The sequence below is a fragment of the Oncorhynchus keta genome, chromosome 25 (assembly GCF_023373465.1).
Source record: "Oncorhynchus keta strain PuntledgeMale-10-30-2019 chromosome 25, Oket_V2, whole genome shotgun sequence".
NCBI lineage: Eukaryota > Metazoa > Chordata > Actinopteri > Salmoniformes > Salmonidae > Oncorhynchus > Oncorhynchus keta.
This window is the reverse complement of record NC_068445.1, coordinates 28,676,370-28,820,548: the sequence shown is the minus strand read 5'-3', so window position 1 is coordinate 28,820,548 and position 144,179 is coordinate 28,676,370. Positions and strand designations below refer to the sequence as shown.

The following is a 144,179-nucleotide window of genomic DNA, read 5'->3' as shown; positions in this document are numbered from 1 at the left end:
CTGCTCCCCATGTCTTGAACGCGGCTACCTCTGCTCCCATGTCTTGAACGAGGCTACCTCTGTCCCCATGTCTTGAACAAGGCTACCTCTGTACCCATGTCTTGAACGCGGCTACCTCTGTCCCCATGTCTTGAACGCGGCTACCTCTGCTCCCATGTCTTGAACGCGGCTACCTCTGTCCCCATGTCTTGAACGCGGCTACCTCTGTCCCCATGTCTTGAACGCGGCTACCTCTGTCCCCATGTCTTGAACGCGGCTACCTCTGTCCCCATGTCTTGAACGCGGCTACCTCTGTCCCCATGTCTTGAACGCGGCTACCTCTGTCCCCATGTCTTGAACGGGGCTACCTCTGTCCCCATGTCTTGAACGGGGCTACCTCTGTCCCCATGTCTTGAACGCGGCTACCTCTGTCCCCATGTCTTGAACGGGGCTACCTCTGCTCCCATGTCTTGAACGGGGCTACCTCTGCTCCCATGTCTTGAACGCGGCTACCTCTGTCCCCATGTCTTGAACGGGGCTACCTCTGTCCCCATGTCTTGAACGCGGCTACCTCTGTCCCCATGTCTTTCTGTAGCTACCTCTGTCCCCATGTCTTGAACGGGGCTACCTCTGTCCCCATGTCTTGAACGCGGCTACCTCTGTCCCCATGTCTTTCTGTAGCTACCTCTGTCCCCATGTCTTGAACGCGGCTACCTCTGTCCCCATGTCTTGAACGCGGCTACCTCTGTCCCCATGTCTTGAACGCGGCTACCTCTGCTCCCATGTCTTGAACGCGGCTACCTCTGCTCCCATGTCTTGAACGCGGCTACATCATATGACACCATATGGTGCCACCGATAACCACAATCTCCGATAAATATCAGTAGAAATTCAATAATATTGATACTACGGCCAGTGTTATGAGTAGCTTTCTAGTGGTTTCAATGAGCTGAACTGTTTTTATTTGACGTCTTCTCCATCCTGTCTGTGCATGTGTGGCTTACCTAACTCTAACACAGCTGGAGTTTGACTTGAATCATTGTAGGATATTCTTGCAACTCCCCTGTGTCTGGAGTGGATGATTTCATGCATTGTAGTTTGCCACATGATGTCAACCAGCCGGATAACTTGCCCATGTCCTATACTCATTAACAATATAGGCAATGGGACGTTGAAACTCTAAAGTATAATCTTAGTGCTCCTTTATCACACAGAGCAGTCTGGGACGCTGCCTGTGTCCCAAATGGCAACCAATTCCCTATTTACTGCATCTCTTTTGACAAGAGCCCATAGGACAGTCCAACTGGGCTGTTACATAACATGTCCGCCGGGCTGCACATTTGAATGTGTTTCCAGCCTGGGTTGTTCGATACGGAGGAAAGCATTGATCATAAAACCAATACTCAGTATTAGCCTTCTAATGGGAAGCCGGCTGTATCGGATAGAGAAAACAGGAAAGGGCAGGGTTATTGGGTATTACCCTGCTGACAAATGTGTCCAATATGTACGTCAAGCTCTGTTGTTTACTAGGCTACTGGCGTTCAGAAGAGCACAGTTATTCAAGCAATAGGGCCCGAGCGGGGTGTGGGTGTGGTATATGTCCAATATACCATGGCTATGGGCTGTTCTTACGCATGAGGCAACGAGGAGTGCCTGGACACAGCTCTTAGCCTTTTTGGCAACATATCACAAACCCCCGAGGTGCCTTATTGCTATTATAAACTGGTTACCAATGTAATTAGAAAAGTCAAAATAAATGTTTTGTCATACCGTGGTATAGGGTCCTATATACCACGGGTGTCAGCCAATCACCATTCAGGGCTTCAACCACCCAGTTTATAATATGAGATACTGCATTGACACATCATTTTCTTTGTATTGTTGCTATAGTTCTGCCGTTCTGTTCTGTTGCTGATCGGCACAGTTCTCTTATCATATAGGGCGTGATGATTTCAAATCAAATCAAATAAAATAGTTTTGGTCACATACAAATATTTACCAGATGTTATTTCGGGTGTAGCGAAATGCTACAGCTGTATTGACTGCTCTGTCAACTTTGACATCTGATACCAATGACCTGCAGCTGGACAATAATGGAAATAATACATAATGCTATTCATAACCCACAATAAAAAAGGATTATAAATTCACTGATTCCTATAAGAACAAATCAAAGTAAAAAGTATCAAAAAACAATTTATGTGGTACAAAATTATACTATGCTAAAAATTCCAAAGGAAGCAAATCTGTTGACAGCCAAATGAAATATCCTGGGGCACAGTACCACTGACCAGTAAATAGTGACTCATGGAATGTAACAGGAAATAGAGCACAGCAGATCAAGCAGCTGACCATAGAGCCCATAGCTGCGTGTTTATGTGTACACATGACCTTCAAAGCACCCTTTTTTGGAAGTCTGATTCCCTTTGAGGAATCTGTAGTGCTGGCAGCAATCATCCCATAACTATGACAGGTTGATTACTGGACCCATTACCCCCTTATTACAAAGGGCATTTATGAGAGTTAATGGGAAGTGTCTCTCCATGGGCCCTGGCTGTGTTTTGAACAGATCTTACCCATGGCACCTCTCCAATGGCAACAGACAGCTAGCTTCTCATAGTATGAACCAGACAAGGCCGGCATACCAGTCACATTCCTGCTTCTGACTGACAGTCTGGCAGGGTCTCAGGGGGATGGAACACGGAACAGGGCCCTAGAACCCAGAATGGAACAGGGCACTGGAACATGGAAGCACTGCAGCTGAACTGCTCTGGGATGGTAAACACCAGCACTGCAGAGGGATATTAAACTGGTGTGTGTGTGTTTTCTCTCCTGACGGTAACACGAAAACCACACAGCAACGCTTGATTGACTTTTAAAGCCTATTACAGAGAGGAGCTCCTCAGTTGGGGGTCCAATCTATCTGCCTAGAGTTATGGGAAATAGGCTTAGTAAATCATCTAGCGGTGGAAGGTTTACCAGAAAATGTTCTGTGTTTACAATGACAAATCTGTGAGGGGGAAAACAAATCAGCTTTTTCCTTTTTTTCTGGGATAAGTTTCATAACCCTCAGGAAGCCTGGTAGAGATGGGCGAGATTGGTCAGAGATTCTGGAGGCAGCACTGGCACGCAGAGAGCAGGTGGAGCTACGTATATAGAGCTTGTGTTACCTCTTTTTTCCTCCCACCTCCTCTCCCTCCCTTCTTTACTCCAGGGACAGACCTGAGCACTGTTGGGGAATAATCAGAATTAGTTGGTAACATAGATAAGATGTTTTATATTCATTATATGCTTGTGAGTTACTTCTCATCAGAATGTCTATTTTTGGATAATACTGTTGGCCGGTTGCAGTTATCTGTTCTCTGACATGGGGTCAGTTACTTGGGCCGCAGAGGGGGGAGGGGTCAAGATTGTCTTCATATGTAAACATATCTTTTAAACCAATTATCTCTTGGCTCCACAATGTCTGTGTGCCAGTCACTGTGTCTCTGTGATCTTGTCAAGGAGGGATGTATTTGATATATGCCTGTTGATAGGTTTTGTTTTATGGTCCTGAGAGCGAGATAATAACATAGTTTAGGAGACAAAGCTGAATGATAATTTATAGCCAATGCTGTCTGGCTATGTGTGTCTTTGCTATAAAGGATCTCAGTTGCAATGTGTAAGGACTCTCAAAGAATTCATTGATAGACACTGAATTGATCTGAGAGTCATAGGGTTGTGATGGAGCTCATATAAATAAAGATGGACTTTATGATAACTCTGACTTGTGTGTGGTTTGCTCTCATGATTTGGTAAATACAGGAAATTTCCACGACAACTCATAGATTAAACGACTGTGCATCTCTACCACACATGAAGCCCAGGCACCATTACACAACATCGGTCGCTGCCCAATCGCCTCTCCCCCTGATCATGAATGGTTGCATTAAGACCTCCACGAGGTCCATGGCACATCCGTCTTCACATCTCTCTCCAATCACAGAGTCTGAAAGCCAGACGCATCAAGGCAACACACGATCAGGAACATCATATTAGGTCACAGCAGGGTTGGACCTGGGGTGTCAGGATGACATTCCAGATTAGCAGTGGTATAAAATACTTTAAAGTACTATGTAGTTTTTGGGGGTATCTGTACTTTCCTTTATTAGTTTTACATTCCTAAAGAAAATAACTCTCATACATTTTCCCTGACACCCAAAAGTACTATGTTGCATTTTGGTTGCTCAGGCACATTCACGAATCTATCAATATAACGTGTTGTCATACCTACTGCCTCTGATCTGGTGGACTGTAAATGAGTGTGCCTCTGGCTATCTGCAAATAAATAAAAACACAAGAATTGTGCCGTCTGGTTTGCTTAATATAAGGAATTTGATGTATAGCATTTACTTTTACTTCTTACTCTTACAAAAGTATGACAATTGAGTACTTTTTCCACAACTGTACTGAAGTACATTTTAAACCAGGTATTTTTAGACTTTTACTCAAGTAGCATTTTACTGTGTGGCGTTTACTTGAGTCATTTTCTAGTAAGGTATCTTTTACTTTTACTCAAGCATGAGAATTGGGACCTTTTAAACAGGTCAAAATTCACAAGGCCGCAGGGCCAGATGGATTACCAGGACGTGGTAATCTATAGGGTGCAGGCCAGGCAGCCGGCTGTTAGCCAGCCTGGCAGCATAGTGGAATCTGCCACTAGCACAGTCAGTGTAGTCAGCTCAGCTATCCCCATTGAGACCGTGTCTGTGCCTCGACCTAGGTTGGGCAAAACTAAACATGGCGGTGTTCGCCTTAGCAATCTCACTAGGATAAAGACCACCTCCATTCCTGTCATTACTGAAAGAGATCATGATACCTCACATCTCAAAAAAGGGCTACTTAATGTTAGATCCCTTACTTCAAAGGCAATTATAGTCAATTAACTAATCACTGATCATAATCTTGATGTGATTGGCCTGACTGAAACATGGCATAAGCCTGATGAATTTACTGTTTTAAATGAGGCCTCACCTCCTGGCTACACTAGTGACCATATCCCCCGTGCATCCCGCAAAGGCGGAGGTGTTGCTAACATTTACGATAGCAAATTTCAATTTACAAAAAAAAAATGACGTTTTCGTCTTTTGAGCTTCTAGTCATGAAATCTATGCAGCCTACTCAATCACTTTTTATAGCTACTGTTTACAGGCCTCCAGGGCCATATACAGCGTTTCTCACTGAGTTCCCTGAATTCCTATCGGACCTTGTAGTCATAGCAGATAATATTCTAATCTTTGGTGACTTTAATATTCACATGGAAAAGTCCACAGACCCACTCCAAAAGGCTTTCGGAGCCATCATCGACTCAGGGGGTTTTGTCCAACATGTCTCTGGACCCACTCACTGTCACAGTCATACTCTGGACCTAGTTTTGTCCCATGGAATAAATGTTGTAGATCTTAATGTTTTTCCTCATAATCCTGGACTATCGGACCACCATTTTATTACGTTTGCAATTGCAACAAATAATCTGCTCAGACCCCAACCAAGGAACATCAAAAGTCGTGCTATAAATTCACAGATAACACAACAATTCCTTGATGTCCTTCCAGATTCCCTCTGTCTACCCAAGGACGCCATAGGACAAAGATCAGTTAACCACCTAACTGAGGATCTCAATTTAACCTCGCGCAATACCCTAGATGCAGTTGCACCCCTAAAAACTAAAAACATTTCTCATAAGAAACTAGCTCCCTGGTACACAGAAAATACCCGAGCTCTGAAGCAAGCTTCCAGAAAATTGGAACGGAAATGGCGCCACACCAAACTGGAAGTCTTCCGACTAGCTTGGAAAGACGGTACCGTGCAGTACCGAAGAGCCCTTACTGCTGCTCGATCATCCTATTTTTCTAACTTAATTGAGGAAAATAAGAACAATCCGAAATTCCTTTTTGATACTAAAAAATCCTACAATGTGATTTTCTGGATTTTTTTTCCTTCTCATTTTGTCTGTCATAGTTGAAGTGTACCTATGATGAAAATTACAGACCTCTCTCATCTTTTCAAGTGGGAGAACTTGCACAATTGGTGGCTGACTAAATACTTTTTTGCCCCACTGTAACTAACAAATAGCCTAACAAAATGTCTGAGATTATAAGCAGAAGCATATCTAAATGAGGCCCCCAAAAAATCCTGCACCCCCTGTCCAAAAACATGTTTCTGCCGTCTCTGACTGTGGCCTACAGCACAGTTTTTATATTTGCGGGTTAGGATCAGGTACGGGCCTCAGATTTCACTTCATCACATATAGTCAGGCGCTTGCGGATGGGGGCCTCAGATTTCACTTCATCACATATAGTCGGGCGGTTGCGGATGTGCAGATGCGGGTGAACAAACGGCTGATCCGTGCACCACTACCAGTTACAACAATGGCCACATTTACTTGAGCAACAATCAAACTGATAGTCTCTAGGTACTACTGCCAAGAACAATTTTATCTGGGATCTACGTAAGAAGGTCTATCCTATTGGCCGTGCCGACTTGATATTTTGCCTACAGTACAGAAGGGAGTCGTTTGGACTGGCGCCTGTTGAAGGAAAGGAAAGTACCAGAGGAAAGCGGGAGAGTCTCTGGGAGGGACAAACCCATTGTCCATCCTGACTGGAGGACAAGGTCAGAGCAGGCAGACAGGCTTGAGGCTGGAGCTCCCTCTCCTGTGTGTCATCCTGACTCCCCGCTCCCCAAGGCTGGGCCCTCCCCACTCTCTACACTGTTCATTCCCCTCTCTCCTCTCCCCACTCCACTCTCCCTGCTTCCTATGGCTGGGGCCTGCGACTAGCTCCTTACCTCAATCCCTACATTTGAGGCCTGCCCACTCCCCACTCCATTCCTCTCCCCATGCCTGGAGCATCCCCACTCACGATTCCCCACACCCACGGCTGGGACTGGAGCCGGTGACTAAGTCATTTGCGTGTGTCTGTCGTAGAAACAGCTCACTCCCTCCCTTACTCACTGAAAGCAGAGCAGGCTGAGCGCCAGAGGACACATTGGGACTCAGAGCACTGTGCCAAGAACCCTAGAGGAAACAGATTACACCATAGTGGATAAGGGAGAACACAACTTATACATAGGAAAGCAGCACTTATTTACAGTAACTAACTGCAGACTTAGATGGATTGGAAACCCTGGCTAAAGCTTGGGATATCCACAGCAGCACCTTCAATGGAAAAGCTAGTGTTATTGAACTTTAAATAGTAAGGCTGCCCTGTACTACAATACCAAAACAAAACTAATGTGTGATTCGTCTGGTAAGGATCAAAGTGGAGCAAATCCATGTCAGACAGGAAGTGATCCATTCTACAGCTGTTTTACAGCACAATGAAAAGTGATACAAATGTTAGTCTGTATCGTTTCCATAAAGACACAAATATGGCGCACATTTATTACCCTTCTCCACACAAAAAAATAAGAATCACAGAAGTTGATTAGGTCATCCAAACAGTCAGTACGGTACCTCATATTATACAACCTGCAGTGGGGTGTTTTTATTCAAATTCATACTCTGCACATAGTAATTTATAACTCTATTAATAAAAACATAAGGATTGACCACAACAGAGCCGTCTCGAGCCTGGCCCCGCAGGGAAACAGTGTGAGCTCAGAGGTTTAATTGTGCTTAGCATGGCTGCTTGGATGAGGAACTGAGCACCGCCGGCCCAGGGCCTAATGCGGTCTGTTTTAAGCTGGTTCAAACCGGTCACCCGGAGAAATCAAACAATCTTGTGGATGACTTAACTCACCACAAGGCAAGGCCTTGGATACCCATCAGCACAGTAGCAGCACTTGGGCCAGACAATGGAGAAAAGTAAAATATAGGGTGCTTATATTTGTCCTGTTTTACACATGTACAAGTGTGTAACCCGTAGTGTGTCTGAAATAGAAATGTGTTTCTTGCATATTCCACTCCTCCTGAGACACCCTCAGATAGTGGGGGTCATGGCCAAGGATCAGACATTATTGATGGAGAGCCTGGAGCAATTAGGGTTAAGTGCCTTTCTCAAGGGCAGATTGACAGACCTTTCACATAGTCGGTTTGGGGATTAGAACAAGCAACTTTTCTGTTACTGGCCCAATGCTCTAACCGCTAGGTTACCTGCCTGAAGAAAGCAGATCAGAGAGGAGAGCGCTAATATCAGTATCAGCAGCTCACCATACAGAGAGTGACAGGCAGGGAATAACGTTCAACCTAGCCAATAATTCCTTGCCCAGCATCTCAGGTTGATTAGAAGGTATATAGCCTCACCTGAACCTTAATCATAGAATGAAGGAAGGAAAGAGGAACAGAATTAGGTCAAATAGACATGACTCTCCAACTCCATAATGAGACGAATTCTATAAAACTATTCACGTGTTTAATGGTTTCTAAATATAGCAGAGAAGACAAGAGGGTTATTTTAAGAGAGCGTAATAGAACATGGGTAGTAGGCAGCATTATACCTGCTCTTATTTCAAGTCCTAAACTTGCAGTAAGACCCCAAAGTAACTCCATCTGCAGATTAGTACCACAGACAAACATTGGCTGTGTTTGAGAGCATCAAATGTAGAAGTCACTGTTTAACAAACCACATTTTAACCTAAAAAACTAAAGAACATCTACAAATCCCCTTTCATTCTAAATAACTAAAGAACACCTACTAATCACCTTTCATTCTAAATAACTAAAGAACATCTACTAATCACCTTTGATTCTAAATAACTAAAGAACACCTACTAATCACCTTTCATTCTAAATAACTAAAGAACATCTACTAATCACCTTTCATTCTAAATAACTAAAGAACATCTACTAATCACCTTTCATTCTAAATAACTAAAGAACACCTACTAATCACCTTTCATTCTAAATAACTAAAGAACACGTACTAATCACCTTTCATTCTAAATAACTAAAGAACACCTACTAATCACCTTTCATTCTAAATAACTAAAGAACATCTACTAATCACATTTCATTCTAAATAACTAAAGAACACCTACTAATCACATTTTATCCTAAATAACTAAAGAACACCTACTAATCACCTTTCATTCTAAATAACTAAAGAACATCTACTAATCACCTTTCATTCTAAATAACTAAAGAACACCTACTAATCACATTTTATCCTAAATAACTAAAGAACACCTACTAATCACCTTTCATTCTAAATAACTAAAGAACACCTACTAATCACCTTCCATTCTAAATAACTAAAGAACACCTACGAATCACCTTTCATTCTAAATAACTAAAGAACACCTACTAATCACCTTTCATTCTAAATAATTAAAGAACATCTACTAATCACATTTCATTCTAAATAACTAAAGAACACCTACTAATCCCCTTTCATTCTAAATAACTAAAGAACACCTACTAATCACATTTTATCCTAAATAACTAAAGAACACCTACTAATCACCTTTCATTCTAAATAACTAAAGAACACCTACTAATCACATTTTATCCTCAATAACTAAAGAACACCTACTAATCACCTTTGATTCTAAATAACTAAAGAACATCTACAAATCACCTTTCATTCTAAATAACTAAAGAACACCTACTAATCACCTTTCATTCTAAATAACTAAAGAACATCTACTAATCACCTTTCATTCTAAATAACTAAAGAACATCTACTAATCACCTTTCATTCTAAATAACTAAAGAACACCTACTAATCACATTTCATTCTAAATAACTAAAGAACACCTACTAATCACATTTTATCCTAAATAACTAAAGAACATCTACGAATCACCTTTCATTCTAAATAACTAAAGAATATCTACTAATCACATTTCATTCTAAATAACTAAAGAACATCTACTAATCACCTTTCATTCTAAATAACTAAAGAACATCTACTAATCACCTTTCATTCTAAATAACTAAAGAACACCTACTAATCACCTTTCATTCTAAATAACTAAAGAACATCTACTAATCACCTTTCATTCTAAATAACTAAAGAACATCTACTAATCACCTTTCATTCCAAATAACTAAAGAACACCTACTAATCACCTTTCATTCTAAATAACTAAAGAACACCTACTAATCACCTTTCATTCTAAATAACTAAAGAACATCTACTAATCACCTTTCATTCTAAATAACTAAAGAACATCTACTAATCACCTTTCATTCTAAATAACTAAAGAACACCTACTAATCACCTTTCATTCTAAATAACTAAAGAACATCTACTAATCACCTTTCATTCTAAATAACTAAAGAACATCTACTAATCACCTTTCATTCTAAATAACTAAAGAACACCTACTAATCACCTTTCATTCTAAATAACTAAAGAACACCTACTAATCACCTTTCATTCTAAATAACTAAAGAACATCTACTAATCACCTTTCATTCTAAATAACTAAAGAACATCTACTAATCACCTTTCATTCTAAATAACTAAAGAACACCTACTAATCACCTTTCATTCTAAATAACTAAAGAACACGTACTAATTACCTTTCATTCTAAATAACTAAAGAACACCTACTAATCACCTTTCATTCTAAATAACTAAAGAACATCTACTAATCACATTTCATTCTAAATAACTAAAGAACACCTACTAATCACATGTTATTCTAAATAACTAAAGAACACCTACTAATCACCTTCCATTCTAAATAACTAAAGAACATATACTAATCACCTTTCATTCTAAATAACTAAAGAACACCTACTAATCACATTTTATCCTAAATAACTAAAGAACACCTACTAATCACCTTTCATTCTAAATAACTAAAGAACACCTACTAATCACCTTTCATTCTAAATAATTAAAGAACATCTACTAATCACATTTCATTCTAAATAACTAAAGAACACCTACTAATCCCCTTTCATTCTAAATAACTAAAGAACACCTACTAATCACATTTTATCCTAAATAACTAAAAGAACGTGAAAACCTACTAATCACCTTTCATTCTAAATAACTAAAGAACACCTACTAATCACATTTTATCCTCAATAACTAAAGAACACCTACTAATCACCTTTGATTCTAAATAACTAAAGAACATCTACTAATCACCTTTCATTCTAAATAACTAAAGAACACCTACTAATCACCTTTCATTCTAAATAACTAAAGAACATCTACTAATCACCTTTCATTCTAAATAACTAAAGAACATCTACTAATCCCCTTTCATTCTAAATAACTAAAGAACACCTACTAATCACCTTTCATTCTAAATAACTAAACACCCACTAATCCCCTTTCATTCTAAATAACTAAAGAACACCTACTAATCACATTTTATCCTAAATAACTAAAGAACATCTACGAATCACCTTTCATTCTAAATAACTAAAGAACATCTACTAATCACATTTCATTCTAAATAACTAAAGAACATCTACTAATCACCTTTCATTCTAAATAACTAAAGAACATCTACTAATCACATTTCATTCTAAATAACTAAAGAACACCTACTAATCACCTTTCATTCTAAATAACTAAAGAACATCTACTAATCACCTTTCATTCTAAATAACTAAAGAACATCTACTAATCACCTTTCATTCTAAATAACTAAACACCTACTAATCCCCTTTCATTCTAAATAACTAAAGAACACCTACTAATCACATTTTATCCTAAATAACTAAAGAACATCTACGAATGACCTTTCATTCTAAATAACTAAAGAACATCTACTAATCACCTTTGATTCTAAATAACTAAAGAACATCTACTAATCACCTTTCATTCTAAATAACTAAAGAACACCTACTAATCACCTTTCATTCTAAATAACTAAAGAACATCTACTAATCACCTTTCATTCTAAATAACTAAAGAACATCTACTAATCACCTTTCATTCTAAATAACAAAAGAACACCTACTAATGAGAGACCCCTTTCATTCTAAATAACTAAAGAACACCTACTAATCACATTTTATCCTAAATAACTGGACAGGGGGAACATCTACGAATCACCTTTCATTCTAAATAACTAAGAACATCTACTAATCACAGGTTTTCATTCTAAATAACTAAAGAACATCTACTAATCACCTTTCATTCTAAATAACTAAAGAACATCTAGGAATCACCTTTCATTCTAAATAACTAAAGAACATCTACTAATCACCTTTCATTCTAAATAACTAAAGAACACCTACTAATCACCTTTCATTCTAAATAACTAAAGAACACCTACTAATCACATTTTATCCTAAATAACTAAAGAACATCTACTAATCACCTTTCATTCTAAATAACTAAAGAACATCTACTAATCACATTTCATTCTAAATAACTAAAGAACACCTACTAATCACCTTTCATTCTAAATAACTAAAGAACATCTACTAATCACCTTTCATTCTAAATAACTGAAGAACATCTACTGATCACCTTTCATTCTAAATAACTAAAGAACACCTACTAATCACCTTTCATTCTAAATAACTAAAGAACACCTACTAATCACCTTTCATTCTAAATAACTAACAAAAAAGAACATCTACTAATCACCTTTCATTCTAAATAACTAAAGAACATCACCTACTAATCACCTTTCATTCTAAATCAAAGAACACCTACTAATCACCTTTCATTCTAAATAACTAAAGAACATCTACTAATCACCTTTCAAACTAAATAACTAAAGAACACCTACTAATCACCTTTCATTCTAAATAACTAAAGAACACCTACTAATCACCTTTCATTCTAAATAACTAAAGAACATCTACTAATCACCTTTCATTCTAAATAACTAAAGAACATCTACTAATCACCATTTCATTCTAAATAACTAAAGAACACCTACTAATCACCTTTCATTCTAAATAACTAAAGAACACCTACTAATCACATTTTCATTCTAAATAACTAAAGAACACCTACTAATCACCTTTCATTCTAAATAACTAAAGAACACCTACTAATCACATTTTATCCTCAATAACTAAAGAACACCTACTAATCACCTTTGATTCTAAATAACTAAAGAACATCTACTAATCACCTTTCATTCTAAATAACTAAAGAACACCTACTAATCACCTTTCATTCTAAATAACTAAAGAACATCTACTAATCACCTTTCATTCTAAATAACTAAAGAACATCTACTAATCACCTTTCATTCTAAATAACTAAAGAACACCTACTAATCCCCTTTCATTCTAAATAACTAAAGAACACCTACTAATCACATTTTATCCTAAATAACTAAAGAACATCTACGAATCACCTTTCATTCTAAATAACTAAAGAACATCTACGAATCACCTTTCATTCTAAATAACTAAAGAACATCTACGAATCACCGTTCATTCTAAATAACTAAAGAACATCTACTAATCACCTTTCATTCTAAATAACTAAAGAACACCTACTAATCACCTTTCATTCTAAATAACTAAAGAACACCTACTAATCACATTTTATCCTAAATAACTAAAGAACATCTACTAATCACCTTTCATTCTAAATAACTAAAGAACATCTACTAATCACATTTAATTCTAAATAACTAAAGAACACCTACTAATCACCTTTCATTCTAAATAACTAAAGAACATCTACTAATCACCTTTCATTCTAAATAACTAAAGAACATCTACTGATCACCTTTCATTCTAAATAACTAAAGAACACCTACTAATCACCTTTCATTCTAAATAACTAAAGAACATCTACTAATCACCTTTCATTCTAAATAACTAAAGAACACCTACTAATCACCTTTCATTCTAAATAACTAAAGAACATCTACTAATCACCTTTCATTCTAAATAACTAAAGAACACCTACTAATCACCTTTCATTCTAAATAACTAAAGAACATCTACTAATCACCTTTCATTCTAAATAACTAAAGAACACCTACTAATCACATTTTATCCTAAATAACTAAAGAACATCTACTAATCACCTTTCATTCTAAATAATAACATATCAGTTCTACAGACAAGCTACAGTTTCAAGGTGCAGATTCGTCTCCTTCTGCAGTGCCAGGGAATCAGGAATCATGCAACATGGTGCCTATTAGAGAAAGTGTTCTGCATAAGAAGATCCAATCCCAAATTCTAGCCTAATCTCCCTTCTGTCTCCCAAAATTGTCATGCAGGCATTTTTCTTACTGTCAGGGATGGTATGCTTTGTCTTTCTTCATTGGTGACATGCATTATAAATAGTGCATAGAAATCCAATTGTAAAAGGGTGGTGCACCGTCATGCAGCACGCTTTCCCTCTGTCATCAAGGGCAAACCAGCCATATAACAGATTGCCGTGTCCCTGGCAACAAGGCTCTACCCTAAAGCATCCCAATGCCGCTAGGCTGGAATGTCTCTGTCTGCAAACAATAAAGTCACATTGTCCCACAGAGAGATGAGCAAGCAACCCCAGCCAGCGGTTCTCCCTTTGCCCTGCCCTTGTGCTCATATCGGCCCCGGGCAGGCAGGCAGGGAAACAAAGTAAGCAGGGCAGGGAAGCAGACAGGCAGGCAGGGAAGGAGAGCAGGCAGGCAGGGAAAGAGAGCAGGCAGGCAGGGAAGCAGAGTAGGCAGGGCAGGGAAGCAGACAGGCAGGGTAGAAGTGCAGGCAGATGAGCAGGGTAGGCAGGCAGGGAAGGAGAGCAGGCAGGCAGGGAAGGAGAGCAGACAGGCAGGGAAGCAGAGTAGGCAGGGCAGGGAAGCGGTCAGGCAGGGTAGACGTTCAGGCAGATGAGCAGGGCAGGCAGGCAGGGAAGGAGAGCAGGCAGGCAGGGAAGGAGAGCAGGCAGGCAGGGAAGCAGAGTAGGCAGGGCAGGGAAGCGGTCAGGCAGGGTAGACGTTCAGGCAGATGAGCAGGGCAGGCAGGCAGGGAAGGAGAGCAGGCAGGCAGGGAAGGAGAGCAGGCAGGCAGGGAAGCAGAGTAGGCAGGGCAGGGAAGCAGACAGGCAGGGTAGACGTTCAGGCAGATGAGCAGGGTAGGCAGGCAGGGAAGGAGAGCAGGCAGGCAGGGAAGGAGAGCAGGCAGCCAGGGAAGGAGAGCAGGCAGGCAGGGAAGCAGAGTAGGCAGGGCAGGGAAGCAGACAGGCAGGGTAGACGTTCAGGCAGATGAGTAGGGTAGGCAGGCAGGGAAGGAGAGCAGGCAGCCAGGGAAGGAGAGCAGGCAGGCAGGGAAGGACAGCAGGCAGGCTGGGAAGCAGAGCGGGCAGGGCAGGCAGGCAGGGAATGAGAGCAGACAGGGGAGGAGATCAGGCTAGGAAGAAGATCAGGCTGGGAAGAAGATCAGGCTGGGAGGAAGATCAGGCAGGGAAGAAAATCAGGCAGGTAGAGCAGGGGGGCAGCTTAGCTGAGATTCACTGGGGAGTGCAGATTCACTTGGCTTGAGAGCCTGAGGTATTAATGAGGAGAGATCTCCCTCTTGTGGTGGTATTCTTTCATCACATAATTTTACTGTCAAAGGTTAGTCTGTCCTAACACGGATGAAAACAGCTCACCAGAGGCCAGTGTTCACATGAGATTTTGATTCTGGCCTAGACAATGGTGTAAATTCACTGTGTTACCTAATGAATAATGACATAACTTTGCTTTAAAATGAAGATTTCTCAGTGGTCAGTGGTGAGTATTGCTTACCTGTATTTCTGAAAAATCTATATGTTTTTCTTTACACTGATAGATATATTGTAACCTGCTGGCCATCTCTGCATGTCACACCTCCAAAAAAGTGCCCTTGGACCAGCTATAGGGTCATCAGCCTGTGACCACCACTCCTCAGTGATTCCCCTGTCCCGTTACATCTACTAGTGCGTCTCCCAGCTCTGTCTCTCTGCTGTCCCCTGCAGAAAAACAAATAAAGAGAGATCAATGAAACATCCCAGCTGCCCTTTGACACATTTCGTCACTGTCTATGTCTGAAATCATTGTCTGTCACATGGCTTCATCTGTCAATGTGGAATAATGATAGTCTCATCATCTGAATTTCAGGTACAAGGAATAACAAATGTTCTGTAGACGTGAAAGGTACATGAAAGAAGAAAAAAATATATTTGGTTGCTCTGAAGTCACTATATTTTCAGATGGAAGTGCTTTAACGGATTGGGAGATAGGCTACAGGAACCCAACATACATACATACCTTACCCACTAGGGGAGGCTAAAGCATCTGAAAACTTAGACTTAGATGGACAACACTAGTGCCCAAAACCCTGTTTTAGCATATGCAGCACCATTGAGGACTCACCATTTTCAAGTAGTCAACTGGGTGAGACATCCTATAGGTTAAGAACGGATCCCATGATTTCATCCAGGTCACCAGGAGGGATCAGCCAATCAATTATACTTGTGAGAAAACATTCCATAACTGCAGGCGGCAGGGAATCACCAAACTTGCCTCCTACCTGTTCAAACAACACACTCCAGGTGTGTACCCTTTCAGTTTGTTTGTCAACTCGCATCTCTGAGACTCACTTAGATAATGCCTTTGATAATACAGTGGTAGCAATACATGGTTATAACATTTACAGAATATACAGAAATACCAATGGTGGAGGTGTTGCTGTTAATATTCAGAAGCACATTTGTGTAAAGCTTAGAGAGGAACTCATTTTAAATACTGTTCAAGTAATATGGCTACAGGTTCATCTGCCTCACCTAAAGCCCATTATTGTGGGAAGCTGCTATAGACCACAACGTGCTAACAGTCAGTATCTGGATAAAGTGTGTGAAATGCTTGATAATGTATGTGGTATCAACAGAGAGGTATATTTTCTGGGTGATTGAAATATTGACTGGCTTTCATCAAGCTGCCCACTCAAGAAAAAGTTGTAACCAGTGCCTGTAACCTGGTTCAGGTTATCAGTCATCCTGCCAGGTTAGTTACAAACAGCACAAAAATGAAATCATCAACATGTACTTATCACATCTTTACGGATGCTGCAGAAATTTGCTTGAAAGCAGCATCCAGATCCATCGGATGTAGTGATCACAATATAGTAGCCATATCTTGGAAAATCAAAGTTCCAAAGGCTTGGCCTAATATAGTGTATAAGAGGTCATACAATAAGTTTTGTAGTGATTCCTATGTTGTTGATGTAAATCATTTATTGGTCTGTGGTGTGTAACCAGGCGCTGCACTTGGCACATTTATGAAAATGCTTATTCCAGTTACTAATAAGCATGCACCCATTAAGAAAATGACTGTAAAAACTGTTAAATCCCTGTGGATTGATGAGGAATTGGAAAATTGTATGGTTGAGATGGATGAGGTATAAGGAATGGCAAATAAGTCTGGCAGCACAACAGATTGGCAAATCATGAGACTAAACTGAATAAAAATAAGAAACTATAATATGAAACTATATTATATATATCAATTATATGAATGATGATCGTAAAAATCTGTGGAGCACCTTAAATAAAATTTTGGGCAAAAAGGCAAACTCAGCTCCATCATTCATTGAATCAGATTGCTCATTCATCACAAAACCAACTTATATTGGCAATTACTTTAATGATTTTTTAATTGGCAAGATTAGCACATTTAGGAATGACATGTCAGCAACAGATGCTGACACTACACATCCAAGTCTAACGGATAATAGCGGACGATATTGCCACTCCTATTTGCCATATCTTTAATTTAAGCCTACTAGTAAGTGTGTGCCTTCAGGCCTGGAAGAAAGCACATTTCCTTCTGCTAATTAAAAATAGTAAAGTCCGCTTTACTGGCTCAAATTGCCAACCAATCTGCCTGTTACCAACTCATAGTAAACTTTTGGAAAAAATATATATTTTTATAATATACAAATGAACAACAGACTTTCAGAACGCTTATAGGGAAGGACATTCAACAAGTGCAGCACTTACACAAATGACTGATGATTGGCGGAGAGAAATTGATGAGGGGATATTTTGTTAGACTTCAGTGTGGCTTTTGACATTATTGATCATAGTCTGCTGCTGGAAAAACCTATTTGTTATGGCTTTACACCCCCTGCTATATTGTGGATAAAGAGTTACCTGTCTGATAGAACACAGAGGGTGTTCTTTAATGGATGCCGCTCCAACTTAATCCAGGTAGATTCAGGAATTCCCCAGGGCAGCTGTGTAGGCCCCTTACTTTTTTCAATCTTTACTAACGATGTGAATAGTGTTGAGTCGGCCGCATACATACAAAGCCAGTGTGCTCTGAGTAAAGCCAGTGTGTCTATGTATGCGGATGACTCAACTCTATACACATGAGCTACTACAGCGATTTAAATGACTGCATCACTTAAGAAAGTGCTGCAGTTAGTTTCAGAATGGGTGGCATGGAATAAGTTGGTCCTAAATATTTCAAAAACTAAAAGCATTATATTTGGGACAAATCATTCACTAAACGCTAAACCTCAACTAAATATTGTATTGAATAATGTGGAAATTGAGCAAGTTGAGGTGACTTCACTGCTTGGAGTAAGCATGGATTGTAAACTATCATAGTCGAAACATGTTGATACAACAGTAGCTAAAATGAGGGGGAGGTCTGACCACAATAAAGCGCTACTATTCAATCGTGTGGTCAGGTGCCACAAAGATGGATTTAGGAAAATTACAATTGGCTCAGAACAGGGCAGCATGGCTGGCCCTTAAATGTACACAGAGAGATAACATTAATGATACTCATGGCTCAGAGTGGAGGAGAGAATCACTTCATTACTACTTGTTTTTGTAAGAAGTGTTGACAAGCTGAATGTACTGAGCTGTCTGTTTAAACTACTAGCACACAACTCCGACACCCATGCATACCCCACAATACATGCCACCAGAGGCCTCTTTACAGTCCCCAAGTCCAGAACAGACTATGGGAACTGCAGTACTACATAGAGCCATGACTACATGGTAACTATAGGTAACTGATGCAAGCAGTAGAATCAGATTAAAAAAACAGATAAAAATACACGTGAAGCAACACAAACATAGGGACAGACATGCATACACACACATGATAACATACGCACTATACACACGTACACATGGATTTTGTGTTGTAGATAAGTGGATTGGAGTAGGGGCCTGAGGGCACATACTTAGTGTTTTGTGAAATCTGTTATGAATGTATTGTAATGTTTTTAAAATTGTGTAACTGCCTTAATTTTGCCGGACCCCAGGAAGAGTAGCTGCTTCACAATAGAGATTGCTTCAATGGTGCTGCCCGTACTGTCACAGATGTCATAATGGGACATACAAAGATGCAATGTCTATCTACAGTAAGTCAGAGCTGTTCAATGTCAGTCCTGGAGGGCCGAAACACAACTGGTATTTGTTTCTACCTGGTAGTTAATTGCACCCAACTGGTGTCCCTTATTAGGTCCTCTCCCTTATTAGAAGGAGAGGATGAAAAACAGAAGTTTTTCGGCCCTCCAGGACCGACATTGAACGGCCCTGATCTAAGTCTATGATTTCACCTCACCTAGCCAGAGCCCCATAGCCTGATGGAACCAGTCTGATCTAAGTCTATGATTTCACCTCACCTAGCCAGAGCCCCATAGCCTGATGGAACCAGTCTGATCTAAGTCTATGATTTCACCTCACCTAGCCAGAGCCCCATAGCCTGATGGAACCAGTCTGATCTAAGTCTATGATTTCACCTCACCTAGCCAGAGCCCCATAGCCTGATGGAACCAGTCTGATCTAAGTCTATGATTTCAACTCACCTAGCCAGAGCCCATAGCCTGATGGAAACTGATCAGTCTGATTTCAACTCATCTAAGTAGCCTGATGGAACCATTTCTAAGTCTATGATTTCACCTCACCTAGCCAGAGCCCCATAGCCTGATGGAACCAGTCTGATCTAAGTCTATGATTTCAACTCACCTAGCCAGAGCCCAATAGCCTGATGGAACCAGCCTGATCTAAGTCTATGATTTCACCTCACCTAGCCAGAGCCCAATAGCCTGATGGAACCAGTCTGATCTAAGTCTATGATTTCACCTCACCTAGCCAGAGCCCCATAGCCTGATGGAACCAGTCTGATCTAAGTCTATGATTTCAACTCACCTAGCCAGAGCCCAATAGCCTGATGGAACCAGTCTGATCTAAGTCTATGATTTCACCTCACCTAGCCAGAGCCCAATAGCCTGATGGAACCAGTCTGATCTAAGTCTATGATTTCAACTCACCTAGCCAGAGCCCAATAGCCTGATGGAACCAGTCTGATCTAAGTCTATGATTTCACCTCACCTAGCCAGAGCCCAATAGCCTGATGGAACCAGTCTGATCTAAGTCTATGATTTCAACTCACCTAGCCAGAGCCCAATAGCCTGATGGAACCAGTCTGATCTAAGTCTATGATTTCACCTCACCTAGCCAGAGCCCCATAGCCTGATGGAACCAGTCTGATCTAAGTCTATGATTTCACCTCACCTAGCCAGAGCCCCATAGCCTGATGGAACCAGTCTGATCTAAGTCTATGATTTCACCTCACCTAGCCAGAGCCCCATAGCCTGATGGAACCAGTCTGATCTAAGTCTATGATTTCACCTCACCTAGCCAGAGCCCCATAGCCTGATGGAACCAGTCTGATCTAAGTCTATGATTTCACCTCACCTAGCCAGAGCTCCATAGCCTGATGGAACCAGTCTGATCTAAGTCTATGATTTCACCTCACCTAGCCAGAGCCCCATAGCCTGATGGAACCAGTCTGATCTAAGTCTATGATTTCAACTCACCTAGCCAGAGCCCAATAGCCTGATGGAACCAGTCTGATCTAAGTCTATGATTTCAACTCACCTAGCCAGAGCCCAATAGCCTGATGGAACCAGTCTGATCTAAGTCTATGATTTCAACTCACCTAGCCAGAGCCCCATAGCCTGATGGAACCAGTCTGATCTAAGTCTATGATTTCACCTCACCTAGCCAGAGCCCAATAGCCTGATGGAACCAGTCTGATCTAAGTCTATGATTTCAACTCACCTAGCCAGAGCCCCATAGCCTGATGGAACCAGTCTGATCTAAGTCTATGATTTCACCTCACCTAGCCAGAGCCCCATAGCCTGATGGAACCAGTCTGATCTAAGTCTATGATTTCAACTCACCTAGCCAGAGCCCAATAGCCTGATGGAACCAGTCTGATCTAAGTCTATGATTTCACCTAACCTAGCCAGAGCCCAATAGTCTGGTGGAACCAGCCTGATCTAAGTCTATGATTTCACCTCACCTAGCCAGAGCCCAATAGTCTGGTGGAACCAGTCTGATCTCGTGATAGCTCACATAGACCAAGCTACACAGAGGACTACCTTGGAAATAATTGTGGTATCTTGTTGGACTTCTCTGTACTTTTAAATTGTTTTTAAACTGTACAAATTGTTTTACCCCAAAATACATAAAATCACAGTTAGGTCTGTGGCAGTCATGACATTTTGTAAGCTGATGAATGTCAAGCAAATAACTGTCGGTCTCACGGTAATTAACCGTTAATTAACATAAACACATTTAGTTTCTCCTGGCTTCCACACAAGCTACTGAAGCAGACCTTTGGAACATCTACATTTTTAAAAGTCTAATAAATCCATGTAATGTAGCCTACACCTTCACAATAAATCCATGTAATGTAGCCTACACCTTCACAATAAATCCATGTAATATAGCCTACACCTTCACAATAAATCCATTATTAATTTTAGACAGTTCTAAAGAAACATGATATGAAGAAAATGTTGTCTATTTCAAAAGACCAGAATAGCATACTCTGAGTTGTCCTTGTGTTAGGCCCTGATCTGGCTATGCCATATAGCTTTCGGCTACACTAGTTCATTTAGCAGACAAGATTTGCTTAGAATTCCGTTGAATTATTTTATATTATTTTATAGTATGAAGAATACAATTGAACATAGCTGAATAAAATAGAAAGGATATTTTCTCCAAACGATTTGAGGGAGTGCACACATGCAGCTATTCTGTGTTGAGCGGTTAACAAAGAAACTCCTATATTATAATTTATTTAGTTATTTATGAAACTTTAGTTGTGATACAAATGTCGGGGTATATGTTTTGATTTTTAATACATTCCAAGGCTGTATGATATCGAATCTAATGATGATTTCTTTAAAGTTGCATGAAAGGCATGAGCTCTGCTTTGTTTTTTGTGCAGGCTGTACACACTTCATCAGTCTCTCATTCATAATTTGACTAGCAATTGATAATATTTAGAATTTCCTGGCATAATAATAATATAGAAAAATAAAATAAAAATAGAATAAAAAAACATTTAAAAATGTAAGGAGGATGCTTTGTATGACTTATGTATTTTTGCTATTATTAGATCCCCAGGGACACAGAATACGTTTCTCCCCATTGTTCTGGAATGGCCTTTGCACTCACTGTACATAGACTTCTTGTTTTCTTTTGTTCTACTGTATTATTGACTATGTTTTGTTTATTCCATCTGTAACTCTGTGTTTTTGTATGTATCGAATTGCTATTCTTTATCTTGGCCAGGTCGCAGTTGCAAATGAGAATTTGTTCTCAACTAGCCTACCTGGTTAAATAAAATACATTTTTTTTTTTATTCTCTAGTGTGACAGACAGCCTTATTGTCTTCTAAGACGTTAGTATTTTGGGTGTGATCTAAGCATGCGTATAGTGGGTGAGAGAGCTGCTGGGCAGCAAAACTGCTACTGATAGGGTTCAAGTCTTTATTTGACATGGACAATGAATTGTCTCGGCTATATATGAAGAGACTGTGACAGAGTGTGACAACGTAGAAAACAGAAGTGAACTGCTTTATGAAACTCCTAAATAGGAAAATTACAGTGATCATCATCATCATCATCATACAGACCACAAGCTGTTTCAAGCTGACTCATGCTGACTCAGGCAAGCTAAAGGAGAACTAAGTCTTCTAAATAAAAAGCTACAAATAAAAATGTATTAACTTACTGTTACTAATCTCTGTATTTTAATGATAAAGGGAACTGTGGGAACATAGCTTCTACAGAAACTGGTTAAAACTAATTAAAGTGAATTGACAAATATATATTTCCTAACTGTTACCATTGTGTGTGTGTGTGTGTGTGTGTGTGTGTGTGTGTGTGTGTGTGTGTGTGTGTGTGTGTGTGTGTGTGTGTGTGTGTGTGTGTGTGTGTGTGTGTGTGTGTGTGTGTGTGTGTGTGTGTGTGTGTGTGTGTGTGTGTGTGTGTGTGTGTGTGCGTGTGTGTGTGTGCTTGCATGCGTGTGTATGTTGGCAGGATGGGAGGTTACAGGAAAAAAGCCAAAGTTATGCAAAAATAATGTTGTTCAACACATTACATTTACATTTACATTTAAGTCATTTAGCAGACGCTCTTATCCAGAGCGACTTACAAATTGGTGCATACACCTTATGACATCCAGTGGAACAGCCACTTGCATCTAAATCTTTTTTTTTTTTTTTTTTTTGTGGGGGAGAGGGGGGAGAAGGATTACTTACCCTTACTTACCCTATCCTAGGTATTCCTTGAAGAGGTGGGGTTTCAGGTGTCTCCGGAAGGTGGTGATTGACTCCGCTGTCCTGGCGTCGTGAGGGAGTTTGTTCCACCATTGGGGGCCAGAGCAGCGAACAGTTTTGACTGGGCTGAGCGGGAACTGTACTTCCTCAGTGGTAGGGAGGCGAGCAGGCCAGAGGTGGATGAACGCAGTGCCCTTGTTTGGGTGTAGGGCCTGATCAGAGCCTGGAGGTACTGAGGTGCCGTTCCCCTCACAGCTCCGTAGGCAAGCACCATGGTCTTGTAGCGGATGCGAGCTTCAACTGGAAGCCAGTGGAGAGAGCGGAGGAGCGGGGTGACGTGAGAGAACTTGGGAAGGTTGAACACCAGACGGGCTGCACCATTGGCTGCACCATTGGTACCTAGTATTTTCCCCTGCATTCTTTTAATTAATCTGGAGTGTGTTTATACAAGTCACTGTGTGCATCCCAAATGTCACTCTATTCCCTCTGTAGAGTACTACATTTGACACTTTATAGGGAACAGGGTGCCATTTGGGAAACACACACTGTAGCAAGTTCTGTGTACACTAGCTATTACAATCAGGAAGTGGCTGTGATACTAATAAGGTGTGGCCTGTGGACGGTAGATAACATGACATGAGCATGCAGCCATGTAACCTATAAAGCCCCCAGTCACTCTCTTTTGTTTCAGCAGCTGTCTGCAAGGCGACAATGGCACATAAACATATATTGTGGATCTTTACCCTAACTGCTTCACTCAATCTCTCAGGTAAGTCATTGGATACACCCATCTCCACACAATACAATGCCAGGTTAACTAAACCCCAGTCAGCCATCTTCTCAGTGCACTTTATTCAGACTACTACAGTGACTGTATATATATTTGCATGGGAGAAAGTAAAACAAGGATTTCTAAATTGAGGAATAAATATAATATGAGTTGTTTAATACTGAAGCAAAAATATTTAGATGAAGGGGGGCAAAGAATATATCTACTGTATATGTCTTTCTGAGGGAGTGAAATAATGTTTTGATTAAATTGGAAGTCTATGTGAGCTTTCAGATTTCCCCATGGATTTGTTAAGTAACAGAATAGACTGACCAGGTGAATCCAGCTGAAAGCTATGATCCCTTATTGATGTCACTTGTTAAATCCACTTTAATCAATGTATATTTCAGTCAAAACTACTTTTCATCCATTTGTTTCTTTCATGGCTTCTGGAAATACAGAAAGTCATGATGAAGACCTGTGGCACCGACAAAGCACTAGACAGTGCTATCAGTTCTACATAGTATAATAGTATAATAGTTACAGTAGTAATTACGGTCAATGAATATGGACAGATAACAGACAAAGAGTAATTTTTGTGAAATTGTGTGGCTGAAACTGGACTTTGTACCACAACAATGCCACATTTCTCAGTTATCTCACTCTCTTTCTCTCTCTTTCTCCTTACCTGATCAGGTGAGGTGAGTATCTGTAAGCCCCTGTAAATACGCTTAGTGATGAAACCTTAACTTAGACTCATTTTCACAACAACTATTGGGAAACATCATTGTAGTAGTGTTAGTAAGTATTGACATTTGTTATGCAGATTTTGTTGAAAAACATTTCTTAAATGGAAGCAACCCGAATTAAACGAGGAGGGACCTTCTTGAATTTGTCCAATAGAAACTATCATATTGCTCTGTTTGCTTCCGTTTGGTAAACAGTTTCCACAATGAATAAATCCGAGGAATGGTTAGAATGAAAACACAGAGATAATTGCATTCTCTGGTAAATTCCCCATGATTGTCTTGGGCATGGCCAGTATTTCAAAACCTTAGCTCTTCCAATAAGTAGAGACATGGAATGAGACTGCCTCATTTGCTCAGTATTGTTTGTTTTAATGTGAACAGTTCGTTGTAAAACATACAATTAAAAAGCCAGCAAATCATGCAAATTCACTTGAAAATACCCATACGTTTACCAAAATAATAACCTCATCCCACAGCTATTGCGCAAAGGTGGAAGTGACGGAAAAAGAAATGACCAATATAATTACATAATTCCCAATGTTCCTCTGTGGCCCAATCACAAAGCAGTGGATATGTACTGCAATTCAATTGCCATGGTCAAGTACAAATCAAAACAGGCCTGACAGAGAACAAGAAAGGGCCTCAAAATAACGAAGCATCTGGATCCATTTGTGTCATACACGAACAAAACATAACACAGAGTATAATTATTGCTGGAATGCTCATAGGAGCAGGAGCCTACAGTATGTCCTGTTTCTGTAGAGTGAGGCAGACTGATGTACAAGTACACACCCTGGACAGGACGCAAGTCTATCGCAGTCTATTATCGTATGCAAGGGTCAAACAGCCTGTGTTCATTGTGTATTTGCGGTATTCATACTGTAGTTTGAAGAAACAATGTGTAAACAATAATGAAATGCATTAAAGTTCCGCACAAAGGCCTCGCTTATTAAAAGATAGGGCCAAGTCAGCAGAAGCTTTCATTACAAGATAGTTGCCGTAGCTCAACCAAAAGTCCAACTATGTTGTTAGTGTACGCACCACACATTCATTTGTCATGGTTTGGTAGACACACAAAATGGAAGAACCCATACCCATAATTACAGGGTTGGCTGCACAAGGGACTGAGGGGATGAAGTGGCTGGAAGTTGATGAACAACCAGACGATCAAAATGCAATGTTCAGGAGATCAGGAATTTCAATAGAGTAACTCATATAAGGAAATCCGGGATTGTGCTGCTGCAGTTCAAGGGCAAAACACTGCTATACTACTACCTGACTGTTCCTTACCATTGGACCAGTCAATGTCTGGAGACAAGCAGGTTAACATCGTCCTCTCCAGGTTATTATGTTTAGAATAGGTAGGATCAGTGTGGGGATAGACAAAGTGGGTCCATTCTAGAATTTTCTCTCATCTCTCTACCACTCCATCTCTCTCTCTATCGCCCTACAGTGAGTCATGGTCCTCTTGAAGGAGTGAGCGACTATGAGGTGGTCCGACCCATCAGGCTACATTCTCTGCAGAAAAGAGAAACACAAGTAAGTCTTCTCCTGTTCTTCCTTCCTGCACAGGAGCTGTTTTGATGTGAAATACACACCAATACCAAAATATTATTTGTTAACCTGTTCCACTCCAGTCCTAGACAACAGCCAATGAAATTGCAGGGCGCCAAAAAAAAATCTAAACAAATCTCATAAATCAAATTTCTCAAACATAAAAGTAGTAGGCACCATTTAAAGATACAATTCTCATTAATCCAGCCACAGTGTCTGATTTTAAAAATTCTTTACAGTGAAAGCTCCTCAAACGATTATGTTAGGTCACCACCAAGCCACAGAAAAACCCAGCCATTTTTCCAGCCAAAGAGAGGAGTCACAAAAAGCACAAATAGAGATCAAATTAATCATTAACCTTTGATGATCTTCATCAGATGACACTCATAGAACTTCATGTTACACAATACAGTATGTTTTGTTCGATAAAGTGCATATTTATATCCCCAAAATCTAATTTTACATTGGTGTGTTATGTTCAGTAGTTCAAAAACATGCTGTGATTTTGCAGAGAGCCACATGAATTCACAGAAATACTCATTATAAATGTTGATGAAAATTCAAGTGTTATGTGTTATGCAGGGAACTTTAGATACACTTCTCCTTAATGCAACCGCTGTGTCAGATTTCAAAAATACGGAAAAAGCATCATCTGAGTACGGCGCTCAGAGCCCAAACCAGCCAAAAGGAATATCCGCCATGTTGCGCAGTCAATATTAGTCAGAAATAGCATTATAAATATTCACTTACCTTTGATGCTCTTCATCAGAATGCACTCCCAGGAATCGCAGTTCCACAATAAATGTTTGTTTTGTTCGATAATGTCCATCATTTATGTCCAAATAGCTTATTTTCTTAGGGCGTTTGGTAAACAAATCCAAACTTGCATTCAGGTCTAGTCGGACGAAAAGTTCAAAACGTTATATTACAGGTCGAAGAAACTTGTCAAACTAAGTATAGAATCAATCTTTAGGATGTTTTTATCATAAGTGTTCAATAATGTTCCAACCGGAGAATTCCATTTTCTGTAGAAAAGCAATGGAATGAGAGATACCTCATGTGAACGCGCGTGACTGAGAACGAGGGTGCTGCCAGACCCCTTAGTCAAACAGCTCTCATTCGCTCCCACTTCATAGTAGAAGCCTGAAACAATGTTCTAAAGACGGTTGACATCTAGTGGAAGCCTTAGGAAGTGCAAAATAACCCATATCCCACTGTGAATTCGAAAGGGGCCGAGTTCAAAAACTACAAACCTCTGATTTCCCACTTCCTGTTCGGATTTTTTTCTCAGGTGTTTGCCTGCCAATCGAGTTCTGTTATACTCACAGACATAATTCAAACAGTTTTAGAAACTTCAGAGTGCTTTCTATCCAATACTAATAATAATATTAATATATTAGCATCTGGGACTGAGTAGGAAGCAGTTTACTCTGGGCACGCTATTCATCCAAAAGTGAAAATGCTGCCCCCTATCCCAAAGAAGTTAACAACTGTGTTTATTGCTTGTAATAAAGTGGTGGAAGACCAACCATGTTAATGTAGTGAGGAGATATTATACTGCATCTAGGGTATCAACTAATCCTAATTCTCTGTAACACTTTGTTTGGATAGTCCATCTGTCGATGCTCTACAAAGTATCTACAGTCTATCAGTAACATTTCAACTAACTATATATTAACCCTCACCTTAAACTTAACCCTTACCCTAACTGTGACGCCTTGATCTTAGAGAGCCTTTTTATTTATCAATTTGGTTAGGTCAGTGTGTGATTTGGGTGGGCATTCTATGTTTTCTATTTCTTTGTTTTTTTGCCTGGTATGGTTCCCAATCAGAGGCAGCTGTCTATCGTTGTCTCTGATTGGGTATCATACTTAGGTAGCCTTTTCCCCACCTGTGTTTGTGGGTAATTATTTATTTTCTCTGTGTGTGTTTGTGCGCGCCACGATTGCGTCACGGTCGGTTTCTGGTTATCTGTTGTTTTTTTTTGTGTGAAAGTTTTGCTTTATTAAAAGATGTGGAATTACATGCACGCTGCGCCTTGGCTCATCTATGACAGGGAGTTTGAAGACCGTGAACGTGACACTAACCCTATCTCTAAACGTAGCACGCAGTTGCTTATCAACAGAGTTTGTTGATAGTATAGTAAACTATCCATATAAAGTGTGACCTAATTCTCTCCATCAGTCATCCAGACTGGAAACTCTGAAGTATGCAATGAGAGTGGGTGGGAAAGACATTGAGATGCATCTGGAGAAGAATGGGTATGTACTCTAGCAAAAGCCTCCTTCAATCTCTTTCTCAAATATTAACCTCTCACACAACATCAGTAGAATGATCACATCCTTCTTCATTCCCCTTAACAAGAACGGTCAGTATGTAGATAACTGTCTTACCAGTAATTTTCAGTTCTCCTTTATAATCGCACACTGCATCATTGTCAAGCGTCATTAATGGAATGACACTTTTGTTTTACCACAGCATGAATTCCTTTGAACATGTAGGTGCCTGATGAAATAATGTAGTAACTTTATTTTGGTTCCCTCAGCGAATTACTCACCAACGACTACAGTGAGACTTACTACACTGAGGATGGTACACCAGTCACCTCTACACCTCAGGACGTGGTAAGTGATTATAACAAACTCTTGATAGGTAGCAGGAGGCTGTGTAGAAGTGTCTTGATTAGAAGGCCCTTAAACCTTTTAATGAATTATCTTCTCCAGGACCACTGCTACTACCACGGCACCATTGTGAATGACAGTGTGTCAACGGTTAGCATGAGCACCTGCGATGGACTCAGGTAGGCAGCCCCACATCTCTACAGCATACACTACAGGTCAAAAGTTTTAGAACACCTACTCATTCAATGGTTTTTCTTTATTTTTACTATTTATAATGTTGTAGAATTATAGTGAAGACATCAAAACTATGAAATAACTATGAAATAACACATGGAATCATGTAGTAACCAAAAAACTGTTAAACAAATCAAAATATATTTGCGATTCTTCAAATATCCACCCTTTGCCTTGACAGCTTTGCACACTCTTGGCATTCTCTCAAACAGCTTCATGAAGCTTCATTAACAGATGTGCATTCTTAAAAGATAATTTGTGGAATTGATTTACTATTTAATGCGTTTGAGCCAATCAGTTTTATGACAAGGGAGGGGGGATTACAGAAGACAGCCCTATTTGGTAAAAGACCAAATCCATAATAATGCAAGAACAGCTCAAAAAAGCAAAGAAATGACATCATTACTTTAAGACATGAAGGTCAGTCAATACGGAGAATTTCAAGAATTTTAAACGTTTCTTTAAGTGTAGTTGCAAAAACCATCAAGCGCTATGATGAAACTGGCTCTGGCTCTCATGAGAACCACCACAGAAATGGAAGACCCAGAGTTACCTCTGCTACAGAGGATAGGTTCATTAGTTACCAGCCTCAGAAATTGTAGGCCAAATACATTATTCAGAGTTCAAGTAACAGACACTTCTCATCAACTGTTCAGAGTAGACTGTGTGAATCAGGCCTTCATGGCCAAATTGCTGCAAAGAAACCACTACTAAAGGACACCAATAAGAGGAAGAGACTTGCTTGGGCCAAGAAACACGAACAATGGACATGAGACCGGTGGAAATTTGTCCTTTGGTCTGGAGTCCAACTGGGAGATTTTGGGTTCAAACCGCCGTGTCTTTGTGAGATGTAGTGTGAGTGAACGGATCTCTGCATGTGTATTTCCCACCGTAAAGAATGGCGGTGTTCTGGTGTGGGAGTGTCACCAGCAAAGCACCATCTGTGAAGTATTCAGAATTCAAGGCACACTTAACCAGCATGGCTACCACAGCATTCTGCAGCGATACGCCATCCCATCTGGTATGGGCTTAGTGAGACATTTGCTTTTCAACAGGAAAATGACCCAACACACCTCCAGGCTGTGTGTAAGGGCTATTTTACCAAGAAAGAGTGGAGTGCTGCATCAGATGACCTGGTCTCCACAATCCCCCGACCTCAACCAAATTGAGATGGTTTGGGATGAGTCGGACCACAGAGTGAAGGAAAAGCAGCCAACAAGTGCTCAGCATATGTGGGAACTCCTTCAAGACTGTTGGAAAGGCATTCCAGATGAAGCTGGTTTAGAGAATGCCAAGAGTGTGCAAAGCTGTCATCTTGGCAAAGGGAGGCAACTTTGAACAATCTCAAATTTAAAATAGATTTTGATTTGTTTGACAGTTTTTTTGGTTACTACATGATTCCATATGTTTTATTTAATAGTTTTGATGTGTTTCTATAATGTAGAAAATAGTAAAAATAAAGAAACCCTTGAATAAGTAGGTGTTCTAAAACTTTGACCAGTAGTGTAAGTCCACAGTGAAACATTATTTTATACCCCAAATCAGTTGTCATGTTTTTTTTATTTTAGGGGATATTTCAGAACAGCCGCCCAAAGGTACCTGATTGAGCCTCTGTCAGGGTGGGATGATGGCGATCACGCAGTGCTGAAATACGAGGACCAGAGCTCCAAGCCTGTGATGTGTGGAGTCACCAACACTAGCTGGAATGCAGACTACCCTCCCATAACTAGCAAGAGCCGCTCTCGTGGCTCAGTAAGACATAAATATATTAGAAATTTCCCAATTTAAATATAGTCTGTGGTATCTCACATCAAAACATATAGCAGAACAGGAAATGATGTGTTCTAATGAAGGCCATTGATAGCTGAAATGTCAACCTTTTTAACTTTGAAACATTGAGTTTTTAATGGTAAGCGTGGGTTGCGCCTTTTTCTTTTCAATAATGATCACATTTTTGGGATTGCACCTCAACTCAAGTTGGATGAGCACACTCCACTTCCTTCCTAAAAATAAATTAACCATATATATTACAACAATGGTTTCCTGTTTATTAGGGTCCATCTCTACTTCAACAGCAAAAGTATGTTGAGCTCGTCCTTGTTGCAGACAACCGTGAGGTAAGAACCTGCAGACCTATTTGTCAGAAACACAAGTCCCACCTTTACCAGAATCAACACAATACACTTGAACATTTCATACTTCAATATTTCATTAACATTATTTAATTGGACATTACTTGACCTAATTATATTTAGATCAAACCAACCTATATCTATAATAAACACATGTAATGTGTTAGTCCCATGTTTCATGAGCTGAAGTAAAATATCCCAGAAATGTTCCAATATGCACAAAAACCTTATTTCTCTAAAATGTGGTGCACAAATTTGTTTACATCCCTGTTCATGAGCATTTCTACTTTGCCAAGATAATCCATCCACCTGACAGGTGTGGCATGTCAAGAAGCTGATTAAACAGCATGATCATTACATAGGTGCACCTTGTGCTGGGGGACAATATAAAGCCACTCTAAAATGTGCAGTTTTGTTACACAACACAATGCCAGAGATGTCTCAAGTTGAGAGAGCATGCAATTGGAATGCTGACTGCAGGAATAGCCACCAGACCTGTTGCCAGAGAATTGAATGTTCCTTTCTCTACCTTAAGCCACCTCCAACGTCGTTTTAGAAAATGTGGCAGTATGTCTTACCGGCCTCACAACCGCAGACCATGTGTAACCATTCCAGCCCAGGACCTCCACATTTGGCTTCTTCACCTGCAGAATGGTCTGGGATGAGCCACCCAGACGGCTGATGAAACTGGGGATTTGCACAACCGAAGAAGTTCTGCACAAACTGTCAGAAACCATCTCAGGGAAGCTCATCTGCATGCTCGTCGTTCTCACCAGGGCCTTGACCTGACTGCCGTTGTAACCAACTTCAGCGGGCAAATACTCACACTCGATGGCCACTGGCACACTGGAGAATTATGCTCTTCACATATGAATCCAGGTTTCAACTGTACCATGCAGATGGCAGACAGTGTGTATGGCATCGTGTGAGTGGTATGCTGATGTCAATGTTGTGCCCCATGGTGGGGTTATAGTATGGGCAGGTATAAGCTACGGACAATGAACACAATTGCATTTTATCAATGGCAATTTGAATGCACAGAGATACCATGAGGAGATCCTGAGGCCCATTGTCATTCCATTCATCCAATGCCATCACCTCATGTTTCAGCATGATAATACCTGGCCCCATGTTGCAAGGATCTGTACACGATTCTTCCATGGCCTGCACATTCACCAGACATTTCACCCATTGATCATGTTTGGGATGTGTTCCAGTTCCCGCCAATATCCAGCAACTTCGCACAGCCATTGAAGAGGAGTGGGACAACATTCCACGTGCCACAGTCAACTCTGTGAAGGAGATGTGTCGCGCTGCATAAGCCAAATGGTGGTCACACCAGATACTGACTGGTTTTCTGATCCTAGCCCCTACCTATTTTTAAGGTATCTGTGACCAGCAGATGCATATCTGTATTCCCAGTCATATTAAATCCATAGATTGGGGCCTAATGGATTAATTTCAATTTACTGATTTCCTTAAATTAACTTAGTAAAATCTTAAAGTTGCAAATTGCATTTATATTTTTGTTTAGTACACAGTATCTAATGAGTCGGTAGTGAGTAATGTATTGTGAAACAGGATCTCCACTGTTCTCTTGAGTGTACTAAAATATGATGCTATTTCAGTACAAGAACATGAAAAGTAACCTCGGAGAGCTGCGTAAGAGGATATTTGAAGTGGTCAACTTTGTCAATATGGTGAGTCAGTCACTGCAAGGTTTGCAGTATTAGCAAACTGCCAGTAAATCCTCTATGATCCCCAACAGGACCGACAGTAGGTGCTTTTAGCAACAGGTCTATTTACATACTCTAGAGTTGGAGTCTCACCTCACCATAAAATTAATCTGCCTGCAGGTATACAAGCCCCTCAACACCTTCATTGCCTTGGTTGGTCTGGAGGTGTGGACAGACAATGATAAGATATCAGTGACCGCCCCTGCTGGTGCCACCCTGGATGCCTTTACCAAGTGGAGGAACAGCGACCTGGTCAACAACAAGCGTCATGACAACGCACACCTCATCAGGTAGGTCACGACGTACACAAGTTATTAGGAAGGCCACAACGCACACTTCATCAGGTAGGCCTGGACACACCTTCAAGTGGGCTACAATGCAAACTTCATCAGATACAACGCACACTTAATGCGCTAACTAAAATAAATTGAATTGTTCATCTAAAGTGCCTCACCTCTATCTCTGACTCTCTGATTAAAGACATCTGTGAGGGTCTCAAGGTTTGATTTTGAGTACAAGATAAACAGGATTTTAAACTGGGTGAATTGAGCCCTGAATGCTGATTGGCTGACAGCTGTGATATATCAAACCGTATACCACGGGTATGACACAACCTGTATTTTTACTGCTCTAATTACATTGGGAACCAGTTTATAATAGCCATAAACCCCCCCCTTGGGTTTGTAGTATAAGGCTGATATACCACGGCTAAGGGCTGTATCCAGGCACTCCGTTGCGTCGCGCTTAAGAACGGCCCTTAGCCGTGGTATATTGGCCATATACCACACCCCCTCGTGCCTTATTGCTTAAATATAACACATCAAAGAGGCAGATAACACGAGCGCATACTGGAAGTCCTCCAGTTGACTACATTAAAATGGTGGAAGGCTTTTGGACACTAGAGGCCTCTATCATTCTCTATTGGTGTGCTTGTCAGACAGCTAAATAGGGTCAGGTGACAGTCAGCTGATGGGTCACCTGATAAGGAGGCCATCTTGGTTTGGAACGTTGTTATTATTGATAGACCCAGATTTAAGAATTCATAACATGAGTATGTGACATGTATGGGTACTTGAGAGATATATATATGTGGGGTTCATGTTTCTTGTTCCCTGTGTTTCAGTGGCATTGACTTTGAGGGTTCGACAGTGGGTCTGGCCTTCATTGGGACTCTATGTTCAGATCATTCAGTTGGGATTGTGCAGGTAAAGTACATTTCATTAGATCTAGGCTGTGGTTCAAACTCATAAGACACACCCTCGTCCACTTACCCTCGCCTTATGCCCTTAGGGGAATCCCCGTCGCCATCTTGGACGGTCCAAATGATTAGCCAGGCAAGGGATGTTTGCAACGTAAGCCCCTCAGCCCTTGTTTTTAGTCAAGTTTACAAGTGTACAATTATACTCACTCCGGGGCCTGAAACTCCCCATAATTCAATTTGCGACGATTGTACATCCACCAAGAAAAGTCCACAAACTTAAACTTAAATGGAGAAATCAACGTACAAGTAAAAACGAATGCAAATAAGTTAGAAATTGTGCTACTGATACACGATGGCACAAATGTGTCTTTTAGAAATAAAACATTTTCCTTTTGAAGTTCCAGCTAGGCAGGCTAACATTAGTAAGCTAATTAATTTGCTAGCTATCATACAGTGTGTGTATATTAATAATTATATATTTAATATAAGGGCACTCATAATTGACTGTACTGCATATAAAGCACCCACAAGCTACCGGTGGCTGAAAACACAAGTGATGAATTTCCAGGCCAAGGGTGGTCCATTTAAAGATAATTCCTTTCTCCCTTGGCCTGCAAGTGTATACTCGTCAGACGTCCTCAGAAGTGTCCATTTGAGGGCTGAGGGTATAGGGTGTGTCTTAAGTGTTTGGACCGTATCCCTACATTTGCCTACACGATGAGCTGCCATTATTTGAATGTGGTAATAGTACCGTATTTGCTTGAGGTATTTCAACTAAATGTTGCTTCATGTGGTATTGCAATAAGCAGACAACAGAGATTTTACCAAGTTTCCAAGAAGTGACGTTTCCAAAGAGATTGTGTGTTGAATTGCAAGATTACTCATTTTAGAAATACGTATGTGAAATACAAAAAACTAATCGTGTGAATGGAGGAAGTAATAACTTCAAATGGTAAATTAGCCAATGAACCAACATGTAGATCTAAAAAAGGAAGATCAATTGTAGTGCACTTTAATAGTGAAACAGTAACTCATACTCTATAGCAATGTAATCACTAACCAATGCATCATGTCAGTTTCACTGATATAACATCTATTTTACAAGAGAAATATAGTCCAACACATTCAGGTTTACTGAATGTTAACAATGTGTTTTACTACAGGATCACAACCCCAAGGCCATTGCTGTAGGGGCCACATTGGCCCACGAGATGGGCCACAACCTGGGCATGAACCACGATGACTCCAGTGCCTGTACTTGTTCTGGGAATAGTTGTATAATGGCCGGGGCCCTCAGGTAAGGACTGTTTTGAGATATGATCTTGTGACTAGATTGGAATGGTGTCAATGATAAACCATCTGAATGATTATGTTGTACAAGGAAGAGGAAACCTCTATTAAATAACACTTACAGGCCTTGTTCTCTGCCCATAACACACAGCAGCCATATTGCAAAAACATTTACATGGAACATAGCTCATGAGCCTGTGTAGCAATAGCACAGTGGTGTTTTATTAAATGAAAACACAGCCTATTTGGGTAACTAAAGTGTTTATTTCAGCTGGGATATCCCAAAGTCATTCAGTAGCTGCAGTAGTGTAAGCTATGACCAGTTTCTGAATAATCGTAACCCTGAGTGTCTGCTGGACAAGCCAGACTACCGGAATGTGGAATCAACCCCAGTGTGTGGCAATGGCTTCCTGGAGACAGGAGAGCAGTGTGATTGTGGCTCCCTGGAGGTGAATGAACCTTTCATTTACATTCCTTACACAACCTTTTTTGTATATTTTCTCCCATTATCCTAGATCAGCAATGCACCATTCAAATCATACAAAAGTAATCTGGTTCTCATGAAGTTAATACATGGATGTCAAGTGATTACAATATATAATTATTCAAAGCTATCTTTTACTAAAATGTTAACTTTCACATTCGATCAGATGCGGTCAAAGATTAGAGTACATTTATTTTTCCACCAGATAAAGACTAACACTTCTGGGAATAAGATTTACGCTTTGTCTGCTCTTGCCTGCTTTCCTTGGCTAGGGGTAAACATAAGGAATGTATATGACATGCGCAGACCTTTCCCGATAACTGAGGTATCTCCTCCACCGCCCACCTCAGAAAACCTGTGTTTGGGACATTTATTTTCAAATGAGTGTACTGACATGGCAGTAATGTAATGATGTGATTCAAATTGAGAAAATTCAACATGCTTCACATGTTTGTGCATTGTACATCTCCATGCACAGTATGATAGCCATACCTATGATAAGCAGGCATAAGAAACTTTGATTATATTTATCCACAGTTTACGTTCAAGTCAGAGTTGGAGTTAAGTAGAGTGGTTTAGTCAAGTCAATCTGTCGAGACCTGTTAGTCAGGTTTATAAGACACTATCTTATGTCCCTGTCTTGCTGAACCACTCTTCTCTTGCCAAGTCTTGTTTGCTTCAGAGACCTGTAATTCCAGTTTCTCTTGATAGCCTACTACAGTACAATGTTTTTTACTTAGTTAGTGTATTACACCACACTAAGACATACACTAAGGGGTAAATACAGTGCCTTGCGAAAGTATTCGGCCCCCTTGAGCTTTGCGACCTTTTGCCACATTTCAGGCTTCAAACATAAAGATATAAAACTGTATTTTCTTTGTGAAGAATCAACAAGTGGGACACAATCATGAAGTGGAACGACATTTATTGGATATTTCAAACTTTTTTAACAAATCAAAAACGGAAAAAATGAGCGTGCAACATTATTCAGCCCCCTTAAGTTAATACTTTGTAGCTCCAACTTTTGCAGCGATTACAGCTGTAAGTCGCTTGGGGTATGTATCTATCAGTTTTGCACATCGAGAGACTGACATTTTTTCCCATTCCTCCTTGCAAAACAGCTCGAGCTCAGTGAGGTTGGATGGAGAGCATTTGTGAACAGCAGTTTTCAGTTCTTTCCACAGATTCTTGATTGGATTCAGGTCTGGACTTTGACTTGGCCATTCTAACACCTGGATATGTTTATTTTTGAACCATTCCATTGTAGATTTTGCTTTATGTTTTGGATCATTGTCTTGTTGGAAGACAAATCTCCGTCCCAGTCTCAGGTCTTTTGCAGACTCCATCAGGTTTTCTTCCAGAATGGTCCTGTATTTGGCTCCATCCATCTTCCCATCAATTTTAACCATCTTCCCTGTCCCTGCTGAAGAAAAGCAGGCCCAAACCATGATGCTGCCACCACCATGTTTGACAGTGGGGATGGTGTGTTCAGGGTGATGCGCTGTGTTGCTTTTACGCCAAACATAACGTTTTGCATTGTTGCCAAAACGTTCAATTTTGGTTTCATCTGACCAGAGCACCTTCTTCCACATGTTTGGTGTGTCTCCCAGGTGGCTTGTGGCAAACTTTAAACAACACTTTTTATGGATATCTTTAAGAAATGGCTTTCTTCTTGCCACTCTTCCATAAAGGCCAGATTTGTGCAATATATGACTGATTGTTGTCCTATAGACAGTCTCCCACCTCAGCTGTAGATCTCTGCAGTTCATCCAGAGTGATCATGGGCCTCTTGGCTGCTTCTCTGATCAGTCTTCTCCTTGTATGAGCTGAAGGTTTGAGGGACGGCCAGGTCTTGGTAGATTTGCAGTGGTCTGATACTCCTTCCATTTCAATATTATCGCTTGCACAGTGCTTCTTGGGATGTTTAAAGCTTGGGAAATCTTTTTGTATCCAAATCCGGCTTTAAACTTCTTCACAACAGTATCTCGGACCTGCCTGGTGTGTTCCTTTTTCAGTTTTTGATTTGTTAAAAAAGTTTGAAATATCCAATAAATGTTGTTCCACTTCATGATTGTGTCCCACTTGTTGTTGATTCTTCACAAAAAAATACAGTTTTATATCTTTATGTTTGAAGCCTGAAATGTGGCAAAAGGTCGCAAAGTTCAAGGGAGCCGAATACTTTCGCAAGGCACTGTATGTAGTGTAAAACCACAATATGTACTGGAAGTATACACATACAGAGGCTTGACTATTTTGAGATGCAGTATTTACATACTGGTCTCTTTAAATCATTATCAAAATGGCTTAATGACATGTACTGTTTGCTGTTATAGGAGTGTACAAACCCATGCTGTAATGCCACCAGCTGCACACTGACTAAGGGCTCAGAGTGCGCTGCAGGAGCGTGCTGTGACAACTGTAAGGTGAGAGCAATAGTGTAAAGTATTTAAGTAAAAATACTTCAAAGTAAGCCCAAAAAACAACTTAAGGACATCTGTACTTTAATTTAAAAACATTTTTTTTACAACTTTTACTTCACTATATTCCTAAAGAAAATGATGTACTTTTTACTCAATACATTTTCCCTGACACCTAAAAGTACTCGTTGCACTTTGTATGCTTACCAGGACAGAAATTGTATAAATCCACTTATCAAGAGAACATCCCTGGTCATCCATACTTCCTCTGATCTGATGGACTCACTAAACACATGCTTCGTTTGTAAATTATGTTTAAGTTTCAGCACGTGCCCCTGGCTATCTGGACTGCGTAATATAAGGAATTTAAAATTATTTCTACTTGTTGTTTGATACTTAAGTATATTTTAGCAATTACATATACTTTTGATACTTAAGTATAGTTAAAACTAAATACGTTTAGTCTTTTGCTCAATTTTACCAGGTCATTTTCTGTTAAGGTATCTTTACTTTTACACAAATAGGACAATTGAGTACTTTTTCCACCACTGGGTGAGAGCAGACCACAGTTCAACTATGCCTCTGCTCTGGGAAGATCTCAATTGCATACTCTTCTCTCCTCATCTTCTTAAACCCATTGGATGAATAAGCCAGAAGTCCCTCCCCTCTGACCTTCTCCTACAATGGGTTTTGAGAAAGAGACGAGGAGTTTGCAATTGAAATCTTCCCTCTGTCCACTCTACTTCCTTCTGTGTTCCTTTGATACAAAAGCCCTCTTGTGGACATGCAGCAGACACTCATAACTATGTCAGACTGTTTGACTGAAATGTAAATTAAAGACATTTGACTTTCACTCTCACTACGTATTGTTCAGAACTTGTCTGGCAAAAGCAGCTTGCTGTGTCCCAAGTGGGTCTGCGTGTCAGACAGGCTAGTTTTGGACTTCTATTTCAGCAAACAGTAGATTCAGAGTGCAGTTGCAGCATGACACGTCTTTCACCAAGCTTAGACTATCTTGCCATACTCATGGCAGTTGGCTGCGGGAAGACGATCACGCTAGTGATACGAAACATGGCAACAACAACTCTCTCCACAGATATTGTCCTCGTCCAGAGAGTGCAGAATGAAGCATGATGACTGTGACTTGCCAGAATACTGCACAGGGAAATCAGCCGACTGTCCCGAGGATGTCTTCACTGTCAACGGGATTCCCTGTGATGGAGGACGTGGGTACTGCAACAACGGCCAGTGTCCACAGCACCACACCCAGTGTGTGAAAATGTATGGACCATGTAAGTGAAAGCATTTCCTTCCGTCTCAACAACACTGATGCACCTTTCATCTGTTTAGGTGATGTAGGTAGCTCTTCTGGTTCTTATTCTCACATAGCAACCTTACTATTGCCTGTCATTTTCCATCTGTAGTGTATTAGTGTGAACAGAGGACACACATGGTAGCTTCACTACTACTCTAACGCATTGTGTAACATTGGGCGTTATCCTCTCCTTAGCTGCTGAAACCGCCAGAACGTACTGCTATGAGCAGAACACCAGAGGACTGTACTACGCCTACTGTAAACGGCCTTCAAAGGACCAGTACATCCCCTGCCAGAGACAGTGAGTCCCGACAAGCAATACCATGCTATTTTAATAGCCCGTTTTTCCAACTCAAATGATAGTGTTTGTTACTGAAGCAGTGTATCACTGATATGATTTCCCCGTTCTCCTCTGTAGAGATGTGCAGTGTGGGAAACTCTTCTGCAAGAACGGTAATGACAACCCCAACTATGGTCGCATGGTGAAATTCTCAGACTGCAAAGCCTCATTCTACGATGATCACACCAGTGATTTTGGACAGGTGGACACTGGGACCAAGTGTAATGATAGAAAGGTGTAGTGATTTTTTTGGCTTTTCCCAACGAGGCTTCTGTACCTCTAGCTGTGTTTTGGGGAAATTAAACGAGACGTCAGATTTAATGTGGTGAGTGTTATTTTCTCTTAACCCTTGTTCCCATTTCCCCATCTTCTATTCCAAGGTGTGCAGCCAGAATGAATGTGTGGATTTTGAGACGGCCTACGGACCTAGAGTCACCAACTGCTCAGCACTATGTAAAGGACATGCTGTGAGTAATAGTGCTTCAAGCGGCCCCCGTCTCTGGTATTTGTGAGCTTGAGGATTACTTCCTTGGCTCTTATAAGGAACATAGGCCATTGACAAATGTCCTCCGTTTCACTCGGTTTGGGACAGATCTTTCCAATTCACACCACAAACAATAAAATAGAATTGTAGAAAATCCATTATAATAATGTGTGTTTCTATGTTGTGCCACTACAGGTGTGTAATCACAAAATGGAGTGCCAGTGTGAGCCAGGATGGTTACTTCCCGGCTGTGATACAAAGGATGAACGCTTCACAGGTCTCTCCAGAGGTAGGCCCTTTAGACCTTGCTAAGGACATCCAGATAATATATATTTTAAAAAACATGGTTTCAGTGGTTAAAAGTGATAATACTTTCCACGTCAATACAATGTTACTAGAGTGTTAGTGTTACTACACAGGTGTTTGAACATCTTCATGTAAAGTGTTGCCAAAAGATTTGTCTGTGCTTTCATGTATTCAGCTCATAGACCTTGCCATAACGGTCTCCCTCTCTGTGTGATTGTAGAAGGACTGATTGCCATTGTAGTGACAGTCACTCTGCTGCTCCTGGCTGCTATTGCTGGGGTAGTGGCTGTGTTCCTTAAGAAGAGACAACAGTCCCCCACTCTCCCTAGGTGAGTACACTAGGTGGACCGTATATAAAGACTTCACTGCAACAAGATGACCCTTCTGATGAATTTAAATATACTCTCTTACAAGGGAGACCTGGCAATTGAGGTCTTCTGAACTTAATGGGACTTCCAGAATAAATACAGGTTAAATTAATACAAAATGTCACTGTCTGCTCATCCACCAGCTACCATACCCAGCAGAAAACTTATAAAGTGTACAACGACCACAATAACAAACTGCCAATCCCCAGCCAAAACAACACTATGCCACAACAGGTAACAGTACCTTTTTGATTCATCTCAATGTAGGGTTTGATTGACATCATTATTGTGTTCATGAACTGGACTTGTGCCTATTAGCTAATGCATCTCTTTACAATTTCCAGCCCAAGCGACCAAAGGGTGTTCCGCCCCCACCCCCTCCTGCTGCTAACCAATCACGGGCCCCAGCCCATGACTTCAGGGCCGTACGACAGGTGATGGTTGAGAATATCAGTATCTAGTTATTATGATGGATACATCCTAAACAAATGCAATGGGCTTAAAAAAAAAAGAAATCCATTAGTTTTCAATACATAGTCCCTTCAGAAAGTATTCAGACCACTTGACTTTTTCAACATTTTGTTATGTTAAACTTATTCTAAAATGGATTGAATACAAACATTTACTCAGCAATCTATACACAATACCCCATAATGACAAATGTATTAAAAAGAAACAGAAATAGCTAATATATAGACAACAATAGTTAAAGAGATGGTTAATTAAATGTTCGGACAATTTCTGGCTTAAATTACATTGTTTAACTTATCTTCCAGGCTTTGAGGCCCCCACCCCCACGGGTCTGATGTCGCCATCGAGGAAACAGGAGGATCACACAGACCTTACCAAGATCTCAAATGTAGGGCTGCCAGAGCTGAGTGCACTTAGTGCATTGAGACCTCAAGTCTTTAGGATAGTTTTACAGATAGTTGAAGTTTACATACACCTTACCCAAATACATTTAAACTCAGTTTTTTTTTTTTTTTACAATTCCTGACATTTAATCCTAGTAAAAATGTCCTGTCTTAGGTCAATTAGGATCACCACTTTATTTTAAGAATGTGAAAAGTCAGAATAATAGTGATTTATTTCAGATTTAATTTTTTTCATCACATTCCCAGTGGGTCAGAAGTTTACATAGTATTTGGTAGCATTGCCTTTAAATTGTTTAACTTGGGTCAAACGTTTCGGGTAGCCTTCCACAATAAGTTGGGTGAATTTTAGCCCATTCCTCCTGACCGAGCTGGTGTAACTGAGTCAGGTTTGTAGGCATCCTTGCTCGCGCAAGCTTTTTCAGATCTGCCCACATTTTCTCTAGGATTGAGGTCAGGGCTTTGTGATGGCCACTCCAATACCTTTTACTTTGTTGTCCTTAAACCATTTTGCCACAACTTTGGAAGTATCCTTGGGGTCATTGTCCATTTGGAAGATCCATTTGCGACCAAGATTTTACTTCCTGACTGATTTCTTGAATGTTGATTCAATATATCCACAATTTTCCTACCTCATGATGCCATCTAGTTTAAGTGTACCAGTCCCTCATGCAGCAAAGCACCCCCACGACATGATGCAACCCCCATGCTTCACAGTTGGGATGATGTTCTTTGACTTGCAAGCCTCTCCCTTTTACCTCCAAATATAACAATGGTCATTATGGCCAAACAGTTCAATTTTTGTTTCATCAGACCAGAGGACATTTCTCCAATTTGTTTAATCTTTGTCCCCATGTCCAGTTGCAAACCGTAGTCTTTTTTTTTTTATGGCGGTTTTGGAGCAGTGGCTTCTTCCTTGCTGAGCAGCCTGTCAAGTTGCCGATATTGGACTTGTTTTGCTCTGGATATAGATACTTTTGTACCCGTTTCCTCCAGCATCTTCACAAGGTCCTTTTCTGTTCTGGGATTGATTTGCACTCTTCACACCAAAGTATGTTCATCTCTAGGAGACAGAACACGTCCCCTTCCTCAGCGCTATGACGGCTGCGTGGTCCCATGGTGTTTATACTTGAGTACTCGTTTATACATATGAACGTGGTACCATCAGACGTTTGGTTCATCCTTGGGAGCAATTTCCAGACTTGTGGAGAACTACTATTTTTTCTTCTTCTGAGGTCTTTGATTTCTTTTGATGTCCCATGATATCAAGCAGAGGCACTGAGTTTGAAGGTAGGCCTTGAAATACATCCACAGGTACACCTCCAATTGAAGCTTCTAAAGCCATGACATAATTTCCCAGAATTTTTACAAGCTGTTTAAAGGCACTTCGTGTATGTAAACTTTTGACCCACTGGAATTGTGATACAGTGAAATAATGTCTGTAAACAATTGTTGGAAAAATTACTTGTGTCATGCACAAAGTAGATGTCCTAACCGACTTCACAAAACTACAGTTTGTTAACAAGAAATGTATGGACGGGTTGAAAGTTAATGACTCCAACATAAGTGTATGTTAACTTCTGACTTGAACTGTAGCTACAAATGAGCCAAAGACTGAGGAGTCCTCTCGACGAGGAACAGATGTCTTCTTGCACTTTAGTATTTATTAGCCATATCATTTTAGACCTGTGATTTGTCATTGCCATTTGAGGGAGTGAGTGCACAGTATGTGATATAATATGCAATTTATTTTATAATACATTCGCTCTTGGCTGACTGTATATGCCTGACTTTGAGGAATACTGTAAGCCAACAGTAAATAGCTTTTATCAATATTAAATATTACTGAGACAGACATTGCTGACTAATGTAAACACATATTCAGTGAGCGAGACCTTTTATCTTATATCTTTTCAGTGTAGAACATTCTAAATTTTGCATAACCAACTGAGAAATGACCATATACCATTACTTTTTTTTTTACATCTCTGATTGTAGAAGAGGTACCAACCACCTGATTAACATTTCAAGCATGGGAAAAAAAATTAAATGTTTTTTTTGTTGACATGACAGTCCTGCTTATGTAGAATTGTGATATTTATAAACAACATTTAGGGCTCAACATTTAAACACTGAAGAACCCAATGACATGCATCCACCTATTCAACCTGACATGGAGAGAAAATATGAGCAACATGTAGAATAACTTAGATCAAGGGAGACTAGAATTTAACAAGAGCATTGACGTGAGAAAGCATCTGGCAAACCATTGTAAAATCCTCAGAGCTAAAAACTCAGACAGCCAGGACAGGGAAACGCTTAGTATTTACATTTTATTTTTCAAGTGATTCATCTACATAGATTAAGATTTCATGGCCTCGCATGACAAGTACTGTACTTGACGAAAGGATTATTTTCATCCTTTTAACAGCTAAACACTTTTGAATGACATTTCTGTACATTCTGAGATATATTTAAACTGACAAGAGGTCAGGAATACAGCCCTACTATGGGGCCTCTACTCCCCCCTAAATCCTAGCTAACTTCACACCAAACCAACATTTTAAGCGGTTGAGAATGTGGGATTTAAATGTTTTTTTTTTTAAAGAGCATCATTTGACCATTTTCTGAACCCACAATACAGTAGATTGTTTTATTTTACTAACAAAAAGGGGCTGTAAATAAGCATCTACGCAGTGACAACTCAATGAACCTGACCCACATTGAGTTGAAACAGGCTCCAGGATCTCTCCATGACCACTGAACACAAGAACAGGCCATTCTCCCCCACCAGTCACACACAGGTGTTGGTGTTTGTTTAGGAAGTGGCATGGCACATTAAAAGCAACTTGTTTTAAAGCTGTATAATATATTATAAAAGGGAAAATTCACATGAGAATAACAAATCAATGCTTTTCTTGAATGATTGAAGACAATAGAATAACTACATGTGTCAGAAGCAGTTTTAGCGCCCCAAAAAAATCTAGGGCTAAAACTCTAAGCACCGGTTCGAGTCACAAGTCCTAAAGTCAATCATTAAAGGGTTCGGAACAGGTGTTACGAAAGTGTCCAGTCCTCATTCCTGCCATGGAGGTGATAAAGACAAAAAGGTGTCAAGACCATAATTACTCAAGACACTCAATCAAATGAACACAGAAGAAACATCAGGAATTACTTCTTTTTTTACTGCATGATCAATGTATAGAGTCTGTAGTTGGCCCCCAACTTTGCACTACCACCAATACTGAGAATTGTGTCAGTCTGTGGGATACATGATAAAGAGAAAGGAAATACCCAAAACAATCCTCACAGCATCACTGAGAATGACTCAATCTACTACTCTTCGGGCTACAGCATTCCTCAAACTGCCAGCAACTAAAGTGTTTGATTGTAGCCCAGCTTTCCCTTCCGTTCATCACACTGGAGTCATCTAACACAAATGCATCAAATCAACAGATGGAGTCAAGAAACCCCCAAAACATCCTTTCTGTAGTGTAGAGAGCAATATGAAATCAAAGTGTCATTATTAGTAGTATTATAACACAAATCTTATCTCAAATTAACATGGAGTTAATTTTGGGACAATATGAGCGTTTTTCCCCCATCTGCTCCATGGGAAATATTATCCCTCCATCTTGAGAAGAGGACACTGGTTGTTCTTCCTTGATATTAGATTGGTATGTATGTTTCTTTACCCATCCAGAAAATCACTCTGCAGAACAGTTGGCCACTCTCAGCTCAATGTCCCAGAAAAGCTAACCAAATAGCAGTGCCACCACCAAGTCTTCTTGGAGATGTACCAATACATACTGTATGTCTATAACCCCTTTCAATCAGACTTTGGTTTTGCAGAAGATTATCTAAATATATTATATAATCCCCCCCCCAACTGCTTACAGTTAAGCACACTGGTAAAAATGTTGGTTGGTGACAGCCTGCAAGCAACACCAACACTATACAGAACACATAAAACCAGAGAAACTAACCACCATCCCTTGACACGACACATCAATAATGGTAGCAAACTAGAATCAATTCTTCCATATACAATTTTTTCCATACGATTTGGAAAATGTACATTCACATGTCATTTAGCAGATGCTCTTATCCCGAGCAACTTACAGGAGCAATTAGGTTTAAGTGCCTTGCTCAGGGGCACAGACAGATTGTTCACCTAGTCGGCTTGGGGATTTGAACCAGTGACCTTCCAGTGACTGGGCCAATGATCTTAAATCTCTAGGCTACCTGCCGCCCCAGGGCAGTTTCTCAAGGTTGAAAGATTAAACAGTTTACCCTAACTTTAAAATACAGGAGGAACACATTGACCCAAAGAATATCTAAACAGCATTCAGTGGTTTCAAAGAAATTGGACCAAAAAATAAATAAAAAACAGCTGGTGTTTTTACTGGACTTCTACTGGAGGTATAAAATAATCTTCTGCAATGGTGTCTCACATCTAGTTCTCATAATTCTCTCCAGTTAATACACAATTTAAATAAATGTATAAGAGCAGACACACTCAACTTTTCCCTTGTGAAACACATAAATAGAAAAACTTTACTTGACTAAGAACAGATAATAAGGTATCCTTCAATAACCACCTCATTCATCAACTCAAATTTACAAAATGGTCTTCACGGTTTTCACTCTGACATTTACCATTGTTATAAGAATGTCAGTATGCTTAGACATTTAAACATCTTAGAAATGTATAATTTCATAAAATTGTAGCTATGACATTCCTAATAATTTAATTGAATAAATAAAATGTGTTTTATTCATATGGTTTTACTGCATGGTGGCTGAAACCATTCTCCCAATGCTGTGCCGTCTTCTCTACCCACGTTCTGTGCCTGTCCAACTGTATAGGCCAGCTGGGGGCAAATCCTCAATGAGACAGAGAAAGATGAGAGAGAGAGAACATGAGGAGGGAGTGAGCAAGATAGAAGACAGAGTTAAAAGAGACAAAGATAATTTGGGTGTATGAGACAGGGCCATGGCCTGGGGCTGGTGGGGATGAGAGGGAGTCCCTCTCCAGGTCTAGTCTGTGCCATTCTTGGGGGCATTTGGGTTGACTGGCTGCTGGCCATCCTTGCGTGGGGGCATTCTCTCGTTGACTTTGTCCAGGCTCTGTGCCTCTGCAAAGTCCTTGATCTTCCTTTTGGGAGAGAAGCCTTGAATGGCTGGAAGGAAGAAACGAAAGAGGGACAATTAAAAATCAAAGGAAACAATGCTTTGAATACTTACACATTTCGTTAGTGAAAAATAGTTAGCCATTATACTGAACAAAAATATAAAACGCAACAATTTCATTGAATTTAACGAGTTACAGTCCATTTGAGCAAACCAGTCAATTGAAATAAATGCATTATAGGTCTTAATCTATGGATTTCACATGACTGGGAATACAGATACCTTTTATTATTTTAAAAAATGGGCCTCAGGATCTTGCCATGGTATTTTTGTGCATTCAAATTGCCATCGATAAAATGCAATTGTGCCCGTTGTCCATAGCTTACACCTGCCCATACCATAACCCCAGCACATACATAGCACTCTGACATCAGCAAACCGTTCACACACTCGACGCCATACATGTGGTCTGGGGTTGTGAGGCCGGTTGGACATACTGCTAAATTCTCCAAAACAACGTTGAGGCGGCTTATGGTAGAGAAAATAGCATCCAGTTCTCTGGCAACAGCTCTGGTGGACATTCCTGCAGTTTGCATGTAAATTGCACGCTCCCTCAAAACTTGACATCTCTGGCATTGTGTTGTGACCTTTTATTGTCCCCAGCACAAGGTTAACCTGTGTAATGATCACTGTTCAATCAGCTTCCTGATATGCCTCACCTGTCAGGTGGATGGATTATCTTGGTAAAATAGAAATGCTCACTAACAGGGATGTAAACAAATTTGTGCACATGAGAAATAAGCTTTTTGGGGATCTTTTGTTTCAGCTCATGAAACATGGGACCAACACTTTACATGTTGCGTTTATATTTTTGTTCAGTGTATTTGAAGGATCTGCTATAAGGAATTGTAGGTAAAACCTGCAAAATGAAACAATTTACAGCTTTTTTGTGCAGATTCTCAGTTTTGCCTTGATTCGGTCAAATTGTATGCCCTTAGTGAACTCCAGGTTATTTTGTTACCAAATGCAGGTAATAGCTGACAGACTGAAAACAGTGCAGACATACATTGAATACACAAACACAGCAAGTCGTATGGATAGAAACTGTACGGTTGGCAAAACCACTGAACAAGCTACAACACCTCATAGTGAATGTGGGACTTACTGTAACATTCCAAGTTCCAAGGAGAAACCACAAAGAAAATATATACAGTAAGTAACTATTCCATTTTTTCACATAATGTTTCAAAGAATGTGAACATTTAGAATAACAGGAAAATAACACCCTAAAATGGTAGTTTGAGTTGATTTTATGATAATGTGATCTACAAAACTGCACTCAAATGGGCACTCTTGCACAACCAGAGATCTGGAGTTATAACTAACAGCTGAAGTGTCACAAACACCTTAATACCTCTTAACATCAGTGAGAAATGATTCATTGCAAGGAAAGGCAAACAGTGGTACTTAATAGGTGAGTCGTACATAAAACATGCTCAGATAAACATAATATCAATATCATTGGACAGAAACCAAACTACCGATACTACTTCAAAATGTGCATGCGGTCAAGGAGAGTATGAGTGCTAAGATAGTAACATGTCAACAGGAGCAGACAGTGACAGAGTAGCAACAGCCAAGTAGCATAACAGGATTAGACTGAAAATATCCCTGGATAGCCAGGAGGAGGTATATTCCATCTCCATTAGTGATGATGGGAGGGCTAGAAGTCTTCGCTGGCTTTGCTCAGGGACCAGCTGCCTGGACCAGTGGAAAGGAAACCAGCAACCCCGACTCTCACCCATGTGGCCTCTGCCTACAGTTTGTCTACAAATCACTGCTAGGACTAATGTCTGACTCTCTGTATCTGTGACGACTGTTTGGGCTTAGCCTTTATATTACCATGGTCCAGATCTTGCAATGCCCCTACGGCCTTAGGAATAACATAACTGTCTGGTGCAGGTTGAGGTTCAAGCTAGTCTTTCCTGCCAAATGAAGAGCCCACTGCTTGGGCATTTGAGTCCTATTATGTACACTACCATGAGTATGTGGACACCTGCTCGTCGAACAAGTTATTCCACACTTATCTTGGGCATGCTGAAACAGGAACGAGGCTTCCCCAAACTGTTGCCAAAGTTGGACGCACAGAATTGTCTAGAAAGTCATATGCTGTAGCTTTAATATTTCCCTTCACTGGAACTAAGAGGCCTAGCCCGAACCATGAAAAACAGCCCCAGACCATTATTCCTCCTCCGCCAAACTTTACAGTTAGCACTATGCATTGGCACAGGATTCTTCTGTCGGACTGCCAGATGGTGAAGCGTGATTCATCACTCCAGAGAACGAGTTTCCACTACTCAAGAGTCCAAAGGTGGCGAGCTTTACACCACTCCAGCCGAAGCTTGGCATTACGCATGGTGATCTTAAGCTTGTGTGCAGCTGCTCAGCTACGGAAACCCATTTCATGAAGCTCTCAACGTACATTTATTGTGCCGATGTTGCTTCCAGAGGCAGTTGTGAACTCTGTAGTGAGTGTTGCAACAGAAGACAGGTGATTTTTATATGCTATGCGCTTCAGCACTCTGTGGTCTCGTTCTGTGAGCATGTGTCGCCAACCACTTCACGGCTGAGCCGTTGTTGCGCCTAGACTTTTCCACCGGGCAGCTCTCGCAGGGCAGAAATTGGACAAACTGACCTGTTGGAAAGGTGGCATCCAATGACGTTGCAAGTCATTGAGCTCATCAGTACGCGCCATTCTACTGCCAATGTTTGTCTTTGGACATTACATGGCTGTGTGCGTGATTTTATACACCTGTCAGCAACAGGTGTGGCTGAAATAGCCAAATCCATTAGTTTGAAGGGGTGCATGCATACAAAGTATGTGAACCCTTTGGAATTACCTGGATTTCTTAATAAATTGGTCATCAAATTTGATCTGATCATCTAAGTCACAACAATAGACAGTGTGCTTAAACTAATAACACTGACATTAGTATTTTTCTTGTCGTCTATATCTCAGAAGACCTAAGATTAAGAATTGTTGACTTGCATAAAGGTGGAAAGGGTTACAAAAAACAACAAAATCTAAAAGCCTTGATGTTCATCAGTCCACAGTAAGACAAATTGTCTAGAAATGGAGAAAGTTCAGCACTGTTGCTACTTTCCCTGGGAGTGGCCATCCTGCAAAGATGAATGCAAGAGCACAGAGCAGAATGCTCAATGAGGTTAAGAAGAATCCTAGAATGTCAGCTAAAGACTTGCATATTGTAGACTCGTCAACAGAGATGTTAGGTTGTTCCAGAGATGTATATCTAAAACACTAAAACAAGAATGGTATTCATGGGAGGACACCACGGAAGAAGCCACTGCTGTCCCTGGATGTTCCACAGCGCTACTGGCAAAATAGTCTGTGGACAGATGAAACTACAGTTGAGTTGTTTGGAAGGAACACACAACACTATGTGTGGAGAAAAACAGGCACAGAACACCAACATCAAAACCTCATCCCTACTGTAAAGTATGGTGGAGGGAGCATCATGACCAGATTGCTATCATTGAAGGAAAAATAAATTCCTAAGTTTATCAAGACATTTTGCAGGAGAATGTTAGGCTATCTGTCCGCCAATTGAAGCTTAACAGAGGTGATGCAACGACTCAAAACACAGAAATAAATCAACAACAGAATAGCTTCAAAAGAAGAAAATACACCTTCTGGAGTGGCCCTGTCATAGTCCTGACCTCAACCCAATTGAGATGCTGTGGCATGACCTCAAGAGAGCAGTTGACACCAGACATCCCATATATTGCTGAACTGAAACAGTTTCGTAAAGAGGAACGTTGTGACGTTCTGACGGTCTGATCCGCAACTACAGAAAATGTTGAGGTTATTGCTGCCAAAAGGAGGGTCAACCAGTTATTAAATCCAGTGGTTCACGTACTTCTCCACCCTGCACTGAATGTTTACACGGTGTGTTCAATAAAGAAATGAAAACGTAGAATTGTTTGTTATTAGTTTAAGCAAAATGTGTTTGTCTATTGTTGTGACCTAGATGAAGATCATAAAATTTTATTAACAATTTATCCAGAAATCCAGTTATTTCCAAAGGGTTCACATACCTTTTCTTGCCACTAAAATATAAAAATATACATACATACCATTGAAGTTGGAAGTTTACATACACTTAGGTTGGAGTCATTAAAACTTGTTTTTCAACCACTCCACACATTTCTTGTTAACAAACTATAGTTTTTGCAAGTCGGTTAGGAAATCTACTTCATGCATTAGAAGTAATTTTTACGACAATTGTTCACAGACAGATTATTTAATTTATAATTCACTTTATCACAATTCCAGTGGGTCAGAAGTTTACACAATAAGTTGACTGTGCCTTTAAACAGCTTGGAAAATTGGCTTTAGAAGCTTCTGATAGGCTAATTGACATCATTTGAGTCAATTGGAGGTGTACCCGTGGATGTACTTCAAGGACTACATTCAAACTCAGTGCCTCTTTGCTTGACATCATGGGAAAATCAAAATAAATCAGCCAAGACGTCAGAATTTCTTTTTGTAGACCTCCACAAGTCTGGTTCATCCATGGTAGCAATTTCCAAACGCCTGAAGGTACCACGTTCATCTGTACAAATAATAGTATGCATGTATAAACACCATGGGACCATGCAGCCGTCATACTGTTCAGGAAGGAGACGTGTTCTGTCTCCTAGAGATGAACATACTTGCGAAGAGTGCAAATCAATTCCAGAACAACAGCAAAGGACCTTGTGAAGATGCTGGAGGAAACAGGTACAAAAGTATCTAGATCCAGAAGAGAGGTCAACAGATTAATCAGAATGGCCGATTTCAAGTTATAACAATCGGAAATCAGCATTTTTGGACACCGATTTGGCCGAAATCATCCAATTTTTTTTTATACACCTTTATATAACTAGGTAAGTCAGTTAAGAACACATTCTTATTTTCAATGAAGGCCTTGGAACGGTGGGTTTTACCTTGTCAGCTTGGGGATTTGTTTTTGCAACCTTCCGGTTACTAGTCCAAAGCTCTAACCACCTGCCATAAATTGCACTCCACGAGGAGCTTGCATGGCAGGCTGACTACCTGTTACACCAAGGTAAGTTGCTAGCTAGCATTAAACTTATCTTATAAAAGACAATCTTAACATAAACTAGTAATGTCAACCAAGTGATTATCTAGCGTGTCCTGCATTGCATATAATCGATGCGGTGCCTGTTAATTTCTCATCGAATCCCAGCCTACTTCGCCAAACGAGTGATGTTTTAGCACCGTCGTTGCACCAAACCTAACCATTAACATCAATGCCTTTATTTATAATCAATACACACATTTTTTTTTAACCTGCATATTTAGTTAATATTGCCTGCTAACATGAAATTCCTATTAGGGAAATTGTGTCACTTCTCTTGCGTTCCGTGCAAGCAGTCAGGGTATATGCAGCAGTTTGGGTCGCCTGGCTCATTGCGAACTATGTGAAGTTCATTCATTCCTAACAAAGACCGTAATTATTTTGCCAGAATTGTACATAATTATGACATAACATTGAAGGTTGTACACTGTAACAGCAATATTTAGACTTAGGGATGCCACCCGTTAGATAAAAAACGGAACAGTTCCGTATTTCACAAAAATAAACATTTGTTTTCGAAATGATAGTTTCTGGGTTCGACCATATCAATGACCAAAGGCTCGTATTTCTGTGCGTTATGTTATAATTAAGTCTATGATTTGATAGAGCAGTCTGAGTGAGCGATGGTAGGCAGCAGCAGGCTCGTAAGCATTCATTCAAACAGCACTTTAGTGCGTTTGCCAGCAGCTCTTCGCAATGTTTCAAGCATTGAGCTGTTTAGGACTTCAAGCCTATCAACTCCCGAGATTAGGCTGGTGTAACCGATGTGAAATGGCTAGCTAGTTAGCGGGGTGTGCGCTACTAGCGTTTCAATCGGTGACGTCACTCGCTCTGAGACTTGGAGTAGTTGTTCACCTTGCTCTGCAAGGGCCGCCCGCGGCTTTTGTGGAGGGATGGGTAACGATGCTTCGAGGGTGGCTGTTGTCGATGTGTTCCTGGTTTGAGGCCAGGTTGGGGAGAGGAGAGGGACGGAAGCTATACTGTTACACTAACAATACTAAAGTGCCTATAAGAACATCCAATAGTCAAAGGTATATGAAATACAAATGGTATAGAGAAACATTCCAATAATTCCTATAATAACTTCAACCTAAAAATTCTTACCTGGTAATATTGAAGACTCATGTTAAAAGGAACCACCAGCTTTCATATGTTCTGAGCAAGGAACTTAACATCAACATGTTTCATTATTTATTTGAGGCCAATTTGATTTTATTGATGTATTATATTAAGGTAAAAGAAAAGTGTTCATTCAGTATTGTTGTAATTGTCATTATTACAAATACATAAAAAATATACGTGTATATATATTAAATTGTTTTTTATTATTATTTTTCTAATATTTATTTTATTTAAATCGGGCAATTAATCGGTATCTGCGTTTTTGGGGTCCTCAAATAATCGGTATCGGCGTTAAAAGAAATCATAATCGGTCGACCTCTAACCCATAGTAAAACGAGTCCTATATCGACATAACCTGAAAGGCCGCTCAACAAGGAAGAAGCCACTGCTCCAAAACCGCCATAAAAAAGCCAGACTACGGTTTTCAACTGCACATGGGGACAAAAATCGTACTTTTTGAAGAAAAGTTCTCTGGTCTGATGAAGCAAAAATAGAACTGTTTGGCCATAATGACCATCATTATGTTTAGAGGAAAAAGGAGGAGGCTTGCAAGCCGAAGACCACCATCCCAAACGTGAAGCATGTGGGTGGCAGCATCATGTTGTGGGGGTGCTTTTCTGCAGGAGGGACTGGTGCACTTCACAAAATAGATGGCATCATGGGGTAGGAAAATTGTGTGGATATATTGAAGCAACATCTCAAGACATCAGTCAGGAAGTTAAATCTTGGTCGCAAATGGATCTTCAAATGGACAATGACCACAAGGATACTTACTTCCAGTAAGTTGTGGCAAGGACAACAATGTCAAGGTATTGGAGTGGCCATCACAAAGCCCTGACCTCAATCCTATAGAAAATGTGTAGGCAGAACTGAAAAAGTATGTGCGAGCAAGGAGGCCTACAAACCTGACTCAGTTACACCAGCTCTGTCAGGAGGAATGGGCCAAATACGCCCAACTTATTGTGGGATGCTTGTGGAAGGCTACCTGAAACATTTGACCCAAGTTAAACAATTTAAAGGCAATGTTACCAAATACTAATTGAGTGTATGTAAACTTCTGACCCACTGGAAATGTGGTGAAAGAAGTAAAAGCTGAAAAATAACTACTATTATTCTGACATTTCATTCTTAAAATAAAGTGGTTATCCTAACTGACCTAAGACAGGGAATTTATACTAGGATTAAATGTCAGGAATTGTGAATAACTGAGTTTAAATGTATTTGGCTAAGATGTATGTAAACTTCCAACTTCAACTGTGTACACACACACACACAGTAGTTGCAGGCACGGGTAATGCAAGAGCAGCCATTTTGCAAAGTGACGTACATCAATTCATGACAAAGCATTTCATGAACCACACACAGTGAACGTACAACAAGAATAACAAAACAAACATTTCAAAAGTGACAAAAACAGGAGTGCATAGAACATTTAAAGCAGGCCCCATTTGAAAAGGTTAAAAGTTAAACAAGGACAAGACACTGAGGGAGGGATCCAGGGACCACTTGCGTACCTTTGGCCTCCGCGGCCTCAGCGGCAGCTATGTCAATGTGAGTAGTGGTGAGAAGGAGAAAAGTGAGTCATCAATGCAGAGACCAAATAACATCAATAACAGAACAGACAGAGCCAACCAACCAGGAAAACAGGTTATACATGCTTATAAAGGCTACTCCCTGAGCAACAGCACAATTCAAATACACCTCAAACCATTTTTAGTGTGATGAGAGTCCGCCTCCCTAATGACAATTTATTATTTTAGGATTAGGAGCACCCACAAGGCTCTGGTCAACAGTAGGCCACTATAGGGAACAGAGTGTCATCTAGGACAGTACCAGTGAGAGCGGTCTGCAGGAGATCTAGGTTGCTAGCTGCAGTTAAAGGGTCATGAGGGCTTAGATGTGGATGGACAGAGATGGGGGGGGACACGACAATCAAATGACGAAGTCTGCTGGGAGGAGAAGGGAACGGATCTCCTTGCTTAATGAAGTGTGTTATGGCTCAGTTCTCAAAGGAGATGACAGCTTTAATATTTCTATTCAACTTGTTCTTAATGAGGTGCTCTGTTACTGGTGTCACTGAATAACACATGGTGAATCTAGCTCTGAGACCATAACAGAACTCTGAATACAATAGCTAAAGTAAGGCATTTCCCCCTTTAGTTTTCAAAGAGCACTGGCACTGCAGTCAAAACGGCTCAGCATTTCCCTAAACATCACCGTAGCAGTGAAGACAAACAGGGATGTAATGAACCAGAACACACAACCTATCCAGGGTTTTAACTTGGCCAGTCAGCCTAGCATCCTCGATGTTAAAGCCTTGGTCAGACTGGAGGGGCGAAAGACACAGGGTGCGTCCCAATTACTAATAGGGGTCTGGTCATAAACAGTGCACTCGTTGTGAATAGGATGGCATTTGGGACGCAGCCTGAGACAGACAATGGCATTCTGGTAAAGGTCACGTCGTGTGGTTTCTCTCCGAGTGCTCACAGCTTTGTGGCGACGTTCAGTACACCTCCGCCTCGCCTGGGAGACCAGCCCCCAACATGCCCTTCTCTCCTTCCTGCTGACAGGCCTGGTGTGTGTGTGTGTGTATTTCCCCCGCTGGCTGGGCTGGTTGACCTTTAGATCAGGGCTACGGCCACTTCAGTGACAGGCGGCTCTGAGCCGACCCCCCGGACACCCTCCCACAGTCCCCCCTCTACCCCACGGGGACGGCTGGCTTGATACAGAGCCTAAGACAGACGAAGGTTGTGTCCCAAATCACAACATCTTCCCTTTATAGTGACCAGTGTGGCCCATAGTAGCCCAGTGAGCTAGAGGAGTGAGGGCAGCAATCTAACATGATGTTCATCTAATGTACATTAACAAAGGCCAGGTGTAGGCATCAGCGACAGTGATGGTTTCCAGAAGAGCCGGGTCTATTATGTTTCTTTCCCCGAAAGTGAACTTATTCATGTCAAAATGCAAAACATTGAGTGAAGTGTACATCCTTCGGTTTACTGTGACTGGGGTAAGGCTGTGTCTCTAGTGCAGGTTAAAACTGCATGGCACCCCAGGGCCCTTTGAGGGTAGGGCATGGGAAACGGGTGGAGCTGGGGGTACAAGAGAGAGAGGAGGACAGAGACAGCAGGGTGAGGGTAGACAGGGGAGGATGAAAGGAATTACTTACCAGTCTGCAAGGTCTGTTTGCCGCCTGATAACACTCCTAGAGGCAGCGATCCAGTCGGGGTCAGTCCTTTGAGTGTCAGCACACTCTCACTCTCCTCCCTGAAGAACGAGAGAGAAACAGGAGAGAAAGGAGAAGTTAACGTAACTGCATACGTTAAAACCCTCCTCTGTAGCATCCAATGACATCCCTGTATATGGGCCACTAATAGACCTACATATAGAACATGTGTGAATTCTAGGATCTCTGTGCCGATCTGCATCTCCCTTTCCCCATTGCATTTGTGTGGCTGGCTAATGTCATTACACAGCCTCACCACGGTGCTGTGTCGTGACTCACTTTTGCCTGCTCATTAAACCTCAGAACCAGCACTGTGTTTTCAAACATCACTTCATTATGCACTTAACTGACTTCAGTCATGTCATGAACTAGACTCAAGTCTAAACTAAAAATAGACTTCAGTCTACTCCCAACCTCAAGGTCTTTAGTCTTTGGGTGCGTCTGAAACGGCAACCTATTCCCTAAAGTGTACTACTTATAGCCAAAGCCCTAGGGCCCTGGTCAAAACTAGTGCACTATACAGGGAGGAGGGTGCAATTTGGGACACAATATAATGCTGTCTGGTGTGCTACTGAGAGAGAGACCTTCTCACCTGAGAACAGAGAAGACTCTGGCCATCTTCCCTATGGCTCGGATCTTATTCCGGATCACCTCTTTGCGTACCGCTGGTATTCCACCGTCTTCTCATTAAATACAAGGGAAAAAATATCCTAAGCAATGTTGGAGATTTCATATTGCATTGTAATGGTTTCTACCATTTGACATACGCCAAGTCTACAAAACAACACATTAGTCCATGCCCCAACGAATTGAGGCTGTTCGGAGGGCAAAAGGGGGTGCAACTAAATATTAAGAAGGTGTTCAATTATTGGAAAAATTACTTGTGTCATGCACAAAGTAGATGCCCTAACCGACTTGCCAAAACTATGGTTTGTTAACTTCTTGGTGACAGAGGGGCAGTATTGAGTAGCTTGGATGAATAAGGTGCCCAGAGTAAATTGCCTGCTACTCTGTCCCAGATGCTAATATATGCATATTATTATTATAGTATTGGATAGAAAACACTGATGTTTCTAAAACTATGAATGATGTCTGTGAGTATAACAGATTTCATATGGCAGGCGAAAACCTGAGAAAAATCCAACCAGGAAGTGAGAAATCTGAGACTTCTTTTTAACGCAACCAATATCCCAACATCTACAATAGGGACTTCCTACGGCTTCCACTAGATGTCAACAGTCTTTAGAACTTTGTTTGAGGCTTCTACTGTGAGGTGGGACCGAATGAGAGAGGAATGAGCCAGGTGTCTGGCAAAGTGCCACAGGCTCTGAGGCACGGTCAAGAGAAAGTTAGCTCTCGTTCCATTGCTTTTCCACAGACATAGGAATTCTCCGGTTGAAACATTATTGAAGATTTTTGATAACATCCTAAAAATTGATTCTATACTTAGTTTGACAAGTTTCTATGGGCTGTAGCGGAACTTTTTGAACTTTTCGTCCGATGTTCGGCTGGACCTGAACGCGCTTTTGTAATTGTTTACCAAACGCCCTAACAAAAGAAGCTATTTGGACATAAATGGACATTATCGAACAAAACAAACATTTGTGGAACTGTGATTCCTGGGAGTGCATTCTGATGATCATCAAAGGTAAGTGAATATTTATAATGCTATTTCTGACTTCTGTTGACTATCTTTTTGGCTGCTTTGTTGTCTGAAAGCTGTACTCAGATTATTGCATGGTTTACTTTTTCCGTAAAGTTTTTTGAAATCTGACACAGCGTTTGCATTAAGGAGAAGTATCTCTAATTCCATGTATAACTTGTATTTTCATCAACATTTATAATGAGTATTTCTGTAAATAGATGTGGCGCTCTGCACAATCACCACATGTTTTAGAACTACTGAATGTAACGCACAAATGTAAAATTAGATTTTATATAAATATGCACTTTATTGAACAAAACATGTATTGTGTAACATGAAGTCCTATGAGTGTCATCTGATGAAGATCAAAGGTTAGTGATTCATTTTCTCTATTTGTGCTTTTTGTGACTCCTCTCTTTGGCTGGAAAAATGGCTGTGTTTTTCTGTGAGTTGGTGCTGACCTAACAACGTTTGTGATGCTTTCGCTGTAAAGCATTTTTGAAATCAGATACTGTGGCTGGATTAAAGAGAATTTTATCTTTAAAATGGTGCAAAATACTTGTATGCTTGAGGAATTTTAATTGAGATTTTTGTTGTTTTGAATTTGGAGCCCTGCACTTTCACTGGCTGTTGGTGAGGTGGGACGCTACTGTCCCACATATCCCAGAGAGGTTAAGAAGAAATTTGTGGAGTGGTTGAAAAACTAGTTTATGACTCCAACCTAAGTGTATGTAAACTTCCGACTTCAACTGCACATATTACCTCAACTAACCGGTGCCCCCACACATTGTACCAGTATCCCCCTGTATATCTGTACATAGTCTCGCTATTGTTATTTTACTGCTGCACCTTAATTACTTGTTACTTTTCTTTCTTATTCTTATCTGTATTTTTTTAAACTGCATTGTTGGTTAGGAGCTCTTAAGTAAGCATTTCACTCTAAAGTTCTACCGGTTGTATTCAGCACATGTGACTAATAAAATGTGATATCCAAGGTGTGCGTTTTGCAACCTGTGGACCAGCGAGGGTGAAATCCTGGCTGTTCCCTCTTACCTTCACACAGGTCGTCTCCTTCCGACATGAGTTCATCATCAGAGCAGATGTTCAGCACGTTCACCAGCATCTCTGTCACTGTTGGGAAGGGAGAGGTGGCAGCACCACAGCTCAGGTTTAGCACCACCACCAAAACACTCTTTGCTGCATCTTTTTGGGTGCAGACCTATTACACTAGAATATGCCAATGCTCCTTTCTGGCATTCTACTCCGCATTCTTAACTCTGAAACACTGAATTTGGACGGGGACCACATGCATACCTTTCTCTCCAACAAATGGCAGAGACCACGTGAAGACGTCCATAAAGTTGGGCAGCCAGTAGGGGTGGGGGGAGCAGTTGAACTGCCGAATGTTCATCACATTGTTCTCGTACTTTAATACAGCAGCTGAAAGTAGGAGCAAGAACAAAAATAATGATACACTTAGCCATTCTGACATACAGAAAATGTAGCACTGGCAAAAGTATCACTTGTAACACATTGGCAAATTGTCATATTTTGGAGACAGAATAGGCCAGACAGAAGAAGGGAACGCCAATCCCAGCTAGTAAACATAACAGCTATATAAGACTGTGCAAAAAACACACACAGTCTTGATATAAGGAGTACACAAACCTTTGTTGTTGTACACATCTAGGTAATTTGGTGCTGAGAAGATTGTAATTAATGAAGGAAAGCCTGTAGTCTGGCTTTTTCTGTACATCCGATACCTGGGATGAGACACTTATTTTAGTTTGACAGCACAATAGTGAAGAGACAACAATAAATAGCTATTTTTGGTAATGTTAAGTGATCAAAAAAAGTTTAAAAAGTTACCCTGCATCCTGTGCTTCGTGTGCTCTTATTACCGACAACAAGTTATTATTTATCAAAAAGTCACATACAGCCGGGTAACTGCAAGGCAAGACAGAGAGGAAAAAAACTATTAGAACAGCCAGTGGAATTAAATCTGGACCTCAGAGTCAGTCTGGCAACCATGCAACATGACAGATTCTTTGAGTAAAACCATGAGAAGCGTTCTCTAGCAGTTCTTTACTTTTGGAAATACATTTTGTGTATTTCCCTCTGGCCTGGGAGGTAGGCAGGGTTTAATTAACTAGTGAGGCCAAAGTAGAGCAGAGGCAAGGCAGTGGTATTTATGAGCTCTGATAGCTGATCCAGCAGTCAAGAGAACAGGAGTTCACAGCTACAGCCAGCAAGGAGACGTGGTGTGAGTCTTAAATGGCACCCTATTCCTTATATAGTGCACTACTTTTGACCAGGGCCCTATAGGGAATAGGGTGCCATTAGAGACAGATCTCAATGTGGCTGCTGGGCTGGCTTTTACTGGGGTTTATACACAATATATTATTGTGGGGTATGCATGGTGTCCGAGCTGTGTGCTAGTAGTTTAAACAGACAGCTCAGTACATTGTTTGTCAACACTTACAAAAACAAGTAGCGATGAAGTCAATCTCCTCCACTTTGAGCCATGAGAGATTGATATGCATATTATTAATGTTAGCTCTCTGTGAACATTTAAGGGTCAGCAGTGCTGCCCTGTTCTGAGGCAAATGTAATTTTCAGAAGTCCCTCTATGGCACCTGACCACGACTGAACAGTAGTCCAGGTGCCACAAAACTAAGGCCTGTAGGACCTGCCTTGTTGATAGTGTTGTTAAAAAGTCAGAGCAGCACTTTATTGTGGACAGACTTCTCCACATCTTAGCTACTGTTTTATTAACATGTTTTTGACCATGACATTTTACAATCCAGGGTTACTCCAAGCAGTTTAGTCACCTCAATCTGCTCAATTTCCACAGTATTTAATATACAATTTAGTTGAGGTTTAGGGATTAGTGAATGATTTGTCCCAAATACAATGCTTAATATTTTTTGTTATATTTAGGACTAACTTTATTGCCACCCATTCTGAAACGAATTGCAGCTCTTTGTTAAGGGTTGCAGTGATTTCACTCACTGTAGTAGCTGATGTGTATAGTGTTGAGTCAGCCGCATACAGACACTGGCTTTACTCAAGCATGTCATTAGTAAAGCTTGAAAAAAGGGGCCTAGACAGCTGCCCTGGGGAATTCCTGATTCTACCTGGATTATGTTTGAGAGGCTTCCATTAAAGAACACCCTCTGTGTTCTGTTAGACAGTTAACTCTTTATCCACAATATAGCAGGGGGTGTAAAGCCATAACACACATGCATTTACAGGAGGAGATTATGATCGATAATGTCAAAAGCCATACTGAAGTCAGGCAAAACAGCTCCCACAATATTTTTATCCATTTCTGACAGCCAATCAGTCATTTGTGTAAGTGCCATGCTTGTTGAATGTCCTTCCCTATAAGCATGCTGAAAGTCTCAATTCATTTTACAATAAATTAGCATTGTATCTGATCAAATTATTTTTTCTTAAAGCTTACTAAGGGTTGGTAACAGGCTGATTGGTCAGCTATTCGAACCAGTCAAGGGGGCTTTACTATTCTTGGGTAGTATAATTACTTTTGCTTCCCTCCAGGCCTGAGGGAACACACTTTCTAGTATGCTTAAATTGAAGATATGGCAAATAGGGGTGGCAATACCGTCCGCTAATCATTTTTAATCTACGTTGTCAGACGCCGGTGGGTTGTCATTGTTGATAGACAATTTTCTCACCTCTTCCACACTCACTTTACAGAATTTAAAATTAAACCTTTAACTAGGCAAGTCAGTTAAGAACATATTCTTATTTACAATGACAGACGACACTGGGCCAATTGTGCACTGCCCTATGGGACTCCCAATCATGGCCGGTTGTGATACAGCCTGGAATTTAACCATTTCAAATCAGTTATACTTGGATGTGTAGTGTCAATTTGTTGTATCATGTAGACCTATCCCTGGATACTCAGAGGATATGGAAACTATTCAAGTGGCAAACAGTATCATTTGATTTCATTGGCCAGTATTATTGAATGTAATATATTTTTTAAACATCTGAAACTGGACACATATTGTGCTGAACTAGCACCGTACCTGAAAAAGTAGGAGCAGCCTCGCACTGAGTTGTGGTTGAAGTGTTCTGCTGTCTTTTCACTGCCGTAGTCCTCTCCTGGGTCAGCCCAGATCAGGTCACACATAGGGCCGAAAGCTGGAGGCTCCTTAAACCTGTCTAACTGTGGAGCGCGTGCACACACACACACACACACACACACACACACACACACACACACACACACACACACACACACACACAGATTAAAATCAACCAAATGTATCCACACTTGGTTTTGTAGGCAAACGTGGACTCAAACACCACTTTCTCATCAGGTGCCAGGTGAACTTACTTTCCTAATGTCGTCTAGGCAGTTGATTTCTGGGGAGAGACCACCGTGTACACACAGGAACTGTTGGTTGAGAAGAGCAGCTAGGGGCAGGCAGTCAAAGGCCTCCATGCAGGCATCATACACGCGCTCAGAGTACTTAATCTTACCTAAATATGGAACAGGTGAGACAACTTCACAATTGCTTTCAGAGAGAAACTACTAGCACTAGTTAAACACTTGATGAGACAGTACCACATGCAATTGTCACAGAGGTCAAACTAACCGTGTATACATGCCAAAATAACTTAGTAGGAAGTAGAATCAATTAGCTACAGCCTAGTATTTCAGAGGGTTTCGTTGTTTTGTTTGTCAGCCTTTAGTAGCAACAGCATACATGTAGTGGCGGCACATACTTCACACTGGCCATTTGGGACTAGTAACCTACATATGTTCAACCACTATCTTAACAGTTACTGGCTACACCGCAGCGGATGTTGTGTCTTCCTGGATAATTGCTTAAGCTTCTTTACTTCAGATGCTGGTGAACTTTCGGTGTAACTTGTCTTGCACAACACTTACCACAGGTCAGATTAACTGACTGTTGAGGAAGTGAAGTCCATATAAGGCGAGAGAACGGCAGTGTTTCTTATTAGGCCAGTAAATTAGGAGCAGTTAGTTCGGCCTAACAACAAACCTCCCTTCCTCTCTCATTAGCTAGTCCAAAAAAACCCTTAAATTAAAATGCTTAGTGCTGGACAGGGGCCACTATCATTGAGAGTCCAAGGAAAGCAAGATAATCAGTGAGTACCATGATTGAGAGAGAGAAGCATTCAAACTATTCTAAAGTAGCGAAGGGAGAGAGAACCACACCACACTCCATTTGACCTTCAGGGTTTGAAATTAGTTTATATGGAACTCATATTTCCTGACATGGTTAAAATGTTCAGAGGCCTGTCTAGGCGCAAGAGCGTCTGCTAAATGACTTAAATGTAAATGTAAATGTAATTCAGTCTTGCACTAGCCTTACACTAACCCAAAGGCTGAATGACAAACCAGAACAAGTATTTTAAATACTAGGGCCTTGGCTATAGCCCATCTAATTTACTGTACTGTTAACGATTTTGGCGATCAAGTGAAAGCCATTCATCTGCCCAAGTAGGGCTGGGCAAAATATCGAATTAATTAGAATGCATGTTTTTGTGCGATATTTCAAAACACCTATCGCAAGAATCGAGGTGTGTCATTTTTTTGTTTTTATGAGCGTTTGTCCGCTTGTTCTCATGCTGTATTTTTGGTCTCGTCTCCTTCGCTCTTCTGAGTCTTCTCATTTACACCAGAGATTTGTATAGAATGACAAGATGCAAGTCTCAGTTTTAGCAAGAGTGAAACCTCTCGCTTCGCCACTTACTCTACGGTTTACACACACATCAAGAGCCCCCTCCCCCTGCCTCGCACAGCAACAAAGTTGAGAGATTCCATCTTCCTCTTTGACAAGCGGTTTCAACTTGCTATTTGCATCGGAGGTTTGGTCCAACAGAGTCAGTCATATGGACACCAAAACACATCAAGACATTATTTTACTGTAAGAGAGATATTAAAAAGGCTATCGTTAGAAAAGTTGTCTCAACTACTCAAATTGTGCATAGAGCAGACACTACTAAAACAAGAGTATCAATGCAAATTGATTCTGGTAAATAAACGCTCAGTTTGTCGTGTGCCCTACTGGGGTACCACGTACCGCTAGCAGTATTTTAGGCAAAGACTGTCATGCTACCGGTCTAGTTTGTGTTTTATAAAGTGTGCAATAAGCATAAAACACAGGTATAAAAGAATTACCAACTTGTTCTCTGAGAAATAAGTTAAGCCACTTGATTTCACCATCTGAACAAAGTGGACAGTCTAACATGCTTTTCAACCAGTTGGAGACCGAAGGGTGTGTTCATAACAATTCAACCTTGTTACCTAGCAAATAGATCAAAGTTGGCTAAACTTGAAATACAAAGATTAGCTGGCTAATCACTATCACGTCGGCTTGAGAGATTGTTGATGAGGCCTGAGTCCATTTTCTACAGCCTTATGCCTGCTTCAAGGAGTCATTATTAGTGAATGTGCATTATGCATGGTTCTACTTAAATTTGCATTTTTCACAGAGATACTTGAAAGCCAGATGAGTGATTGCAGATATATTTTTTTAAATGGTTCAACTACTTTGATAAAATGTAATTATTAGTGGGTCATATGGTTGTGGAAGGCTTATTTAGCTTAGGTAAAACTTCACAAGCCTTGAATTAACTTTATGATTGTCGACTGTTTGAAACGCAGTGTAATTGACCTTTAAATTGTACAACACTTAAAAAACAACAATTGAGATAAATTGTGAAAAATCAGCCATAAGTTTGAAAACAAAATCTAGATATAATTTTCAGGCCATATTGCCTAGCTCTATGCCAAAGGATCCCATATCTAAACTGTTGTCAGTCACATGAGCTTCTGGCTGACTTCCGGAGAGGAGCGCTAATAACCAACTGCTCAAAATCTGGTTGACTCAACGTTGCTTCAGTGTAATTTGTCCACGTATTGTGACTTGGAATCTACATTGAAAAAACATTACATTTGAAAAAGTCAAATTTGTTGAAATTTCAACCACAGGATTATATCATGGTAACCAAATGTCAATGTTGACAAACGTTGTATAGATGGACCGCAGAGTGACCGCAGAGTGAAGGAAAAGCAACCAAAAAGTGCTCAGCATATGTGGGAACTCCTTCAATGTTGGAAAAGCATTCCAGGTGAAGCTGGTTGTGAGACTGCCAAACGTGTGCAAAGCTGTCAAGGCAAAGGGTGGCTATTTGAAGAATCTCAAATATAGAAAACATTTAGATTTGTTTAACACTTTTTAGTGTGTTATGATTCCATGTGTGTTATTTCATAGTTTTGATGACTTAACTATTATTCTACTACGTAGAAAAGAGTAAAAATAAAGAAAAACCCTTGAATGAGTAGATGTCTCCAAACGTTTGATTGGTACTCTTTCTTTATGAGCTGGATTGCTGGTCTTTGCAATTACATTATCTTCGTTTGTGCTTGTTTAGCATATTTAGCCAGCAGCCTCCATGGAAATTCGCTAATTTTGTTAGCATTCTGGTAATAGACACCCAATGGGCTTTTAATGCTTTTCTTGGTGCCCCCTTCTGTATTAAACTAATAATACCGTAAATCCAACGTGAGAGAAGGATGGTATGACGATATGAACATCTGGATACAGCCCAACCCTAGTTGCATTGATAACCAAACAATTCAATATCATTTTTGAAGTACAATAAATGGCCTACAGTGGGGCAAAAAAAGTATTTAGTCAGCCACCAATTGTGCAAGTTCTCCCACTTAAAAATATGAGAGAGGCCTGTAATTGTCATCATAGGTACACTTCAACTATAACAGACAAAACAAGAAAAAAATCCCAAAAATTACAACGTAGGATTTTTAATGAATTTATTTGCAAATTATGGTGGAAAATAAGTATTTGGTCAATAACAAAAGTTTAAAAACTTTGTTATATACCCTTTGTTGGCAATGACAGAGGTCAAACATTTTCTGTAAGTCTTCACAAGGTTCACACACTGTTGCTGGTATTTTGGCGCATTCCGCCATCCAGATCTCCTCTAGAGCAGTGATGTTTTGGGGCTGTTGCTGGGCAACATGGACTTTCAACTCCCTCCAAAGAATTTCTATGGGGTTGAGATCAAAAGAGACTGGTTAGGCCACTCCAGGACCTTGAAATGCTTCTTACGAAGCCACTCCTTCGTTGCCCGGGCGGTGTGTTTGGGATCATTGTCATGCTGAAAGACCAAGCCACATTTCATCTTTAATGCTCTTGCTGATGGTAGGCTTTGTTACTTTGGTCCCAGCTCTCTGCAGGTCATTCCCTAGGTCCCCCCGTGTGGTTCTGGGATTTTTGCTCACCGTTCTTGTCATCACTTTGACCCCACGGGTTGAGATCTTGCGTGGAGCCCCGGATCGAGGGAGATTATCAGTGGTCTTGTATGTCTTCCATTTCCTAATAATTGCTCCCACAGTTGATTTCTTCAAACCAAGCCGCTTACCTATTGCAGATTCAGTCTTCCCAGCCTGGTGCAGGTCTACAATTTTGTTTCTGGTGTCCTTTGACAGCTCTTTGGTCTTGGCCATAGTGGATTTTGGAGTGTGACTGTTTGAGGTTGTGGACAGGTGTCTTTTATACTGATAACAACTTCAAACAGGTGCCATTAATACAGGTAACGAGTGGAGGACAGAGGAGCGAGCCTCTTAAAGAAGAAGTTACAGGTCTGTGAGAGCCAGAAATCTTGCTTGTTTGTAGGTGACCAAATACTTATTTTCCACCATAATTTGCAAATAAATTCATAAAAAATCCTACAATGTGATTTTCTGGATTTTTTCTTCTCATTTTGTCTGTCATAGTTGAAGTGTACCTATGATGAAAATTACAGGCCTCATCTTTTTAAGTGGGAGAACTTGCAATTGGTGGCTGACTAAATACTTTTTTGCCCCACTGTATTAAGTACACTTGCGCCATGTACTTTTAAGGTAATGTTAACTGCAATCAATGTAATTTGGTTCTGCTATTCGATGAATCACAGTGATAACATATTAATCTTTTGTATAAATAAAATCTGACAGTGTATTCTAATTTCCTGTACTTTTAAATAGTTGAAGGTGCAATGCAGTGTTGCATAGGGGTGACAACTAAACCAAAAAACAGACATTGGAATTTGGTTGTGCTTTTAGATGGTTGCAAAAAAAATTGCGATAACACATCGGAAATGCAACACACTTTTGGCTGTCTTTTTGAGTGGGTGAATATAGGTTCTCTCATTGATCAATGTCTCAACCAAATATTACCCAATTATCCACTTGAAATGATGTGGTGTGCCCAGTGGGATGGTTCAAGGTGGATCACAGTGTTGCCGTAGCAACCAGACCAGGCTTTAGAAACAAAAACACTGGGACTGAGTTTGGGAAACCATGCCCTATTCCACTATAGCTAATATGATGCAATTTGGGACGCACACAGTCTTAGACCGGTCACCCATCGCTTCTCAAAATGCCTGAGAAACACACTCACGTGGCGTCAAGTCATCTTTTTCAGAGGATCAGATCTCACAACACCTGGAGAAATGTTTAACGACCCAGGAAGCTTATTACTAGACATTTTCAGACCCTTTGTTTTACTTTCATCCTGAAGAGAAGGGCAACACGGATCAGTCATGTAAACTGCCTCTGCCTGCCCGGCATTGCTCAATTTGTTTAAATGCATGCTTTCGGAGTGCTTTCATTATGAACAAATTAGACAAGCATCTTTCTTTCCAATGGGTGTTTGCCAATTAAATGCTATTTGCCAATGTTGTGGCAGTCTTTCCTGTCCTGTTTGCCAAAGTGGGGTTTGTTTCTTTGCCAATACTTGCATACTATTGCATCACACCTGTGCTGCCACTTGAATGCCACACACACACACACACACACACACACACATACCTACCTACCACCTCTATAAACACATTGTGGGTGTGTCAGCTCTGTGCTTAACTGTCTGAATAACAACATGGCTGGCTGCTCTTCATGCCTCTGCAGCTCACTTTATGTCTGTACCTTGAATAGGAGAAATGGTCTCTACGCATGAAGACATCTGAATGATGAGACGTTACATCTGATGATTGACTGACAGGCTTCCTGATCCTGGTGTCTGTCTATCACTGAACGGTTGCCAAGCTCATCAGACACAAATACAACTGCACTAAGAGCAGCAATAGGCATCAAAGATAGGGGGAAGAAGGTCCCCTTTAAGCATGTACTTTAGGCGTCATCTGTTTGCAGAGCCAGGTCTGCTACTCTAGGTTGGATAGGTCCTTTGATCCCTAAGTAGTACCCTGCAGTGTTACATCACATTAGGCTTGTCCTCATTGGTGTGACCTGCCGTGCTGCAGTGACAGTACTTACATTCCTGTTTGAAGGTGAAGTACTCTGTAAGGTGCCGGCACTCGTGGTTCCCTCGCAGGAGGAAGAGTGTGGTTGGGTGATTGATCTTGAGTGACCAGAGGTACAGCACACACTGCGGGGACAGAGAGAGAGAGTGACAGAGCGAGGGACATAGATATAATTTATTTGACATCTTAAATGTCTATATAGCTATAATTGACTTAACGCAGCCCCCACAGCAATATTATTAAATTTAGTAGATAAATCATATGGTTAAAGAGAAAATAGCCTTAATGAAAAATAATATATTTTTAATTAACTCTGCAACACTTCCAACTTTGTACTTTTTTCACAACTGCCACCAGTTTGGCATCAAAACAATTACAAGACATATTGACATAGCTAGTAAAATACACAAGTGCGTAAGGGGTCGCGTTACACTTCAGAAATCTAAATGTTCAAAAAGCAGACCTCACCTGCATTTTACATTGAAAATCAAGTGTTTACTTGCGTCAACAGAGTGATCAGGGGCGTGTAACTATAGTTCTCCTTCACAGGAAATACATTAGTGCAACATATACGGCAGAAAATCTATTCATTTTCGTCAGATGACAGCAGAAGCAGAACGCTATTTGGCTGGCAGCTACACAAGTAAATGAACTTACAATGAAAAAGCAAGGTCTTTTTTTTAATGCAAAAATTAGGTTTCTAAAGTTGATCATAGAAAGAATGTAGCCAGCTACATTTCCAAACGTTACACGTGTAATGGAAGCTCAAAATGAATCTGACACCGAACAGAAATGACAATAAGGAGCATTTTAGATCCGCATTTTCAAAACACAGTAAGATATTTCTTATGGGTTCTTTTTTCCCCTGTGTTGTAAACACAGAACTCTGCATTAACGCAACACCTGGTGTAAAATATAAAGGGTATTTCATGTTGAAACACTCCTATTAAACACCAATGGTATTCACTAAGTTGATGGGTTATTATTCAGAATAATATTTTACAGATTTTTTTTTATTATATTGTAAAATCTTGTTTTATATATTTAACATGTGATAAGGCCACACAAAGGGCCAGAGATAGACATCTGTGATAATCTGAAGTACCCAAAAAGGCCACCAGATGACGTGAAATTCCATGAATTCCTTGAAAGTTACCAAACTCTGGTAGTTTACTGGTAAACCTTGAAAGTAACTTCCCTTTGCAATCTTAGTTAAAACATATGATCCAGCCAAATAAGATGCAGCCAAAGCCAGCTCTTCAACTAACCAGATGGCCTGTGTCTACAGTACACAGAGAAGAAGAAAAACATCACATTGAAACTGACCTCCTCCAAAATGCAACAGAACATTTTTCTCTCTCCCCGTTTAGGGCACTCATTGGGGGAGAAAAACCACCCACCAGATTCAATCAAAATTAATTTATCCACAGACACTCTTTGATGCTGGACCCAAAGAGTCTAGTACACATTTAATGTGCGACAACAATATGAAAAGCTGGCAGCATTTACAATCCAAATTAGACTGCTTCCCCTTCTACCCCCAGACAACAGACAGACAAGGTAGCAGCACTCAGTCTCCACTTGGCTTGCCACTTTCAGTCTCTCTCTCAGCCCCCAGTCCTCCTCTTCAGAATAAATATACAGCCAGGAACACAACCAGAGCCCTACATTAAGTCCTGAGAACAGCGTGCCGAGGTAACCAAGGCCAGCAGGTGTGCATTCATGATACACCAATAACAGACAATGGAAGCGAGAAGTGTGGGGAGGGAGCATTACGCTACCCTTGAATCCTAATTTCTAGGACGGACAAAGTGTTACGGAGCGGAGATGGTAACCTGAGTGTCAGTCTTTGTGCCATAATGCCAAACATGGCTTGACAATGAACGCAAAGAGTTGGCAAGAGCACAAACCAATCTGAGACCAGGCTAGGGGGCTGGCTGACCATGGGGAGAGGTTCAGGCCAGGGAGGGTGCCAGCGTGAAGAGGGGAGCAGTAGTTGGTGAAAGGGCCTCTAGTGTGAGTGGATGGTGGAGGCTGAAGGGACCAGGCATTTAAATGAGAAGAACGCTCCTCCTGTGTTCTCTCTCTCTCTTGCTCCCTCTTTCAGCCAGACTGCCTGTTGGAGCCTTGAGCTGAGCGGGGGAGGCAGACAAAGGCAGCAGAACAGCACATTGTGTGTCAGACATGAGTGGCTGCTACCTCCCTCGCCTCAACAGTCGACACACACTTCACCTCAGCTAGACGTGTGCTACCTGGGGGGGGGGGGTCCATAGGTGAGAGCACTTTCCTGTATCAAAGAGGAAGAAATGAGACGTGTGAGCAAAGAATAAAATGGATTGCTCACACATGCTCAATTTAGACCCCCGAGCAAATCGCCAGCCTGAAATGGTAATGCTACCTACTTTCTGTGAGAGGATAAAGTCAATCTTTCCGTTACCAAGGTAACTGCATTGAGATCCCCTTTCCTTGTATAGCCTATCCTCCTTTGTGTGAGATTCCAGAGTGGCTCTGTGTGCTTGGCCATCATAGGGAACTGGAATACACAGGTTTCTGAGCCCAGTTCCGTTGAATCAAAAATCAATCTGGGTGTACAGAGGCATTGGCTGGGGGATGTGGGAGATAGGGCCTAAGTGCCTGGCTGCTTCCATTCAGAGTTCCATTGGGAGGATTATACTGAGGTGGATGGAGTTTAATTCAGTGGGGTAGATAGATCTCACATTGTACGTCCAAATGGCACCCTGTTTTTTTATTTACCTTTATTTAACTAGGCAGGTCCATTAAGAACAAAATCTTATTTACAATGACGGCCGACACAGGCCAAACTCAGACGACACTGGGCCAATTGTGCGCCGCCCTATGGGACTCTCAATCACGGCCGGTTGTGATACAGCCTGGATTCGAACCAGGTTGTCTGTAGTGACGCCTCTAGCACTGAGATGCAGTCTTAGACCACTGCGCCACTTTCCCCATGTAGTGCACAAATATTGACCAGAGCCCTATGAGCCCTGGTCAAAAGTAGTGCACTACATTAGGCAATAACGTAACATTTTGGACGGTACCACCTATACATTAATTGAGCTGTGCGTCGGTCCCCTTTCGTCCACCTTTGGCCTTCGACCAATGGTAGATGCCATTACTGGCCTAGTTAACACACTGGTTTAATCTATGCAGCACAGCAAATACAGCTTCTCTGCGCCAGTCCTTCTAGGAGAGCAAGGCACTGACAGTACCCTCCTCCTTACCCCTACACTAAGGCACAGTTGGTTATCATTACAAACCTATATATGATGTGTAACAGAGAGCACATGGAGTCATTTCATTAGTATTTATTTAACCAGGATAGTCCATTGAGTAAACCTTGCCACTGGTTTCCAGGTTGTAAAGTGAGAATCAAGTGAACAATAAACACTGCATGCTTGACTACACACTAGCTAAGTGTTTCTGACATTTTGGAAGTGGAATGAGCCTTCATTTGTACAAGCACATCCCTCCATGGTGCTTCCAGAGGTGTCACGTGCCTGGGTTATGAGGGGGAAGACAACATTTCAGTCAGAATAGTTCAATGCCCCAGGAGTCACCTGTCCGGAAAGCTCCCTCAGTGTTTGACTCTACCTGTCATTCCCTATTCTCTTTCACTGACACCTTTTCATCTGTGACATTTCACCCACCGCCTCCCATCAAAAGACCTCCACAGCCACAGACGGAGCTGATCAATGCTTGGCCCAGTTAGCCAACCAGGCCCTATGGCCCTGTTGGCTCTTCCATTTAACCCCCTCACAGCCCTAGTTCAAAACCCAGCCAGCCCAGCCCTGTAGCTTGTGGACCAATCCACTCTGCTGTGTGGATCCAGGTTTCCACTCTGTCTGGTACCAATTTAGGGCTAAACTCATCCACACGCTGCTCTTCTCATTACTGGCTGTAAAATTCATTATTTAAATGCTCTCCATCTACTCAAAAGTGAAAATGCTTCCATCCACTTTACATGACACTGGCTCCTAAACTGAAATGTTCACTTCCCACTCACATTTCAAACTAAATCATGCAGTAACCATGATGACCATTCAGAAAGCACCGGAAAGCAGCAGACAGAGAACCCATTTGAGATGTCCATGATGACGACAATGACTGTTAAAGAAATCTCTCTCGGCTGTGTTTAAGGCAATATGGTCTGAAGAGGGCTTGGCAGGGCCATCTCTGTGTGTCTAGCAGACATTATACAGAGACAGATGGCTGAGTGAGAGGCTGGCATGAAGGCAGCAAAGGACCTTAGACTTTAGCTAGCATGAGACAGCCAGTCTCCTCGCACAGAAAAACAGACACATAATCATCCCTACTTGGACGAAAAACAATTTAGGCTACACCATAGAAATAGAATCCGGGCTGTTTCTGTAGTCTCCACACACATTCACCCAGATTAATCTAGCTGAAGTAGGGGACACTGACCCAATTCACATGCTCTGCCTTGTGGGGAGCCACAGACTTATGACCATAAACTGAGATGGCAGCTAAAATTAAGGTTTTGACTATGTGATGTAACAAAAGACTTAGCGCTCTTGGCTCTAAGCAACTTCAGACATGACATAATGCTTAGTGAGAGCAGAGCGGGTGTCCGTCCCTCCCTGGGCCTGAGAGAGAGAGCATCTCGTACATTACGCTCATCTCAATATCTGCAATACTGCTTGTGGCAACATTTCACTGAGTCAACCTTTTAATTAAACATGGCACACCAGTCCAGCAGGGCCAGACAACCATTACAATGTTAAATGCCTCCGCCGCACTGCTCGCCTTCAAACTCAAGACAGGGAATTTCCTCCTGCTGCAGGATTTAAAATAGGGCCAATCGCTTTTGCCCTCTCATGTTGAGTGGTCTCTAATACCCACCAGGCAGTTGCCAACCCTGATCCCCCAATGACTCCCAGCTATTTATTCACTCTTCCCTCTCCAAACAAATGTAGATTCTCCTTTTTCATTGGTAGACTTAAGGATAGAGGAAATTGGGGCAGTAGGGTAAACTCACTTCGATACTGAAGTAGCCTCGGTCTACGTAGTCTCCGAGGAAGAGATAGCGTGTGTTGCTTGGCAAGCCACCAACTTCAAACAGCTTCATTAGGTCAAAGAACTGTCCGTGGACATCTCCACACACTGAGGACAAACAAACAACACTGTTAGGGAAGGAAACATAATAGGTTATTATCCTCTAATAGAGGAGAGGCATGGTCCTATATGACAATAGTTTGACAGTAATTTGAGCGAGTAGCCACATTCAGTCTATGAAGAAGTAATCTATTCATGTAAAAATGTGAATTACAGGGAATAAATGTAGGTCTATATTAAATCTATACGTTTTCCTCCATTATTTCTCTGTAATACAAAAACATATTGAATAACCCTGAAGGGAGTCAGAAGAAAAAGCCTCTAATAGAAAGATGAAAGTGTAATTCAGAGTCCGGCGTGTGACAGGTACATGGCTCTGAGACCACCATCCGAGGGGGTGCCCCACAGGTCAAACGTGCTGCTCCACATAGTCTTCCACTATTCATCTGGATGTGTTAACACTTGGAGAAATTGCCTGAGCCGTGCTGAGAATTTGAAAGGTATGAAGGTTAACGGTCCAATACGCTAACCTAGAACACTGCTGTGTGTACACGTTTTGGACTCTGATATGTGCTGAAGCTGGCTCAGGACGGTAATGACAGCTGTGTCAAACAGAGTTCAGAACTCTGGCCAGTAAAATGAGTCTACTCCACTCAAATACACCTTCAGATCCATTAAACAGTGGTTTGGCACCATGGCATACTGCCCAGCCCAGTGCTGTGTTTACTCTGGGCCTAGTTGGGCACTATACTCACTCACACAGAGAGACAGAGAGACAGAGAGACAGAGAGACAGAGAGACAGAGACAGATGCATCCATCATCCTCACTCAGCATGTCTAGGCCAGAGGAAGTAGTCTAGCCTGGTGGAACTAACCTGATCCCTGTGTTTTCACCATTCTATTTCACTTGATACGTGCAGTAAAACAGAATGGTAAATGGAGGAATCAGACTGGTTCCACCAGGCTACGTGAAGGAACTAATATGTGTACTATTCAATCCATAAGACCTGGGGTTTAAAACTAACTTCCTAATCCCGGATGTTGTTTTAGACAAATTCCAAAAGGTCAGGCATCACAAGCTAAACACAACGAGACCTAATGACAGGCTAAATGTGACTATTTGCATAAGATCTGTTTGAAGTAGAGTTAGTGGAGGCCGGGTGACTGATAACCATAGGAGCAGCAGGTAAGTTCCTCCTCAGATAAAGGGAGGGAATGTACTCAACTATCTTTTTGCGTAAAACATTGAAAGTGTGCTTCAAGTCAACAGCCAGGCACATATACAGTGTACAAAACATTAGGAACTTCCCATGCTCTTTCCATGACAGACTGAGCAGGTGAATCCAGATGAAATCCATGATCCCTTATTGATGTCACAGGTTAAATCGACTTCACTCAGTGTAGATGAAGGGGAGGAGACAGGTTAAAAATATATTTTTAAACCTTGAGACATGGATTGTGTATGTGTGCAATTCAGGTCGCATCTACACTTGACAGTTGCATCCGACTTCTGTTGTATTTAGGGACAGAATACGAAGACTGCATTGAAAAGACAGGTATAAAGCACAAGAGTCACTCGGTGGTCGGATTGTGTTCAGATCTGCATGACCGTTTGAGGTGGTCAGGGAGGCATTGTGTAGGGGCCTCCCGAGTGACGAGGTGGTCTAAGGCACAGCATCACTGTGCTACTAAACATTCTGGTTCAAATCCAGGCTCTGTCGCATCCGGCCGCAACCGAGAGAGCCATGGGGCGACGCACAATTGGCCCAGCGTCATCCGGGTTAGGGGAGGGTTTGGCCGGCAGGGATGTGCTTGTCCCATTTGCACTCTGGCGGGTGCAATGCACGCCGACATGGTCGCCAGGTGTACGGTGTTTCCGCTTCTGGGTTAAACAGGCATTGTGTCAAGCAGCATTGCGGCTTGACTGGGTTGTGTTTTTGAGGACACACGGCTCTAAACCTTCGCCTCCAGTGATGAGAAAAGACTAACTACCAATTGGATAGCACGAAATTGGGAATAAAAAGTGGTAAAAGTACAAATAAACAAAAAGGAGGCATTGTGTGCGGATTTCTCCTCAGTCTGGACACAATAAGGCTACCGAAAGCGCATACAGTGGGTGATGTCGTCAGCACTCCTCCCACAGGACTCCAGAAAACTTTTTCATTATAACGTTGGCGGAAATACATTCCAAGTGTATGAGGAATGTGTTTGCTGGCCTCAAATGCTAGCCAGCTAACTAAAATATAGAAAAATAAATAGTTATGCTAACCCGTTTTCAATCCCTTTAGCGTTGATTGCTAGGTAGCTACAGAGGTTAGCTACTGCCATCAGTTGTGGTGGTTTCATATTTTGCCTATTCCACTGTTTGTAGAATGCATATTGCACGGGAAAAGGGAATCCAGACACAATGTGGACACGTTAGACACATTTAAATGTAGGTGTAGATGCATTACACGTTTGGAATTCCATGATCAGAACTCTATGATCAGAATTCTAAAGCTGCATTAACAGTGAAGTCAAGACACGCCTCGGAGGATGAATGGGCAAGACAAAAGATTTAAGTGCCTTTGAACGGGGTATGGTAGTAGGTGCCAGATGCAAAGGTTTGAGTGTGCCAAGAACTGCAAAAGCTGCTGAGTTTTCACACGTAACAGTTTCCCCATGTGTATCAAGAACAGTCCACCCCCTAACGGACATCTAGCCAACTTGACAATTGTGGGAAGCATTGGAGCCAACATGGGCCAGCATCCTTGTTGAACTCTTGACACCTTGTAGCCCATGCCCCAATGAATTGAGGCTGTTCTGAGGGAAAAAGGGGGTGACACTCAATATTAGGAAGGTGTTCCTAATGTTTTGTACACTCAGTGTACAGTAGCAACAAAAAAGGTGACAAAGTTCCTTCTCTCCAACCTAATGTGAGTCTGTGTTTATATTGGAGGAGTTGTGCAGTGGAAACATTTCTGTCTCAAACGGATCAATAAAGTACTCTACTTCTCTTACCTGTGATGGGTGCCTCTACCTCCAGCATGCATTTCTCCTGTCGCAGAATGTTTGCTCCGTCGTTGATGATCCGGAGGGCCACTTCCTCCTCCAGCCGGCCCTCCTTCACCAGGTGGGTTCGGAGGGTCTCTGGGTTGGGCTTGCCATCCTCAAACAGCTCCTTCATAGACAGACGCTGCTGTGGAGGGTATGGCACAGCTGGACAGGGGAACAGAGGGCGAAACAGGTATTATGGATGAGTACCAAAAGGAAGCCTATTACTATTTAGTACACTACTTTTGACCAGGGCTTTGGTTATAAGTAGTGTACTACATAGGCTAAAGAATGCCATTTGGGATGGGACCCTGGTCAAAAGTAGTGCACTATAGGGCCATTTGGGATGCATCCTAGATCCACTTGCATTTAGATTCAATATCTAAATGAGTGCAGCAACCTACAATGCATTATGACCACCATTAGTGTACTACAGATTGCATGTGGTTTGCCAGCACAAATGAACAATCTAGGCTTTAAATTAGCCTAGAAAAATAGAATGAGAACCCAGATTAGGTAATGAAACAATATTAAGCCATCCAGTAATCATTTGAAACAAACTGAACTAAGTGTTTCCCCATCTGCCTCCAGTGTCCACCCAGTCATTAATATACTAGTGAAGCGGACGGCAGCATCCCTAGTAGGCTAGTCAATCACTGTATCAAATGTCATTCCAAATGAGGTGTTATCAGGAACAGTGGACATTTAGAGAGAGTGATGAAGTTATGGTCACAAGAGGACTCTTGCTGATGTAGAGCCTACGCTATAATAATGCAGCCATGCAAGGTCTCAGACGCCGAGCACCAATCCATCCCGGCTCACCTCACATGAACCACCTAGCCTGGTCACTAATCTGTTCCACAGTCTCACAATCCCTTCCAGAGTGCAAAAGGTTTCCATGGCATAAGAAACATGATAATGTTTTAGCTCCTGGACTATTGTCAAATTAAAAAATAAAATGTTCCTCTTTTTGTTCAGACACTAGGCTAAATTGTGTAGCAAGTAGCTATGCAGGCAAGCAATTAGAAAAATATGACAATTGTTGTTTTTAGTTGTAGGTTATAATATAGACTTGGTGTGGAATGGATGGGTTGGCAGTTGGATTACATGGGGCAACAACATCCAATCGTTAAACAGGAAAGGACTGTTCCAATGCAAATCAGCAGACAGACCGATAAGATGAGGCATTTACCATCTGAATAATGAGGCAGGGCATATCCAGTTTGGCAGGTAAGGCCTAGCCTCCTCTCTGTCCTGGTTTGAAAGATTAGGTAAATTGACCTATAACCTTTCACAGAGCCACACAGTAAGTGTCTTCTACTACAAGAACACTGGTCTTTGTTTTCTAAAGAAGCCCAGCAATGACAAACTAATCAAACTGTCATTAAAAACCATCCATATCGTGGTCACTTCAGATCACAGGTGTCAAACTCATTCCACGGTGGGCCAAGAGTCTGCGGGTTTTCGCTCCTCCATTGTACTTGATCGATGAATATAAGGCACGACTTAGTAAAGAACATCCCTCATCTGGTTGTTTAGATCTTAATTGAAAGGAAGAACCCAAAAGCCCCAGACAATAGGACCTCCTTGGAAAGAGTTTGATACCTGAGAGGAGGGTACTCAGTCTCCACATGGCTCTGCTTATAACACTGTATAGAACATCAAGGATGATCATGAAAGCGACATAAACCAAAGGCTGGAAAATGAGTGAGCTCCAATTAGCTTTTGTGTGGGTGTGTTTAATCAGCGCGATGGCACCTGACTCTGCAGAGGAACAGAGGTAGCCTAATGCATTATAACCTACTATCATTCATCTCAGGTTATCAGGAGGTTGACGTTAATCTGGAGAGATGAGTGGGGAGGTTGACTTGTGCAATTTTCTGTCTGAGACAAACATGTCATGCTGAAACAAATGTTCATGCTTCTTTTCCTCACTAGCATCATTGAGTAGGGATGTTAACGTTAACAGTTAATCGGTTAGCTGCCGGAAATACATTTGACAGGTCATGCTTATCCGTCTAAAGGTCAATTTGCATAATTTAGTGAAATTAAATTGACACGTGCATTTTTTGGTAGCCGCTATGTATCTTATTTAAATAACATGCGCACAGCATATAAAGTGTTTGAGGAGCAGAATATTACTTATCTGACAATGCAAAAGCTGCAGCTCCTGGAGTGAAGTGGTCTTATAAGCCAAATCATTGTGCAACAATTCTAAATGCAATCGCGAGTTTATGGCCACGATTAAAAAGAGGATTCCAGCTTTCTATGACAACATTTTTATTTCTCTACAACTAATTGAAAGATGTCCTCCATTAGAGTGCATAGGCAAAATGGTAGGACTATAAGTGTGTCAGCACCTTGAAATCTAAACTGGAGGCAGTATGCATTTTGAAAACATATAGCCTCCTTAATTGTTTGAAACCTGAATGTTTTAGTTCATATTATAAGGCATGTCTTACCTTGCTTCAAAGTAGTCTAGCCAAAATCCAACCATAAAAATCAACCTTAATATCGAGCCCTGGAGGGAATTATTTTAAAGACAAAAGTATTCGGTTGCAATTGTAATATTGAATAGGCTACCAAGGGTGGCCAACCATCCTCCAGGACAGCCTTAAAGGGGCAGTGTTGCATTTAGGGACAGGCTTGAATATGAAAGACAATAGGCAGAGTGCATTCTACATTATTTTCTGATTCTCTATGGTAAAAACATTTTTTTTTTTTAAAGTGGTTCCCCCTTTTTTTATTACCTTTAACTAGTTTAAGGTTAAATAAATACATTTAGGCAAAAAAATAAATAAATAAATAAAACAAATGTTCCTTGCATCATACAATCAGGGTTGCAAAAGGTCTGAATTTGGGAAATTCGACTTAAAATCAAAAAAGTTAGCTTGTTTTTTATTTAAGCTTATTTTTTATTTAACCTTTATTTAACTAGGCAAGTCAGTTAAGAACAAATTCTTATTTACAACGACGGCCTAGGAGCAGTGAGTTAACTGCCTTGGTCAGGGGCAGAACGACAGATTTTTACCTTGTCAGCTCTGGGGATTCGATCTCGCAAGCTTTTGGTTACTGACCCAACGCTCTAACCACCTGCCGCCGCAAAAGTGAACCTTTTTAAATCGGATACACAAGGCAATTCTAGGTCTTGTGGCATATTTTGGTTAAAATATCCCCAATTCAATAGAATTGCAACCCTCTGCATATACAGTGCACTTCCATCACATGTGCAGATGATTCTCAAGATCTTGCACACTAATGAGATGCAATAGAGCCAACACTACTACAGTCTGAGCCAAGGACTACATGCGTTCTGGTAAGTTTTGATTACAATACTGGGTGGGATGAATATATTTTATGACATACACAATTTTTTGTAATTAACTAGTAAACAGTAGCCTACAGAAAAGTGTTTAAATCAATTCTAACTTGTTAATCATTTCTGCTAGTTAGTGTTTGCTACCACATGGATTTAAACTTGCTTGAGCCTGCTAACTGAGGAGTGTTAATTCACCTGTTTCCATACATTTCATTTTAAAACATGCATCTTACAAAGGAGTTGTTTAATCTAACTGCTTAACAATTTATCTGTACATGGAATTGTATTTGGATTTTTTAAACTCATTTTTTCTAATCTTCACAGAAAAATGCCATGGGCACTATCTGATGTGTGGAGACATTTTACTGCAGCTCATGTAGAAGGAAAAGCAGTTTACATTTGCAAATAGTGTGCAGAATCATATGTGAAGAATGCAACAAAGATGCAGAATCTGGCCAAGTGCATTAAGTTCCCTCGTTGCTTGTTGTGAGCACTCTCTGACAAGTCCCTCTACTTCGATTCGAGGTGAAAATTATGAATCAGACACCTTATCGACAGCAACAGCTCATGGTCCTCCTGGAATCAGAAGGGTTTTTTGAGTCAATGGAGGAAAGCAGTCAAAGGAATGCTGATGAATGTCTTGCTCGAGCTGTGTATGCAACTGGTTCTATGCAACTGGTTCACCTCTGATGCTCACAGGCAATGTGTATTGGAATAGATTTCTGAATGTTCTTCGCCCAGCATACACCCCTCCAACCAGACATGCTTTATCTACTCATTTTCTGGGTGCAGAGTTCAAGTGTAGGTCAAGGAAATCATAGAGAAAACAGACTATTGCAATCATCTCTGATGGGTAGTTGAATGTTCGTGGAATAATTAACTACATCATCTCTACCCCTCAACCAGTATTCTACAAGAGCAGACACAAGGGACAACAGACACACCGGTCTCTACATTGCAGATGAGCTGAAGGCAGTCATTAATGACCTTGGACCACAAGGTATTTGCGCTGGTGACAGACAATGCTGCGAACATGAAGGCTGCTTGGTCTAAAGTGGAGGAGTCCTACCCTCACATCACACCCATTGGCTGTGCTGCTCATGCATTGAATCTGCTCAAGGACATCATGGCACTGAAAACAACAGATACACTACAAGAGAGCCAAGGAAATGGTTAGGTATGTGAAGGGTCATCAAGTTTTAGCAATCTACCTCACCAAACAAAGTGAGAAGAAAAAGAGCACCACATTGAAGTTGCCCAGCAACACCCGTTGGGGTGGTGTTGTCATCACATTTGACAATCTCCTGGAGGGGAAGGAGTCTCTCCAAGACATGGCCATATCACAGTCTGCCGATATGGACAGCCCCATCATGAGGGTCCTCCTGGATTATGTATTTTGGGAGAGAGTGGTAAGCAGCCTGAAACTCCTAAAAACCTACTGCAGCAGCCATTGCACATATTGAGGGAGACAATACCATATTGTCTGATGTTCAGACTCTGCTTGCAGATGTAAAAGAAGAAATCTGTACTGCCCTGCCCACGTCACTGTTGCTCCAAGCAGAGGAAACTGCAGTTCTGAAATACATCAAAAAGTGTAAAGACTTCTGCCTGAAGCCCATACACGCCACAGTGTACATGTTGGACCCCAAGTATGCTGGCAAGAGCATCCTGTCTGGTGCAGAGAACAACAAGGCCTATGGTGTCATCACTACCGTGTCTCGCCACCTTGGTCTGGATGAGTGCAATGTTCTTGGCAGTCTGGCGAAGTACACTTCCAAGCAAGGGCTTTGGGATGGAGGTGCAATATGGCAGTCGGGCCAACATATCTCATCAGCCACCTGGTGGAAGGGACTTCGGGATCTGAGGCTCTTTCCCCTGTTGCGCAACTGGTCCTTGTTTGGGAACATACACACCAAAGCACGCAACAGGCTGACCAATACAAGGGTTGAAAAATTGGTTGCCATCCGGGCAAATTTGAGGCTATTTGAGCCTGACAACGAGCCATCCTCAACAATGTTGGAAAGTGACAGTGAAGATGAGGCCTCAGTCTGATGATCAAGAGGTGGACATTGAGGAGGTCCAGGGAGAAGGCATGGAAGCCTGAGAGGAAGACAACCAAAGCTTTAGTCTCTAGACTATCATCTTATGATGAAAACATTTTTGGGAGATGCGATGGATCATTCAATACTCCCTTTTGTTTTTCAGTAAATCATTCCATGTGAAGAGTCAACGCATTTAATTGAAGTTCAATTCGTAACTAAATTGTTTTCTTCTATTGGAAGGATTTAATTATTTGCAATTATGTCTACTTATGATAAGGTAAAATGTTTATTTTTGTCTCTATATGATATGGTAAATATATCCAATGCAAAAAACATCTACATTTAAATGGTATTAATATTAATTTGCATATATTTCTGTTAATTCCCATATACTCAGACAAAGTTTTCACCTCTGGATATTCCCAAAAATGTGCAACCCTAAGTCAAATATAAAAATTGTGTTAAACTTTATTTTGTTCAAGTGACTTCGGCTTTTAGAACAACAAAAATATGTCCTATTTGTCCAATGGACAAGTGGTAAAAACAAATTGTGTCAAACCCTGTTTTCATATCAACATGATTTATTTGTCCAGAAGCCAAAGGCACAATCATAGTCATAATAACAACGCATTGTAGTTGCTCCATCTTTAGATCCCCCCCACATTATAAGTTTCAACCTGAGATCTTCATTGGTCACACAAGGAACCGCTTGCATCAGGTGCCCTTTTAAGAATGTTTTACATTGGCTGCTTCATTACAGGAGTTGCATGTTCATTGCTGTGAGACAAAAGGCTTGCTATTGTTGCATGTTTCAATTAAGCTCTTAATGAAAAACTTGTGTTCAGTGTATGATGCTCTGTTGGTCACATTTTACAGTTTGTTAACCCGTTAATGAGAGCCAGTTAGTCGGGCAGAAAAATGTACCAAAATGTGCATCCTTGCTTTGGAGCAACCATCAGTCAAACGCAAGCCCAACCTATTAACACACTACTTTTGACCAGAACCTTATGATACTATGCAGCCTTGTTTTGGTGTGCAGCACAGAACAGGTGTGGCACAGGCTGAATATGTGATGGGCTGGCATAGGATCGTACAGCCAGTCTGCAGTAGGATTGCTACAGCAGCACACACAGTGAACTAAAACTCACCCTATGATCAGGACAAGCTGTCATGCTCTGACAAGTGTGGTATAAATAAACGTAAGCGCTCCTGGGCCTACGAGGAAGGCCGCGAAAGGAACTGTAAGCTGGGTACGAGCGTTAAGAAGAGATTAGGGAAAAGCCTCTATTAGCCTATTATTACAGGGTCAGAGTCTGTGTATTTGGTAGCCTAGCAAGCTAGCCCCACTGGAGGCAAGATCCTGGCCCCAAGGATCCAAGAAAATATGGATGGAGACTCAGTGAGGGGCAAAGGCAGGCAGCGGCGACCATATGTCAAGGGCTAGGCCTATTGGCCAGGTATAGGGATCAACGCCACCATCTCAGTGAAACTAACTGGAGCAAGGCAGTTGGATCACACGACACATAGATCAGTCATGTATTCTAGGGTCACCTGCGCATGATCTCAGTCTGCAGTAGTGGTGAAAGTCAAACTGATACTGGTCAGGAGGACCAGAAGTTTGGGAACAAAATGATAGGTTAGGATAGACATACACTAGGCTTGGGAAATATACAGTTTATACTAGGATATCATTTTCAATAGTGTTAAATTACACATTGCAGGAGCTGCGTGGTACGCCACTGCTTATAACTATAAGAATTCTAAGATGTCAAATAAATTGTATCCAGCTCAGGGTTCCAGCTATGCATTTGGTTTGCTAACTAAGTGGTTAGATGTCAAGATCAAGCTTCTTGGTTAGATCAGAGACAATCAATCCCCTCCTGGATCAAGATCCCTGTTGCCCAAACTGTTATGCGAGTATAAAAATAAATACATATTTTGTATTTGGGGGGGAAGGGGGGTATAGCACCCCTACTGTGCACTTCCGGTAATACCATATACCCTGGTATGGTACAGAAACTGTATGACAGTAGGGAAATCTGGACACCACCCAACCCTTACAGTACACCGTAAATTCATCTTTCCTTCAGATGTACTAATTAGGATGGATGTTCAATAGCCTCTGCTTCATAACAAACAAGTCTTGAATCTAATGAAGTAGGCCTACATCTTACCCAAACAAACAATATTTATTTAATTCTCAGTGTTAGGATTTTTTTTCTATAATTTTTTTTCCAGCAGCAGCAGTTGTGGGGGATGGGATCTTCCTGTGGAATATCAACACATCTACAAGACCAACAAAAAAATAATTGTGGCAGCAATGATTTAGCAGCCGCGGTGCACCGCAGCTAAATGCATATAGTGGAAACACTGAATTCTGATAAACTTGTTTCAGATTTGGTCTGTCTATTGTAGTCTGTCTATTATATAATCAAATACTCATAAACGGGGGTAATGGCACACTGAATGATTAGGCTACAGAATCAGGGCAGTGGATGTGGCACAGGGCGCTGTGGGAAGGTCCCTCCCATCCAAATTGCCCTAATCACTGAATGCCTTTACCAAATGAATTAATTACACAGAGTTGTGGTCATCTCTGGCACTTAGTCAGTGACATCACATACTCTGCACTGCACAGGACCCAACTGGGCCGCTCCCATTCAGACAGGAACACCTGCCAAGGCTACACTCAGTTTTTAATTACCATACCAAATGATTGATTTGAGGCTCCCCATAAATCACACAAATAAAGTGGAGTGTGAAATATGAACTCACCAATAAAGAAAGAATTATGAATATCTCCTCTTTTCCATCTGGGCTACAATTGTGGTACAAGTAGAGCACTTGCACAACATCCCATCTCTTCAATAATGTAGGCTATCCAAAGTGTCAGTTTCATATCTGGCAGTGAGTGAGATCAATCGTGTGGATAGTACCACTAGCAGAGGAGTAGCAGTATCATCCTACTCTCCTGAGCCTTGGTACAGTTAAACTGCCAGGTTGGGACCCCCACTGCTTCTGGCTGGCTGTATAATCAAACCAACTTTTCTTCCACTTTTCTCCCTCCCGCTACTCTCTCACACCCTGTGGTAGCTAGACCATGTTGTACATGTCACTGGGGAGATTCTTTCCGCAATTAACTCACCCTCTCCCTACTGGCAGACATGCGTACAAATTGCAATCCCCTGACAGGGCATTCCCTTGCTGCAGGCCCAGCACTCTCCCCGAAAGGGTCGGTAGCACTGGGTTGATAGAGGGGGTCTCCCCGGGAGCTGGCTCGGGTTCAGGCCAGGCTGTGCTAACGAGGTTCTGCCTGCCCAGGGAGCCACAACAGCAGAGTGCAGGAATACCCCTTGCCAGCCTAATCACAGCAATAGCAAACCTCTCACGGCACGCACTCCCTCAGTCACGCTTGTGTGACACACTGCACACAGTCACTCAATTCCTCATGATGAGAACTTACAGGCCTATCTAGACCGCCCCACTGAAACCTGCCTAATGATGACACCCTGCATCACGTTCCTTGACAACAGACAGTCAGTAGACATGGGAGAAGGTGTCTGTCTGCAACCACAAAGCTATGTCCAGGTGATTTAAAGTAGTTTCTTAAACCTTGGGTCGGGACCCAAAGTGGGCCTTGTGAATGTGAGAGGTGGGTCATGAGTGATGAGAATACATTTATAATCACACACCATTTATTATTAATTTGGGTCGTTGGAAAACAATTTAGGTCACAGGACCACGGTCAATTTCACATTTTGGGTCTCGATCTGAAAAAATGTAAATAACCCTGATTTAGAGCCAACTTCAAAGGGGCCCCCTGAGTCCAGTTCACAGCCAAGCTTCATGGCAGGGCTGCTATAAACCCGGTCCTAAAAATTACCACCACAAGTGTAAACCCATCACAGAGAAATTGGTGACTGTCACAAAAAACAAGCATTTTGTTTTTTTTAGATTAGGCCGTCTACACCCCTGGTTATACACATTAGAAAACACCTTTAAGTAGCTAGTTAGCTAGACAACCATTTTTAACAAACTCAAATTTTTTGATTGCGAGTAACATTAATTGTCTCTGTCCAGTCTGTATATGTCGTGCCTGTTGACTACCTAGCTATAGCTGTTGAGTGAGCCATGCTAAATATATATAGCTAGTTACAAACTGTGTCCTAACGAAATGTAACGTTAACATTATGACAGAACTAGCTAGCCAAACTACCTAACTACTGCAGCCAAGCAGATACAAATTGTTCGTTCAATATAGTTTACTAGCATGCTGTTCTTGCAGTTTATTGTGGTCTAACGTTAGCTAGCCAACTGTCTAACCCATGGACTGTTAAATTGAAGTCTAACTAGCTAGCTCCTGCAAAGTCAACTCACCTTTTACGAGCCGCTCAGTTGTAGATTGTTTTTCTCCGGCTTTCTCCTTGTCTTTGTCTTTCCCAGACATGATTGTTTCGCCTTGCCTCAAGATTCAGGACCAAGCTCGATGACCTAGCTAGCTAGCCTCTAGCTCTGCTTACACTGTTTTGACGTTATGTTGAGACTGAAGAGAGACTGGCTTTATTTCCGACAATACTGATTTAATTAGCTACAGTAGTTAGCTAGCTATGCTCGATTGCTAACGAGCTAGCTAGTCTGTGTCAAAATGTCACAAACTGAAGTGGACCATCAAAACCGGGACTGCTTGTTCCGCGTATCAATATTATTTAATATTTTGTAGAAAATCCGATTTTCCACTTTAAGAGTTTAAGAGCTGGCTAACTAACGTTAAATGTCTATCAGATTGACAAATCACTAGCTATCAAGCCATTTGAATGCTAACGTTATTCAGACATCTCATCAAATGGCTTGGATTACTTAGATTAGCTACTCATTCATAAAATCTTCAAACCTGCGTTTCCTCGTGGTTATTGAACCCTGTCCCAGGTATAACTAGCGTTCTGATCATAACCCAACGGATTAAACTCTAGCTAATCTGACAGCCCACATAGACAGGGCGCGTTCAAGCAGACCATTTTTGTCAAATCGGTGCGCCTTCTTCTTTTTTAAATTTGTGTTGGCTGATCGCAATCGAGAAATGCATATACTGACACCTACTGTACTGGCGTGTGATACCGGTCACGACCTCACTATTAATTCATTGATTTTGTCTTGCCGTGTTTCCACCTACTGTTTGGTAGTATGAATTCATTACACAAAAAGGGAAGGCGAAAAGGACAGACAAAAGGGAGGAACATTGCCCTACCATCTAACCCCTACACCCATTAAAACCTCGCCACTACTTTGCCCTATCTGATCCTAAACCAGGCTGGCATCCTGGGAGCAGTGGTGTAAAAAAAATACCCAATTGTCATACATGAGTAACAGATACCATAGAAGAAAATCACACAGTAAAAGTCTACTTAAGTCTAAAAGTATTTGGCTTTAAATATACTTAAATATCAAAAGTAAATGTAATTGCTAAAATATTCTTGAGTATCAAAAGTAAAAGTATGAAGCATTTCACATTCCTTATATTAAGCAAACCAGATGGCACAATTTTCATGTTTTTGTAAAATTAACAGATAGCCAAGGGCACACTCCAACACTCAGACATCATTTACAAATTAAGCATTTGTGTTTTAGTGAGTCCGCCAGACCAGGGATGTTCTCTTAATAAGTGTGTGAATTGAACCATTTATGTCCTGCTAAGCATTCAAAATGTAACGAGGACTTTTGGGTGTCAGGGAAAATGTATGGAGTAAAAAGTACATTTTCTTTAGGAATCTAGTTTAGTAAAAGTTGGCAAAAATATAAATAGTAAAATACAGATACCCCAAAAAGAGAACTTAAGTAGTACTTCAAAGTATTTTGACGTAAGTACTTTACACCACTGTAAACAAGTATATTTTCAGAACGAAAAATAGCATTATTAACCGGTTCTCAAGATTTTAAAATAACAGTTCTGTTCCAGAACACTAGATTACTTTCGTTGCTGGTTCTGTTGCCATTCCTCCAAAAATGTGTTTTTTTGTTCTGTACCCTGACCCGGTCATGATGAAGCTATGATAACGTAATGCATACATCTGCACGTCACTTGGGAGCATTCAAAATCTACAATGCTTTGGCTGTATCAGAAAGGGTTTAACACTGGAGAGGATTTGCCAAAGCTAATGGTTTAGTTAGTTAGTTTCATCATAAATGAGAAGTCGACAATGAATTCAAAGCAGTGCAGATAGTTCCTAAGTCGAGTGTCCGGTTTCATTGACATTGACTGTTAAAACATTGTTTTGTATTGAATGCACACCTATTGGACACACCTACCAGGCAGCCAACCTGTCATCTCATTATCCATACACTTCAGATTTCTGTTTAGATTAGGAAAAGTCTGAATATGTTCATTTTTAAACCATAGCTAAATATTCTCCCAGAGACATCATACACACACGGGGAGAATCTTAATTACATGTGCTTCCGTCTCATTCTCAAAACCCATTGGCTTTCTCATCCAGAGGTCCCACCTCTCTGACCTCCTCCAATGGGTTTTGAGAAGGAATCGAGAGAGGACGTGAGAGGATGCAATTGAGACTCTCCCCTGTTGTCCAAGGAACATCATATAGTAATTATTACTTCATGGCAACGTCAGTAAATAAACACTAGATGGCAGTCTTGTTTCAATATACCCCGCAGCTTGATTTTACCATCAAGAGTATTGTAATTTAAAAAAACATAATTTAACTCCAATGTTCATTATAACATTTAACATAATCAAGATGTGACAATGTATACATCTTCACAGCTAAATATATTAACAGTGAGACAGTAGGTAAGCGTGGATGTGTTCCTAATGGTACCCTATTTCCTACATAGTGCACTACTTGTAAACAGAGCCTTATGAGTCCTGGTCAAATTTAGAGCCCTATAAAAGGAATAGGACTGTGAGGCCTAGGCCGTAGAGGGAGAGCAACTCCATTGACATTTCATTCCAAGCTCAGATGTCATTGTTAACCTCACATTTTGGAATATAACCTTTCTAAGTATTCTGAATTAAGTTGAAATGGCCAACTGTACCAGCTCTACTCCCTAACAACCTACATTCAACTTACAGATCAAGCTTTGTGATTTGGTGTGATGAAACTCAAGAGACAACAAATACATTTAATATAAAATATAATAAAAACACAATTGATTCACCATCCTTAAAAATAGTTTTATAATTCCACCAACCACCTCTACAATCTGAAAATCTAAAAGACCTACAACATTACATTGCATAACATAGCAAACAATGTATGAAAATGAGTACTACAAATGTCTATTTTAAAGCAGCCCAAACAGCTGAATTATGCCAGTTACAGATAAACAGCTAACTACAGCAGAGGAAATCAATGATTCATTTCAGAGTTTAACAGTTTAAGTTAGAAATGCACATTCATCAAACCAAATGGGTATATAATAAATCACAAGCAAACTTATTGCTCCGATTGTGGACCATTTATCAAAAATATGCATTTGTTTGTTACTAGACACATTTTTTTAAACTCTAGGAGTCCCATTGTGTTGGTGAAACATAGATATGCATAAGAACAGAAATAGTGGTCACCCATCTCAGGCAAGCAAACCACATTCTATTGATGGTATAAAGAAGCTGTACAAGTACCACACAAGCATTAGGCACAGTCCCTGAAGACATACCTCTCAGGCACAAATTCAGAAGCAAACTGAAGCGGTGGCACCAGCCCCATAGCACCAGTTAGGAGAGTTGAATCCTGACAGGCAGACAGAATCAAGCCTTTCTTGCCCCCAGGCATGCATAACCATCACATTAGTTGGAGAACTGAACTGGGGCACAGCCAAGGGGAAGTAAAACATTGATGGTAGCGTTAGAAAAGGCCTTGGAACATACTATACATGTACGTTCTTAGGCTAGGGGGATCCAGAGCAGCAGAGCAGTCAATCATGGTCAGTGTTCACAGATCGAGTATAGAGCAGTATGATTCTCCATAATCAGTCCAGTGTAGGCACTCAGTGGCTCTTTAACAGTGCACAACTGCAGCATTTAGGACAAGGTAACCAACAACTGTTTTAGGATGTGACTCCTTCAGGATAAGTATTTGTAATAAAAATGGTGCAAGAGACATTTTAGATGGGTACTAAATTATGTTTGATCCAGACTCCATTTCCTGAATATGGCGTCTGGTGTGAAGAAACAATAGGCTACAAACGTTAAAATTTGCACACTTCAAACTACTGCCATATGGGTATAAACCTAACAAATGGATATGCAGGAAGGTATGAAAATAGTACTTTTACACAACAGTTACTCTATAAACAACTTCAGAGACATTGAGATGACATGGAATCTTTGGTGTTCAGTCAATATGATCCAAATCAAATCTTTAGAGCCCAACACAAACATAGTCTACATACAGAGGGTGCTACTGCTCACACAACTGTGGATGACTGGCTCAGTTATATGCTTGATTTTACATGGACTATATGGTTATATCACAGATTAAGATATATAGACTAAATCTTGTTTCAACAGCAATGACTTAAAACATCAAGAATGATAAGCTTTTGAACATGTACCCAAATAAAATCAAGATAAAAAGTTAATTCAAGGATGAAATGAGTGATGAAGGATAAGACAAAAAAAAGGTAAAAGGCAAACAAATGTCTCAACTTTCGAGCATAAAATATGCTTAATAGATAAGTGACTAAAATATAGTTAAGGAAAATGTATTATATGGCCATGGACAGATCCTTCAGTAGGCCAGAGCAAGAGGCCCAGGTTTCAGTGTGTTTGTGACAAGAGCCCCACCCACCCTTATCAGTGCATTTTTGCACATATCTGCCCTGAGCGACAGAGACCAACTGACCTCCCTATTGGATTGAGCATGCGATCCATGCAATCCTTTGACAAATCCCTGTGCTGGAAAAGAGATGCACCCGCCTCACAATTTCTGTAAAAATGTCTGTCCACTCCTTCCTGGCAAAAATAAGCATCCAGCAAGACATTAGTACTCTAAATATATATTAATTAATTTAAGAAGAAGTCTCAACATTTCTAAGTACCCTATGGAAATAAGTCAGAAAGTCAGAATATAATGGATACAGGTTTGTGCAGATATACCTGGTAAATAAGTTTTAAAAACAGCACAGTAAGGTCTCTGTTCGTTTTGCATATGGTTTGCCAATATCTTTCGTGAACAGTCTCTGGTAACGCAACATAAAAACAACCAATTCAAATGACACAGTAGCTCAGATGAGAAACAGCGATGAACAGCTATAGTCCCCCTTCCCTTTAGATACCTCAGACGAGGCACCGTCAGGAGAAAAGGGAGGACTGAGGACATTACTGAGGGGCATGGACTGTCTGACTGGGACAAAGTGGTGAAAACCTAGGGCTCATTTAACTGGGGTGATGGCCAGTCCAGGCTACTGAGGCCAGTGAACCATACATGGACTTTTACTTCACTTTAGACTACATCTAAAGCCCTGTCGCTGAGGGATTTAGCTTTGCAGACATAGGCAGACTGGTAGGTCAAGTCCTTTCTGGGGTGTTGTAGCAATGGAGTTCTGATTCTGGTAAGAGTGCAAATTCAATCCCGATGTTGTATAGATAGTTTTTTTCTTCTTCAGTTGGACGCCCAGACCAGCCTTGGCAAGTCAATCAACCCCCTTTGTGATACGTTGCACCGTATTCATAGTTCCAGCGAGGCTGCAGTGCAAGTCCACTGCATGTACTGTAATGCACCTGTACTGTGGCCCCTTCACTACTGAATCATGAAGCCAGACTGTGGAGCCATGCGAGGGGGAGGCCTCTGAGGCAGGGCAGGGGGTACTGAGACACAAAAGGGTGCTGGTGCCCAGGCTTGACACTGAGCAAAGGGTGGCCCGCCCTGGGGGGGATAGGGGGGTATGGGGTGGCAGGGTAGGAAAAGACAGCAGGCTGGGGCTGGGAGGCTACAGCTGGGGGTTGTTGGGCTGGAGGGGGAGGGGGGGCTCTCCTGGGCTGAGGCACTGGAAAGGGGTTGTGGTTGTTGGCCTCTGTGTAGAGGGGGGCTGGCCTGGCTGAGACCTCCTGAGGATGGGAGCAGGAGACTGGGACCCGAGGCAGGCGTCCACCCTTCAGCACCATCTCCTGCAGCTTGTCAATCTTCACCCTCCTCAGGTGAGCCAGCTTCCTGTTGCTCTGGTACGAGTCCATGAAGACATCCAGGGTGACGTCCCCGTCCAAGAAGGAGTCCGCCATGTTCTGTTTAGAAAAGAGGGACAGTTTAAAAACATTCCAAGAAAGCAGTCTGGAGATTCCATGCAACCCTTTTATGGAAAAAAATAATAATAATAAAGTATAAACAATGTGATGAATAGATGTGAGGATTCGACAGTAACAAAACTAAAGAACAAACGCAAGGTGTTCCCCCAACTTGTAACTATCAGGACCATAAAGTCAGATTAACAAACCATAAATGGATAGGGCCTCTGGGCCACAGCGGAAATAAAAACAGGAACGGCAGGACACAGTGTATAAACTGATGCCGCAGGACACATTAGGCCGTCCTTTGACAGAGAGAGGTGTTGTAATGCTGTAATGCTGCTTACCTCTGTCTCCTCTTCAATCTTGGCTCCCTCTGCCTGCAATAGAGCAAGAAATGTGTCCAATGAACTGTTCCCAGAGCTGTGGTCTGAACAGAAGAGAAAAAATAAACAAAGTTACAATTTTGTTTTCAAATGTAGCTAGATTGCATCATGTCACAGTGACAACACTTGGAAATATGTGGTCTGAACAGAGGAGAACGGAAAGGACAAGACAAAAGTTGACATTTTGTTTTACGACAGCAACTAGAATTCATCTCAAATAGTCGCCTCATAGTCACACGACTGTTGACAATACTGCTGAAAATAATGAGTAGGCCTCAATAACATGAGACAGAGTCACATGATGACTGCTACAGAAGTATAAGGGAGTATTCGACCAGTGAGCAGGGAACACACACACAGCGCTCCATATCCAGCCGTCACTCATTCTCTAAAACAACCTCTGACACCAAAACCAAGGCCTCATTACGAATTGTCAGGATAGAACCACTCTGAGCAAAGAGACTGACTGTCTTTCATAATGAGTGGTGAACTGAAATAGATTGGGGCCTGCGTCTGTAAATGCACCCTACTCCATAAACAGTGCACTACTTTTGACCAGAGCCCTTTGTGAGCATGGGGTGCTATTTGGCCCAGTCAGAGAATCTCCAAGGAAGCTGAACAAGAGGCCAGCCTGGTTCCTGTGTTGAGTCAGTCTGCTGACTGAAAGACAATACCAGCTGGAGCTGCTGGAATTACATGCAGGACCTGACACCAAAGCAACCAGATCACACAGCAAAACTCTAGCTTTATGATCCCTAACCACTAGTGTGGTGCCAATGCCAACTCACCCACATTTCACCAACACTGGACAAATCACACCTTACAGAAAGACATAACTCATGTAGCCTAGAAGACGAGAGCATGAGTGGTTGGAAAAATATGTATGCATAATTTTAAAAAAATCATATCTGCTATTACAATGTTTGTGTAATAACAAAATAAGTATTGTAAAGTATTGTAATATGTGTGTAAACCCATTTGACTTGTCAGAATAAGACAGATCTGAGCTATACATCAGGGAGCTCCAGCAAGAAAGACAGAGACAGATAGAAAAGGAAAGATCGAGAAAACACTGTAAAGCCTAGACAAAGGCCTGGCCCCCTCCACCTCCATGCGAAGTGCCAGATAAAACTGGCTTAATTTAACCAGCTTCCCCGGGCGTGATGCAAGGCGTTTCACAGCTGCCCCAGCCAACGGAGTGCACCCACTCACAGTGAATTACCACAATGACAGAGAGAACTACTGTCTGTCTAATATCACAGGAAAACAACATTTAAACAGAGAGGACAGGGAGGGGAAGTGGTCATCGGTCCAATTGACATGACTGAGATCATTTAATTTATTTGTGAACTAGACATGTTCCAAGTATAGTCTATTAGAACCAAATCCAAGCATACTGTAGGTGTGAGTTGCAGAGTGAAGTGTTAGGAGGATAGAAGCTCTTCCTCTGGCCCAGCCAAATGACTCTCTCATCCCCTCTCCACTCTAATGAGACAGACACACACAAGCATCAGCACTTCTCCACACAATGGAATGATTCTCCACCTCTGAAAGACCAGAGTGGAACACACACACCGTTTTGACCAGGGATCATGAGACTGCCATTTAGTAATGGATACAGACCAGCCTCAACTGACAGTGAAGGGGGAGTTTTTGGCCTCTCTTCCTCTCGCTCTTTCCCTCCCTCCCATGCTTTTTTTGCCCGCTGTTGTACTAAGGGGCAGGGGGGCACAGTCTGTCCTGCCACCCTGGTCCCCACTCACTGCCACCCTCGAGAATGTTCTGAAGCACCCCTGTTGCAGTTGCTATGGTGGAGGGAGTCACTGTATGCGAAGGAAAAACACGTGCCAAACAATACTGGGTTGATTCTACCGTAAGACCATGCTTTTCATCTGGGTCACATGGCTGAGTTCAGTTGCTCCCAGCGCTGTGGGCTGTCTCCCAAATGGCACCCTATCCACTATATAGCGCAAAAATAAAGTGCCTGTTTGGGACACAACCCTGCCCTGTCCTTCCCATGGAGATGCACTACGGCTGCTGCTTACAGCAAATCTACAACTAGGATAGCCAGCACACAGGGAAACCAGTATCCTACATTTGACAAAAGCCCTCTCGCCATCAACAAACAAATGGCAGGTGGCGAGGTCTTCCATGATAGAACAGCCACACAAGTGGAGCATGGGAATATAAGTCCAGGCATTGTCATCTCCCGTCTGGACTACTGCAACTTGCTGTTGGCCGGGCTCCCTGCTTGTGCCATCAAACCCCTGCAACCTTCCCAAGTTCTCTCATGTCACCCCGTACCTCCGCACACTGCACTGGCTTCCAGTCGAAGCTCGTATCCACTACAAGACCAAGGTACTTGCCTACGGACCAGAAAGAGGAACTGCCCCTCCCTACTCTCAGGCTCTGCTCAAACCCTACACTCCAACCTCCGTTCTGCCACCTCTGGTCTCTTGGCCCTTCCACCCCTATGGCGGGCAGCTTCCACTCAGCCCAGTCCAAGCTCTTCTCTGTCCTGGCACCTCAATGGTGGAACCAGCTTCCCCTTGAAGCTAGGGCAGCAGAGTCTTTGCCCATCCTCCGAAAACATCTGAAACCCCCTCTCACACCAAATAATAATGTGTATTTTGTGAACTAACACACACACTTTAATTTCTAGCTCTGACTTTACTGATAGCTACTTTATTGAGGAAAAATGTACGTACTAGGACTGTGATATTTGGTTGACCCACCTAGCCATCTTAAGATGAATGCACTACATCGCTCTGGATATGAGTGTCTGCTAAATTACTAAAATGTCAATGTAAAAGCACAATACCATCTACTGTGTACAAAAGGAGGCAGAGACAGAAAGCCTGTTCAGCTGCAGGGTAAATGGCAGCCTATGCATTGAGGAGGACCAAATCACTGCTCTTGTGACGAGAGGAGAATACAAAGACAAACTAACTTTATCAGTGAGTGCTACATCCACCACAACAAAGACTGAAGTGAAATATTGGCATGCTGTTTGGAGGGGGCTGCCTGGCAACCTTCGCGTCATACCAGGTCATAAGTATCAGCAGTCAATTTATTCAGTGGCGTAGGATGCACCTCCACAGGCCCCGCAAGACAGGGGGGATCCCCCAAAGCTCGGGGGCCCCCCAGATAGCATATGAACACGTCAAATGTAACAAAATGTTAAGAATTACAGGAAATTAACTTAAAAACTGCGACATTTTCTCTCAGCCTCATTGCAAAATATATCAAATAGCATGAGATTAGCTATTAGAATTGCACATTTTTCTCTCTGATAATCCAATGGAAGAACAAACAAGAGGAAAATATTATGCAAACTCACAAACTACCCGCCATGACAGTAAATTACAATGTTCAAAAGCTCAAAGTGAGTTGTCAATTTGGCAATCCGGGTAATAGCATTGAACTTCTTCAAACCGTCACACAAACCATGTCAACCAAAATAAAAGTTGTTTATCATATCAACCTATTCATGTCAACAGTAATGCATTTCAAATTCAAATATATAATTTCAAACAGTAAGAAAGCCTCATCTGAGCCAGAATGGCAAATAGGGCAGGAACCCTAGTCTTGTTTCTGTAGCATCTATTACCTAGTTTGGATTTGTGAACCTGGTAGGCCTCGAAGCTCTCCTGTAGGGAGCTGTAGCACTTGGTGAGCTGGCTCTTCTGGTGATTCAGTCTGGGCTGCAGTTGAAGGTTCTGCTCTGCCAGGCTCCGGTTACTGGCCAGGATCATCTCCTTGGTCTGTTGCACCTCCTGCATCTACAACATACAAAGGATCACACAGACATAGAGTATGAATACAATAATGCAATTATTGTGGATAGTCAGATAAATACAATAGATTAAACAGTTCGCAAGAAGAAAGATTTCCCTAATAATCCTGTTTACATGGACATCTGAAAATTGGCAATCAAAATAAACATTCTACCACAGTGACCATGTTATTTTTTGGAAGCATACTTGATTCTGAGTTCGGATATACAGTATAAAGTTTGTATGTGAAAACTACTTCTAAGTAAGCATATTCTGTTTTCCTGAACTACACTCACATAAGGAGTGCTAGCACATGCGCTGATCAAATACACCACTGGAACGCCGATTAAGATGTTACTGCAGCGCAATGTGTATTTTTTGTTGACAATTTCCATACCCTTTGGAAACAAAACACATTTTATAAAGAGGATGGGATCCACCAGCATAATTTGGGTTCCTGGATCCTTTCATAGCATTATAAGGCTGCATTGAGACAATTAATTAAAAAAATAAAAATTATTCCACCTTTATTTAACCAGGTAGGCTAGTTGAGAACAAGTTCTCATTTGCAACTGCGACATGGCCAAGATAAAGCATAGCAGTGTGAACAGACAAGATGGCGTAGCAGTCAGACGTCTTGTAGTGTCGTGTCCCTTGTATATATCGTTTTGTTTTTTTAAACATATTTTCCTTCGCATATCTTTTAAAACATTTTGCTAAACCTCAACTTCTAAATACTCTCCTGCAACCTGCCTCACCCAATGTAGCGCAGATCTGCTTTTTTTTCTAAAGTATTTATATTTACTTCAGATCTGGAACCCCTCAACTGAAGCTAGCCAGCTAACTACCAGCTATCAGTCTGCAAACAATTGCTAGCGGTCTTCAGCTAACCTTTAACGCGGAAAGCTCTCGCCAGTTCGAACAACGCGACTCTAACCAGAGCATAACGGACCTATTATTATTTTTTATTCCCGGATTCCCACCGGATTCCCATCGCAAACAGAACATTTTCAGCTGGATCTTCACAACTAGCTAACTGCAACCCCGGATGATTACTCCTGGCTAGCGTTTCCATCCATTTAGCTTGAAGCTAGCCCGGCCAGAGCTCCTGTGCTACCACCGAAGCATACCACCGGGCTACAATATCCGGACCCACGACCGGTCTATCGATGTCACCGCATGAAGAGGCATAAACAGACTCACCCCATCACGACGTCCCCCAAAGGCTAACTTTCTAGCCCTTGCTATCTCCTTGCTTGCTAATTCGGCCTGCTAACTGCTACCTTGTTCAGCCCCGGCCTACTAACTGTTAGCTTGCTAGCACAGGCCTGCTAACCGTCTGAATCGCCGCGTCCCAACCACTCACCGGACCCATATTTACTTTCAATCCCTTTTCGATTTTTAATTTGATTATACCTTCCGGTAACCTGCCTCACCCAATGTGATACGGAATCGCTATTATATTACATTTTTTAGAACACATTCAAGAACCTCCAGAAGCTAACCAGCTAACTAGCTACAAGCTATTTAGTCATTGTTAGCCACTGCAAGCGGCCTTTACCTTCTGCACAGCCAGCCAGTGTTTTTTTACCTGGATAATACTCGCCAGTCTAGCTCCCCTGCCCCATCCACCGCTGCCCGCTGGACACTGATTACTTGGCTCCATAGCTGATGCATGCTGGACTGTCCCTTAATCACGGTACTCCATTCTGCTTGTTTATGTTTTATCTGTCGGCCCCATCCGCACTCAGGCTCTGTGTGTAGTTAATCAGACCCTCCCTGGCTAGTCAACGCCATTTTACCTGCGGTTGTTGTGCTAGCTGATTAGCTGTTGTTGTCTCACCTACTGCTTTAGCTACTGTTTTAGCTAGCTCTCCCAATTCAACACCTGTGATTACTGTATGTCTCTCTCAAATGTCAATATGCCTTGTATACTGTTGTTCAGGTTAGTTATCATTGTTTTAGTTTACAATGGAGCCCCTAGTTCCACTCTTCATACCCCTGATACCTCCTTTGTCCCACCTCCCACATATGCAGTGACCTCACCCATTACAACCAGCATGTCCAGAGATACAACCTCTCTCATCATCACCCAGTGCCTGGGCTTACCTCCGCTGTACCCGCACCCCACCATACTCCTGTCTGCGCATTATGCCCTGAATATATTCTACCATGCCCAGAAATCTGCTCCCTTTATTCTCTGTCCCCGACGCTCTAGGCGACCAGTTTTGATAGCCTTTAGCCGCACCCTCATACTACTCCTCCTCTGTTCCGCGGGTGATGTGGAGATAAACCCAGGCCCTGCATGTCCCCAGGCACCCTCATTTGTTGACTTCTGTGATCGAAAAAGCCTTGGTTTCATGCATGTCAACATCAGAAGCCTCCTCCCTGAGTTTGTTTTACTCACTGCTTTAGCACACTCTGCTAACCCTGATGTCCTTGCAGTGCCTGAATCCTGGCTCAGGAAGGCCACCAAAAATTTGGAGATTTCCATACCCAACTATAACATTTTCCATCAAGATAGAACTGCCAAAGGGGGAGGAGTTGCAGTCTACTGCAGAGATAGCCTGCAAAGTAATCTCATACTTTCCAGGTCCATAACCCTAAATCTGTAAACAAGGGCACCCTCATAGATGTCATCCTGACCAACTGGCCCTCCAAATACACCTCCGCTGTCTTCAACCAGGATCTCAGCGATCACTGCCTCATTGCCTGTATCCGCTACCGAGCCGCAGTCAAACGACCACCCCTCATCACTGTCAAACGCTCCCTAAAACACTTCTGTGAGCAGGCCTTTCTAATCGACCTGGCCAGGGTATCCTGGAAGGACATTGACCTCATCCCGTCAGTTGAGGATGCCTGGTCATTCTTTAAAAAGTAACTTCCTCACCATTTTAGATAAGCATGCTCCGTTCAAAGAATGCAGAACTAAGAACAGATATAGCCCTTGGTTCACTCCAGACCTGACTGCCCTCGACCAGCAAAAAAACATCCTGTGGCGGACTGCAATAGCATCGAATAGTCCCCGCGATATGCAACTCTTCAGGGAAGTCAGGAACCAATACACGCAGTCAGTCAGGAAAGCTAAGGCCAGCTTCTTAAGGCAGAATTTTGCATCCTGTAGCTCCAACTCCAAAAACTTCTGGGACACTGAAGTCCATGGAGAACAAGAGCACCTCTTCCCAGCTGCCCACTGCACTGAGGCTAGGTAACACGGTCACCACCGATAAATCCATGATTATCGAAAACTTCAACAAGCATTTCTCAACGGCTGGCCATGCCTTCCGCCTGGCTACTCCAACCTCGGCCAACAGCTCCACCCCCCCGCAGCTACTCGCCAAAACCTCTCCAGGTTCTCCTTTACCCAAATCCAGATAGCAGATATTCTGAAAGAGCTGCAAAACTTGGACCCATACAAATCAGCTGGGCTTGAAAATCTGGACCCTCTATTTCTGAAACTAACCGCCGCCATTGTCGCAAACCCTATTACCAGCCTGTTCAACCTCTCTTTCATATCGTCTGAGATCCCCAAGGATTGGAAAGCTGCCGCAATCATCCCCCTCTTCAAAGGGGGAGACACCCTAGACACAAACTGTTACAGACCTATATCCATCCTGCCCTGCCTATCTAAAGTCAACAAACAGGTGACTGACCATCTCGAATCCCACCGTACCTTCTCCGCTGTGCAATCTGGTTTCCGAGCCGGTCAAGGGTGCACCTCAGCCACGCTCAAGGTACTAAACGATATCATAACCGCCATCGATAAAAGACAGTACTGTGCAGCAGTCTTCATCGACCTTGACAAGGCTTTCGACTCTGTCAATCACCATATTCTTATCGGCAGACTCAGTAGCCTCAGTTTTTCTGATGACTGCCTTGCCTGGTTCACCAACTACTTTGCAGACAGAGTTCAGTGTGTCAAATCGGAGGGCATGCTGTCCGGTCCTCTGGCAGTCTCTATGGGGGTGCCACAGGGTTCAATTCTCGTGCCGACTCTTTTCTCTGTATATATCAATGATGTTGTTCTTGCTGCGGGCGATTCCCTGATCCACCTCTACGCAGACGACACCATTCTATATACTTCCGGCCCGTCCTTGGACACTGTGCTATCTAACCTCCAAACGAGCTTCAATGCCATACAACACTCCTTCCGTGGCCTCCAACTGCTCTTAAACGTTAGTAAAACCAAATGCATGCTTTTCAACCGTTCGCTGCCTGCACCCGCACACCCGACTAGCATCACCACCCTGGATGGTTCCGACCTTGAATATGTGGACATCTATAAGTACCTAGATGTCTGGCTAGACTGTAAACTCTCCTCCAGACTCATATCAAACATCTCCAATCGAAAATCAAATCTAGAGTCGGCTTTCTATTCCGCAACAAAGCCTCCTTCACTCACGTTGCCAAACGTACCCTAGTAAAACTGACTATCCTACCGATCCTCGACTTCGGCGACGTCATCTACAAAATTGCATAGTCTATAGGTAAATAGCTCACCCATTTTCACCTACCTCATTCCCATACTGTTTTTATACTGTTTTTATTTATTTACTTTTCTGCTCTTTTGCACACCAATATCTCTACCTGTACATGACCATCTGATCATTTATCACTCCAGTGTTAATCTGCAAAATTGTAATTATTCGCTTACCTCCTCATGCCTTTTGCACACAATGTATATACCCTCCCCCCTTTTTTTCTTTTTTTTCTACTGTGTTATTGACTTGTTAATTGTTTGCTCCATGTGTAACTCTGTGTTGTCTGTTCACACTGCTATGCTTTATTTAGGCCAGGTCGCAGTTGCAAATGAGAACTTATCAGTGACCCAAGCACAGCTCAGTTAGTCCCTACCACTGTGTCGATGAGTTGTCATAATGCTACTACAGGGGCCTCCCGGGTGGCGCAGTGGTTAAGGGCTGCGCCACCAGAGACGCTGTGTTCGCGCCCAGGCTCTGTCGTAACCGGCCGCAACCGGGAGGTCCGTGGGGCGAAGCACAATTGGCCTAGCATTGTCCGGGTTAGGGAGGGTTTGGCCGGTAGGGAAATCCTTGTCTCATTGCGCACCAGCGACTCCTGTGGCGGGCCGGGCACAGTGCGCACTAACCAAGGTTGCCAGGTGCACTGTGTTTGCTCCGCTGGCTTCCGGGTTGGATGGCGCTGTGTTAAGAAGCAGTGCGGCATGGTTGGGTTGTGTATCGGGGGACGCATGACTTTCAACCTTCGTCTCTCCCGAGCCCGTATGGCAATTGTAGCGATGAGAGAAGATACTAGCTACTAAACAATTGGATACCACAAAATTGGGGAGAAAAAGGTCAAATAAAAAAAATATAAACAAATAAAATAAAATAAATAATACAAAGTACATTATACCAGGGGCGTTGGTAGACACAATATAAGTAACCTATTGTATGTTCCTCTAACTGCCCTGAATGCCTCTGCTGATCCTACAGCTATTGTTTGCAGTAATCAGGTGCCAGAGTTATATTGTTAGCACTGAGGCAGTGTATTCTAGTAGGAAGTTCACTGTGTGCAGCCCACCTTGCAATAACAAAAATAACATGAGTATGTATACTTCTGCTAAGCTTCCCAGTAAAGCAATGCAAACAATCAAGCATCCCAGTAAAGAGCTAAAAATAGCCCACATTAACATATGTAGGTTAAGAAACAAGAGTCATGAAATTACTAATTTGGTAGTAACCAATAATATTCAAATTCTGACTTTCTGAAACTAAAATAATACCTTCAACAATACAATAGTAGCAATACATGGTTATAAAACCTACAGAAAATACAAATGCCAATGGAGGTGTTGATGTTTATATTCAGAACCACATTCCTGTAAAGCTTAGAGAGGATGTAATTGTAAATACTGTTGAAGTAATATGGCTACAGGTTCATCTGCCTCACCTAAAGCCTATAGACCACCAAGTGCTAGTCAGTATCTGGATAACGTGTGTGAAATGCTTGATAATGTGCGATATCAACAGAGGTATATTTTCTGGGCGAATTAAATACAGATTGGCTTTCATCAAGCTTCCCACTCAAGAAAAAGCTTCAAACTGTAATCAGTGCCTGTAACATGGTTCAGGATATCAGTCAAGCTACCAGGATAGTAACAAACAGCACAGGATTTAAATCATCTAACGTGTATTGATCACATCTTTACGACTGCTGCAGAAATTTGCTTGAAAGCAATATCCAGATCCATCAGAAGTTGTTTTCACAATATAGTAGCCATATCTAGGAAAACCAAAGTTCCAAAAAGGCTGGGCCTAATATAGTCATATAAGACATTTTTGTAGTGATTCCTATGTTTTTAATGTAAATAATTTGTTGGTCTGTGGTGTGTAATGAGGAGCAACCAGACGCTGCACTTGACACGTTTATGAAATGGCTAATTCCAGTTACTAATAAGCATGCATCCATTAAAAAAATGGCAAATAAGTCTGGCAGCACAACAGATTGTCAAATGTAATGCAAATAGAGAAATCATGTGACTAAACTGAATAAAACGAAGAAGAAACTATACTATGAAACAACAACAAATTATATAAAAGAATGAGAGTAAAAAGTTCTGGAGCACCTAAATAAAACTTTGGCCAAAAAGGCAAACTCAGCTCCTTCATCACAAAACCCACTGATATCGCTAATTACTTTCATGATTTTTTTCATTGGCAAGATTAGCAAACATAGGCATGACATACAAGCAACAAACGCAGACACTACACATCCAAGTCTAACTGATGAAATGATGAAAGACAAGCATTGGAATTTAGAATTCCGTAAAGTGAGGGTAAAATTCTTTGTTGTTGTCTATCAACAATGAAAAGCAACCGGGGTCTGAAAACTTGGATGAAAAATTACTAAAGATAATAGAGAACGATATTGCCACACCTATTTGCCATATCTTCAAATTAAGACTACTAGAAAGTGTGTGCACTCAGACCTGGAGGGAAGCAAAAGTAATTCCGCTACCTAAGAATAATAAAGCCCCATTTACTGGCTCAAACAGCCAACCAATTAACCTTGTCGCCAACCCTTAGTAAAAAAAATAGTGTTTGACCAAATACAATGCTATTTTACAGTAAAGAAACTGACCAGTCTTTCAGCACGCTTATAGGGAAGGACATTCAAGATGCACAGCACTTACACAAATGACTGATAATTGGCTGAGAGAAATTGATGATAAAAAGATTGTGGGACTGTTTTGTTAGACTTCAGTGCAGCTTTTGACATTATCGATCATAGTTTGCTGCTGGAAAAACTTGTTATTGCTTTACACCCCCTGCTATACTGTGGATAAATAGTTACCTGTATAATAGAACACAGGGGGTGTTTTTTAATAGAAGCCTCTCCAAACTAATCCAGGTTGAATCAGGAATTCCCCAGGGCAGTCATTTAGGCCCCTTACTTTTTCATTTTTTACTAAAGACATGCCACTGTTTTGAGTAAAGCCAGTGTGTCTATGTACAGTACCAGTCAAGTGTGGACACACCTACTTATTTTTTTTTTTACATTGTAAAATAATAGTGAACACATCAAAACTATGAAATAACACATGGAATCATGTAGTAATCAAAATAGTGCTAAACAAATCTAAATATATTTTATATTTGAGATTCTTCAAAATAGCCACCCTTTGCATTGATGACAGCTTTGCAAACTCCTGGCATTCGCTCAACCAGCTTCATGAGGTAGTCACAATGGAATGCATTTCAATTAACAGGTGTGCCTTGTTATAAGTTAATTTGTGGAATTGCTTACCTTCTTAATATGTTTGAGCCAATCAGTTGTGTTGTGACAAGATAGGGGTGGTATACAGAAGATAGCCCTATTTGGTAAAAAAAATAGACCAAGTTCATATTATTGCTAGAAAATGCTCAAAATAGCAAAGACAAACGACAGTCCACCATTACTTCTAGACATGAAGGTCAGTCAACACGGAAAATGTCAGGAACTTTTCAAGTTTCTCCAAGTGCAGTCGCAAAAACCATTAAGCGCTATGAGGAAACTGGCTCTCATGAGGACCACCACAGGAAAGGAAGACCCACAGCTACCTCTGCTGCAGAGGATAAGTTCATTAGAGTTAACTGCACCTTAGATTGCAGTCCAAATAAATGCTTCACAGATTTCAAGTAACAGACATCAACATGATCACAAGAATGGTGAGCAACTGTTCAAAGGAGAATGCGTAAATCAGGCATTCTTGGTCGAATTGTTGCAAAGAAACCACTACTAAAGGACACCAATAAGAAGAAGAGACTTGCTTGGGCCAAGAAACACGCGCAATGGACATTAGACTGGTGGAAATCTGTCCTTTGGTCTGATGAGTCCAAATGTGAGATTTCTGGTTCCAACCGCCGTGTCTTTGTGAGACGCAGAGTAGGTGAACGGATAATCGTCACATCTGTGGTTCCCACCGTGAAGCATGGAGGAGGATGTGTTATGGTGCTTTGCTTGTGACACTATCGGTATTTAGAATTCAAGCTACACTCAAGCAGCATGGCTATCACAGCATTCTGCAGCGATACGCCATCCCATCTGGTGTGCACTTAGTGGGACTATCATTTGTTTTTCAACAGGACAATGAACCAAAACACACCTCCAGCCTGTGTAAGAGCTATTTGACCAAGGAGAGTGATGGAGTCCTGCATTAGATGACCTGGCCTCCACAATCACCCAACCTCAACCAAATTGAGATGGTTTGGGATGAGTTGGACCGCGGAGTGAAGGAAACGCAGCCAACAAGTGCTCAGCATATGTGGGACCTCCTTCAAGACTGTTGGAAAAGCATTTCTCATTAAGCTGGTTGAGAGAATGCCAAGAGTGTGCAAAGCTGGCATCAAGGCAAAGCGTGGCTACTTTGAAGAATCTCAAATATATTTTGATTTGTTTAACACTATTGGTTACTACACAATTCCATATTTGTTTTTTCATAGTTTTGTGGTCTTCACTATAATTCTACAGAAAATAATACAAATTAAGAAAAACCCTTGAATGAGAAAGCATTTCCCAACTTTTACTGGTACTGTATGTAGCAAAAAAAATGCCCTCTGGGGCTTCTATTACCATAAATCTAACTAAATTTGTACAAACTGATAGCGAAATTACAGACGCTGTTAGCTAAATGCTAAGCGAAAACGAACATAACTAATTGCAATGACTCGAGTCATTTTACCACATGACTCGGGTCAGTCTCATCAAGCTACATGGACAGAAAAAGCAAGTAGCGTGGGCGTGAACAGCATCATGTGGCCCAGCTTTGGAAATGAATTAACTAACCTAATAGGCAGTAGAACACTTCTTCCAAATCAAATGATCTTGTCACGGAATGACAGAAGCCAGCCAGCAGTGTGGACTTGGGCTGCGAGTGGATGGGTATGGATGGTGACAGAGAGAAAACCACATTTCAGACAAGGCCAGAGGCTAAGTAACCACTGTGCTTCACACACTGTACTGTCGTGACCTGACCAAACCATACAACCAACAAACTAACTTCTCAGAACCGTGTCTCAATAAGCGCACTGGAGGAAAAAAAAGCCTTAAATAGCATCCATGACTGCAGGCTTGTTCTGTCAAACCCCCCCCCCCCAAAAAAAAACACTGTTTTACAGGGGAAGGAAATAGTTAATGACTGGATCTCCACTTTCTCTGTACAGTGACAGAAGACGAGGAACAAATTTAACAGGAGAACACCAAAACTGTCACACCAGACAGACTGTGCTGCTCACCATATTCATTTTCTTCCTATTTAAGATGCCATGTGACGTTATTATGCTGAAGGCAGAGGCTTTTAGCTGTGTAGGGATTGAGTACAGCGGCCATATCAAGTGGCTCAGAGTAGGTAGGGGTGCTGATCTAGGATCAGTTCAGCCTTTTAGATCATAATTAATATGATTTTATGGACAGGGAACACCTAATCCTAGATCAACACTCCTACTCTGATGCTTGATAAACACACATACAGCCACAGAGCACAGAAGGCCAGAGGAAGCATCACACCCAAACAGAGGCTTTTATTTGGAGCCTCCTCTGGAGCTCAGTCAGGGCTCCAGACTGTGACCATCTAGTCACATTGCAAGTGCACGAAGCATTTACTGTTAGATTAATACATGGCTACTAGCAGTAGGTGTTAACTTTAAGGTCAGAGGTGGTGTGGTATATGGCCACAATACCACAGATAAGGAGGATGTATCAACAGCCCTTATCACTTTACAGAAATTCTCTCCGAACCCAAAAGTAGAGTTAGTTCTAAATAAAAATGTTATGCTCTAAAGTGTCAAAAAACATTATAATCTAAACACAATATAAAGCCATCTATTAACTGTAATCTAAAATATCAATAGTATATGGTTATGAATACTCCTTCCTTTAATGAAGGTTGAGTTCCACTGATATCATCAAGGCCCTTTTTCAGCCTATTAGCAGTCAGTTGCCAATAATGTGATTGGTCTCCAATTGTCCAAGTAAAGAGGGTCCTTCTTTAGTTTGGGCATAAAAACTAATAGTCCCCGTCTCAAAGAAGGAGGTAAGATAGGATTAGCAATACCCTCTTTGTAGACAAAGCAAGAACCGTCTAACATCAGGCCAAAAATATCAATAGACATGATACTAACAGTTCGGTGGCTATGAATAATGGAACATCCCCTCGTTTCTCTATTGCTAGAGGAATTAGGCAGGGTTGTCCAATCTCCACTCTTTTATTTATTGTAGCCAACAATTTACTGAGAATTGAAAAGGGATCAGTATCTAACAAATCTGAGAATTTAAAAGGGATCCGTATTTTTGGTAAAGATATAAATATCAGTCAATTTGCAGATTATATTAACCTTTTACTCCCTTGGCTATTGACAGAATCAAGAAATGTTATTTGGCCTCTGGGTTGACTCAACCTTAACAAATGTGATATCATGCCAATTCACTGCTGTGACTCAAGTCAACATTGCCTCCCTACCTGTTAAAACAAAGTTAAATATTAATGATTTTTTATCACAAAAAAAAAACGTTTCAGAGACTCTTTCAACATTGATAGTATAATTAATTCCATGAGAGATTCTTTAAGTCAGTGGCTGCAACATGAGGACTCAAAATTGAGTTGTGTTCTTTGTGCAAGACTGATGGTTTATCTAGAATACTTTACCCAAGTCAAATCCTTTTTCTTTCTTCTAACAACATCAATCAAGTAAATTGTTAGATTTATTTAGAGGAATAAAACACCTATTTGGAAATCAAAATTTATGAAAAAGACTATCATGGATGTTTACTTCCTATTGATTTTGAGTTGTTCATGGGTACTTTTAGGATTAAATGGTTGAAATTGTCTGTTTAATCCTACCTCTGTGGTATCATATCCCTAAAGTCTGTTTAAAAAAAATTGGTGGACTTGAATTCCTAATTAAATGTGATTTTGACCCATGAAAATTACCTGTGAAGTTTTACCAGCAAATTACATTTTTCTAGAAAGAGATTCAAATTGATAGGAAATTCATTTTCAAAGGACTTTGGTTTGACAAGGGTATTCATTTTATCATTAGAGTTACGATCTAGCCAATATGTTTTGAGTTTCCACTTCCTCATATGGTGAATTACCAAATTGAATTAGGCCTATATACAGTGGGGCAAGCCTGGTGCAGGTTTACAATTTTGTTTCTGGTGTTCTTTGACAGCTCTTTGGTCTTGGCCATAGTGGAGTTTGGAGTGTGACTGTTTGAGGTTGTGGACAGGTGTCTTTTATACTGATAACAAGCTCAAACAGGTGCCATTAATACAGGTAACGAGCGGAGGACAGAGGAGCCTCTTAAAGAAGAAGTTACAGGTCTGTGAGAGCCAGAAATCTTGCTTGTTTGTAGGTTACCAAATACTTATTTTCTACCATATTTTGCAAACAAATTCATAAAAAATCCTACAATGTGATTTTCTGGGTTTTTTTTTCTAATTCTGTCTGTCATAGTTGAAGTGTACCTATGATGAAAATTACAGGCCTCTCTCATCTTTAAGTGGGAGAACTTGCACAATTGGTGGCTGACTAAATACTTTTTCCCCCCACTGTATAATATATTAGTGCACATAAAGATGAAGGCAATTCATCTCTTTTGAACTAAAAAAAAACAGAAAATGTTGTAGTCCTATTTTGGCCTATTTGTTAACCCAAAATTCATGACAAATCACTGGATTAGGTTGCATATCTAAATATTTTGAATCATGAATTCCTGTTTGGACATGTTAGAACATATTTATTGAATACCATCTCAGTAGGCTGTCACTTAATAAAACATTGTGAATGACATTATAATAACTTACGCTGCACACATTTTTTGAGGGGGGGGGGGTTCCACCTAACTGTAACAGTATAATTTTAAACCGTCCCCTCGCCCATACCCGGGCGCGAACCAGGGACCTTCTGCACACATCAACAACAGTCACCCACGAAGCATCGTTACCCATCGCTCCACAAAAGCCGCGGGGAACTACTACTTCAAGTTCTCAGAGCAAGTGACGTAACCGATTGAAACGCTATTTAGCGCACACCGCTAACTAAGCTAGCCGTTTCACATCCATTACATAAACATGGCCTGGTCATCACCAACTGAAAAAGTTAGTAGGGGGAAATGTTAGTCTGGAGCATTGTTGGTCCAATAGAGGATTGCAGAGCCCTGTCTAGCCAAACAGGGAGTGAGATAAAGAGGACATGTCCCAATGTCAGGCCTGGTGTCATGACGTTGCCTCTTTGGGGTGGCGAGCCCATCCCCCTCTCCCTGCCTCCCCCTTTCCTCATTCAACTAGGCTACTGTGGCCAGAGAGACGTCGTAAATTCCTGAGGATCTCCTCATGGACACGCAGTATAGAGAGAGTACATTTTCATAGAGAACCAAGGAATTCCTTCCACCTCACAGAACTTGAGGTACGAACAAATTTCATGTTCCGGAGAAAGTATAAAAGATCGGTGAAGAATCCAGCTACGAACTGGTCCGTTTGTTACAACTTGGGGAAGCTCATGGGAGACGGTGTGGCCACATTACCATAACGCTGTTTATATAATAGCCTCATATGAGGTTTACATCCAATTGTTGTATAAGATGAATGAGTGAGTATGATACTGTTTACACTATTTTACAATGTGATTTTGGACTGTTTAATGAAGGAAAACTTAAAAAGGGAATTGGAGTTAACGAAATCAGAGGACCGCCCCTGAGCCAAGTTAGGGTCAGGCGTCCTGGGACAGCCCCTTTCTGCAATTCCGAATAAAACCCAACTTTGAGAAATTATCACCAGACCATGTTTTTCTCCATTAGGAGGGGACAAAGGTTGTAGACCATTGCTGAATCTCTTAACCATACCACGTGGTTAAACTCTTACGATTATCGATACCGACAGAATAAGAACAAGTCTTTGATATGAATTACTAGTCTGCAGCTAGGAATTCGGTATCATTGAACTCGAAGAACAACAACCGCCAAAAACATCCATTCTATAACAAATGAATGAATGTCACTCTGAACTAAACCCTCTAACCAAGACAGAGAGAGAACAAAACTCTTCAACAGAAACAAACTTTTCACCAGCGATCAAGACGACACACTGAGCGTAAATATATATATTGATTGCAATTGTTCCCGAATGAGTGAGCGTTCATGTACAAAGGATTAGCATTTCAATTGTTAGAATTATCACTCTGTAGTGACTTCTTAGTCGACCCCCACTTCCCTTTTGTCTAACAAGCCACCATGCCGGTTTAGCCCACTAGGGCACATTCTCCTATCATTTCTTGTAACCATATTTACTGTTTGTTTATGCATTTCTGTGAATTACTTAGTAATAAATAAATGATTTAAGACAATTGACATATGAATGACTCATAGTGAAGACTGGGTTGGTGCAGATAACCAACCATTTACGACATTTGGAATGAGACTAACGTGAGGTAAAGTAAATAATTAATTAAGTCGAAGACTAATTGATCAAATAAAATATGTGAAAAGTTATTTCCTTGGTGCCCCGACATCCTAGTTAATTACCGTTACATGATTAATCAGTTGATCGCATAATAATAAGAGAATCTTTGATAAAAAAAAACTGTAAGTCAATTTAATGATAGTAAAGACACGACACTGGTATAGGTCTAGTTACATATCACAGTCTCTTATTCACTGACTGATACTGGCTTACACCTGTGATTATGTTATTTTACTTCTGCAGGTCTCTTTAACTATAATCACATCAAAATGGTGACAATGTGGCTCTTCTCTACAGCTCTACTGAGAAAGAGGCTTTGCCTACTGAGACACTGATCACGGAAGGAATTCACATAGAGAGGCTGAATGACTGTACACAATCAGCTTAAACTCAAATTCACTTAGAATTTGTCCATTTCACATGTTAAGTTAATCATAAGATACACCATGTGGTGATAGACAACTAGGTCACCCAGCACCCTGGCATCCAGATCCTCCCTGTAACATTTGTTCAAAGGGAACTTTCCTTGCTTGATATGCTATTCTTAGCTGGATGTGTTGGGTTGAAAATAGTGTGCAGTTTCTGCTGCCTGATCAAACCAAGGCCAGTCTGGCAGCTATAGTCCCCGTCTGTCCCTGACTAACATGCGCGCACACACACACACACACACACACACACACACACACACACACACACACACAATTAGAGAGGGCAGTAAAATAATAATCCACAGAGTTCATTTAGAACAGTAGGTTTATATCTACTAGTAGGGCACAAGTTAGTCTACACCGGTTGTTTACAAAGCATGTGACAAATATAATTTTATGTCAATGTGTATGAAAATGTATGCACTCACTACTGTAAGTCTCTCTGGATAAGAGTGTTTGCTAAATTGTTCAAATGTAAATGTTGATTGATGTCTGGCTGCCAGACAAATATAAAACAGTCGGTGTGTAGCCTATGATACAAAACCAAGGTAAACCAAACAGAGGAGACTCGTGTAGATTCAGACTGAGATTATTCTTCAACTCAAATAACAAGAACAGACCAAATTTAAATGTAACCCCATTTGCACACAATTACTGGGCCGGCCGGCGAGGGCGTTTCCAAATGTGTTAGCTACCCGGAAGTGGACACGTGTCTATACTTACGGGTATGCATACAATGAATTCTCATTCCTGGAGCAGTACACAGTGTACTTACTTACTGTACCTGCTCAGATTACATTCACATGTTCAGAGCTGTGACAGCCATCAGCTTCACCTTTGTTCCCTTACAATATACACACACATCATATGATAAAGGTGCAGAACTTCCCAACTTACTCAATGAGGTGTGTCCTGAGTTAGTCAGAACTGCCTTTTCCAGTCATTAGGAGCACTTCTCACTTATCTCACTGTGTACCAAATGGCACCCTATTCCCTACATAGAGCAGCACTACTTTTGACCAGGTCCCTGGTCAAAAGAGGTACATGGAATAGGGTGCCATTTGGTACACAGACTATGACTAATTCCCTCCACTGACAGGTCAATACACAACCCTCTGTAACCTGTAATGACATAGCTGAAGGTCCATGGTTGGTAACCTACAGCATTAGCTCTGTGATATATAGCTCTATCGGCATTTGACTCCATTGCCACAAACTGTTGCTGCATCATACGGAGTAAAAGGAAACCATGGTCAGCTAGAAACAGATAGAGGGAGTAATAGAAAAGGAACTTGGACTATAAAAAGCTAATCTCTGATGATAGCACATTGAGACAAGCAAATCGATGTTTCCTGGTTTCATTGATTATTTTACAATGTCAGTTAAAGACCTTACAGATTACGAAGGTCTAGATCCATCTGTAGTAAAGGAGGATTCTATGGAATTCATGTCTAGGAACCAAGTAAGTTCACCCTCACATACAGTGGGACAGCTAGGTTATTGTTTTTTTTGTGTGATAATAGAAGTCCTGACAAAGGAGGACTCTGAAAACTTAAGCAATCATCAGTATTAAGCAGTGGAGTGGTTTACATTCAATATAATCTAACAATGTACTGAAAGTTATTCTGTTTAGTTGAGCAGAATGCCATGGCACAGTTTGCAACTAAGTCCATTCAGCAGCTGACAACGCCATGCTTGTTGTCATCAGTGTCCTTACAAATGGCCAATCGTGGTCATATGCATTTATTTACTAACAAACTGGGTTCAGGGCAGGGTTCCCCTGGGCTAAAAAGGATGCTGGTTATACAAGTGAAAATGTTATATTTTTTTAGATCGGGCACAAGACCATGACTTCGAGGCATTGCACCAATTTAAACAGAAATAAGTGTGAATACCTGCCCTTTTGGGTCTTGCAATTGACGTTTCCCAAACAGATCCTTTCTGACCAGCTGAACTGTATGTCATGTCTGCAGCTTGGCAACATAGTGTACAGTATTTTGCTTTGTCACTTACCAACCACAATACCGGACTCCCTCCCCAGAGAGGAAGTACGTATTTTTACTATTTTCATTACATGTTGATCAATATGAATCGACTACCAAGACAAATATGGGAAGGATTCTGCCCATTTTAACTACAACAGTGTTGTCATGTTTCTTGTACTGTCAATCACTGCGAGTGTTTTTACTTGTTACGCTGTAAAATGGCAAACTGCAACAGTGCTTCGATTCTACGAAACGTCTCGAGTTCCAGGAAGGTTACTTCGAGTAAGAAATCAACGTTCTAAAAAGGTCGCAAAAGAGCGTAACACACCTGACATCGAAATAAGCTACTCTACCTCCCCGCACATAAGAGGTAAAATATATATATTGGGAAGTAATGCCATTGTTCCGCAAATTCGTAACTTTCCCTGGAGGCTTCGTTGCCTACCCTACAAGCTGGCGAAAGCTAAACAAAGGGATTGACATTGAAACAATGCAGCAGAAAACCCAAGCGATATAGTAATATTGTTATAGTGGCTTACCTCTTCCATTTCTTGGACAATGCTGTTGAGTTTGTCATCATCTTCAAGCAATTCGTTGAGCTGTGTCATCGAGTACGAACTAAACTTGTTCCCAAAACCAGACATTTCTGTCACAGCTGTGTTCCTCTCTTTGCCTCGCGGATCCTTTCGGTGAAGGGCCTTCACTTCACCAAGTTTACGCGATCCGGAGAATAAACAACAGCATCAAGATAGGTGACTGGCTGAAGATACAAAAAAAGAAGAAGCTAGAGTATCACCGGAAGCTGTGGGTCTCTAGGACAGGATTGGTGGGGATTTGACATCATACCAAAGACAGTACATTACAGAACGTATAGTTATTATTATTTGTTTTTTATTAAAATAAAAAGTAGTAATTTTAAGTTTCTTCAGAGAAAATATAAGTGTGATATCCTGTTTTGTTATTGTGTTTTAATTTGAAATTGTAAAAATAATAAGAGAAAAAGTACAGTTTTAGTGTTAGGTTTAGAAATGCTATGATCGAAATATACTACAGTCAGAGCCATCTCTGCTACAGTAAAACCAATAGGCAACAACAACCAATATGTTTTCAGTAGCCTAGTTCAGAATGACAGTCATATCTGAGTTCAATCAGTAAATTGATGTTTAATTGTGCAAAATCAAGAATTAGACAGCATCAACATAAAATGTAATCTATTCAAAATCAGCAATGATAGTGTCATAGATTGAAGATAATGCACTTCCCATTGATTTGCAAATAATTCAAAAATAAAGTCTCCAGTGAAGGCACCTCTCTTTCCTGTATACAGTACACATTTACCCATTAACAGAGAGAGGCTTAGTTGTTGACATGGAAGCGGAGATGCCTTTACCATTTCCACCTTGTATTGCCATAAGAAATAAAGTATCACAATACTATTACTCTTTTGTACGTCATACAATCAACGATGTTAACTTTGGCTTGAGCTGTCTCCACCTCAAAATACATGTATGTTCAACACGAAGACCACTGTGATAACCAGACTGTATAATCGACTCTATGAAAAATAAGATTGAAAACTAATTGAAGTGTTGCTCATTCAAGTCCATCAAAGTTGGTCAAATGGCTACCAAATCCCAATACTCTTATTGATTATTCAATAATTATGCATTATTCATGGTTTTGGACACCGTTAAATCCCTTAAAAGGTTCAATGCAGCTGTTTTGATAGAAAGTTGAGAAAGGGGTGGAGTTTGACCTTTAACTAATTTACCGCCTGGTGATTTCACCAATGAGGCCAAAACTCCATCCCAACAAAACAGGTCTTTCCAAACAGCTCTTACACTAAAAGGACATTATCATAATTTTCACAATTTCACAGTACTATTCCAACCGCATAGCGTGGAAATATATATAAAACACAATATATATGTTTTATTATTATTGGCCTTTAATGAATCTAGGGTACTGTAATGTAATTCCTTACATATGGTGTACTCCTTAGTCCATGATTGTCAGTCAGTCAGTGTTAGCTACCGATGGAGCTTAAGCTCTCTCAGTAGCATGGTGCTTCACATTCAGACTTACTGGGACTGCTGCTATCAGGTCCACTCCGCTGACTACCCCCCTCGGACTTCCAGGAGTGCTTCTCTGGGGTGTTGAGGACCTCTGCCCCCGTCTCGATGCCCAGGACCTGCCTCTGCACCAGCTTGCAGTACAGGCCCCCCTTGGCCATGAGTTGGTTGTGTGGCCCCTGTTCCACCACACAGCCGTGGTTGATAACTATGATGTTGTTTGGCTTTTCCACTGTGCTGAGGCGGTGGGCGATCACCAGCACTGTGTGCTGACGCATTTTGTTGTTCAGGGCCTGCTGGACCTGAGGAGAGAGAACAGGGAGAGAATCCTAAGCTACACTAAGTCTAAATAACACAATACATAGTATTCAGAAAACTAGATAAAGTGGCATCAAATTCAAGACAACAGATAAAGAGAATATGTTTGAATGCTGGCCAACATTCTTCTGCAATAATACTGACCTTTTGAAAGCAGCATAGTTACATTGCAGTCAGTTTATTTATACTAAAGAGGATTCTCCAGGGTTAATAGTATCTAGTATAGTTCAATACTTGATTTGCCTGAAGACAGAGAGCAGGGAGATGACACCAGCAGCTGAGAGTCCTTATAATAACATTAGACTGCATTTAGAGAACTAGGTTATTGAACTAAAAAAAAATAGGTTATTGTCATAGAACTTGAGGAGATGGATATTACACAATATACACTCTTCCTCTAGCCACCAAGGTAGGGAGGGGTTTTCATTTTTCAGGATATACAGTATCTTGATCTATAATTCACAACATGATCTAATTAAACACAGATTACAGAACACGATCACAGAACACTGATTTGGCCTGCCTTTTAACCTACAACATGTTCGCTCTCTGCATCCAGTGCACTGGTGGCCTCGTCCAGGATCAGAACATGTGGGTTGCGGATGAGTGCCCTTGCGATGGCCACCCGTTGCTTCTGTCCCCCTGACAACTGGGTCCCCTTCTCACCCACTCCTAAGAAAGGAATGAGGAACAGTTCCACTGCATTAAAATAGAAATGCAAAATCCTATGAACATTGTGAGGATATGCGGTGTTTCTCAACATACTGATCGGCCAATTTTCACATGTTGCTGTAAACATCGTAAGATTCAGTTTTTAGTTACCTCCTAAGATGTTAGTTTTTATATTTCACTCCAACAGCTTATCACCTGTATCATAGCCATTGGTTAGACCGGTGATGAAGTCATGTGCATTTGCCTTGGTGGCTGCCTGCACCACAGCCTCCATAGGGATATCAGTCAGGCCATAGGTTATGTTCTGCTCTACAGAACGGGCAAACAGGACAGGCTCCTGGCCCACAAGTGCTACCTGCAAAAACAACACAGATACAGAGGCATAGGGATAGGGATCCTGCATAGGGTTCTTTACCAGTCTTCAACTAAAAAGGAACACTACTTCCCTCTGGTGTTTAAAAAGTATAATATATATCAAGCAAGTGTGGAGTGCTGACCTGTGAGTGGAGGAGGTCATACTGGTAGGTGTGCACCTACCGGCCGTCCAGCAGCACCTGGCCTTGTTGTGGGGGGTAGAAGTTCTCTAGGAGCCCCACACAGGAGCTCTTCCCACTGCCTGATGGTCCCACAAAGGCTGTCACCTCGCCAGGCCGCAAAGTGAAGGACACACTCTGGAGACACAAACCAGAGTCATATACAGTTTAGAACTACAACCCCTTGAATGTTTTTCACATTTTGTTGCGTTACAAAGTGGGATTAAAATAGATTTAATTGTATTTCTTTTGTCAACGATTTACACAAAACACTGTAATGTAAAAGTGGAAGAAATTTCAGAGTCAATACATGTTTAAAACCCCTTTGCAGTCTCTTAAGAGCTTTGCAGACCTGACTTGCTCAATATTTGCCCATTATTCTTTTCAAAATTCTTCAAGTTCTGTCAAGGTGTTGGGTATTATGGCTAGACAGCAATTTTCAAGTCTTGCCATAGATTATCAAGCAGATTGTGAATTCCAGTGTCTGGTGTAAAGCAGACTGAAGCAGGTTTTCCTCTAGGATTTTGCATGTGCTTAGCTCCAACCAGTTTCTTTTCATCCTGAAAAACTCCCAGTCTTTGCTGATGTCAAGCATACCCATACCATGATGCAGCCACCACCATGATTGAAAATAAAGAGGCAGCTACACAATGATGTATTGTGTTTGCCCCAAACATAAGGCTTTGAGGTCAAAAAAAGTATATTCCTTTGCCTTGTTTTTTGCAGTATTACTTTAGTGCCTTGTTGCATGTTTTGGAATATTTGTATTCTTCTTTTCACTCTGTCATTTAGGTCATTATTGTGGAGTCACTACAATGTTGTTGATCCATCCTCAGTTTTCTCCCATCACAGCCATTGAACTCTGTAGCTGTTTTAAATTACCAATGGCCTGCAGCTCAGTTCAGAAGGATGACTGCATCTTTGATGTGTGGGTGGTAAAATATATAATCCACAGCATAATTATTAACTTGACATGCTTAAAGATACACTACTTGGTCAAAGGTATGTGGACACCAGCTCGTCAAACATCTCATTACAAAACCATGGTTCCTCTTTGCGGCTCAAGCAACCGCCACTCATCTGGGAAGGCTTTCCACTAGATGTTGGAACATTGATCCAGGGACTTGCTTCCATTCAGCCACAAAAGCATTCGTGAGGTCGGGCACTGATGTTGGGCGATTAGGCCTGGCTCGCAGTCGGCGTTCTAATTCATCCCAAAGGTGTTCGATGGGGTTGAAGTCAGGGATTGGGGTAGGCCAGTCAAGATCTTTCACACTAATCTCAACAAACCATTTCTGTATCGACCTCACTTTGTGCACTGGGGCATTGTCATGGTGAAACAGGTTAGGGCCTTCCCCAAACTGTTGCCACGAAGTTGGAAACACTGACTTGTCTACAATGTCATTGTATGCTGCAGCGTTAAGATTTCCCTTCACTGGAACTAAGGGGCTAGTGAGAGGAAACAGCCCCAGACCATTATTCCTCCTCTACCAAACCTTACAGTTGGCACTATACATTGGGGCAGGTAGCATTGTCCTACTATCCGCCAAACCCAGATTCACCCTTCGGACTGCCAGATGGTGAAGCGTGATTCATCACTCCAGAGAACGTGTTTCCAATGCTCCAGAGTCCAATGGCGGCGAGCTTTATACCCCTCCAGCCGACGTTTGGCATTGTGATCTTAAGCTTGTGTCCGGCTGCTCGGCCATGGAAACCCATTTCATGAAGCTCCTGACGAACAGCTCTTGTGCTGACATTGCTTCCAGAGGCAGTTTGAAACTTAATAGAGAGCGTCGCAACCGAGGACAGACAATTCTTACGCCCTACAGGCATCAGCCCTCAATGGTCCCGTTCTGTGAGCTTGTGAGGCCTACCACATTGCGGCTGAGCCGTTGTTGCTCCTATACGTTTCCACTTCACAATAACAGCACTTACAGTTGACCAGGGTAGCTCTAACTGGGCAGAAATTTGATGAAATGACTTGGAAAAGTGGCATCCTATGACAGTTCCAAGTTGAAAGACACTGAACCATTCTACTGGTAATGTTTGTCTATTGAGATTGCATGGTGGTGTGCTTGATTTTATATACTGTCAGAAACAAGTGTGGCTGAAATAGCATAATCCACTAATTTGAAGGGGTGTCCACATATTTTTGGCAGTGTAGTGTATATTCAATGTCTGATTTGTTATTGTTACACATCTACCAATCATTGCCCGTCTTTATGAGGCTTTCGAAAAGCTCCCTGGTCTTTGTAATTAAATATGTGCTTGAAATTCATGCTGTAAATATGGGTGACAGAGGAAAGGGTTGTCATTCAAAAATAAATTAAAAATAAATGTAAAAAATAAAATAAAAAATAAATAAGAATGCGCTCTTAACTGACTTGCCTAGTTAAATAAAAAATAACAAATCAATCAATACAGCATAGTGTAAACTACACAATACAAAGAAATGCCTACGCGCAACTTAAGCTCTCCTGCAAACAGTGCAATGAAATTAAGATATATGTATTTATTAGGCTATAACCTACACATAACTATACCCCGTAACCGTAAGCCTATGAGGTTATACTGAAATTATTGTTTTATCCTGAACTGGCAGAATGGCAGAGTTATCATTCGGCACCACAAATTGGTTCACGTTCTTTAATATCATTGCGCGATCCTGGCGCTGTGCTTTCAATATCTAATAGTCTTATACTCATCACGTATTATTATTTATTATTATTACAAATAGGAGAAATAGAAGATTATCACTTCCAACAATGGTGCTTGTTTAGTGAAGTTAGATTAAAGCTGAATCAATGTCTCGCAAGATCATTAGTATTTTACATAATCGAACCGAATATACTGTAATAGAAAAGCATAGTAGGCCTAAAACGTTACTGTTACACAAACAACACCTTTCTAATGAGATTTTACAATGGTTAGCTGAAGATGAAGAGTCAACATGTTTAATCATGCCCAAAAACTCAACAGAGCGCGCCACTATGCATTATACATGCTTTGATTTAAACAAAATATAATAACGTTTAATAGTTTGTTAACACCATCTTCTCAAATTCGCTCACGAAACAGTAACTCAAGAAGATCAAAATGCATTGGCTATTACCATGAAACTTATTGAGATCATTGAAATGGATGGCATGCAGATGCAGTTTTAACATGACATTGTTGACAGTGATAACGGCCTATATTGAAATTATGTATGTGTAACAGTACAGCTTCCGTCCCTCTCCTCACCCCAACCTGGGCTCGAACCAGGGACCCTCTGCACACATCAACCACAGTCACTCACGAAGCATCGTTACCCATCGAGCGAGTGACGTCACCGACTGAAACACTATTAGCGCGCACCACCGCTCACCAGCTAGCCTTTTCACATGGGCCACATATGCCTAACTTGGTGTTTGAGGGTTTTAAAAATAGAACATGTTCTTGGGACAATATTGGTGGGCATAGACATAAGTTGCAACTGGAGGATGCATTTTATGCATATTGTATAATGACAGCCTACATCTGTCCGTACAAACGTTGATGTAATTGACATTTTTTTTGCCTCCCTCGCCTAAAAAAAAAATAACACTACACCACTGAACCCCAGGGAACTCAAGCTAGCAATAACACCAAATCCCAAAAAACTGCTAAAAGAAGACCTTACAGCACGACGGGACTGTGAAGCAACAGACATTTTCATGCATTTTGTTTTGTATTAGTGGTTGGGATACAACTACAATATGGTTGTCTCGCCTATGCTCGCCTGGCTATCTTAAGATGAATGCACTAGCTGTGGGTCGCTGTGGATGCCAGTGTCTGCTGAATGGCTAAATTGTAATGTAAATGCAGTGCTATGTATGTCGATGTATGTATATTATATTTTAAATTGGTTGTGATGTTGCCATCACTGCCACATTAGAGGCTGCTGCCCTATACATAGACTTGAAATCACTGGCCACTTTAATCATTAGAACACTAGTCACTTTAATAATGTTTACATATTTTGCATTACTCATCTCATATGTATATACTGTATTCTGCCCTATTTTACTGTATATTAGTCTATGGCGCTCTGACATTGCTCATCCAAATATTTATATATTCTTAATTCCATTATTTTACTTTAGACTGTGTATTGTTAGATATTAGATATTAGATATTATGTTAGATATTACTGCACTGTTGGAGCTAGAAACAAGCATTTCGCTACACCCACAATAACATCTGCTAAACGTGTGTTTGTGACAAATAACATTTTATTTATCGGCAGCAGCTAATTGGGGATCCTAATAAATACTAAAGGGGTGAATACTTACTCAACAACAATGTGTTATTTAATTGTTATACATTTGTAAAAATGTGTAGGATTTTCTTTTCACTTTGACATTATGGTTAATTTTGTGTGGATCTATGACAAAGTGTTTTAATTCAATCTATTTAAATCACACTTTGTAACACAACAATGTGAATAAAGTTCAAGGGGGTGTAGACTTTCTATAGGCATTGTATGTGTGCAAAGTTATTGAAAATCAAATAAAGAAATATCTCATTTATAAAAGTATTCACACCCCTGAGTTAATAACCACCTTTAGCAGCAATTACAGCTGTGAGTCTTTCTGAGTAAGTCTCTAAGAGCTTTGCACAACTGGATCTACTAGAACATCTATGGCAAGACTTTAAAATGGTTGTCTAGCAATGATTAACAACCAATTTATTAGAGCTTGAAGAATTTTGAAAATAAAAAGTTGTGCAAAGCTCTTAGAGACTTTCCCATGAAGACTCACAGCTGTATTTGTTGCCAAAGGCAACTCTAAAATGTATAGACTCAGAGGAGTGAATACTTATGAAAATTATATATTTCTGTATTTAATTTAATACATTCGCAAACATTTCTTAAAACGTGTTTTCACTCTGTCATTATGGGGTATTGTGTGTAGATGGATGAGAAAACAATGATTTATCACTTTTGAATTCAGGCTGTAACGCAACAAAAAGTGGAATAAGTCATGGGGTATGAATACTTTCTGAAGGCACAGTATGTGCTCTCTATGCACACCATTCACATATTTATTTATATTCTGGACTGTGACATTGCTCGTTCTGACATTTGTCGTTCTGACATGTCTTAATTTTTCTTTTTACTTTTAGATGATCTGTATATTGTTATTGGTGTGTCTGCTAGTGTCTGCTGGTTTTTGTTTTTTCTTTTCAATTAAGACCTAGACAACCAAGTGAGGGAAGTTCCTTACTAGTGACCTTAATTCATCAATCAAGTACAAGGGAGGAGCGAAAACCCGCAGACACTCGGCCCTCCCTGGAATGGGGTTGACACCCGTGCTCTAAATAGATGGCTCTGACACAAACCATCCCTTCATTCACACCCAGCCATCATGGCATAGGCATACATACAGTATATCACAAATATACGTTTAGACATGACGAAATGTACTGACATTGATTAATAGCTTTATTTTATAACGATAGACAAGAGACGTGTAGCGGTTAACTTTACTCTATGGTAATGGTGTATAAACTTTCTACTGGCATGAAATGATACAGAATTGCCTGACAAGTTTTTCTGTCTATAGCTCCACTCAGCAGTCTAGCTTTGAGCCCAATTTTAATGGTCAGCTGACACATACCTTTAGAATTTCTGTTTCGGGCCGTGTTGGGTAGGAAAACGTGACATCTTTAAACTCGACCAGTCCTTTGCAGGTATCAGGGACCTCTTTCCCATCATGTGGGTGTTTGGACTCCCTGTCCATGTACTCAAATACCTTCTCAGCTGCTCCCACTCCCTGCATGAGACCCGTGTAGACCGATGCTATGCTCTGTAACACAATTCAATCAAGACAGGAGATAATGATAATACAATTATCATGGTCTTTTTCAGTTACTCTGGATTTTCATAGTGAAAGTCTTCATCATCTTGCCTATGGTAATGTAAGCCTTCTAAAGGGATAGGTTGTGATTGTCATGTGTACAGTTACAGATGTACAGTATATGTGCTTTTATTTTTATCAGACCTAGTGTTGTTTCCTTGCTTTTTTTAAGATCCTACTTTCTATTTCGGACCTCTGATTTTGAGCTCTGCATGGTTGCGAATGAGCTTGTAAGTAAGCATTTCACTGTATGGTTTACACCCGTTGTATTCTGTCATGTGACAAATAAACTTTGATTTGATTTGAATGAGTCAGACTTGCCTCCAGGCACTCTCCTAGCTCCAGCTCATATAAGATGAATGATATCAGGCCCCCTCCACTCATCTGCTCAGTAACGACCAGGTGACCGCCATAGAAGAGGATAGCCACTTCAAGAACAAGCTCTGAGATCTGAAGCAATAACAAACACATTTGAAACTCTTGTGAATTTGCGAATGTAACCAACGACACGGGTATAGCCCCGACACAGTGCATACAAAAAAAACACACAAAACAGATATAAAACACGAGGCAGCTCCTTAAATCTCCATCTGTTGTATGTCAGAGCAACATTCAGTCCCAGTCTATCTTTATTTATTTCACTTTTATTTAACCTGTCGAGTCAGTTAAGAACAAAATTCTTGATTATTATTTACAGTGACGGTCTCACATCTGGGTAATACCTACACAACTGGACCACATGTAGAGGGCATAGGCCAACGCTTGCTTCTTGTTCAGCTGAAACATGACCTGTAGCCTGCCGTAGTAGGAATCAGCCTCCTGTTCCTCATTGGCAAAGCTGCGTACCGTCTTCATGGCTGAAATGGTCTCCTCGGCCACCTGTTTAGCCTGAGCCAGGGCAGTCTGAACCTCTTTGGTCAGTCTCTAAGAGAATGGTTCATAAGAAAATGTACAAACTAAATACGGTGTGAATTAATCTGTTAATACGCATAAGTATTTCAACTTAATAAATGGGCTGGGGACATTTGTTCGGAAAGACAAGTGAAGTTTATATGTGTTTGTCCATTTGAGTGTGTGCTTGCTTGTGCGTGTGTGTGTGTACCTTGTAGTACTCCCCATAGACTTTGGAGATGACTGCGATGAAGGGGAATCCCATGATGATGACGAGAGTCAGCTTCCAGGAAATCTCGAACATGAAGATGAAGAACCCTATGCCCTTCACCATACTCTTTAGGAACATGTTGATGTTCAGTGAGATCAAGTCACTCACTTGTGTAGTGTCAGAGGACAGGCGAGAGGTGATGTCACATGGAGGACAAACAGTTTTTCTCTTGTACTTTTTCTAAACTCTTTCCAAACTTTCGTATTCTCATTACTTTATGACAGGATAGGAACAGAAGCAGGGAAACAATGTATAGGGCTCATGCAGGGACCGAACTGGGATCACTGCCATGAGGACCAAACTCTGGGCCCAGGAGAAAGAAAAGCTTTTACACTTTGTGGAAGAGGAACATTTTTTTGTTATCTTATATGCCCTGAAGAAGGGACCGATCCGATTCCTCTTAGTTTCTGTAAGACTGCTCTTAATCAGTGTCCTTGGTATGATTTGTCTTCTGCCTGTGGGGCTGCTATCTAATGATAAGCAGAATTACCAGACTCATACGAATGACATGCGAAACACCACACCCATCCTGGGTCTGTATAAAATGGCTATGAGAACAAAGAGCGAGTTGAATTTGTTTTCTTATGCATGCTCAAATAAAGCTTTACTGTATTTTGAGATTCGATTCCCTTCAGGTTGGGTTTTTTCCTCCACAACTTTAACGCTTTACTTAAAGCCTGTAGGCATAAAGAAATATAAGCCTTGTTATAAGAAATTATCACTTTAGACATATTATACATCCTTATAACTAGTTATAAACCATTAATAACTAGTTATAAACCATTAATAACAAGTTATAAAGCATGAACAACAAGTTAGAAAGCATGAACAACAAGTTAGAAAGCATTACAAATTGCTATAACAGGTAGACTAGCTCTTGTTATAGTGTAAGCTGATGGGGATCTAAGAAAATATTATATCTGCAGGCTTAACGTAAAGCGTAGGCAAGTGTTTTATGTATCTTCTGATCAGAGGAACAAAGGAAAAGGGAATGAATGTAAATAAGTGTTGAGGTCTACAATACCTCCTAAATGATACCCTATTCCCTATTTAGTCTACTACTTTTGACCAGGGCCCATAGTGCACTATAAAGGAATAGGATGCAATTCGGTACGCAACTGAGATGTCACCTGTGTGGTTAGCATCAAAGAAGCCTATCTCCTGACGCATCAGAGATCTGAAGAGAAGGTTCCGCAGGCGAAGATTCAGTCTGGCAAATGTTAGACTAAAGAGACCACCTCGTACTCCAACGGCAATAGAGCTGAGAAGAGATGCAAGAAATTAAACACTGCCGAGGATATACGCAAAAAACACACAAGAATGTACGTCATAATCTATTCAAATGTAGAATCAAGCTCAGATACAGTCCATCAGAGAAGATATAGCACACAACATAGTCTAAAAAGTTAACACAACACACACAAAACTTCAACAATCCATAGTCTCTTACCTGGCTAAGGCCAACACCGTAAGGGTGATCAGGGGCTTAGTAAAGTACTCCATACTTTTGTGAATAACAACGCCATCTATAGCCTGCCCAATGTAGTAGGGGATGAAGGCCTCACCTATGAATGGGATAACATTGTCATTAACTGTTATGAAATGCTAAAAATAAGCACAACAGTGTCAAATAGAAATATGGTAATGCAACATACTGTTGTCTCTAATGTAAGAATAACGCAATAGTTATACACCATGCTTAGGTTATTTACTCATGTAGCACGAATCATCTACTGTAATTGGACAGTAAGTTTGGCTAATAAGTAGTAGAGAAACATATTGCAACCGTAAATGCAATACAATGCTGGTATGAGTAACACCGTCATAAAACACAAACGCATGGGATCAAAACAGAACTTCAAAGATAGTATTGCAGCTTTATTACCCATGTTCACCTTTGACCTACTGTAGATAGAATACTATGTTACACAGTACTGTGTAAAGTGTATGCCTCACAATGGTGATCATTAAGCAACTTGATTTGTCATCTATAGGGCCCAGAGTTTTTCCTGACCATGTTACTGACCAACAAGAGGTGTCATGGGTCCGCACTCAAAACGATGTCCCTTTAAGCTTACTTCATTTGTTGTTTTTTTTCACTGCACGTGTACGCTATTCCTGATGCAGTGAAAATAATAAAAAATACTTTCAAAATTAAGTAAGCTTTGTGACCTCTTTTTGAGTGTGGACTCATTACATCTTTGGATTGTATGAATTCTTCTGGGAGAGCGCGATGGTCCCCTTTTGACACATTACTGACCAAGAAGAACTCTGTGGCCCTAGTAATAAGCTATAGGAGCCATGAGTTGTTCCTGGGCAGGCCCCATTGTCTCACATCAGATGAAGGCCGTATAGGTTGAGAGACGAGCGTAACGTGAGACATTGGGTCAAGCCCTAGTCATCTGAGGATTGTGTTTAAATAAGGGTTTTGACTAGATGGGATGATTGCAGCTGTCAGAAGTGACTTTTCGTAGCAGGTTAGGAGAACTTACACAGCAGGTTAGCTGAATTAGCGTGGCAGGTTAGGAGAATTAGGTTAAAGATAGGAAAAGGGTTAGTGTTAGCTAAAATAAAAAAATGATCCCACATGCAACTCAAGCATGCAACTTTTGACCAGTAGCAGTGCTTGGGTAAAATCACAGCCAATCCATTAAAAAAAGGACATATTATAACATGTCTTGTGATAAATACATTGTTTGCTCTAGAACCTTTTAGTTCACATGCCTTGACACCATGATATAGACGCCTAAAGACGAGACAATAAGAAGACAGTGGATAAATGAATTCAACCACACCTTTGTTTCACAACAAAACTGGGGAGAAACATGTGATCTGTGAATTCCACAAAACCTAAAAAAGCATTGTTCGGTTGGATGGAGAGTGTTGCTGCACAGCTATTTTCAGGCCTCTCCAGAGATGTTCAATCGGGTTCAAGTCCGGGCTCTTGTTTGCCACTCAAGGACATTCAGAGTAGAGGTCGACCGATACCAATTATTGGAGGACCAAAAAAAAAGCAGATACCGATTAATTGGTGATAATGACAATTACAACAATACAGAATGAACACTTATTTTAACATCAATAAAATCAATTTAGCCTCAAATAAATAATGAAACATGTTCAATTTGGTTTAAATAATGCAGAAACACAGTGGGGGAGAAGAAAGTAAAAGTGTAATATGTGCCATGTAAGAACTGGCAGGCTCCTCGTGAGGCAGGTGGTTAGAGGGTTGGACTAGTTAACCATAAGGTTGCAAGATTGAATCCCTGAGCTGACAAGGTAAAAATCTGTCGTTCTGCCCCTGAACAAGGCATTTAACCCACCATTCCTAGGCCGTCATTGAGAATAAGAATGTGTTCTTAACTGACGCGCCTAGTTAAATAAAGGTGTAAAAAAAAAAACTTTAAAAAAAAATTTTAAAGGCAAAATCGGTGTTCAAAAATAACGATTTCCGATTGTTATGAAAACTTGAAGTCGGCCCTGACTAATTGGTCGACCTCTAATTCAGAGACTTGTCGCGAAGCTTCTCCTGCGTTTTCTTGGCTGTGTGCTTAAGGTCGTTATCCTGTTGGAAGGTGAACCTTCGCTCAGTCTGAGGTCCTGAGCGCTCTGGAGCAGGTTTTCATCAAGGATCTCTCTGTACTTTGCCCCATTCATCTTTGCCTCGATCCTCACTAGTCTCCCAGCCCCTGCCACTGAAAAACATCCCCACAGCTTGATGCTGCCACCACCATGCCTCATCGTAGGGATGGTGCCAGGTTTCCTCCAGGTGTGATGCTTGGTATTCAGGTCAAAGAGAATCTTGTTTCTCATGGTCAGAGTCTCAAGGTGCCTTTTGGCAAACTCCAAGTGGGCTGTTATGTGCCTTTTACTGAGGAGGGGCTTCCGTCTGGCCAATCTACCATAAAGGCCTGATTGGTGGAGTGCTGCAGAGATGGGTGTTCTTCTAGAAGTTTCTCCCATCTCCACAGAGGAACTCTAGAGCTGTGTCAGAGTGACCATTGGGTTCTTGGTCACCTCCCTGACCAAGGCCTTTCTCCCCCGATTGCTCAGTTTGGCCGGTCAGTCAGCTCTAGGAAGAGTGTTGGTGGTTCCAAACTTCTTCCATTTAAGAATGATGGAAGCCACTGTGTTCTTGGGGACCTTTTTTCATACCCTTCCCCAGATCTATTCCTCAACACAATTCTGTCTCAGAGCTCTATGGACAATTCCTTCAACCTCATGGCATGGATTTTTGCTCTGACATGCACTGTCAACTGTGGGACCATAAATAAACAGGTGTGTGCCTTTCCAAATCATGTCCAATCAATCCAATCAAGTTGTAGAAACATCTCAAGGATGATCAATGGAAACAGGATGCACCTGAGCTCAATTTCTAGTCTCATAGCTAAGGGTCTGAATACTTATGTAAATATGGTATTTCTGTTTTTTATTTTTAATACATTTGCTAAATTTGCCCCCCAAAAATCTTTGCTTTGTCATTACGGGGTATTGTGTGTAGATTGCTGAGGATTTTTAAAAATATACATTTTAGAATAAGGCTGTAATGTAACAAAATGTGGAAAAAGTCAAGGGGTGTGAATACTTTCCGAAGGCACTGTACATGCTTCCTACCCTTACTTCCTTTCATGGGCAACGATATGCCAGGCCAGCTTGTTAACATTAGCATAATACGTCTAACTCCTATCCTCTCAGATCAGGGGCACATCAATGTATGAATTTATGGTTGGATCAGAATTGGCGTTGTAATCGATGGCTGTTATAATCAAGTCCAAATCCCTATCTCCATCCACGGCTAATTTAGGAAAGGGACCATTTTAGCTAGCTAGTTAGTCACCGGAGGAAAACGACACAATGGAGATGCAACAATTCAAGTTTTTTTCTGTCAATTGTACAAATAAAATAAATTATTTTGTATGTTTTTTTGTTATTTAGTTATTTTCTTTGTAATTTTGGGGGGGAAGCCTGGCTTCCCTTGGCATCCATGAATACACGCCACTGCTTTTGACATCACCTCGACATTAGCTGCATCCCTTCTAGCCATGACCATAAATAAGGGGTTAGAGTTACTCACACACAGCAGAGATGAGGAGGAAGAGGACGGCAACCGAGAGCAGCCCAGCGTCTTTACTGCAGTAGGACAGCAGACGTCCCATTGTGGCCCCTGAGTCCGTCTGGTCCTGTGTCCCTTTCCTGCTAGCCCTCCTCCTCTTCCCCCCATGCTCCTGTCCTTGCTCCTCCACCTCTTCAGTGCCATTCTCTCCAGCTGTCTCCACCAGCCTCTCAGTCTCTTCAGAGCCCCCATGTCCTCCTCCACCACCACCTCCCTCTCCTTCAGTAACAGTGTTGGGAGTCCTTCCCAGGAGCCTCCAGAGGAGCACGGTCCCCAGTGCTGACATACAGGTCCAGGAGAACAGGCTAAGAAACCAGGGTTGGTGAGCCAGATCGCCCTGCTCTGACAGGATCAGCAGCTTGGCTAAGGCATAGGTATTGATGGTCAGGCAGATGAGGAGAGTCAGGGTCCCCAGGGCAGAGACCCTGTGTGGACCGTCCACTCTGTTCCATAACACGCCTATGGAGGCCCCCAGCAGAAGGCAGACTCTGACCAACAAAGTACCCCAGAGGTCCAGGACGGAGTGGAGAATGTCAAAGTTCTGCCCATCCTCTGTGAATATTGCAGTCTGGGATCCGTGTAAGTAGATGACAGTGGTGACAATAACATCCATCAGGATGAATACCAAGGTGCAGCTCACCACTACCATGACCCCCATTCTGTTTCAGTCTGTCAGTGGTGTAATGTCATAAAGTATTGGGAGAAACAAGTTTCATTGAAACTCAAACTATAGCTTTTTATATTTGTTTTAATAGAGCTGGTATTAGAATAAATTAATAGGGTATTACAATTATAAAGGTTTTTTTCAGACTAATTTTGAATTCAACTCAAATTGTATGCCGACCGTGATCACTAATGCGCCGGTGACATCAGGTTTCAAGGGCTTGCGTTACTTTATCACATTTCCCTACCGTTGCATGTCTTCTCTCTGGTATTCGATTACTTAACAGCTGTCCTTGCTTCAGCAATGTATTATATTTTAGGTGACAGACCCGTCTCTCGTTCTTGTTTCGTGCCTTATTGTTTAGTGTTTACGGAAGCCGATAATAGTTATGGTGTGAGAGGCTCCTCCCTCAAGATAATAGAAGGACGGGTTTGGCGGGGCAAATGGACAACCAGACCTGTACATTGTTATTTATATTAGGTTTATTCAAAATAGAGAGAGTGTGTGCGTGCGTAAATGAGGAGAGAGCATTTATGATAAACAGAACTGACAAGTCAATATTTATTTTAATATTAACATTAAAATATGCATTAAGTGAAAGTAATATTTATCATTATAGTCTTAAAGCTGCAATATCTAACTTATTGGGTGACCCAACCAAATGCACATAGAAATCTGAGTTATATATTGTAGCGACCCGCACAGACAGCTGTGTGTTATGTGTTAGGCTAGGAGGTGGTTGTGTTGTACTGACCAGTACCCGGTGTTCGCGGGGTCCGACATGTCAATCAACCTGCTATCTGCCAATCACGGGAATGCCTGGAATGTTCTGATGCCGGGCATCCTGGTGGTTGGCGGAGTGGCGTGGAGGGGGGTTGGGCAGGGGGGTGGAGCATTGGAAGTTAAGACCAGGTTCAGCCTTTGCTCTCTCTCTCTTACGTCTGAGCTTCACAAGAGAAGGTCACGATTGGCTTGTGGGTTATCTGTCATCTATTTGGCGTGTGCTACGGCCCAAACAGTAGCCTGTGTAAAGTTGGTTTAATAAACCGTCAATTCGCAAACTCAAGCCTCTGTCTGGACAATTGTGCATTTATGATCTAGTCAGGTCATTACAATATCTAATTCCAATTGACAGCAAGTCTAAGAAGCTGGGGAGAACGAGTGTCCCCCTCGCGTTGAGAATTTTAAGTTCAAGGCCGACCCCGGTACTGCAGGTAATTGATTCCAGAAAACAAGACCCTTCGATTATAGCCAATTCCAATGCTAGCTTAGCATGAATGTTCCAATTTTATGTTCAATCGTGAGCGAACTGCAAAGCATCTTACAGTATGTTTGCTCGTAGCAAGTGTGTTCATGAGTCATGAATACAGGTTTGTCACAGAGGTCTGTTAGCTAGCTAATATCAACCCTGCTTGCACCTACATTTTATGACCCAACTTCATTTATAGTCTACATTTATGTGATAAAGGTTGGCTCCTGTGAACTGTAGCTAACGTTAGCTAGCTAGCTGACGTTAATGATTGACACGTATCAGACTCAGATATGACACTTAGCTACTAGCCTTCTCTTGCCCCAGAAACTGCTAACTACTTCACCATGGCACTAATTTAGTATTCCACCCACTGGGCATTCTATCTGACACAAACAGGATCATGACAATTAGCAAACGTCAACTAGCTAACGCTAGCTAATATATTTTGATTAATTATGAACATTTATTCGGGTTCATAGAGCTCTGGTTGCTATTGCATAAAGATAGCACAATCAGCCATGTTAGTTATAACTTGTGAATGCGAATGCCTGAGCATTGAAAAAAAGATTACGCCTATTCAACATGAATAATTGTTTTGTACAGTGTGTCATACATAGGCTGTGTCATGCATGATGTAATTTCATATGTAGCTATGTGGAAACAAAACTCATTATCAAAATCAGGGGTGAAAGTAAGGCGGTAGGCAAAATAAATAGTTGGGGGTAACTTACACTGTACAGGTAAAACATGAACCTATCACAATAATTAAAACAATATTTCAAGAAAACTAGGCTATTACACCAGTATTTGTGATTACCGCATGTCAAAGGCATGAAAAATAAGCGAATGGGACTTGATAGATGGTTGGTCTAGAACAGGTATTCTGAACTGGGGTTACTCCAATGGGGCTATACATTTGGGTGAGTTTTTTTTTCTCGCCTCTGAGTAGTCTCATTTCACTGCCAATAATAAAATTAGAGCATCTAGTGTTTAGAGAAATAACAACACAATGTCAAATACAGGTAGCCTAGTCAAATAATTAACATCCAATCACATTAACCGTTACTCTCGCGGGAATTCCACTAACTGTCCGTATGTAGCCAAACAGAGCTGCTGCTCATGTTGGTATCTGTACTGATGGCGCAAAAGCCATGACAGGGAGACATAGTGGAGTGGTAACGCGCATGCAAGCAGTTGCTCCTGACGCGACTTGGGTACACTGCAGCATCCACGAAAGGCTATTGCTGCCAAGGGAATGCCTGACAGCTTGAAAGACGTTTTGGACACTACAGTGAAAATTGTTAACTTTGTTAAAGTAAAACCCCTGAACTCTCGTGTGTTTTCTGCACTATGCAATGATATGGGAAGCAACCATGTAACGATTTTACAACATACAGAAGTACGCTAGTTATCAAGGGGCAAAGTATTGACATGTTTTTTTAAATTGAGAGACAAGCTTAAAATGTCCTTTACTGACCATTATTTTCTCTTGTCTGACTGCTTGCCTGATGACGAGTTTCTCACACAGCTGGCCTATCTGTATGATGTTTTTTCTCGCCTAAATGATCTGAATCTAGAATTACAGGGACTCTGCAACTATATTCAATGTGCTGGACAAAATTGAGGCTATGATTAAGAAGTTGGAGCTCTTCTCTGTCTGCATTAACAAGGACAACACACAGGTATTTCCATCATTGTATGATATTTTTTTATATGCAAATGAACGCAAGCTTATGGACAATGTCAAATAGCGAAGCACCTGAGTGAGTTGGGTGCGCAATTACGCAGGTACTTTCCCGAAACAGATGACACAAACAACTGGATTCCTTTCATGCCCTGTCTCCAATCCACTTACCGATATCTGAACAAGAGAGCCTCATCGATTGCAACAAGCGGTTCTGTGAAAATTTAATCAGAAGTGACTGACAGATTTCTGGTTTGGGCTGTGCTCAGAGTATCCTGCCTTGGCAAATCGTGCTGTTAAGACACTGATGCCCTTTGCAACCACGTACCTATGTGAGAGTGGATTCTCAGCATGACAACTAAATACAGGCACAGACTGTGTGGGAAATGATTTAAGAGTGAGACACTTCAAAACAACCCAACATTGCAGAGTTATGTGCATCCTTTCAAGCGCACCCTTCTCATTAACCTCTGGTGAGTTGTCGATGAACAAATAAGGTTTTATAGTATGTAAAATGGTTAAATTAAGAGCAAAATTATAGATTATTATTATATTATTTGTACCCTGGTCCTATAAGAGCTCTTTGCCACTTCCCACGAGCCGGGTTGTGACAACAACTCAAACTCATTCTTACGTTTAATAAATGTATCATAGTGTGTGTGTGTGGCAGGCTTACAATGATGGCAAAAAACAACATTTGAGAGTGCGATGACCCTGGTGCTAGAGGGGGTATGCAGCTGGAGGTTGAATGTTTGAAGGGGTACAGGACTATAAAAAGTTTGGGAACCACTGGACTAGAACATTTTACACGTGGGCAGCATTGGACGCATAAATTCAGGCCTAATGAAAATCACCAGATGTCATTACACTTTTTGATGTTTCGTGTAACAGGTGTCTTTTTCCATTCTCCACTGTTTGGAGGCTGGAATTACAGTATGTTGCAAGTGGATGAATGTGCATAACAGTGGGGTAACAGTCTGTGCCTAGTAAAGTAGCCCTTTGAAATGATTGTTTGACAAGCGTGTGCACACGATCCGTCTGTATCGGGAATTTTTACTTTCACCCCTGATGGAAAGAGACTAGGAAGGAAGGTTTTGTTGACATGTAGGGCCAACATTTATGATATAGCCATTAGCCACTGATTCTAGTAGATTTTGACTAGCTATATGCCTCGTGACTTCAGAATAACTCACTCCATCATAACCCAAAATATAACTCTGTTTTTCTTTTAATGTTTACAAACGTGTAAAATTGCATTCAAAATATGTTTAGAACTCCTATTTGGATGTTAAGACTATCAGTCCTAGCATCCAGAGCGCTTTCTGTGATTTTGAGAATAGTAACATTTCTCAAACCTAAACGTTTTGTAACCTCAACTTTCTGTGGCTGGGCACGTGGAGTAAATCCTCTGTTTTGAAATGTGGACTCTTTACCACTCTTACCTTAATCGTAGTTGATCCTCCAAGGTCATTTTTTAAAATAGATTATTGCCGTTATTGACATAATTGTCATCCAAGTTTTGATTTCGATATTGGTATTGATCTTCATGCATTCTAAAAATATGTCTAAAACACCTTACAAACACTCCAAAACAACTTTTATTGTATCTGAACCCATTATGTCATATTATTTGGTTTGGAGTCTTTAAGGTGTATTTTCTAAAATACATTACAGACTATGGAAACAAAATAAGCTTCTAAACAATGGAATTAAATATAGTAAAATGGTGAATGCACAAACTACAATCAATGTATTAGTGATAAAGGGTCAACGTGTAAAAATGGAGGAATTACTCTCTATTATTTGTTTAGTAATGAACACAGGTTACATTTCTAAACCTTTATCTTTACCTTACAGTTTCCCTTTGGGTAACGAAGCCAGGCTGCAGCAGTGGATGGTCAATGTCTGGAGACAGAATTGGAAACCCAACGCAACTTCTCGTCTGTGCTCCCTCCACTTCGAGGATGACTGTTTCTCTCGAGATCCAAAGAGAAAGCGCCGCCTTAACAAAACAGCTAAGCCTACCATGTTCTCCTTCCCAAAATCGTTTGCAGAAACAGTCTGTGAGAAGTGGGGTAAGAAGTGGGGTAACAGTCTGTGGGAAGTGGGGTAACAGTCTGTGAGAAGTCTGTAAGAAGTGGGGTAAGTCTGTGAGAAGTGGGGTAGCAGTCTGTGAGAAGTGGGGTAACAGTCTGTGAGAAGTCTGTAAGAAGTGGGGTAACAGTCTGTGAGAAGTCTGTAAGAAGTGGGGTAAGTCTGTGAGAAGTGGGGTAGCAGTCTGTGAGAAGTGGGGTAACAGTCTGTGGGAAGTGGGGTAACAGTTTGTGAGAAGTGGGGTAGCAGTCTGTGAGAAGTGGGGTAGCAGTCTGTGAGAAGAGGGGGTAAGTCTGTGAGAAGTGGGGTAGCAGTCTGTGAGAAGTGGGGTAAGTCTGTGAGAAGTGGGGTAGCAGTCTGTCTGTGAGAAGTGGGGTAGCAGTCTGTGAGAAGTGGGGTAAGTCTGAGAAGTGGGGTAACAGTCTGAGAAGTGGGGTAACAGTCTGTGAGAAGTGGGGTAACAGTCTGTGAGAAGTGGGGTAGCTGTCTGTGAGAAGTGGGGTAACAGTCTGTGGGAAGTGGGGTAACACTCTGTGGGAAGTGGGGTAACAGTCTGTGAGAAGTGGGGTAACAGTCTGTGAGAAGTGGGGTAACAGTCTGTGAGAAGTGGGGTAAGTCTGTGGGAAGTGGGGTAACGGTCTGTGGGAAGTGGTGTAGCAGTCTGTGGGAAGTGGGGTAGCAGTCTGTGGGAAGTGGGGTAACAGTCTGTGAGAAGTGGGGTAGCAGTCTGTGAGAAGTGGGGTAGCAGTCTGTGAGAAGTGGGGTAAGTCTGTGAGAAGTGGGGTAGCAGTCTGTGAGAAGTGGGGTAACAGTCTGTGAGAAGTGGGGTAAGTCTGTGGGAAGTGGGGTAACGGTCTGTGGGAAGTGGTGTAGCAGTCTGTGGGAAGTGGGGTAGCAGTCTGTGGGAAGTGGGGTAACAGTCTGTGAGAAGTGGGGTAGCAGTCTGTGAGAAGTGGGGTAGCAGTCTGTGAGAAGTGTAAGTCTGTGAAGTAAGTAAGTCTGTGAGGGGTAGCAGTCTGTGAGAAGTGGGGTAACAGTCTGTGCGAAGTGGGGTAACAGTCTGTGGGAAGTGGGGTAACAGTCTGTGGGAAGTGGGGTAACAGTCTGTAAGAAGTGGGGTAACAGTCTGTGAGAAGTGGGGTAAGTCTGTGAGAAGTGGGGTAGCAGTCTGTGAGAAGTGGGGTAACAGTCTGTGGGAAGTGGGGTAGCAGTCTGTGGGAAGTGGGGTAACAGTCTGTGAGAAGTGGGGTAGCAGTCTGTGAGAAGTGGGGTAAGTCTGTGGGAAGTGGGGTAACGGTCTGTGGGAAGTGGTGTAGCAGTCTGTGGGAAGTGGGGTAACAGTCTGTGAGAAGTGGGGTAGCAGTCTGTGAGAAGTGGGGTAGCAGTCTGTGAGAAGTGGGGTAAGTCTGTGAGAAGTGGGGTTGCAGTCTGTGAGAAGTGGGGTAACAGTCTGTGGGAAGTGGGGTAACAGTCTGTGGGATGTGGGGTAACAGTCTGTAAGAAGTGGGGTAACAGTCTGTGAGAAGTGGGGTAACAGTCTGTGAGAAGTGGGGTAGCTGTCTGTGAGAAGTGGGGTAACAGTCTGTGGGAAGTGGGGTAACAGTCTGTGGGAAGTGGGGTAACAGTCTGTAAGAAGTGGGGTAACAGTCTGTGAGAAGTGGGGTAACAGTCTGTGAGAAGTGGGGTAAGTCTGTGGGAAGTGGGGTTGCAGTCTGTGAGAAGTGGGGTAACAGTCTGTGGGAAGTGGGGTAACAGTCTGTGGGATGTGGGGTAACAGTCTGTAAGAAGTGGGGTAACAGTCTGTGAGAAGTGGGGTAACAGTCTGTGAGAAGTGGGGTAGCTGTCTGTGAGAAGTGGGGTAACAGTCTGTGGGAAGTGGGGTAACAGTCTGTGAGAAGTGGGGTAACAGTCTGTAAGAAGTGGGGTAACAGTCTGTGAGAAGTGGGGTAACAGTCTGTGAGAAGTGGGGTAAGTCTGTGGGAAGTGGGGTAGCAGTCTGTGGGAAGTGGGGTAACAGTCTTTGAGAAGTGGGGTAGTAGTCTGTGAGAAGTGGGGTAGCAGTCTGTGAGAAGTGGGGTAAGTCTGTGAGAAGTGGGGTAGCAGTCTGTGAGAAGTGAGGTAACAGTCTGTGGGAAGTGGGGTAGCAGTCTGTGGGAAGTGGGGTAACAGTCTGTGAGAAGTGGGGTAGCAGTCTGTGAGACGTGGGGTAGCAGTCTGTGAGAAGTGGGGTAACAGTCTGTGGGAAGTGGGGTAACAGTCTGTGGGAAGTGGGGTAACAGTCTGTGGGAAGTGGGGTAACAGTCTGTGATAAGTGGGGTAGCTGTCTGTGAGAAGTGGGGTAACAGTCTGTGGGAAGTGGGGTAACAGTCTGTGGGAAGTGGGGTAACAGTCTGTGAGAAGTGGGGTAGCAGTCTGTGGGAAGTGGGGTAACAGTCTGTGAGAAGTGGGGTAGCAGTCTGTGGGAAGTGAGGTAACAGTCTGTAAGAAGTGGGGTAACAGTCTGTGAGAAGTGGGGTAAGTCTGTGGGAAGTGGGGTAACAGTCTGTGAGAAGTGGGGTAACAGTCTGTGAGAAGTGGGGTAACAGTCTGTGAGAAGTGGGGTAGCAGTCTGTGAGAAGTGGGGTAGCAGTCTGTGAGAAGTGGGGTAAGTCTGTGAGAAGTGGGGTAGCAGTCTGTGGGAAGTGGGGTAACAGTCTGTGGGAAGTGGGGTAACAGTCTGTGGGAAGTGGGGTAACAGTCTGTGAGAAGTGGGGTAACAGTCTGTGGGAAGTGGGGTAACAGTCTGTGAGAAGTGGGTAAATTCAACTGCAGTGGTAAGTGGCACCACACTTACAGAACATGGATACTCTTGGGTAGAGTATGTGGGGTTGCTGCTAATCACAACCATGATGTCATGATTGAGGACATCAATGAGCAGACCTTTGTTGTCATCGAAGTGACAGTGAACAGCAATGTTAGTGGGGTCAAACCAAATGAGAATTTATTTTTATACTTTTTATTTAACTAGGCAAGTCAGTTAAGAACAAATTCTTATTTTACAATGACGGCCTACCCCAGCCAAACCCTCCCCTAAACCGGATGACGCTGGGCCAATTGTGTGCCGCCCTATGGGACTCCCGATCATGGCCGTTTGTGATACAGCACGGGATCGAACCAGGGTCTGTAGTGACGCCTCTAGCACTGAGATGCAGTGCCTTAGACCGCTGTGCCGCTCGGGAGCAGGATGTACCTGAGAAAAGTCTATTTTCACTTGACCATAGTTACACAGCTGCATTTTCTAAAGGTTATGTTGAGACTGATCACTCCAAAATTGTGGCAACTGATGTGTCATCTCCAAGAACGGTGAAGTGGAAAATGGATTCAACACAGGGTCAGCTGAAAGCATGCCATAAAAAGTTAAAGATGCAGTGGCAGAAGACCAGCCGATTGAAGAGAAAGATTTCCTCTGTCCTCTGTCACACAGGAACTGAAAGAAAAACTACTGATCTCAACCGACTGTGCAAAACAATGTACCAAGGGAAGTCCTGTCCAGGTTACAACAGAGAGAGTGCAAAATTCTCAGAAGAACTGAGGCAATTTGCAATGATTCCACGTTTACTCCGCGAAAGCGTTTGAGTATGTGCAGGTTTTAATCTTGCATTATCACACCTCCAAATGATCCGTACCTGGTACAGTAGTGTCTCAGCTGATCCTGGATTTACCGAAGCTTCATTTATTGGAGATAATAAGGAAAGAATGCAAGGTGACTCTCTGTGCTCTCATGGTGGATGAGAAGGCGAAACACAAACAACTGGAGTTTTCAGGAGGCAAAATACAGTTGAAGTCAGAAGTTTACATACACTTAGGTTGGAGTCATTAAAACTCATTTTTCAACCACTCCACACGTCTTGTTAACAAACTATAGTTTTGGCAAGTCGTTTAAGACATCTACTTTGTGTGTGACAAGTCATTTTTCCAACAATTGTTTACAGACAGATTATTTCACTTAATTCTTTGTATCACGATTTCAGTGGGTCAGAAGTTTACATGCACTAAGTTGACTGTGCCTTTAAACAGTTTGGAAAAGTCTGGAAAAGTATGTCATGGCTTTAGAAGCTTCTGATATGCTAATTGACATAATTGAAGTTGTAACTGTGGATGTATTTCAAGGCTTACCTTCACACTCAGGCCCTCTTTGCTTGACATCATGGGAAAATCAAAAGAAATCAGCCAAGGCCTCAGAAAAAAAATTGTAGACCTCCACAAGTCTGGTTCATCCTTGGGAGCAATTTCCAAACGCCTGAAGGTACCACGTTCATCTGTACAAACAATAGTACGCAAGTATAAACACCATAGGACCACGCAGCCGTCATACCGCTCAGGAAGGAGACACGTTCTGTCTCCTAGAGATGAACTTACTTTGGTGCGAAAAGTGCAAATCAATCCCAGAACAACAGCAAAGGACCTTGTGAAGATGCTGGAGGAAACAGGTACAAAAGTATCTATATCCACAGTAAAACGAGTCCTATATTGACATAACCTGAAAGGCCGCTCAGCAAGGAAGAAGCCACTGCTCCAAAACCGCCATTATGAAAGCCAGACTACGGTTTGCAACTGCACACGTGGACAAAGAACGTACTTTCTGGAAAAATGTTCTCTGGTCTGATGAAACAAAAATAGAACTGTTTGGCCACAATGACCATTGTTGTGTTTGGAGGAAAAAGGGGGAGGCTTGCAAGCCAAAGAACACCATCCCAACCGTGAAGCATGGTTGTGGCAACATCATGTTGTGGGGGTGCTTTGCTGCAGGAGGGACTGGTGCACTTCACAAAATAGATGGTTTCATGAGAAAGGAAAAGTATGTGGATATATTGAAGCAACATCTCAAGACATCAGTCAGGAAGTTAAAACTTGGTCGCAAACGGGTCTTTCAAATGGACAATGACCCCAAGCATACTTCCAAAGTTGTGGCAAAATGGCTTAAGGACAACAAAGCCAAGTTATTGGAGTGGCCATCACAAATCCCTGACCTCAATCCTATAGAAAATTTGTGGGTAGAACTGAAAAGGCATGTGCGAGCAAGGAGGCCTACAAACCTGACTCAGTTACACCAGCTTTTTCAGGAGGGATGGGCCAAAATTCACCCCACTTATTGTGGGAAGCTTGTGGAAGGCTACCTGAAACGTTTGACCCAAGTTAAACAATTTAAAGGCAATTCTACCAAATACTAATTGAGTGTATGTAAACTTCTGATCCACTGGGAATGTGATGAAAGAAATAAAAGCTGAAATAAATAATTCTCTCTACTATTATTCTGACATTTCACATTCTTAAAATAAAGTGGTGATCCTAACTGCCAAAAAACAGGGAATGTTTATGAGGATTAAATGTCAGGAATTGTGAAACTGAGTTTCAATGTATTTGGCTAAGGTGTATGTAAACTTCCGACTTCAACTGTACCTATTGTCTGTTTTATATTCTTTAAGTGTGCACTTTCTGTGTTATTGTCTGTTAACATACTCAGTCATACTAACACCTCACTCTTGGCCTGTAGCTTGCAGTGGGCTTTAAACCAAAGCAGGCCTGGTTGTTGTCTCTGCTACTCTATAGTTGAATGTGTATTATCTTGTGTTTAAGGGTGTTAAAAGTTTATGTTGTTGTTGTGAATGTGGTTCCATCCTCCCCAAACTCTTAAAGCACCACCATTGTCTAGTGCTACTATTATTATGTTGTCTTTTTCACTCACACACAAAAACAAACACACTCTGTCTATCAACGTAGCATGCAGCATTGGCAGAAAGCCGCCGAGGAGGAAGCCCTTCAGAGAAGGACAATTTTTCCCATACTTTATTCTTCATTGTCATTTACCGTTTTTGTGTTCAGCTGAAACTTACCTGAGGTCCTCCTGTGTCTTCTGACGCCCAAAACAAACCTGCCGCCACTGCTGCACCTTAACCTCCCAAAAATAACGTGTCACACTCAAATGAAATCAAATACAACAGATGAAATGCTTACTTAGGAGCCCCTAACCAACAATGCAGTTTAAAATAATACGGATAAGAATAAGAAATAAAAGTAACAAGTAATTTAACAGCAGCAGTAAAATAACAATAGTAAGACTATATACAGAGGGGTAACGGCAAGGATCAATGTGTGGGGGCACCGGTTAGTTGAGGTAATATGTACATGTAGGTAGAGTTATTAAAGTGGCTATACATGATGATAACAACAGAGGGTAGCAGTGGTGTAAAAAGGGGGGAGGCAAAGCAAATAATCTGGGTAGCCATTTGATTAGGTGTTCAGGAGTCTTATGGCTTGGGGTAGAAGCTGTTTATAGAAGCCTCTTGGACCTAGACTTGGTGCTCCGGTACCACTTGCCATGCGGAGCAGAGAGAACAGTCTATGACTAGGGTGGCTGGAGTCTTTGACAGTTTTTAAAGCCTTCCTCTGACACCACCTGGTATACAGGTCCTGGATGACAGGAAGCTTGACCCCTGTGATGTACTGGGCCATTCGCACTACTCTGTAGTGCCTTGCGGTTGGAGGCCGAGCAGTTGCCATACCAGGCAGTGATGCAACCAGTCAGGATGATGCAGCTGTAGAACCTTTTGAGGATCTGAGGACCCATGCCACATCTTTTCTGTCTCCTGAGGGGGTATAGGTTTTGTCGTGCCCTCTTCACGACTGTCTTGGTGTGCTTGGACCATGTTCGTTTTTTGGTGATGTGGACACCAAGGAACTTGAAGCTCTCAAACTGCTCCACTGCAGCCCCGTTGATGAGATTGGGGGAATGCAAGGTCTTCCTTTTCCTGTTGTCCACAGTCATCTCCTTTGTTTTGATCACGTTGAGGGAGAGGTTGTTGTCCTGGCACCACACGGCCAGGTCTCTGAGGCTGTCTCATTGTTGTTGGTGATCAGGCCTACCACTGTTGTGTCATCGGCCGTGATGTCATGAGTGAACAGGGAATACAGGATACTTTTTTATTGATCTAGTCACTGGTGCTTCCTGCTTTAATTTTTGCTTGTAAGCAGGAATCAGGAGGATGGAATTATGGTCAGATTTGCCAAATGGAGGGCAAGCTTTGTTTGCATCTCTGTGTGTGGAGTAAAGGTGGCCCAGAGTTTTTTTTTATTCTGGTTGCACATTTTAACATGCTGATAGAAATTTGGTAAAACGGATTTAAGTTTCCCTGCATTAAAGTCCCCCGGCTACTAGGAGCGCCGCCTCTGGGTGAGCGTTTTCTTGTTTTCTTAAGGTGAAATACAGCTCATTTAATGCTGTTTTAGTGCCAGCTTCAGTCTGCGGTGGTACGTAAAACAGCTACGAAAAATACAGATGAAAACACTCTAGGTAGATACAGCTTATCATGAGATTGTCTACCTTGGGCGAGTAATAGCTTGAGACTTTCTTAGATATCGTGCACCAGCTGTTATTTACAAAAATACATAGTCCGCTACTCCTTGTCTGACCAGACGCCGGTGTTCTATCCTGCCGGTGCAGCGTATAACCAGCCAGCTGTATGTTGATAGTGTCGTCGTTCACCCACGACTCCGTGAAGCATAAGATATTACAGTTTTTAATGTCCCGTTTTAATGACTCGTTAAGGGAAAAAAAGGATTCTGCCAGTCCATGGTGATTAAATGCAGGCCTGATGTCCAGAAGTTATTTTCAACATTATGTACAAAATAAGTTTTAAAAATTAAGTTACAATAAAACACAAATAAACGAGCAAAAAACACAATCGATGGGGACAAGTAAAACGTCTGCCTTCTTCTCCATCACCATTTTAGCTGAGCTGAAGGTTAGAGCGCTGGACCAGTATCCGAGGTGAACATCTGTCGATGTACCCTTAACCCAGAGGGCACAGACGTCAAATCAACGTCTATTCCACTTTGCATTCAACGCGTATTCCACATTTCTTCTATTTCATTGAAGTGACATGGAAACAATGTTGATTCAACCAGTGTCTGCCCAGTGGGTATGTCTGACCCTGTAAAAAAACATGTCACTGCACCTATCCAGTGTATGTGACAAATGTTTTTTTAAATTATTTTTACTCATGCAAACAGGGATGGATGCTTCTAATTCATTCATTAGCTTGAGTGTGACAGCTAAAATTGTTAATTGCATGCCATTTATCCAATTTCACTTGTGTGTTCCAGGCCACCTGACGCCAGAGCGCCAAAGACACTGCTGCTGCTGATTTTTTTGTCTCTAGCAGAGAGCTACCTGGCTGACTACAGTGGAGCTTACGTCACCACGTGACTTTCCCAAACCTCAGCTGATCCAAGACTGACAAACTCACGCTCTCTATCCCATTTTGCCCGCAAGGAGGGATCCCCAGCTCAGCTCATCAAACATCATTATTTTCAGTTGTGTGAAATGTGTGACATTTTTATTTCACGTGTAAAATTATATCTGTTTGCAGTGAAAATTAGAGCAATTCTTGAGTGTGACCACTTTGCAGTCTAGACTATCATCTGTGCCTGTGAAGGTTCAGCTTCTCAGTCCCTCAAGACTGTGATGGTAAATGTCAAACTCCATCAATTGGGCCAGCAGCCAGTACGTAACCTGACACCACTGGAGGTCTTGATAAGATTTGTGTCGAACCAGAAAGAAAACAAGTAGGCAGACAGTGCGATGCAGAAAAGTTTAGTGAACTATTTATAGATAATATAACACAACGGGTAACTACAATGCCGTTATTGTGAGCATCTTAGTGTATCCTGGAGTTGGTATATTAAACTACCTGCCACTGGTTTAGGCATCCTCACATAAAAGATGATTGCCCTTCCTATTTCTGGGCAATGATTGCTCTGTTCAGTCCAGAAGGATTTACCAGCTGTCAGAGCAGCTCACAGATTACTGCACCTGTACATAGCCCACCTATAATTTAGCCCAAACAACTACCTCTTTCCCTACTGTATTTATTTATTTATTTTGCTCCTTTGCACCCCATTATTTTTATTTCTACTTTGCACATTCTTCCACTGCAAATCCACCATTCCAGTGTTTTACTTGCTATATTGTATTTACTTTGCCACCATGGCCTTTTTTTGCCTTTACCTCCCTTATCTCACCTCATTTGATCACATCGTATATAGACTTGTTTCTACTGTATTATTGACTGTATGTTTGTTTTACTCCATGTGTAACTCTGTGTCGTTGTATGTGTCGAACTGCTTTGCTTTATCTTGGCCAGGTCGCAGTTGTAAATGAGAACTTGTTCTCAACTTGCCTACCTGGTTAAATAAAGGTGAAATTAAATATTATTTTTTTTAAAGATCTGCAGCAGGCTGGACCATCTCACTCATATTTAGCAGGGCCTGTATCCTCTGGGTTAGCCGGGTCTGGGAAGGTTGCCACTGTCTGCCTCTATCAGTGCTTGAGCGACAGGGACCTTCACTTTCACATCGTCATTTAGGCTGACCAGCATAATTGTGATCATGTCCCTGGCCATTGTGCAAGTGGGTCGAGTTGGGTTAAGGTCTGAACTTTAAGCAGTCATTCACGATGGTGCCGAGGTCCTGGGCTTGGTCCTGCTCTGCCAAGTCTACCTCCATGCT

The 144,179-nt window shown here is 41.5% G+C and overlaps 3 protein-coding genes and 1 pseudogene across 10 annotated transcripts; 1 reads left to right on the top strand and 3 right to left on the bottom strand.

Moving 5' to 3' along the window:
- The first annotated feature begins 24,046 nt into the window (after positions 1-24,046).
- On the top strand, positions 24,047-44,386 carry LOC118358500 (zinc metalloproteinase-disintegrin-like brevilysin H2a). Its single transcript, XM_035736399.2, has 22 exons — positions 24,047-24,211; positions 26,414-26,499; positions 28,699-28,775; positions 29,060-29,138; positions 29,238-29,314; positions 30,938-31,121; positions 31,424-31,486; positions 33,130-33,201; positions 33,358-33,527; positions 34,361-34,442; positions 35,602-35,735; positions 36,000-36,177; positions 38,546-38,635; positions 39,726-39,921; positions 40,140-40,245; positions 40,363-40,519; positions 40,665-40,751; positions 40,964-41,057; positions 41,295-41,403; positions 41,586-41,676; positions 41,787-41,876; positions 42,219-44,386. The coding sequence occupies exons 1-22, from the start codon at positions 24,154-24,156 to the stop codon at positions 42,246-42,248; spliced, it is 2,310 nt and encodes a 769-aa protein (XP_035592292.1). The 5' UTR covers positions 24,047-24,153; the 3' UTR covers positions 42,249-44,386.
- A 242-nt stretch (positions 44,387-44,628) lies between these two features.
- LOC118358498 (serine/threonine-protein phosphatase 2B catalytic subunit gamma isoform-like) lies at positions 44,629-87,461 on the bottom strand. Of its 8 annotated transcripts, none has more exons than XM_035736392.2 (14): positions 86,797-87,460; positions 77,026-77,223; positions 73,949-74,073; positions 68,945-69,056; positions 62,972-63,117; positions 62,661-62,800; positions 60,472-60,549; positions 60,271-60,365; positions 59,917-60,042; positions 59,656-59,733; positions 57,550-57,640; positions 56,901-56,998; positions 55,246-55,272; positions 44,629-47,497 (listed from the first exon to the last, which is right to left on the bottom strand). In XM_035736392.2, the coding sequence occupies exons 1-14, from the start codon at positions 86,864-86,866 to the stop codon at positions 47,355-47,357; spliced, it is 1,527 nt and encodes a 508-aa protein (XP_035592285.1). In that variant the 5' UTR covers positions 86,867-87,460; the 3' UTR covers positions 44,629-47,354. The 8 variants fall into 8 exon arrangements, with proteins under 8 accessions (XP_035592285.1, XP_035592288.1, XP_035592286.1 ...); XM_035736395.2 differs by having other exon boundaries at positions 44,629-47,488; XM_035736393.2 differs by having other exon boundaries at positions 57,550-57,637; positions 86,797-87,459.
- Positions 87,462-89,594: 2,133 nt separating this feature from the next.
- Positions 89,595-115,424, bottom strand: LOC118358497 (vacuolar protein sorting-associated protein 37B-like). Its single transcript, XM_035736389.2, is given in 6 exon segments — positions 89,595-92,233; positions 92,236-92,659; positions 93,007-93,089; positions 96,656-96,827; positions 113,730-113,950; positions 115,276-115,424. Coding segments are annotated over 5 exon segments (840 nt in total). The 5' UTR covers positions 113,835-113,950; positions 115,276-115,424; the 3' UTR covers positions 89,595-92,177.
- LOC118358496 (ABC-type oligopeptide transporter ABCB9-like) lies at positions 114,334-129,983 on the bottom strand (annotated as a pseudogene).
- Positions 129,984-144,179: the final 14,196 nt, after the last annotated feature.

Bases quoted from the DNA above. Each gene is read 5' to 3' on its own strand.
- LOC118358500 (XM_035736399.2), top strand. From the start codon at position 24,154: ATGGCACATAAACATATATTGTGGATCTTTACCCTAACTGCTTCACTC. The intron at 33,202-33,357 runs GTGAGTCAGTCA...ATCTGCCTGCAG, and splicing joins TGGTCAACTTTGTCAATATG to GTATACAAGCCCCTCAACAC. The intron at 40,246-40,362 runs GTGAGTCCCGAC...TCTCCTCTGTAG, and splicing joins TACATCCCCTGCCAGAGACA to AGATGTGCAGTGTGGGAAAC.
- LOC118358498 (XM_035736392.2), bottom strand. From the start codon at position 86,866: ATGTCTGGGAAAGACAAAGACAAGGAGAAAGCCGGAGAAAAACAATCT. The intron at 77,224-86,796 runs GTGAGTTGACTT...TCCCCTGTCCAG, and splicing joins AACTGAGCGGCTCGTAAAAG to CTGTGCCATACCCTCCACAG. The intron at 55,273-56,900 runs GTAAGTAATTCC...ACATTGACATAG, and splicing joins CAAACAGACCTTGCAGACTG to CTGCCGCTGAGGCCGCGGAG.